This window comes from Miscanthus floridulus, chromosome 18 (assembly GCF_019320115.1).
Source record: "Miscanthus floridulus cultivar M001 chromosome 18, ASM1932011v1, whole genome shotgun sequence".
NCBI lineage: Eukaryota > Viridiplantae > Streptophyta > Magnoliopsida > Poales > Poaceae > Miscanthus > Miscanthus floridulus.
The window spans coordinates 131,848,373-131,980,775 of NC_089597.1; the positions used below are offsets into that span (position 1 = coordinate 131,848,373).

General features: G+C 45.7%; 2 protein-coding genes, 4 long non-coding RNA genes and 3 pseudogenes across 10 annotated transcripts; 4 read left to right on the plus strand and 5 right to left on the minus strand.

Annotated features, from left to right (window-relative positions):
• Nucleotides 1-2,666: 2,666 nt before the first annotated feature.
• LOC136524700 (uncharacterized) lies at nucleotides 2,667-18,196 on the plus strand (annotated as a pseudogene).
• A 1,588-nt stretch (nucleotides 18,197-19,784) lies between these two features.
• On the minus strand, nucleotides 19,785-25,135 carry LOC136524701 (uncharacterized; annotated as a pseudogene).
• An 8,574-nt stretch (nucleotides 25,136-33,709) lies between these two features.
• Nucleotides 33,710-35,784, plus strand: LOC136521953 (uncharacterized). The gene is made up of 4 exons (XR_010775724.1): nucleotides 33,710-34,170; nucleotides 34,260-34,338; nucleotides 34,427-34,474; nucleotides 35,549-35,784. It is a non-coding gene; the product is annotated as an uncharacterized lncRNA (long non-coding RNA).
• An 810-nt stretch (nucleotides 35,785-36,594) lies between these two features.
• Nucleotides 36,595-39,409, plus strand: LOC136522241 (uncharacterized; annotated as a pseudogene).
• Nucleotides 39,410-41,655: 2,246 nt separating this feature from the next.
• Nucleotides 41,656-44,045, minus strand: LOC136522563 (uncharacterized). 2 transcript variants are annotated; one of them, XR_010775927.1, is made up of 4 exons: nucleotides 43,807-44,045; nucleotides 43,636-43,708; nucleotides 42,412-42,552; nucleotides 41,656-42,332 (listed from the first exon to the last, which is right to left on the minus strand). It is a non-coding gene; the product is annotated as an uncharacterized lncRNA (long non-coding RNA). The 2 variants fall into 2 exon arrangements; XR_010775926.1 differs by lacking the exon at nucleotides 43,636-43,708.
• Nucleotides 44,046-57,216: 13,171 nt separating this feature from the next.
• Nucleotides 57,217-57,528, minus strand: LOC136524703 (uncharacterized). The gene has a single exon (XM_066517966.1). It carries the CDS (start codon nucleotides 57,526-57,528, stop codon nucleotides 57,217-57,219), a length of 312 nt encoding a protein of 103 aa, XP_066374063.1.
• A 24,445-nt stretch (nucleotides 57,529-81,973) lies between these two features.
• On the minus strand, nucleotides 81,974-83,389 carry LOC136521249 (uncharacterized). Its single transcript, XM_066514949.1, has one exon. It carries the CDS (start codon nucleotides 83,351-83,353, stop codon nucleotides 82,187-82,189), a length of 1,167 nt encoding a protein of 388 aa, XP_066371046.1. The 5' UTR covers nucleotides 83,354-83,389; the 3' UTR covers nucleotides 81,974-82,186.
• A 3,818-nt stretch (nucleotides 83,390-87,207) lies between these two features.
• Nucleotides 87,208-96,021, minus strand: LOC136519965 (uncharacterized). Of its 4 annotated transcripts, none has more exons than XR_010775089.1 (8): nucleotides 95,223-96,021; nucleotides 92,506-94,952; nucleotides 92,237-92,407; nucleotides 91,721-91,812; nucleotides 91,459-91,523; nucleotides 91,270-91,321; nucleotides 87,452-88,219; nucleotides 87,208-87,364 (listed from the first exon to the last, which is right to left on the minus strand). It is a non-coding gene; the product is annotated as an uncharacterized lncRNA (long non-coding RNA). The 4 variants fall into 4 exon arrangements; XR_010775090.1 differs by adding an exon at nucleotides 90,259-90,356 and having other exon boundaries at nucleotides 87,208-88,219; XR_010775088.1 differs by adding an exon at nucleotides 95,027-95,079 and having other exon boundaries at nucleotides 87,208-88,219; nucleotides 95,223-96,020.
• Nucleotides 96,022-103,454: 7,433 nt separating this feature from the next.
• Nucleotides 103,455-104,911, plus strand: LOC136519411 (uncharacterized). Its single transcript, XR_010774908.1, has 3 exons — nucleotides 103,455-103,649; nucleotides 103,736-103,851; nucleotides 103,936-104,911. It is a non-coding gene; the product is annotated as an uncharacterized lncRNA (long non-coding RNA).
• Nucleotides 104,912-132,403: the final 27,492 nt, after the last annotated feature.

Below are 132,403 nucleotides of genomic sequence, written 5' to 3' on the forward strand. Positions count from 1 at the left end.
CTCTACCAATCACGTACGTTCATGTCTTGGTTCTCGTGTAGACATGGTTTTTTTGCTCTCTCTCTTCAATACCTACCTTGTCACATCAGCATACCGCTTATGTGATAGTACAATTAATGTACATAGAAACTATAGTGTTTTTCGCATTGGGAGTGCCCTTATACGCCACGGCTTCCAAACAAAAACTGACCAGTATTGGTCTTTTCTTCAGAAATGCTATACAACAACCGGGTGTTTTTATCACCCAGTGGCACACGAATTTTTTAGGCCATGGAACTGCACGCCCACCGCGCCTGCGCTGCCGTGCCTGCGCCCGCCCATCCCCGCGTCGCCGCCGCTGCTGCCGTCACGCCCGGCATCTTCCTCAAGTTCGGCGAGCTTCTTCCCCAACTCTGGAGCCGTCACCAAATTTGTCTCTGTCCTAAAAAAATTGTTACTTGTGATTTATGATTTGTGCCAAGAAAAAAGAGAAGAGAGGAGCAAGATGAACAGTATCCATGGAGAAAAAATTCAAGTGTTACCGGGTGCTAAAACACCCGAGTGTTAGATAGACAATTTCGGAAGTGTACATGGAGCTTGCGCACATTCGAGACACACTAGTACTCTATCCTTTGGCCACAAGCACACACCGTATTCACATGTTGAAGGACATAGTGCAAATCTAGCAAAAAAACAAAGGGTTCGATGAAAAAAAGGATTCAATGATCATCGTCTTGAAAAATCACTACTATGTTATTTATTTGATAAATATAAATCTATATTACCCCTCCACCCCAAGATATATGTAAGGATTCCTAGGATTAGATCTTTCTAATTCGAAATATAAGGACTCTCGGTGAGGACATCCATCCATGCGGGCTTTCCAAATAAAAAAATATCTCCCATTCCGTCTCATGCGCTCACCCTAGGCTCCACGCTAGTTCCTCTGCCCTGAGCTTGCCATAGGCTCCGCTTCGCTTCCTTCCCCGCACCCCTCGTGGCCCTCGCTCGCCTCTATGATGCTAGGCTCCGCCGCTAGAGTCGAGCCTCCCTCCCGCCCTTGCCCTCATCGTCGTCATCGGCGCCAGCGTCCTCCTCATCACCTCCTCTTGCGGCTTGAGACGGCGAGGGCTTCACGGTCATCGAGGTTCCTTACACCCCGGCAGCCGAAGAAGATCACAGGGGGCCAAGTTCCTGGTGCTCTTCGCTCTGCCACCTCCTAGCCCCGATCTGCCCATCGAGGTGGTTATCGAGTTCCTCAGCACGCCTGATATGGTGGTCGCCAACCACTAGAGTGTCGCGCTTGACATGTTGCAAGCGTATGTTTCAAGTATTTCAGATATTTTAGAGGGGAAAAAGTCTACATAACCCCCAACTATTCAGGGTGGATTACTTCACCCTCAAACTATAAAACCGAATTTTCTACCCCCTAAACTTTCTAAAACCGGTCAAATAACCCTCAAGCGGTTTTGGACGGTGGTTTTGCTACAGTGATGGTGGTTTTGTCTTTTTCTTTTTTATTTATTTCCGCTGAATCTTCGAAAAACCATAGTAAATTATAGAAAAATTATAAAATAAAAAATCAAATTTTGTTGGACTCTACATGAGTAGATCTACACAGTGAACATATAATATGATATGCTTTAGTACAAAGCTTTTGTTGTAGCTTTAGATCTATGCTTTTTCACAATTAATTCATAGCTGTAGTTTCTATAGTCCAATTGTGGTGAAATTTTTATGGTGGGCTAATTATTATATGCTTGAACCATAGTAAAAATTCCATACTCATTGGATCATGTATAACTTAGTTATAGATTTATTTAGGTTTATGCTTGTTAAATCTATGCTTTATCTTTAACTAAGTTATACATGATCTAATGAGTATGAATTTTTTACTATAGTTCAAGCATACAATAATTAGCCCACCATAAAAATTTCAACACAATTGGACCACAGAAGCTGCAGCTATGAATTATTCCAATTAATTATAAAAAAGCATAGATCTAAAGCTACAGCAAAAACTTTGTACTAAGGTATACCATATTATATGTTCACTGTGTAGATCTACTCATGTGGAGTCCAACAAAATTAGATTTTCTATTTTATAATTTTTCTATGATTTACTATGATTTTTCAAAGATTTAGCGAAAATAAATAAAAAAGGAAAATACAAAACCACAGTCACTGTAGCAAAACCAACGTCCAAAACCGCTCGGACGGTTATTTGACCGGTTTTGGAAAGTTCAGGGGGTAGAAAATCCAGTTTTATAGTTAGGGGGGCGAAGTAGTCCACCCTTAATAGTTGGGGGTTATGTAGACTTTTTCCTTTTAGAGGTATGTTGAAAGTGTTTCATGTGGATGTTGCAAGAGTTTGTTCAAAATGTTTCATCTGTTTTTAGACATATGTTTTGCAAGCTGTTTTGATTCGGATGTTGTATATGTTTCACACATGTTGCATGAGTATGCTCCAATGGTTTCAGCTATTTTAGTCTTATGTTAGATTAAGTGTTTTCATGTTGTAAGTTGTAAGTGTTTTATATGAATGTTGCATATATTTCATATATCTTTCAAGTGTATGTTCCAAATATTTTATCTGCTTTAGACATATGTTGCATTCAAGTGTTTTATGTTTCAAAGATGTGTTCAGAGAGTCATGGGGGCATGACTCAGACGCCGGGGGATCGAGCATGGCGAGCCAAGTGCTGGTGGTCTGGGCGCGCGGCGCGCCTGGGTCCTACGAACAGGGGCATGCTCGTCCTCATCCTAGCTCCCAGGTCCTGCCCGCGCAGAGAGAGAGGAGCGGGGTCTCCGGGAAGGAGCCGTGGGCAAAGCGACAGGTGCAGGGTGCGTGTGCGGGCGGGGCGGGCTACACGCATGTCCGTCCAGACATCTGAGTGCTAGCCTGCATCAATTAATTGTATACTCTCTCTCTCTCTCTCTCTGTTATATAGCATAACACATTTCAAAATTGTTAGACAGTTTAAGAAAATACTCAAATGAAGTATGTATGCATGGTCTAAACCCAATTAAGTAGTTTTTCTTAAATTATGATTTCTTTTTTGACAAAATTTGCTAAATCTAAGTATGGGCATCACATAAAATGTATTATTGTTTAGTACAAGTTTTAGAAATCATAATGCATTGGGAGCATGTTTAATTTTGGTGCTTGATTGAGGGGTATGCGTTAATTGTGCCTCTTTCTCTTGATCATTGGTCCATGTACATCACAGTCATTTCTCTTCTTCCTTAAAATGTTCTAAAAACCCTTATAAGAGGAGAAAAAACTATACACATGGAACAAATCATGGAGAAAAATTGTACACATAAAATAGAACATAAAAACTGATGGAAGAACTTTTTTTCGAAAGTTCCACATACCATTACTCATTAATACCAATGTCTTCAGCTGCAAGCCGGGAGATACATTCAGGGATTACATATAGAATTGTGGACTGGCTTGATCACTGCACATTGGTCCTAGCTCAGCCAAAGCATGCGTTACCTTATTACAGTTTCTAAGAGTAAACTTCACTTCAACAGCACTAAAGTTTAGGCCGAATCTCGCTCAACCCAAACTCAAGTACTCCCTCCGTCCACAAAAGAATACAATTATGGGATCCGTGCCGGTCAAGTTTGACCAAGTTTCTAGTAAATATTATTAGCATTTATGTCTCCAAATAAATTTATTATAAAAATATATCCTATAACTAATATAATGATACTAATTTTATATCATCAATGTTAATATTTTTTAATATAATTTTGGTCAAAGTATAAACTGATTGACTTCTCAAAACGTGAGAATTGTATTCTTTTGTGGACGGAGGGAGTAATATACGAAGGGCCAAAAGAAAACATAATAATAAAATAGAAAAACAAAACCACCAGTTGCTAACTGGGCTGTATACGACATCTACATGGGCCAAGGGGCCACTTCACAATGCATGCTGGATGGAGAAAAAAAGTACGCCCACAGTGCGGAAGGTGGACAAGATTACGGGAAGATTGGTGGCCTCCCCCACCGTCCGCTGCCGCCACCACCACCCTGCTCTGGCACAGGGGAGCGCCATGCTGCCCCTTTGGCAGGCCCTTTCCATTCCCCTCGGGTACGTTGGTTGTAGTTGCAGTAATACATTTGCATCCCACCATCCTGTTATTTGTAAAGGGTTTTGTGACACATCTCGATCGGCTTTAATTTGAAGGCACCACTGTAGGGATTGGAAGGACGAGTAAACGACTTGGGGTTGGGGATCGAATCTTGCGGGTTGAGTTCATCGGTAGGGGCAGATTGAACTTGGAGCTGGGACCGATCGTCGGCCATCATGGGCGTCTTTGGGCTGGCGGTTCCTGAATCTGATCGTGGCCGACTGCTCCCCCGGCGTCAAATCGCTATGCTGCATCAACCTGGCGCAGCTGTTTTACCATGACACACCACCACCACCATCAAAAGACGACGGAGATGGAGACACTTCGGCTTCCTCGTCCAAGCTTCACCTTGCGTGCTCTAAACAAAGGATGGAACCTAAACTGCTTCCCGTTCGTGGACTCCAAGGTCATCTGCGGGGATGATCAGTCGGGGCTCGGCTTCATCTTCGACCTAGACACACGCAAGGTGGGAACCATGCCCCCGCTCCCCAAGCCGCCGATGGTGAAGCCCGTCTCCATCTTCACTCAGAAGCCCCACGTCGACGACGACAAATTTTGCCATGACAACGGTAGCAGCCTCTATCAGATAATCTACTGCTACCTTGTGTGAACACAGCAAAGGAAGACGGCGTCGAAAGGCCCCCTGCTGTGATACTGTAGCTGCTGTAGGTTTAGGCGTCGCACGACTCACTTGCAGCACTGTAGGCACATGCAGTGGCTGGCGCAGAGTCAGCCCTGTATGTTATCTAGTTACTGTTACAGCATGTGCACTATACTAGGACTAGATGGATAGAGTTATATAAATAGACTACCACGGTAACTTAGTAAAGAGAGTTCAGATTTGCCATCTCTCATACAGGGCTTCGGCCAATGCTGGTGTCTTGTACTGTATGTGTATGCTCTGTTCTCCCTTCTTCTTCTAGCTCCAACCATAGTGTGTGGGGACGAACAACGCTTGTTCATGGTCGGCACAGCTAGTAGGTGCTCGGCAACATTAGCGGGTGCTCGGCAAGACTGGTGAGTGGTTCACTCACCTAAGCCGGTGATCCTATGGGCTAACAAGTGGTATCAGAGCTATACAAGCGTCGTCACCAGACTAACCACTGGCGATGACAGGCGGTTGGAGATATGCGACAACAGTGGCACTGCTGTGGCTGTCCAGCCACGACCGGAGGTCGTTGTTCGCACGGTGTGGGAGGTCAGCGGCACCAGTTGGCCAACGCTAACTCGCACCAACTATGGAGAGTGGTCGGTGACCATGAAGGTCAAGCTCAGAGCCCGACAGCTTTGGAATGCTGTTGACAAGGGCACCAACAATGAGGAAGATGACATGTCAGCATTGGAAGCTATCCTCACTGCTATACCGGTGGAGTATAGGGAGCCGTTGGGGGCGAAGAGCTCAGCTAAGGAGGTGTGGGAGGCTATTGCGGTGATGCGCGTCGGTTCCGACCACGCAAAGAAGACGACAGCCTAGCTTCTGAAGTAGGAGTACGCCAACCTCAAGTTCAAGGATGGTGAAACGGTGAAGGACTTCTCCCTCCACCTGCAGACGCTCATCAGCAAGCTAAAGAGCCACGGCGTCACCATCGACGAAGAGGAGGCGGTCTCCAAGTACCTCCACTCCATGCCGGCAAAGTACATCCAGATCGCTCTCTCCATAGAGACGATGCTGGACTTGTCCACCCTCACCATTGAGGATGTGATAGGCCATCTGTGGGTGGTGGATGAGCGCCTAGAGCAGGCGACAGCAATGAAGGATAGCGAGAAACTCCTGCTAACGGAAGAGGAGTGGGCTACTCGGAGGAACTCCGGGAAGGCAGCCTCCTCCAGCCATGGTGGCAATGACAACCGCTGCGGCAGGGCTTCTTCGGAGAAGAAGAAGCAGGTCGACCCCAATGCCTATCGACGCTGCGGGAAGATAGGCCATTGGGCACGGGAGTGCCCAAACCACAAGCAGAAAAAAGAAGACTCAGGCTCATCTGGCACAAGCTGATGATGAGGATGAGGCCACTGTCCTGATGGTGACGTTCTGTGCACTACATGACGTCGAGGTCGAGGAGAGGGAAGAGGCGACGATGGTGGAAGGACCTGGGAAGGCCCTGAAGACTGTCAACCTCGATGAACCACGTGCCCAAGTTCACCTTGGACATGTGGGCGCCAACCAGGAGCAGCGGTGGTATCTAGACTCTTGTGTTAGTAACCACATGACAGGCTCCAAGGCATCCTTCTCCATGCTCGACAACGATGTTACCGGTACGGTGAAGTTTGTTGATGGCTCAAGGGTGGTTATCCAAGGGCGCAGCACCATTATCTTCAGATGCTAGAATGGGGAGCACCGCGCGCTAACAGATGTATATTACATCCCGCAGCTGTGTTCCAGCATCATCAGCATTGGTCAGCTGGATGAGCGTGGTAGCGAGGTACTGATCAAGGACGGAGTCCTTAGGATCAGGGACCGGGAGCAGCGACTTCTTGCCAAGGTGAAGAGGTCTCTAAACCAGTTGTTCCTGCTCGACCTGAAGGTAGAGCAGCCGGTGTGCCTAGCGGCAAGGCACTCCGAGGAACCATGGATATGGCATGCCCGGTTCGGATATCTCAGTTTCAACACACTTGGTCGACTAGAAAAGATGGTCCGAGGGCTATCCCACATCAAGCATGGAGGCGAGCTGTGTGACAACTGCCTGGCCAGGAAGCAGAGAAGGCTACCTTTCCCAAAGATGGGTAAGTATCGCGCGAAGGACGCTCTAGAGCTCATTCACGACGACCTCTACGGGCCGATCATGCCTACTACAAACGGTGGTCGGCGGTAGTTCCTCCTGCCCATGGATGATTGCAGTCGCTACATGTGGCTGCAACTCCTGACGAGAAAGGATGAAGTGGCAGCGGCGATCAAGAAGTTCAAGACGCGCATGGAGGCCGAGAGTGGCAAGAAGCTCCACGTGCTAAGGACTGATCGTAGTGGCAAATTCACTTCGGTGGAGTTCGCTACGTACTGCGCTGATCTGGGTGTGGAGCAACACCACACCGCGCCATACTTGCCACAACAGAATGGCGTGGTGGAGAGGCAAAACCAGACGGTGGTTGGCATGGCCCGATTCATGATGAAGGCCAAAGGCATGCCGATAAGGTTCTAGGGAGGGGCGATGACCACAGCGGTGTTCATCCTCAACTACGCTCCGACCAAGGCCCTAACGGGCAAGACGCCGTTCGAAGCTTGGTATGGGCACAAGCCGAGCGTGTCCTTCCTTCTGACATTCGGCTGCATCGGCCACGTCAGGAAGACAAAGCCAAACCTCACCAAGCTGGAGGACAGGAGCACACCCATGGTGTTCCTAGGCTACATGGATGGTACCAAGGCATACCGGCTCTACAACCCACGCGAAGACAAGGTGCTTGTCTCGCGCGACGCCGTGTTCGACGAGGAGGCGGCTTGGGACTAGAGCAGTCCAAGCATGGGGGAAGCTGGCAGCTTCACCAGCACCTTCGTCGTCGAACACTTGGTCATCCACGGTGGTGAAGACGCTAGGGAAGAGGTGCCAAGCACTCCAGAATGAGTGCCGAGCACTCTGGTGGTAGAGCCGAACACTCCTAGGGCAGTGTTGAGCACTTCAGGAGGGATGCCGAGCACTCAGGGAAGAGTGCCGAGCACTCCTGGAGGGAATGTCGAGCACGCTAGGAGTGGTGCCGGGAGGTTCTACAGTGGTGGCGACCACTCCAGGACGGGTGCCGAGCACTCCCATAGCGGAGCCAATACGTCTTGCAGTTGTGCTGACCACTCTAAGACTAAGGCTAGGCACTTCTATAGTATGGCCGAACACTGTAGGAGTTATGACGAGCTGTCCAAAAGTAGTGCTGAGCACTCCAGGTGCTATGCCAAGCACTCCGGCGGAACAGGGAATTCCATCGATGCCGATCGAGTTCGCCTCACCTCTAAGTGACATCACTGAGTTCGTGGATGCCTTCCATGAAGGTGAGGAGGTGCGGTTCCGCAGGCTGGACGACATCGTCGGCGGCACAGGTCTCTCAGGTCTGGCGGGCAGGCTGCTTAATGACGCAGAGCTGCTACTCGTCAGTGCAGAGGAACCACCCACGTTCGCGCTAGCCGAGCGTGATGGAAACTGGCGATGGACGATGCTAGAGGAGATGAAGGCAATCGAGGAAAACGAGACTTGGCAGCTCGTCGATCCACCTCCAGGATGCCGTCCGATCAGCCTGAAGTGGGTGTACAAGGTCAAACAGGACGAGCTCGGCGCCATTGTCAAGCACAAGGCGTGCCTCGTCGCCCAAGGCTTTGTTCAGCATGAGGGCATAGACTTCGAGGAGGTCTTTGCGCCAGTAGCGTGCAAAGAGTCGGTCTGTTTGCTACTAGCCTTGGCAGCAGCAAAGGACTGGCGCGTCCATCACTTGGACGTTAAATAGGCCTTCCTCAACGGCGAGCTAGCGGAGACAGTCTTCGTCAGGCAACCTCCAGGTTTCGCCATCAATGGAGAGGAGCACAGGGTGCTCTGACTGCGCAAGGCGCTCTACGGGCTGCGGCAAGCCCCATGAGCATAGAACGCCAAGCTTGACGCCACGCTGGGCGAGCTTAGGTTTCAGCGGTGTGCAACCGAGCACGCGCTCTACACACACTACAAGAAATTCTTCTTTTTATGACAAAATCCCTCATGACGAGGCCTATTTTCGTCATATAATGTAACATAATATGACGAAAAGTTATGTGTTGTCATAAAATTATGAGACCCAAAAGTATTTATGACGATATTGTTTCTTGTGTCACATAAAGGTAGCAAGTTTTGTCACAAATTGTCAGGCGACAGGAGTCGGTTGACGGTTGTGAATTTATGACGATTTATATAATTTTTATATGACGACAGTAGACCGTCACTGAATGTTTTATCAAATATGACGACCCCCAATGTCATAAAATACCCCAGTATGAGGTGGAGCCTTGACCCATGACAGTTGGGCTCGAAGCTTGGCCTAGGCCCATGTAAAAATGTAGAGGGGGCCCAGGTGGAAGGAGGCAGGCCGAGCCTAAAATAGAAGGCCCGAGAGATGTTTTTTTCTTTATCTTTCTTTTTTTTAAAAAATTATAAATCACTTGTTCATCATGAACAAGAACGATTTCTCTTTTTAGTTTCTAGTTAAAACTTGTAACTAGTCTTTCTCTCACATATTAACTCCAAATGTGATGATTTTTTTCCTAAATTTTTCTAAAATCATTATCTATCAAGTTAATGTATTGATTTTGGTCATCTTTTCATATGACAAAGTTTGACCAATTCAAATTTTAAATTTTAAAAAAATGACGACTTCAAACTAGATTTTGAAACCTGAAATGATTTCAAATGAAAAAGTTATAAACATAAAGGTTGTATAATTCATCAAGATCTACATTTTTTATTTTGGTCATTTGTTCATCCGATAAAGTTATAGTAAAGTTGTTCACAAATTTTACACATCTCTCTTATAGTTTCATAAACTACGAGACAGATGTGTAAAATTTGTGAACAACGTTACTATCACTTTGTTGAATGAACAAATGACCAAAATGAAGCTTGTAGATCTCAATGAGCTTTACAATGTTCTTGTTGATGACTTTTTCATTTGAAATTACTTAGTACCCTAAAATTATGTTTGAAATTCTAATATTTTGAAATTTAAAATTCAAACTGTTCAAACAATGTCATATGAAAAAATAACCAAAACAAAGAAGGTAGATCTTGATGAGTTGTACAAACTTGGTATTCATGACTTTTCTAGTTGAGACCATCTAGGGTTTCGAAAACTGGTTTGGGGCTGTCAAAATTTAAAAATCCAAAATTTGAATTGTTCAAACTTTGTCAAATGAAAAGTTGACCAAAACAACAAATGTAGATCCTGATGAGCGTAACAAACTTGGTATTCATGACTTTTCTATTTGAAACAATTTAGAGTTTCAAAAACTGGTGTCAAACTGTCATTTTTTTAAAATTTAAAAATTGACTTGGTCAAACTTTGTCAAATGAGATACTAAATGACCTTAGATGAAAAACTTTTGAATACAAAGGTGTTATAACTCATCAAGATCTATAATTGTTATATAGGTCATTTTTCTATTTGAGAAAGTGTTAGTAAACACTAGTAACAAAATCATGAATCTCACAGAGTTTATGAAAATATATAAGAGACTTGTCAATTTAGAACTAAACTTTCCTAACACTTTCTCAAATACAAAAATGACCTATATAACAATTGTAGATCTTGATGATTTGTACAAACTTGGTATTCCTGACTTTTCTAGTTGAGACCATCTAGGGTTTTGAAAACTGGTTTGGGGCTGTCAAAATTTAAAAATCCAAAATTTGAATCATTCAAACTTTGTCAAATGAAAAGTTGACCAAAACAACAAATGTAGATCTTGATGAGCGTAACAAACTTGGTATTCATGACTTTTCTATTTGAGACAATTTAGAGTTTCAAAAACTGGTGTCAAAGTGTCATTTTTTTTTAAAAATTTAAAATTTGACTTGGTCAAACTTTGTCAAATGAGAGACTAAATGACCTAAGATGAAAAACTTTTGAATACAAAGGTGTTAGAACTCATCAAGATCTACAATTGTTATATAGGTCATTTTTCCATTTGAGAAAGTGTTAGTAAACACTAGTCACAAAATCATGAATCTCACATAGAGTTTATGAAACTATATAAGAGACTTGTCAATTTAGAACTAAACTTTTCTAACACTTTCTCAAATGCAAAAATGACCTATATAACAATTGTAGATCTTGATGATTTGTACAAACTTGGTATTCATGACTTTTCTAGTTGAGACCATCTAGGGTTTCGAAAACTAGTTTGGGGCTGTCAAAATTTTAAAATCCAAAATTTGAATCGTTCAAACTTTGTCAAATGAAAAGTTGACCAAAACAACAAATGTAGATCTTGATGAGCGTAACAAACTTGGTATTCATGACTTTTCTATTTGAAACAATTTAGAGTTTCAAAAACTGGTGTCAAAATGTCATTTTTTTAAAATTTAAAAATTGACTTGGTCAAACTTTGTCAAATGAGATACTAAATGACCTCAGATGAAAAACTTTTGAATACAAAGGTGTTATAACTCATCAAGATCTACAATTGTTATATAGGTCATTTTTCCATTTGAGAAAGTGTTAGTAAACACTAGTCACCAAATCATGAATCTCACATAGAGTTTATGAAATTATATAAGAGACTTATCAATTTAGAACTAAACTTTCCTAACACTTTCTCAAATACAAAAATGACCTATATAACAATTGTAGATCTTGATGAGTTGTACAAACTTGGTATTCATGACTTTTCTAGTTGAGACCATCTAGGGTTTCGAAAACTGGTTTGGGGCTGTCAAAATTTAAAAATCCAAAATTTGAATCGTTCAAACTTTGTCAAATGAAAAGTTGACCAAAACAACAAATGTAGATCTTGATGAGCGTAACAAACTTGGTATTCATGACTTTTCTATTTGAAACAATTTAGAGTTTCAAAAACTGGTGTCAAACTATCATTTTTTTAAAATTTAAAAATTGACTTGGTCAAACTTTGTCAAATGAGACACTAAATGACCTAAGATGAAAAACTTTTGAATACAAAGGTGTTATAACCCATTAAGATCTACAATTGTTATATAGGTCATTTTTCCATTTGAGAAAGTATTAGTAAACACTAGTCACAAAATCATGAATCTCACATAGAGTTTATGAAACTATATAAGAGACTTATCAATTTAGAACTAAACTTTCCTAACACTTTCTCAAATGCAAAAATGACCTATATAACAATTGTAGATCTTGATGATTTGTACAAACTTGGTATTCATGACTTTTCTAGTTGAGACCATCTAGGGTTTCGAAAACTGGTTTGGGGCTGTCAAAATTTAAAAATCCAAAATTTGAATCGTTCAAACTTTGTCAAATGAAAAGTTGACCCAAACAACAAATGTAGATCTTGATGATCGTAACAAACTTGGTATTCATGACTTTTCTATTTGAAACAATTTAGAGTTTCAAAAACTGGTGTCAAAGTGTCATTTTTTAAAATTTAAAATTTGACTTGGTCAAACTTTGTCAAATGAGACACTAAATGACCTCAGATGAAAAACTTTTGAATACAAAGGTGTTATAACCCATTAAGATCTATAATTGTTATATAGGTCATTTTTCTATTTGAGAAAGTATTAGTAAACACTAGTCACAAAATCATAAATCTCACATAGAGTTTATGAAACTATATAAGAGACTTGTCAATTTAGAACTAAACTTTCCTAACACTTTCTCAAAATGCAAAAATGACCTATATAACAATTGTAGATATTGATGAGTTGTACAAACTTGGTATTCATCATTTTTTCAGCTGAAATCATTTAGGGTTTCAAAATCTTGTTTGCAGTTACCATTTTTTTAAATTTCAAAATTTGAATTGCTCAAACCATATCACACAAAAATATTAACAAAATCAACACAATTAATTGATAGTGCATGATTTTAGAAAATTTTAGGAAAAAAATCATCACATTTGGAGTTAGTATGAAGGAGAAAAACTAGTTACAAATTTTACCAAAAGATTAAAAAGAGAAATCACAACTTTTTCAGCAAAAAAAATAATTACTTAAATACTTGAAATTGAAGAACATGAAACAAAGTTTTCGGCCCGTTCAACTGTTATTGGGCCGGCACTATGCAGCCCAATATATTCGAACCGTTGGATGGACCTTTGATGAATCAGAACCGTTGGATCAAAAGCACATGTATATAAGCACATCCTGCCTCCCAAACCCTAAACTCCTCTCTCTCGGCCCCGACTGCGATACCCGTCGCCCCTCTCCCTCTGCCGACATCGGCGCCCCTCCCTCTCCCTCTCGCTGCCTCCCACAGCGCCGCCCCTCCCTCTTCCCCACAGCGGCGGTGCCGCTCGCTCTCCCCCATACCCGCCGCGGCTCCAGAACCCGAGCGTTCCTCCTTCAACCTCTTCCCCACGACCAGGGCGTGGTGCCCCTCACCCACGGTGACGGCGGCGGCCAAGTAGAGGAGCGGGTGAACCGGATCCGCCGCACGCGACCCCTCCAGCATGATGCGGTCTAGGTACTGCTGTCTCTCCCTCCTTCATCTCCTTGTTCTGAGGTCACCTCCAAACCCTAGCAGCGCAACCCAAGCTCTGGTGGAAGCCTAGGGGTTCTACTGCGATTTGTTTTGATTTTTCCCTTTGGAGATAAGTGGTGGTCTAGAGATTTATTATTCGTCCTTTCACCTCCTTCATGTACTCATTCTCACCTTGCACTCATCATGGCGATCGATGGCCAACGATATCATCCTTCCCAAGAAACTTCATTTAACTGTGTCACAAACATGCTAGATTCAGGTCATCTATGAATATGTTTCTCCTGGGATTCGCAGATGTAGCCTTACATGTCAGGCAGTTCACAGGCCATGGCTCACGCCAGGTGGGGATGATTCCATATTTATGTGATGCCATGCACAACTCATAACCTCATATGAATGTCACTGAACTCCTGTTGCAGTCTGGTATATTGTGTCCTTCAAACCAATACAGTCCTCATATCCATTTGGTAAGATGCATTGATTTGAAATGATTTACAGTCCTCTACTCATAATACACACCATTTTTTGGGTTTCTATTTGTGCAGGTCGTCAGTGATTATTCCCATCTGTGTTATTTGAACATTTCCTCCATTGGTTTTCACATCATGACTAAACATAGCCAACTTTATAAACTCAACTTTACTGTAGCCAGCTCCATGTATTATCAGAAATTAGAAACAGTTCAGCCCTCACAATATTATTTCTGCTATAACATGGGAGAAATGTGTATGCCACATGGATAAGAGTAGCATCAGTTGCATTCTTCCCTTCCAATCAGCATTTTTTTACATAGCTGATTATTTGCTTCGTACAAGGTTCTGAATGTTAAATAGTCTGAAGAATAAATAACTATGCTTAGCGACATGCTTTTGTGTAGACACATGCTATGCTTAATGATTATCCTTTCTAATATTTCTCATTTTAACCCATTTGTCTTCTCATAGATCAGTGAGATACATAAAGACTGGGGAATGGATTCTGAGTGACGACATTGGATGAGGTAACAAATAGAGGCAAGGCATCAGCGTTGTTGCTTATTCCCAGATCCTACTGTATTTTCTCTCTCTTTCCCTGCCTGCGAAATGACAAACACAAACTGGAAATACATGTGTTCTTTGGTTGTAACATGCAGCTGATTTACATTTACATTTATTTGCATGTATGTTGTAAGCATGTCAGCTTACTTTTCGAGTCCTCTTCTATAGAAAAGCTTCATAATATCAGGCCATTCCTTAAAGAGGTTGATAGTTTACTATTTTCTATAAAATACTAATTACTTCGCCACTACATATTGTAAATCTAAGACTCAATGAAGAATGTTAGCCACTGTAAGGTTGTAAATCTAAAACTGATTTATCTTCTATCGAAGGAAATTATTAATTCATAGGAGCCTAAAATCATTCATGATACATTCAAAGATTACTATGCTTGCGGTGGTTTTTGAATTAAAAAATAACATGTCCATTGCCCACTTATGTATAAGGACGATTTCACTATATATGTGCAATGGTCAGTCCTGCTTTCTAAATTTTATATCCTTTGAACATTAGCATGCTGTTATTTGAATTGTGTTGTCAGTCTATGACCCCACTTCTAATTGTGCCACAACTCCTTTTTTTTGACCTTGTTGTCTTGCGTCCGCGGCAACGCGCTGGTTCCTGCTAGTATGTATAATTTTCTGTGGACTATGAAATTTTACTTGTGGTAGTTCTCTTTAGTAGTTTATGTATACTAAGTATGCACTTGTACCAGTAGTAGCAGCTTAGATGGTGAGATGCAGAGGTCTTTTCAATGATTTGCCTGCAATACTTGTACTAGCAATAGCAACTACAAGCACCCTTCTTACTGTTTTGGATTACATAGTGCTTTTATTCTATTAACTTTCCATTTTTGTTTAATGACTTTTTCTTCCATCATGGCTATGTAATTTATAGCAGGTAATGCCTTGACACACTTATATCAATGTTGACAAAGCAGCTGATGTCTTGGTCCACTAGAAGGTCTTACCAGAAGCAAAGGATCCTGATAGGTGACCTGCATTCCATGTCTGTTTCTTGAGGGTAAAGCTCTTTCTTTTGTTGCTTTGATAGGCGACCTTCACTTAACTTTTGGTCTCCATAGCTTTGTATTTAGCCAATACTACTACTATAGCATAGTGAAGTTGATTCTTGTATGACTTGATTGTACTGTATGATGAGTCGTATAATATCATGTAATAAACAAGATGTACAATATCATTTGCGTTGTATATAAGAACCTGGCAGCAGAATATATAATGCATGATGGCTTTTTAACCATGGTTAACTACCCTATACATGACGGCTTCTTATCGTCATAACAGCGAGCATGAATCAGGGTACGTACTCGACATTTGTGACGGTTCATACATTAAGTGAGGCGTTGACTAAACAATACGTGACAAATACTATTGTCATAAAAGGTAACAATATGTGACGACCGAACGATACCGTCACAAAAGGTCATGACATTTTGTGACGGCTCTCCATATTATTGTCACAAGGTATATTATGTGACGGTCGTTATATGACGACCGGCATGACGCTGCTTTTTCGTCATAAGATACTTTTTATGACAAATTTTGTACTTACCATGACAGTTTCCGTTTGTCATACAAACCCAGATTTTTTGTAGTGACGCGGCGATGGGGGAAGGAGGAGCTCATCGTCGACGTGTATGTGGATGACTTGATCATCATCGGCGCGCGTACGGAGGACATCAATGGCTTCAAGTGCGAGATGGCGGCTCGTTTTTGAATGAGCGATCTCGGCGCACTCTCCTACTACCTCGGCATTAAGGTGAGACAGGGGAAGGAGGAACTCACACTCGGTCAGAGCGCGTATGCTTCCAAGCTGTTGGAAAGAAGCGACATGACTGAGTGCAAGCCATGCGTGACTCCGATGGAGGAGCGGCTGAAGTTGACGAAGGCCAGCACCACGGCGAAGGTGGATGCAACACTCTACCGGAGCATCATCGGCGGTCTGCGCTACCTAGTCCACACAAGGCCGGACATTGCGTTCACCGTGGGCTACGTCAGTCGTTTCATGGAAGATCCTAGAGAGGATCACTGGGCTGCGGTGAAGCGGCTACTACGCTACGTCAAGAAGACGGTAGATCATGGGATCATCTTCCTAAAGACCGACGGGAGTAGGCTGTAGTTCACTGTGTTCAGCGATGCAGACATGGCAGGGGACATCGACGGACGTCGGAGCACCTCTGGCGTGCTCGTCTTCCTCGGGTCGGCCCAATTTCATGGCTGTCGCAGAAACAGAAGGTGGTAGCGCTATCTACGTGCGAGGCAGAGTACGTAGCGGTGGCCACAGCGGCGTGCCAAGTTGTGTGGCTACGCCGGCTGCTGGGCGAGCTGACCGGCGTGGAAGCTCACCCACCAGCACTGATGGTGGACAACTAGCCCGCCATCGCTCTCGCGAAGAATCCGGTTCTGCACGACCGGAGTAAACACATCGACGTGAAGTTCCACTTCCTCAGAGACTGTGTCGATGGAGGGCAGATCGTCATCAAGTTCGTCGAAACTGGTAACTCGCGGACGTCCTCACCAAACCGCTCGGACGTCTTCGACTCACGGAGTTGAAGGAGATGATCAGCATAGAGGGGTACAAGGGTTAGCAGTAGGATTAGGAGAAGATTGTTAGATAATCTATTGCTACCTTGTGTGAACACAGCAAGGGAAGACGGCGTCGAAAGACCCCATGCTGTGATACTGTAGCCGCTGCAGGTGCAGGCGCCGCACGGCTCACCTGTAGTACTAGAGGCACATGCAGTGGCCGGTGCAGAGTCAGCCCTGTGTGTTATCTAGTTACTGTTACAACATGTGCGCTGTAGTAGGATTAGATGGATAGAGTTGTATAAATAGACTACCACGGCAACTCAGTAAAGAGAGTTCAGATTTGCCATCTCCTATATAGGGCTTCGGCCAACGCTGGTGTCTTGTACTGTGTGTATGATCTGTTCTCTCTTCTTCTAGCTCCAGCCATAGTGTGTGGGGATGGAAAACGCTTGTTCGTGGTCGGCACGGCTAGCGGGTGCTCGATAAGACTGGTAAATGGTTAACTCACCTGAGCCGATGATCCTGTGGGCCTACAGCCTCTTCCTCATGGAGAGGGTTCCAATGAAGTGCGGGAGAGCCAGCAGTTCATGGGCTTCATCAACCATTATCTGAGCGAGCCCTGGGGCGACAAATGCTTCACCTGCCGCCTCCTTCCGCCGCCGCCATTTGTACGAGACATGGAGCTGGTACAACAACACCCCCAAGATCACAGCCTATGGCGTCGTCGGTGGCGGATCACATGTTTGCGTATCCGTTCATGGTGTTGGCACGTATTGCCTGGACACAGCAGACCACACGTGGAGCCAAGTTGGCGAGTGGACGCTGCCCTTCCATGGCAAGGTCGAGTACGTGCCTGAGCTCAAGCTCTGGTTTGGCCTCTCCGCCGCCGGTGGCCAGCAGAACTTGGCTGCTGCTGACCTCTCTGACGTCATGGATTCCCAGCCATGTCAGCTAGTAGGCGGCCCTTGGAAGGAGCTTGATCATCTGCCAGATGAATGGAAGGAATGCAAGGATCCTCAGTTTGTCAGCCTGGGTTCTGGCAGGTTCTGCATTGCAAGGTTCTGCCAAGAAGCTGCAGGCTCTGCTGGTGATCAAGTGATCCATGAAAATGCTGCTGTCTTTACTGGTCTTGAGGTCAATAGCAGTGGCAAAGGTGGCACTGCAGGAAAAGTGGAACTGCAAATGACCCCTCACAGATCAAGACGTGTCAACAGCACTATCATCGAGGCATTGTTCTATAAACAAATAATTTTGGTGCTTAATTTGCTCTTCAGGCTCACTGTTTTATCCATTATCTATCTTCTGAGTTCTGATGAGGTAATTCATTGTCATCATGGATTTCGTCATTCTCCTGAAGTGCAGTGATGCTACATATTACTCCATTAAACTAAATTTGATTCCGCTACTATTTATAGTTACCTTTGTATATCAATAGTATCCTGTGACTATATATTCAGTGATCTACCCTCCGTCATCCAAACAAATTAACTTTTAGGGTTATCACCAATCAAACTTTTCTAAGTTTGATCAACTTTTATAGTAAAGAATATCAACATTTATGCACTCTGTCCCTCTTCTTCTTCCTCCTCTATCACACCTCGGCCCATCCTACCATGATCACAATTACATATGAGATCTCATCAGCACATATGTGAAGGGCGGGCGGGGACGACTTGTTCCGACCAGATCTAGCGGAGGGAGAATGTCGATCTCCTTCCATTTAGGCTAGGGGTGACTCCATCAATGGTGGCAGTGCATATTCTTGTGGGCAAAAGAAAAGGAATGGGAAAAGAGAGAACGAGCAGAGAGAGGCTTGCCTCATTTCAACCAGAGGCATATTGGTCACACTAGGTTACATCTTGATGAAAAGATGAAATAAAAATGGAAAAAATTCATTATAGCAAGAAGGCCTCGTTTTATAATAATATTCTAGCAAATCGTGTTTGTGAGATGGAACTCGGGCGAAGCCCACCTTTAACAATAGCAAAACTCCAATTTCTCGCGTGAGAAGACGAGTTGAACGACTCTCACTACAGTTAATGATTGGTGTTTTGTCTGGTTGTGGGCTGGGGCTGCCTGGTTAGCCTAGGCTAGGATGGGTTGTGTCATGCTTGGAGTCTCAATAATTGGTTGTTGAATAAAATGATCAGAAAAAGCTAAATCATTTTTGTTTTGTTATCATATAATTTTTACCCTTCCAATATTCATTTTATGGATTAATTTTCATTTAGGACAGAAATCAGTAAATTTTTTAAAACAATCACGGTAATCAAAATTAGTCCATCTTTGGAATGCATATTTTTCCATGTTTCATGTGTTTTTTCTATAATATTTATATAGATATTTTTATAAAATTCCAGCACACATCCCAAGAAACACCTTAATCTTTTCATTTATAGTCATGGTACAAGCATAGGTATCCGTTGGTTACCCGCTTCGTCTTGTATAACCATTGGATCTAGTCATGCCTTAGGAAAGTACCACCGCAAGTAGTATAATATACCACTATAAGTATACTACTTCCTCCGTTCCAAACTATCAGTCATTGTGACTTTCTAAATATATAACTTTTGCTATGCATCTAGATATGCACTACGTCTAGATATATATTAAAAGCTATGTATCGATAAAAGCCGTGACCGCTTATAATTTAATTAAAGTGAAGGGAGTATTATAAATGAGACGAGTAACCGATCATCGAATTATTGCAATCACATGAACTTCTCGATCCCAAATCACTGAAACAACACGGTAACCAGGCGCTATAACGGATCTAAATGAACGACAACTCAGAAAATCCATGTGCAAGTCTTGAAATTACAAACTACTACAAAAGGACGCTCAGTTTTCAGAAAGTTTTCTCACTTTTCAGTCCCAACAAAAAGCCAAAATCATTCAGATACAACACATGCATGGTGATACAATTGTGGGTATGTATATACATAAGGGTTATTCAGAACAATTGCTCGATGTGAGTTACGTCGACAGGCGACTTGTGATGACACTTGGATTTGTGAGGGATCATTTCGAGTTTCACTTCACCATTGTCGAGGACACGCTCGACCACTTCCACGCCGGTCAAGACGACAAAGTAGAAGACACTGTCATCGCTCTCCCGCCAGTTGATGAAGAACCTTGCGATGCAAAACCTGCCTGAGCCCAGGTTCACTAGTTGAACATCCTCTTGATCTATATCTAGTTCTTATTTTGCCCATTGCTCTGGAGGCAGGAACTCCTCCCAACCGTGGCCAGCAGCTAGCTGTGGCGGGGAGTGGGCGTCCATGACGGAGAGGTCAGCAGCAGCCAAGTGCTGGGCATCGCCGGAGAGGCCAAACCAGAGCTTGAGCTCGGGCACGTACTCGACCTTGCCATGGAAGGGCAGGGTCCAGTCGCCGATCTTGCTCTAGGTGTACCTCGCCGTGTCCACACACTACTGGAAACAGAGACTTCGCCGAGTGCAAAATTCTTTGTCGAGTGTTAAAAATCGGGCACTCGGCAAACACCTTCTTTGCCGAGTGCTGCACTCGGCAAAGAATTGCACTCGGCAAAGAGTTCTTTGTCGAGTGCTGGGCACTCGGCAAAGGACTTCTTTGCCGAGTGCCAGACTCTCGGCAAAATCTCTACACTCGGCATAGGATGCCCATGAAACGGTGTTCGGTCACGGCCTTCTTTGCCGAGTGCCTGTTGTTAGGCACTCGGCAAAGATTTGATTTTTTTAAAAAAATTCTTTGCCGAGTGCCCCAGATCTGGTACTCGGCAAAGATTTAATTTTTTTTAAAAAAATTCTTTGCCGAGTGTCTCAGATCTGGCGCTCGGCAAAGAATTTTTTTAAAAAAAAATACTTTGTCGAGTGCCCCTGGCACGACACTCGGCAAAGATTTAATTTTTTTATATAATTTCTTTGCTGAGTGCTTCTGTGGATGCACTCGGCAAAGAGGAATTTTTTTAAAAAAAATTTAAAACACTCTGCCTAGTGCCTTATGCCTGACACTCGGCAAAGACACCCTTTGCCGAGTGCCATACCCCGGCACTCGGCAAAGTTTTTTTTTGTTTTTTTGTTTTTGGCCTCCAATTTTTTTGTGCAGCCCTTTTAAAGCACCAGGAACTCCTAGTTATAATTTGGGAATTTTTTGTGGTTTTTTTATATATTTAGTTACTTTATTTCGTTTACTTGAATTTTTTCGAAAAATAGAAATTTGAACTGCACGTGGTACGAATAATGGAGCTTAATAATTCAAAAATTGATAGTCATGTTAGTGAGTGTTGTGAGAGGTCGTATCCAGGAACGGACCCGAAATTTCGGACATCTTGTTCACGAAACATGTCCGCGAAATTGCGTGTGAAGTGTTTTTAAATTCTATAAAAAGCAAAAAAGTCCGAAAATCATGAAACTTGTTGAGATGTCGTGATATCATATGTGGAGGCTATGATAAAAATTTTAGAAGATTTCATGCACGTTGTCACATATGATGCTTACAAACCTGGACATCTCTACATGTGATATGAGATCTCACATGTAGAGATGTCCTGGTTTGTAAGCATCGTACGTGACAACGTGTATGAAATCTTCTGAAATTTTTATCATAGCCTCCACATATGATATCACGATATCTCAACAAGTTTTATGATTTTCGGACTTCGTTTGCTTTTTATAGAATTTAAAAACACTTCACACGCAATTTCGCAGACATGTTTCGTGAACAAGATGTCCGAAATTTCAGGTCCGTTCCTGGATACGGCCTCTCACAACACTCAATAACATGACTATCAATTTTCGAATCATTAAGCTCCATTATTCGTACCACGTGCAGTTCAAAATTCTATTTTTCAGAAAAATTCAAGTAAACGAAATAAAGTAACTAAATATATCAAAAAGCCACAAAAAATCCTCAAATTATAACTAGGAGTTCCTGGTGCTTTAAAAGGGCTGCACAAAAAAATTGGAGGCAAAAAACAAAAAAAAAATAAAAAAAACTTTGCCGAGTGCCGGAGTATGGCACTCGGCAAAGGGTGTCTTTGCCGAGTGCCAGTCATAAGGCACTCGGCAAAGAGTGTTTTATTTTTTTAAAAAAAATTCCTCTTTGTCGAGTGCATCCACAGGAGCACTTGGCAAAGAAATTATAAAAAAAATTAAATCTTTGCCGAGTGCCGTGCCAGGGGCACTCGACAAAGTATTTTTTTTTAATTTTTTTCTTTATCGAGTGCCAGATCTGAGACACTCGGCAAATAATTTTTTTTTTAAAAAAATTAAATCTTTGCCGAGTGCCAGATCTGGGGCACTCGGCAAAGAAATTTAAAAAAAAAATCAAATCTTTGCCGAGTGCCTCCCTGATTCGGCACTCGGCAAAGCCGCGGGGACTTAGGCATTTTGGGCCGGCCGGATAGTCAGAGCCAGCCAGCCCCACGCCCATGCCTGCCCGCCCCCGCCTCCGCGCCCACGTCGACCCGCTCGCCCGCGCAGCCACCGGCCGCGCGCCGTGCCCCCGGCCGGCCCTGCCCCCGGCCGGCCCTTCCCCCGGTCGCGCCGCCCGGTGCCCGCACGCCCGGCCGCCCGCTGCCCGCGCGCCCTGCCGCCGGCCGTGCCGTGCCCTCGGCCGGCCCTTCCATCAGCCGCGCCGCCTTGACCCTGGCCAGCCCTGTGCCCTGGCCACGCCCTTTTCCCGGCCGCGCCCTGCCCCCGGCTGCGCCCCGTGGACCGCCCGCCCCGATGCCATCCGTGCCTGACCCCGTCCCTGACTCCGGTGACCTCGACTCCACCTGATCCCGACGCTGCCCGCCCCTACCCCGGCGCCCGTCAGGTATGCCTTCTCTCTTATTGTTGTCGAGGTAGTGGTAGTTGTAGTAGTATTAGTTGTACTAGTGATAGTAGTAGTACAACTAGTGGTAGTATTAGTAGTAGAATTAGTGGTAGTAGTAGTAGAAGTAGTGGTAGTAGTAGTACAACTAATGGTAGTAGTTGTAGCAATAGTGGTAGTAGTAGTAGAACCAATGGTAGTAGTAGTAGCAATAGTGGAAGTAGTAGTACAAGTAGTGGTACTACTTGGATATATTTTTCTGCATGGATTGATATCCAAACTACATGGCTTCTCTTGAGACATATGTGCTTGTCGGCCATCGTGCCGTTGTTTTTTGTAGGTTTTGGAAACCTCACCGTGCAGGGGAGGTTCTGCCGAAATTTTTTGTAAATGACAGTATTTTGTTCCATTTTTGTAGAGAAGAGCCCGTCGGAGTTCTCGCCGCCGTACCGGTCTGCCTGCACCGCGTCGTCTCGCCACTGCACCGACCCGCCACGGCCCCGCTAGCCTGACTCCGCCGTCACCCTAGGTATAACCCCTCTTTTCGTATCATGGTCGTAGATCGCGTAACCTAGTTAGGCGTCTCCCGTTCGAAAGAGATACGGTTAGAGGTATGCAGATCTTTGCATATCTATGACCGTATCTATTTCGGATTGTTCATGTTTTTTGGACAGCCCGCGGACGCGTAGATGGGTTAGTTCCCATGTTCTGCTCTGGTCTGAGACAGAGTTTCGGCATCACCTCCCTGTTGTTCTCCGGATACGCACTCTTCTTTGACAGGACGTGTATATGGAGAACAACGGGGAGGTGCTGTCGAAATTCTGTCTCGAATAGGAGTAGAGCATGGAAACAAACTTCATCTACGCATCTATGGGTGGGATTAGGAGTAGAGCGGGGAATGTATTTGTCATGATGGAATGTAAAAAAAATAAAATTTGCCGTTTTGGGTCACTTTGCTGAGTGTTGCACTCGGCAAAGGACCCCTTTGCCGAGTGCAATGGTCACAGCACTCGACAAAGCTGGAAAAATGGGCGACCAGGAAACAGATTTTCCAGCTTTGTCGAGTGCTGTGACCATAACACTCGACAAAGAAATTAAAAAAAAATTAAACTTTGCCGAGTGCCAGCCATAGGGCACTCGGCAAAGATTTTTTTTTTAAAAAAAAATTAAAACTTTGCCGAGTACCATCCATAGGGCACTCGGCAAAGAAATTTTTTTAAAAAAATAAAAAATCTTTGCCGAGTGCCTTCCGGGTTGACACTCGACAAAGAATTTTTTTTTAAAAAAAATGAAAAACGTTTGCCGAGTGCCCTATGGCTGGCACTCCACAAAGAATTTTTTTTAAAAAAAATTAAAAACACTTTGCCGAGTGCCTGTAGGGTTGGCACTCGGCAAAGAATTTTTTCAAAAAAAATAAAAGCTCTTTGCCGAGTGTCTTCCGGGTTGGCACTCGGCAAAGAATTTTTTTTAAAAAAATAAAAAATCTTTGCCAAGTGTCTGACGGGTTGGCACTCGGCAAAGAATTTTTTTTTAAAAAAAATAAAAAAATCTTTGCCGAGTGCCTGCAGGGTTAGCACTCGGCAAAGTGACCGTCAACGGGACCGGCGCCGTGACGGTCGCTTTTCTTTACCGAGTGTCACCGGGGCACTCGGCAAAGCCTTTGTCGAGTGCCCGATAAAAGACACTCGACAAAGAGAGCTTTGCCGATTAAATTTTTACCGTGTGTTCTTTGCCGAGTGCCACACTCGACAAAGGCTTTGCCAAATATAATTTGGCCTTTGCCAAATGTCTCACGCACTCGACGAAGAACCTGAATCTCCAGTTGTGAGGGCGTAGGTGCCTCTGCCGTCGACGGATACGCAGATGTGAGAGCCACGACCGAACACGGCATAGGAACGAATCAAGGGGTATTCATTCTGATGGATGGGCTCAAGGACGAAGGGCGGCAGCCGGAGTCGTTTGCAGTGCGAGGTCGTCCTGCCATTGCCGTAGAACAAGACCTCGAAATCCATGCTTGGCTGCCCAACCTCAATCTTGTACCTTTTTACCTCTCGGAGTTCCCTCACCATGAGGTATAGGCTGCCGCCACCGCCGGCTTCGCGGTCGTAACCTTCGCCGTCGCCGCCGCTAGGGACGAAGAGCGAGAGGCAACGACGCAGTTTAGGCTTGTGGAACTTTGGCATGGCCGCCACGTCGCGCGTGTCGGCGTCGTAGAGGAAGTTGCGCCCGGCCTGGTCCGTGGAGAGCACCTTCCGTTGTCCAAATGGGTAATAGGCTAAGTCGCACGGATCGCCTGCATCTCTCTGGCTGTGGGCTTTGATGTTCAAGATCGGGCCGGGAAGCCGGATCCTCTCCATCGTCGTTGTTGGCCGCCGGATTGGTGCTGCTGGTGGCGGCGGCAGCGTTGGATAAAAGAGTTGCAGGCGCTTCAGATCGATGCGGCGCAGCGATCTGGTGGCAGCCTCTTGCTTTCCACGATCAGGTTCAGAAACCGCCTGGAGAGGCCCATGGTTGACCGGACGTCAACTCCAAGTTCGATCTGAGCTGATCTGATCTGTCAATGGGGGAGGAAAAAACCAAGGGGAGAAGAAAGAAATTACTAACAGAAGCTTTCAGATCGACAGAAGTAAATGCGCAGCCCGTCCTGTGCGAACGAGGAGCCTGCTTGAGCATTCAGAGTAACAGAAATATTGTAACGAGGAGCCTACTTCAGCATTCGAAGGCAAGATGGCATCACTGAAGCCTAACGAAAATCACAGTGAAAACAGATGAAACGAAACTAAAGACGACGACTTTCGATCAAACAGGATGATCGAAGGTGCACCAGATGTACCAGCGGCGGGCGGACCTGAGTAGCGCGGTCGGGGAGGGGAAGGGCCGGCGTGGTGCTCCACTCCACCTGCGCCGGAGCAGAATGGCGGCGCACAGGGGAGGGGCGTAGCGAGGTTATTGGGACGGGTTATTTTTTCTAGGATTTTTTTATACCCCCTCCACCTTCACAAACACAATCATCCAATTCACTCTTCCATCTATGAAACCGGGTTTTAAGAAGTCAACTTTTAAAATCATTTGTTTTTACATTCTGGGTAATTTTCAATTTTTAATGGCGGTTTTTTTGCTCTGTGACACCACATTAGCTGTCCTACATAGCACCATTAACCACGAGGGTAGGTAAATCAGACTAAAAATATTTTTCTTTCAATATAATTATCCAAAATATCATCTGTTGTTTTTCTAAAAAAAATCTATTCAATCATTTTAAAAAAATCAAAACATTTGTAACGGAAAAATAATGTAACTAATAAAAATCCTAAATATGGTTTAATACATTTTATTTTAACTTGGAAACTATGAAAGTAGTTTTAGATTATTTTTTTCTAAAATCATGTTCTATCTTATGGTGCTTAAAGTTGAAATTCTCTGAATCTTTATAAGCTCATTTTGGTGTTAACTCTCGTTATCTATTATAGTTAGTCGGTGTTGATCATTAGGACTATATAGAAGCGCAGGTGGAGTGTTGTGAGGACCATAGATAGCAGCACACGGGACATACGTAGATTAATTGTAATAGATAATTAGAACATCATGTCTCATGTCTATTATATTTAGTCTATGTTAAGGACAAATGACTTTTGTAAGGAAAATGACATCTAGGGCCTATGTGATTTTAGTGATTGATTGACAACATGATCAAATGAACTAATTTGGTTTGCTACTATACATGGTTTTAGTTCATTTGGATGTAAGGTTGGCTTAGGCAAAGATAACGTGGAGATCAAGTGTTCAACACCTCAAGGAAGATCAAGCAGCACCATTGCATATCATAGAAGACATGCAAGGAGTCCAAGACATCAAATGAAAGAATCAAAGCCAAATTGACTCTATTTGGTGCTACCTTGGCAGAGGCACTGGAGAATAGGATTGTGTATACCCTGACTGTCAGTTGTCCAACACTCACCGGAACTCTCAGGGTGTGGTGAGCAATGTGGCCAGCACCACAAGTTAGGCTCCAGGCCAAGCAGTGGGCAGTGCTTTCTGCAGATGGGTTCAACACTCACCGAAAAGCTCCAGTGGTACCAGGGACGAAAGACCAGAGAAAAGGTTGCGTCCGAGAGACTCTGCAGTAGGTTCTGAAGGTCATTGGAAACCTTCAATGATGGCATTAGAGAAAATATCCTCCAATAGTCAGCAATGGCTAGTCCACGTGGCAGCAAGCACTAGGTGTTGATGCCCACTCTTTCCTAACTAACTAGGACGGTAGGCGCGCTCCGCCGCGCCCGCCCTATTCTGGCACGTTTGTCTTCGTTTGTCTGCCTGTTGATGGTTGCGGTTGCTTAAAATGAATTAGGCAAACACATATTTTGATTTAGCAAAAGTGTCTCTGAGTAATACCATTGTGTATAGCACACAGTAGCCTACATAGAATGCCAGCAAGCTATCCATTTGAAGAGGGAAAACAGATACTCTTCAAGGTCCATGTGCCAGCAAGCTATTCATTTCAAGACCGACTAACTAAAATTTTTGGCATACACAATACAAACATACCCATCACAGTTGGTACTAAATAGTTAAGGACAATTCTTATATATACACGAAAACAAACGTGTCCAACTAACGATGGGGAAATGATAAGTTGCAGAATAAAAATGAAAAAAAGGACCATGCATAAATAGGACATGAAAAAGGGCCAACTAATTTGAGCATCGTATTTCAGAATTCATGAGCATCCCTGTTGAAATCAATGCATCGTGAAACTCCATGGTAGGAATAGTAGCTCTCCCTACAAAGACGAAAATGATTATTCCAATATTTTTAATACAAAAGATTAATACCAGTAGGAAACGACATTAATCTAAAAGGGGCGACACAAAAGATAATACGATTTTATTTGCCTGTCTACCACAGTGGAGAAATGACTATCTGTTATGCTAGTGATAATAGTTTCTTTCCTGAAGCATATGCATGTCATGGAACTTTAGGGAACAAAATCAAAGCACTTATTAAGTCACAAGGAGGTCATATGTGATTAACCAAGAACTCAGCTGGAATGAAGTAGGGAACATCTGAATAAGGGACTTAACCATAAGACATTAATATAGTAATTCGGTATATAATATGCAGGCAACAATCCTGAGACAATTTGAAGTGGAAATTTGTTAGACAGAAGATAAGCATTGATAGTACATATAAACAAATGGAAGCAATGCCAAGAAAGAAAAATAGATAGATAGATGGCACATATTTTTTTTCAATTTTGTATGATTACCTCCATGGATATAAAAAGGTAAAATGGCCATCCAATGTCGAATATCCATAAGGTAATAGAAATAAAATAAATACATATTTCTATTAGGCCAGGTATTGTCTTTGTTACCTTGGTAGAATAAGTAACGATTAATGCATCATCAAGCCAAGGATATCAAGGCTACCAGGGATATGCAGTTCCGCTCTCAAAATTCACTGTGATGAATTTGAATATATGATAATGTTACGCGATTCGTGAAAACAATTGTAAGACATGCCATATACGTGTCCGACCTAGCTAAGGTTATTGGCGTTAAATCTAAACAATAATGTAATGCAGTGTAGACGCATGGACCAATCCTTTTATCCCAAAAGCAATTTAAAAACAACAGCAACCCATAGAGAAAGTATATCAAAGCTGAAGACTGAAACTGGATAGCTCGTAGATGCAGGAGATCCCACGAAAGAGAAAGTGCTTGAGTTCTGTTAGTTATTTACATAGAGCAGAAATAACATGATAGCATACAAATAGAGATTATGTTATAGATCAAAGGAAGGAAATGTTCAGTACCATTGGGCAAGCACGGAAACAATTAGTACCTAGATGAACCTTTCATCTGGATCTAAATATTATGGAATATATGTTGCCCTTCCATGTTTTTGACCATTTCGTCCAAGGAGCCCTGCATAAAAATGGCACATATTAGTTGGTATATTATAGGCCACAGGTTCGTGTGCACTGCAAGCTTGCAGTGCAAAAAGGATAGAATATGAAACAGAATTTTGCAGGCGCAAAGAGCAGTTAGGATGCAGGCATCACATTCCTCATGTAGAGAAGTTGATAGCCTCAAATTCACAAAAATAAGTATGGTGCTGGAATCACATCAAGGACATGTGTAAGCAAATGGCGTCTTTTTTTCCTGTGAACCTTACCAGATTCTCAGGCATATCTATTGCACTACTTCATATGCTGCTTTGAACCTATATACCCTGATTTGAGAAATGAGGCCAAAACCTAACTACAATAGATGATGCTCATCATTTGGAAGCCCAATTCTATCACATTTCATGTTTTGCGGTCTATGTGCTGTCACAAAATGTGGACATGTGTTACCTGTCTCCCTGTTACTCCTATTCAGAAGCTCTTTTTATTTTGGAGCCTGTCCATTGTAGATGTGAGGTAAGCATGTAAACGCTAATGATGATATTGTCTAATAACTACTAACTGTATAAAAAGGCGTAGAAATCAGTTCAGAAAGAACATATTTATCTAAAATCCATTAATGAAAGGTCATGTGACCATGGATGTCATAAAACAGGGCTCATGTATTTCAAGCTAAGGCATAGAAAAGGAAAAAAACGATTATCTTATGTGTTTTAAATCAATTGCACATGCTTTAGCCAAAATATAAGATTGTGTACTGCAGAACATATCAAAGATACATGGCAGAAAGTAATTTGGGTTGTATCAGCAGTACACTAAATGAACATTGTGGAGGCATGAACATTGCATAGCATTTCTATATGGTTAGCAAATGAAACAACCCAAGTTAGAAGCTGGTTCAATATTACATTTATTAATATACCATAAATCGTTACCATTCCAGAATGACTTAATAAGATTCTCAATGGATCCATTCAATTGAGACTGTATTAGAAGTAATAATAATTGCCAAATTAGTTTCATAGCCTGAAAACCAAAGGTGTACAGAGGTATGAGGAAATCGCAAGAATGTAAAGGAGCAAATTTCTTTCCATGATAACGAAAATAACACATAGGCTTGCAATTAATACATAAGGCATGCAATATGTGGACAGAACTATACCGTGGCCTTACAATTGATCCAGTTCTTCAAGTTCCTGTATTTTCCCTATGATAAGAAATCCAAAGCACCATCAGTGGCTATCGCAATAGCCTGAACATAGTAGAAAATAGGCATATATAGAATGTTTTTTCTTTTGCGCTATATGTGTTGAGCATTACTGTGTACAACCAAAATTTACATATAGGAAACATTGAACCTGACCTATGGAAAGATCCCTATAAGGTAGGTAACATATCTCTATATTCTGTATTTGTCTGAATGTTAGAACCTTTGGTTCAACCAAGCCCCAAATCAGACCAAGGAATCATCTAGCAGAAATTGCAATCTCGGTAATACAGGATAATAGGTATGAGGTTTAGAGGTAAATAGCAAGCAATAATAGAAGGTCACATGAGCTATAAAAAAAGTGTAGCACAGAAGATGCAGATGCAGTACACCTCGATTTTATATGCAACCACTCCTCTAAGTGAACCACCATTAGTTGAATAAATAGGATGTGATAGCAACGGGTGTGCCTAGATGAGAAGTTTGACAGGGAAGTACTTACCTGTGAGCTAGCTTAACACCGGCCATCCAGCAGCGGTAGGCATCACAACTTGAACCCTAGACGAATTAAGAACCAAATCAGTTGAGGGGACGCGAGACAGAAAGATAGAGCATTGACCTCGATAGGAGGACACCACATAGCCCTAAATCGTCGCCACTGCCGTCCCAGGCCAGAGGTGGCGCGCACCGGACCCGAGAGCCGCTGGCCCTCCCGTCCATCGCTGGCCGCACAGGACCTGTGTTCCGCCACGCCTTCCCGATGTCCACCACTGGCCAGTGCTCATGTCCAGATCCAGGAGGAAGAGGAGGCGATGCCGCGGTGGCGGTGGATCAGCCGAGGCGAGGGCAAGATCGAGGTGAAGATGAGGAAGGAGACGTGGAGAAGGCGTAATGGCCGACGGCACTGGAACTGAGAAGGCAAGTGACGGGGCAGCAAGAGCCCTGGCAGAGGAGAAGGCGACGACGGAGCGGCACGAGGATGGGAGAAGCGGAGTCTGCGAGGAGGTGCATTTTTTTATTTAAGAGAGATTGAAGTTTTCCCCAAAGCCGAGCGGCAGCAATTAATCGCAAGATACCAAACCGATGCTGGTACACGCACGTGGCAACACGAGATTGGGGAACAGTAACTAAACAGTAACCAAAACGCTCTGGTTGCGCGGAATCTAGGAGCTTTATGGAGTTGTATATTTCCGATGCTCTCTGCCTGCCCGAGGGCATCAAGCCACCAATGGCTATATTTGAAGGGAGAGGCTATTTATACCTCATTGGTCGGGCGTTTGAGGCATGTTGGAGCTAAGCAACATATATAGTGAGTCTATACTCATCTCTAGTGCTCTAGCCACCAAATTTTTTAATGTTTTATTGGGTTATTAGCATAGTACTTTGTGAAGTGCTTAGACTAGTTGTTAGATAATTAGGTATTTTCATGGTCAATTTATTCCAGAAATAAAACATCAGCAGGTTCGTGACGACATATGTGTATGTGTATATCACTAACAAACGCTACAGCATGCAAGTATGACATACCGATCGATACAGTAAGTACGTAAAGTACGGTAATCAGAGAGTTAAGAGTGTACCCAGCGGAGGGTCCCATGCTGAGGGCATCGAAGGCTCCAGTCGCACCAGACATAGTGCGTTGCTCGAAGTCGTGGACCATAGTCGATGCAGGAAGGTGTTCGTAGTGCAGTCCCACGAACAGTCACCAGGAAGAAGACGTCCGCGACGTGGACGAGCAGTTGCGGGATCGCTCCCCAAAAACCTAATCGCCACACACCCCGTGCAAGGTTCGCAGGCGAACGAGGGTTCCGGAGGCATCTGCTCTCCCGTTGCTCCATGCGTGCAGAGGTACGGGACAGGAAAAACCAAAGGGCGGCTGAGATGTGGTCTCTCAGAAGCGAAGGGAAGATTGGACTGACGGAGGACTTCTACGAACTCAGGAGACGGAGACACGAAGAGACGGTAACTGGTGCAATCAACTCGTCTCCACCATAAAAGAGAGAAATTCCCATAATTATGTGGATTAAGTGGCAAAACCTGGCCACGCCCGTCCGCTCGCTGCCTGCCTGCCACGCCCATGGCCCGGCCGGTGGCGGCGGCGCGCGCGCATGTGGCACTCCTGTGTCATTTTCTCAGCTTCTCAATTAAGATGGATAATTTCCACCAAATAAGTTGAGTCAACGTTCAGTCAAAATCCCGTACGGTATTAAACCATACAACGCTTAATGTTACGGACCATAGAGTTTTATTTAATTTATTAAATATTATATGGGTCAAGCCCATAATATATCCAACACTAGTTAGACTATTAACTTTGCTCTAGGCTTAGGTTTAGTGTTTAGTAAGGTTTACACACCTTTTACCAAACGATTCTTGTACCACTATCATTGTACACTAGGGACCTTGAAATCTTGCGAGATCACACAAAATATGTTTCTACGTTTGCGGTGTGACCATCTAGGTTGCACTTCCTTTAGCTTCGCCACTTATCGCTTTGGTTTGGTAGTAGTACTAAACAAATAATCGAGCCCATTTACAAATCTTGCTCAAATGACAGCCCATTTTAAGCGCCTCCTTTTACAAGCGAAGAGAATAGCGGCCCCACGTCCGGCCTCGGGACGTGTTCGGACGCAGCTCCCAGCCGTCTGATACGAGGTCCGATACAAGCGACTCGCCCCATCTTCCCATGGCGCACAGCTCGCCCTGCCTTCCAACGATGTACGTCTGCCGGTCCCAGCACGCCCCGTCCGCAGGTCCCCAGCGCACCCGTCCTCAGCCCCCCGACGCGCCGCACGCCCTGTTCGCCGGCCCTCGGCTCGCCCCGTCCGCAGGCCCCCGGCTCGTCGCGCCTCATCCCCCGACGCCCGAACCATGCCCCCATCACTCACCATGCCCCTGTGACTCTCTGAACATACCTCTGAAACATAAAACACTTACAGCATGAAACACTTGAATGCAACATATGTCCGAAAAATGAAACATTTAGAACATATACTTGTAACATATGTGTGAAACATATGCAACATCCAGATAAAACACTTGCAACATAAGTCTAAAATAGATGAAACATTTTTATATACGTATTGGAACATATGCAACATCTAGATGTATATTTGCAACATCTGGATAAACAATTGATACATTCATCTGAAACGGTTGAAACACCTGGAACATACACTTGCAACATGTGGTTGCAACACAGTGCCACCTTGCTGCTTGGGTGGGTGGATACTCATCGTTGCGGAGCTCGATGCCGGCGCGTGGAGCTTGCGGCGGAGCGGAGGTCGGCGGCGGGCGCAGAGCTCACCAGTGCGGCAGCGGCGCGGGCAACTCGTTGGCAGGGCGGCATCGCACGAAGCTCCTCTCCTCGCCTGCTTGCTACAACATCCATCGTGGAGGCTCATCGGCTCGGTGGCGCATGCGTGGAGCTCGACGGCGTGCTGGTGGCTGGTAGCGTGCGCAAAGCTCGCCGACACGACCGTCGCAAGCTCTATCCCGTAGTTCCGCATCAAAGTCATCTACGACGGGTTCATAACGAATGGACAAGAACGAAGGCCGCAACGATCGAGTAGGCCGGCGACGACGAAGTGACTGGCGCTGCCGCGCTGGACGCCTGGACGGCCGCTGGGCGCTGGCAGGGCGGGGCGGCGGGGTGGGGGCGGCTCCGCGGCTGGCTCCTCGGTCGCGAGCGCGGCGCGCCTGACTCGCGAGCGTCGGGAGGGAAGGGAGCGGAGTCGCGGAGACGGCTTCGCTCGGCCGCTCGTGGTCTTGACCGGGAGAAAGAGGAGCAATGGGCCAACCGCGGCTTCGCTCGGCCGCTCGCGGTCTTGACCGGGAGAAAGAGGAGCAATGGGCCAAATTTTCATAGGCTGTGGAAGTACTAAAAAAATTTTGGACCAAATTCCTGGGTAGTCCTGGGCCTAGACTACCCATTGGGCCCGCCACTGCCTGACCCCTGTTCCCAAGCCTCGAGCTCCCTCCGACCCCCGCTCCCTCCAATCCCCTCCATCCGGTGCACTTGGCAGCCGGCGCGACGCCGTCGTGGAGAGCTCCTCGAGTTGATCCGGCGCACCTGGCCGCCGGCGCGACGCCGCCACGGAGAGCGCCTCGAGCCGTTCCGGCGCACCTGGCCGCCGGCGCGACGGCCTCGACACCCCCGCTCCCGGTCTCCCCAGGCGGGCATCCTCCGGCTTCGGCGCGATCCCCTCGATCCGGCGCACCTGGCCGCCGGCGCGACGCTGCCGCGGAGAGCGCCTCGACACCCCCTCTCCGGGCTCCCCCGGCGGGCATCCTCCGGCTCCGGGCGTCAGGACCGTGCCGGCGGGCGTGCAAGCTGTGCGCCTGTACAGGGCCTCCAGTTCCAAGCTGTGCCAACGCCTGTACAGGGCCTCCAGTTCCAAGCTGTGCCAACGCTCGCAGAATCCATCTGGTACGTCGATCTATCTCCCCGGCTCTCTCATCCTGGCTTCTCGGTCTCTCCATCTTGCAAAATCCATGTACATCAATTTGCCTCCACAGCAATCCCGTCCCGGCTTCCCCGTCTCTCTGAACAAGCAAACCGGATAGTGGAGGCCAACTGCCAGGAGTAGGTTGCAAGGTGCCTATTTCCTGATTCCTGATTCCTAATTATCTTGTATTTATGAGTGCAAATATTTCGTTCTAATTACTAATTGCTATCAGTGCAGATATCGAGAGCGGATCAGACAGAGGATGATGGGTAGGAAGTAAGAGAGGTTAGCATCCCACATCCAGAAGCTATTTTCATGATATGTTTAGATTTCTAAACTTCAGCATGTTTCAAATTTGAATGATCAGTGTATAGCCTTGCTTTTCTTGAAAGGAGTTTTTTTTTTCAAATTAAAATGAGCTGTGATATTCTAGAAGATAAAGCTTTTCCATTTGGTGGTGGTATTTTAATTTATAGTGCTTGGAGCTTTACAATTTGTTACATGTAGCTAGGTTCTTAGATACCCGCAGGCTGTCAACCACATACCCTGTAATGCTCCTTCTAGTGCATACCAAGACCATGAGGATCTTTTCGATCTCTTTAGTCAGTTAGTGGCATTAAGAATAAAAAAGGGCTTAGAAGGTGATTGCCATCTATCCAGATTGCAATAGTATAAGTTTTGAAAAAAGAGGAAGGCTGTATGCATTACCATTCTGAAACTAAATTTACTTTAGCTATTAAATAATGGAGAAAACAATTGTTGTTTAACCATGTCTCCTGCATGTTGTTCTTGACCTCAGTTTTTTTTATATATATTTTTTAAAATGGGCAGCTTCACATATTGTTGATGAGCGTCTCAGACAATGTCATAAAAAGCCAAACCTACAATATCAGAACCCACGATACTTTATATGTCAGTGAATTGGTGATGTTCCTCATATGTGCATACTGCCTAGATTTGCAACTGCTGAGCACAGGAATGGCACAGGCATGTCTCTTTGGCGACTTTGTGCAGTTCGTCACGAGGCGTTGGCAAGTGTGTAGGGACGCATTGGATGAGCTTGTGCGTCGCGTGGTTTAGGATATTTATGTGTTGAGATTTTAGTATCGTTGGTTCAAGTTAAAAGGTTACTGAATGAATTAAAAAATATAAATTACAGTGGTGGTAGCTGCAAATCCTAAATGGTCACTCCATGGAGTGGGAAATAGGTTTTTCCCTAATAGAGTACTCGAATTTTGGCATGCTAGGAGCAAACCACAGATTTGACAGTTTTTTCGTAATCATTTTCTTTTATGGAAGTTTTCTTAACCAGAATATGCTTACAATGTATGTTTGTCTTCTCAATTGCACTACATGCAGGATGTACGATGATCATCATGGTGACATACATCTGAAGGAATCTAGCTTTCTGGTGGACAGTGTGGTTTATGGAGGCTCCTTTGTACTGAGACCAGAATGGACATAAGAGATCCTTTTGGTTTGTATTATATCATTGTCCAACATAGTAGTAGTATAATGAGTAATTTTGTTAGCTTGTAAAACTTGGCGTGCATGTTATTGTACCTTTTTGCTATGTATTCGAACCGATAATTGTTCAGATTGTATCATGGTCTCTTACAAGAACTTTTGGTAAAAATGGGCATGACAACCGGTTTGTCTTTGTAAAAACAGGATAGTAGTGTTTTGCTTTACTATCAGCACTCATCTCAACTTTGTCGGGCAATGAATAATTGCTCACTGAGGTATACATGCCTGAACTGACTGTACATGCCCTAGCAGAACAGAATTTGTTCCCTAATGAGATTAGGATAGAAGATCTAGAGACCCTTGGTTGTCGAGAAAATCTTAGCCACAAAGAACATTTTACAGAATAAGAAAATGCACATGTTTAAGTTGTAATTTTTCCATGAACAATTGAGTTGAACTTTCAGATATCACCCTTGCATAAATGACCATTATCCTGTAGCAACGCATGAGCATAGATTACCATGTTGATTTCCATCAAATAGTAGTACAGAAATAGCTAGAGAATCTGATTATGTTAATGTTGTTTAGTCCGAAAATTTTCTTTAACAAGTTTCTACAACAGACGTCTAATTACACGCAAAAACAAGAACTCAACGTATTGATTTTGGCTTAACAACAATATTCGTCCAAAACCAAATAATATCTCGTGAAAAATATATTTCGCTCCCGTTGCAACGCATGGGCACTCAACTACCAGTAGTTTCATAAAAAGATGGGGAAAAAATCACACAACTCCACCCGGAAGATCGACGAGCTTTGGGCTGGACATTGAGTCGTTCACGCTGGCGCGCTTTGATGCTACTAAGGTGTGGCTTCGGCCCATTCGGAGAGGCCCACGGCCCACTTTGAAGCCGAGCATGAGGTTCCTCTACTTTAAACCCCTCTGCGCCGCCATTCTGGTCCGGCACAGGTGGAGCAGCACATCGGCACTTCCCCTCCCGGACCGGGCTACTCAGGTTCGCCGCTTGTACATCTGCTGCACCTTCATCCTGTTTGATCGAAAGCCGTCGCCTTTGGTTTCGTTTAATCTGTTTTCTCCGTGATTTTTGTTACGCATTAGTAATGCCCTATTGCTTTGAAGGCTGAAGCAGGCTCCTGGTTAGGTCGGTCGCACAGGAGGGGCTGCGCAATCCATCCATTTGGGATTTGGGAGTCGGATCTCTTTGCTGCGTCCTGTCCTGCTGGAGGTACTCTTTCTTCATTCCTCATATCTTCTAGATCTAGCGTAGGCGTAGCTAATGCTTCTGTCGATCTGAATGCTTCTGTTACTAAGTTTTTTTTCCCCTTCCCGCCCCCTGTGACAGGGTCAGATCGAACTTGGAGTTGGACGTCCGATCAACCATGGGCCTCTCGCGGCGATTTCTGAACCTGATCGTGGAAAGCAACAAGGCTGCCACCAGATCGCTGCGCCGCATCGATCTGAAGAGCCAGCAACTCTTTTATACAACGCCGCCGCCACCACCACCAGCACCAATCCGGCGGCCAACAACGACGATGGATAGCATCCTGCTTCCCGACCCGATCTTGAAGTTCGGAGCCCACAGCTTGAGAGGTGCAGGCGAACCGTGCGACTTAGCCTGTTACCCATTTGGACAACGGAAGGTGCTATCCACGGACCAGGCCGGGCGCAACTTGCTCTACGACGCCAGCTCGCGGGACGTGGCGGTCATGCCCGAGTTCCGCAAGCCTAAGTTGCGTGGTTGCCTCTCGCTCTTCGTCCCTAGCGGCGACGGCGAAGACGACCACGTAGAGGAGGAAGGTGAAGATGACCACGAAGAGGAAGGTGAAGTTGATGCCAAAGACGAACGCGAAGGCGGCGGTGCTGGAAGCCTATACCTCACAAGGTTCTAAATAGCCGGCTATAGCTGTAGCTATAGCCGGCTATAGCTGTTGGGCAAGCTCACAGCCAGGATATCTCACTTTTTACGCTAAGAAAACTAAAACGCTAATAGCCGGAGATTGCTAGAGATTGCCGCTAAATGGCTATACTTTAGCTGCCGCTATACTGTTGTCAGGCGAGAAAATTGACTGTGGCCCAGTAAAAATGTAAAACGTGTGCCACCGCCGGTCCATCGCCTTGTACATCCAGCCCAGTAAAACCATGTAACCCTTTCCTCATCTCTCTCGTATCTCCCGGTCGTACGCTCGTCTCTCTCATCCGTCCCTGCGGCTGCGGCTTCCAGAGTTCCAGAGATGGCGGTGCGCGGTGACGGCTGCTGTTGCTTCCGGCGGATACGGCGGCGTGGCATCTCACTCCTCTCCCCCAAGCGGTGGTTTCGAGGTGCTTCCGCTGCGGCCGGAGGAGGTGGCGGCGGCAACTGCTTCGAGCGGAGGTGGCCTGCGGAGGCGGCGGCGGTGACGACTTCAGTGGCGACTTCCGACGGCCGCGGCTTCCAGCTGAGGTGGCCACCGGAGGTGGTGGCAGCTTCGAGTGGCGCCGGCGGCAGCTTCGAGCTCTTCTTCCCGTGCAGCAGGCAGCTACCGCTTGTTCTTCCCCACGGTCGTGAGTAATGATTTCCTTGTTCGACTAGTCAATTAGTTTGTTAATTAGTACGTTTGTCTGTGTCGGCAAATTTAGAGATTTCATAGGATCTATTGCTTTTTCAAGCAGTCTGCCAAAGATGTTTGCCGCTTATTATAGGATCTATTGCTACAGTCACGAAACTTGTCACTGGATCGCTTGTTATGTGTTTTTTTCTATTTTTTTAAAAAATAGCTAAATGGCTTAGTTGTAGCTATCTCCGGCTATAGATTTGCTTAGCTATTGTGGAGGGCAACAGCTAAGAAGCTTAGCCGGAGATTTAAAACCTTGATACCTCATGGTGAGGCATCTCCGAGAGGTAGAAAGCTTTAATATTGCAGCTGGGTATGGATTTCGAGGTCTTGTTCTACGGCAATGGCAAGACGACCTCGCACTGCAAACTCCTTCCGCTGCCGCCCTTCGTCCTTGAGCCCATCCATCCGAATGAACACCCCGAGATTCGTTCCTACGCCGTCGTCGGTGGTGGCTCTCAGATCTGCGTATCCGTTGACGGCAGAGGCACCTACACCCTGGACACGGCAAGCCACACATGGGACAAGGTCGGCGACTGGACCCTGCCCTTCCATGGCAAGGTCGAGTATGTGCCCGAGCTCAAGCTGTGGTTCGGCCTCTCCGGCGATGCCCAGCACTTGGCTGCTGCTGACCTCTCCACCATGGACGCCCACTCCCCGCCACAGCTAGCTGCTGGCCACGGTTGGGAGGAGTTCCAGCCTCCGGAGGAATGGGCAGAACAAGAACTGGAAATAGATCGAGAGGGTGTTCAACTGGTGAACCTGGGCTCAGGCAGGTTTTGCATCGCAAGGTTCTTCAGCAACTGGTTTAGCGATGACAGTGTCCTCTACTTTGTGGTCTTGACCGGTGTGGAGGTGGTCTCGCGTGTCCTCGACAATGGTGAAGTGAAACTTGAAATGATCCCACACAAATCCATGTGTCATCACAAGTCGCCTGTCGACGGAACTAACATCGAGCAATTGTTCTGAATAACCCAACTTTATCACCATGTGCCGTCTGAATGATTTTGTTGGGATTGAAAAGTGAGGCAACTGAGGATCCTGTACTAGTTTGTAATTTCAAAACTGCACATCAGGTCTATGCGTTGTCATTTCTTAGTAACCGTGTAACTCATATTGTCTACTGCAATGCAATGGTACCTAAATTGAGGCCGTCTGTTTGCTTGCCATGTTAGATTATTATATTCTCCCTTCAGTTTTCAAAAGAAAGACTTGTGGACGGGATTCTACATATTCGGCCTGTTCGCTGGTTGGTTTCTGAGCTGATTTGGGCTGGCTGGTGCTGGTTTGTTGTGAGAGGAAAACACTGTTGGATGGCTGGTTTGGGCTGACTGAAACCAACAAGCGAACAGGGTGATTAAGGTGTATATTTTCTGCGAGAATCTCTGTCCGATTGGTTTATGTCCCTACAGTGCCCTACCCTTATATGCTCCATGACGCCGACGACGAGCAATGAGCTGGCAAGGCGAGGAGGCCAGCCAGGACCTGAACACGATGCAACAGATTAAATGGATGCTGGTAATTACCCATCGGTTTCGCACTCCATCAGTGAGGCGATGTAGTGGGATTGACATTAATCTACGTGTGTTGGGGTAAATTGAAGTAGAACTTAATTAAATTCCATCTCAATCCATATTTACATGTAGATTAAGGTGAATCCGACAACATTATTCTTGTGGCCCCGTTCGCGTGCCCTTAAACCTGGCTTGATCCGCTTATTTTTTCATCAAGAACAATATTTTTCTCTCACAAATTCCTCCAGCATTCTTCCAAACCATCCAAATTCCTTCAGAATTCAGACAAGCGAACAGGCCGATCATGATGAAGCATATAAATATGATTGCTGTAATACTACTGTGTTGATTTTTTTATATAGCAGATCTTAACATGATCACAATATTTTTTACAACTATTTAGGCCAGGGTCTGAATTGCCATCAGGTAGCATACTCACATTCAATCCAGCATCATGTTCAAATTATAGCATCAGGCCGGGCAACACGGCAGCGACATATACACTTTTATTAGACCATATTGCCACTAAATAGAACGTCGTCCTGCTTTCCTTCAGCAGGCGAATCAATCTTAACTGAAGGCGTGATTGCCTTGAGTAGGAGAATCTTCGAGTCCTTGCTTGGCGGTCCCTCGAACACGGGAAAATATAACTCAATCCTACGTGCAACCATGTAAACTTGCGTTGTGTACCATCAGATCTAAAATGTGCGGTCTAGAAAGTCCCTTCGTACATTTGCGTTTGCCTCCCCGCACCGGCTCTGTACCTTTTGTTATTACGCCCCTGCACCAGGTAGCTCCATTAGAAATCGATCTCCAAAGTTCACCACCTCGAGCTCCTCCGCCGACGATTAGAAATCAATCTCCAGATTCCAGTGACTGCGACCTCCTCCGCCAGCGATTCAAACCTCCACCGTCCGCCGAGGCCACCGGCGGGCCCCTGGTTGCGGCCGCGCGGCTCGCGGTTCCCCTCGCCAGCACACCCATGGAAGCCTCGCTCGGCCCCGGCGAAGCACCCCTGCCTGCGTAGTGCGTACTCGGCGGCCGCGGTTCGCTCTCTCCGGGACGATGAGGGGCAGCCCCATGAAAGGAGAGTTGACGTGGTCCAACTCCACGGCAAGCTGCAGCAAGAGGCCGCCGGAGTGCCCCCTCGGCGACTGCCCCAAATGCAAGCCCCTCTGATACAGATCAGGAGTAAGCAGCCGGAGTGACTGAATGAGGTGTTCGTCGAGTGCTTGCACAACATCAAGGTGAGCAATTTTTTTTTCCTTTTGATTTGGCATGGATAAAGAAAAGTAACCATCCGTAGTTTTTGTACGCAGGATGATCCAACAATATGTAGGTTCATTGTGTCTGAGGAGCAGTACGAGAGGTAATAGCGTCAATTGGAAGCACGACAACTTAAGTTGAGGCAGATGGAGGCTACTGCAGTGCTGCTTAAGTGAATGAATATGGTTGGACTGGAAGTGCTGAGATGAAACAAAGCTGAACATAGTGAAGCAACAGGTGGAAAATGTTGTTTCGGAGCCGTGGAATTTGAAGGTGCACGTGGGTGATCTTAGGAAGGAAAAATGCAAGAGTAGGAGGCAATTTGTGGTTGGTTCAACAGTTTTAGTTGCATTGCTTGTTGGTGTAGTGTTAGGTGTGTTTGTGACCAAAACGTGGAATTGATGTAGTATGGCATGTATGATTTTTTCTCTTATGCAATGAATGAAAATGCGGCAGCAATGTTTCAGCATACATGTCCATATATGAATTTCTCTCATATGCAAAGAATGTAAATGTGGCAGCAATGTATTCCACATGTACATTTGAGGGAAAAATTCATAGAAAATGACATGATATATCCATTTGAGGGAAAGATCTCTCTAGAGAATCACAGAATGATGTCATGATATATCCATGAGGGAAAGACCTCTCTAGAAAATCACAGAATGATGACATGATATATCCAACAGTGCTTCTTGCGTTTTAATTTACTCAATTTATTTGCATTTAGCTCAGTATTTTGTAGAGCATTTTTACCTATTGAGAGAGAGAAATATAAAACTGGTGCCACTGCCATTCAGCTCAGTATTTTGTAGAGCAGTTCTAAGCTATACTGCTATGAGCCTCCACTTGCACACAACACCATAACATCGCTAACAGAAAATTCATCTAATGAGATGATGGCCTGGAGGCAGATGAACCAAGAAAAATGCCTCTAAGTCTCTAGGACACGTGCTTGTGCTTGCAGTACAGCACCAGGAAGCCGCTCATCTGTCCTGAACATCAGCCTATCAAGTCTGTTCATCCGAGCTGCAGAATAGTTCTTGAAGTGTGAACTTGAAGCTGCAGAATAGTTCTTGATGTCTGTCATTCGCATTTTTCCTTCGTCAATCGCACATAAATGCTCCAGCTTCCTAATGCCAATTCGCTTCATTCCTAGGAATGTGTTGCCTGGTAAATGGAACTCTTCATCCCAGATAGTAGCAGTCTGATTCAACATCTGTGAAAGTCATCCCAATGTTTGGTTTCAAGTTGTCATCACAATCTGGAGTATAAGATGAACCCTACAACATACATGATAGATGTCAAATAACACGCCTCTTCTAAAAAGTTATAGAAAGTACATAGTTGAATGACACACACAGAACGGGATGCTGAAGGACTTCTGTGGTGTGGTACATTCATGAGCTGGAATAATAGGAGCAATTGACTCAACATCAGAGTGTACATCATTAAAATCCAATCGCCTTGTCATGCTCACTTCATCCTCAAAGATCATTGTAGCTGCAAGATTACAGAAACAAGGGGGAGAAATTATGAAATAAATAAGGTGGACACAACAGGGTTGCAGATAGTTAATCGTTGACGAATAGGTTGCAAAAACAAAACAGAACTACTGAGTAATGCTCTTTTTTTGAAACAAACTACTGAGTAATGCTTGGCTTAGAATTAGAAACACATACTGCCTACCTCTATTTATTAACAAACAAAAGATGTCTTCTTTTGCTTTTTGCCAGACTAGATGTTTCCCTCTTGCACAGAATAGCTAACTAACAGATTTATACATTTGCTAGCATGCATGCTGCTAGCATATATGAGAACTCACTTGAATCAGGAAAACACATAATGAGGGAAATTTGTTTTATTCTTCACCAACAGCTGCATATGATGGAAATAAAACAAAAACAATCAAGATATAACTGGGCCATAATAATTAACAAAGCACTCATTTTGAATTTGTAATACCACCCAAACTAGTTTCTAGTTGATTGTGAAGTTGTGCGCTACATGAAACTAATGCCCCCACAAAAACGATATTTAATATCTTATTTGCCATAACCATGCAGGTGTTCATGTGTTCATCCCAATACCACTGTTAAGTGTTAACACATCCACACTGAAATACTTAATACACACACAGAGAGTACAATAACTTTACCAATTGAACAAGAACGCTGTTAGGCCACTCTTATATTTTTTCAGGAAAAAAGTGCTAAGTTTCTGAGTTCCCACTATTTTAATCATAACTCTCAATTCGCTTAACCAAACGGGGCGAATAAATACATCTTGGAAATCTACAGAAAATTCCCTACAACTGTGTTTCAACGCACTAGGCAAATTCCGCACCAATATTACCCAGAAAATCATGGAATAAATCAGTCTAATTCTCGCGTACTGTAAAGTCATCTACTGATCACCGATTAAGTTCCCCCAGACTTGCTGCATCCGTTGTGTCCAAGTCCAAATACTCCGTAGAAACATCCCCACAGGCTCACAACAAAGATTAATTTACTAACTCTTCAACCAATTAGATTGCCCAGATATGAATCAGACTATCAGGCAGATTAGCAAATCAAAGTTTAATACCCCAGACTCAGACTGAATCCACGAGTAGCAGTATGTCCACTTCCCTCTATCGCTCCTCCCTTGCTAGCTACCACTGTTAGAGATGGGAGAAGGATAACTTCAAATTGGTTAGAACTCGCGACTACTAATCTCAAAGAGCAGCAATAATGGACGAAGGTGGAATGATCTTACTGTAACAAGATGAGCACCGGAGTGCAGGAGGCGGAACCCATGTACTGTGATGCCGGCGAGAGTACGTCCACTGCCCTGCACAGCCCCAAAGAAGAAGAGCAGAATCCCTAGGTCTTCTAAAATTGGGGGAAAATGCGAGATCAATGGAGGGGTGTCGAGCAGAGGAGGAACTGAGGTACCTGCAGTACCAGCGAAGGAAGCTTGGGTTGGAAGGTAGCTTTCTCAGATAAGAAATGAGAAAATTCTGTATTTAGCCCTAAAAATAATGCTTCTCACCGAAACTAAAAATCTTTCTTATATGTCCCTAACTTGAGTTTTTGTTAGCTACTTGGCACTTCCGTCAGATCTGTGAGGAAACATCGTCAGTTGTCCAACTGAGGCAACGCAAAAAGACCATAATGCCCTGTCACTAAAGAAAAGAAAATGAAGTCCGCCGCGGCAGTTCGTAACTTGGTCGACTCGTCTCGAGTCGCGGTCGTACATGCCGTTTCCCTCCCCTAACCCTAGATCGAGGGCGGCGCAGCCATGGACGTGGAGGGCGGCGCGGCTTCTGGGGAGGGCAGCGCGGCTTCGGCTGATGGCGTCGCGGCCACGGAGGCACCGCGCGCGGCCATGGCGGAGATCGGCGCGGCCACGACGGAGGTCCGCGCGGCGATGGCGGAGGTCGGCGCGACCACGATGGATGTCCGCGCGGCCAAGCAGGCGACGCGCGTGGCCAAGCAGCCTTCCCGCGCGACCATGGAGGTGGAGGACGGAGCGGCCATGGCGGGGGCAGAGCGGCCAAGCAGGCGTGCGGCGCGAGCTCGGAGGCGGGCGACGCGAGCACAGGGGCGGGCGACGCGGCCAAGCAAGCACCCCGTGCGGCGTTGGTGGCGGGCGGCGCGATCTCGTTGCCGCGCGGCGCGGCCTCGGAGGAGGACGACGCGGCCACGGAAGCGCCACTCGCGGCCATGGAGACGGGCGTCACGGCCACAGTGGAAGGCGGCACATCCAGGACACAGCACCAACTCCCTGCAGGGTGAGTTTATTATCTCTATGTCTACGGACTGCCTATTCTCCATGTTTGGCTTCTGTTTTTTTACGCGAGGGATGGTGTCTCGGGAGTCAGGAGGTAGACGACGGCGGACGCACTAGATTCTGTGGACCAGAAAACTATTGGACTCCAGCTAGGCCTATTGGGCCGCGTACAGAGGCAAGTGAAAGCTAAACCGTTATTGGTCCTTAGGCTTTGGCAACGATTCTCCCTTTCCCTTGTGTCAATTCAGTGTTCCGAAATCTAAATTTGATTCTCCTATAGGCTGTAGTAGTGAAATTGATCCGCAAACAACTGATGTTTAAATGTTTGATACAATACTTTTTTATTGATAGTTGTGGGCGAAGAGGTACTCTATATGAATTTAACACGTACTCTAAATGTCTTATGATATTGTGACATGGTATACTAGTATAAATATATTATTTTGCTATATTATTACGTATTTCCTATAACATCACACCACTGCAAAAATTAGTAGTACAAAGTTCGCCATAGGTTGAAGAAGTTCTCATGCATGACGTTATTGTGCTTTCACATGATGGATGTAGCTACTATTTTTCTATTGAAAATTCATTTGCTTGGCAATCGTAAAAAGGCTAGAAAGGATGTCAAGTGTTTTAGTTTTGAGATGGTTGTTGACTCAGATCTGTCGAATTATAAGGATTTCATTGACTCAGTTACAGAGAAGTACCCTCCAGGCTACTTAGAAATTCCACATGTTCAGTACTATGATAATGTTCTTAAGAATTTTCCAGTAGTAAAATCAGATCAGGATTTGATGTCTATGTTTGATGTACACAGTAAGGAGAAAGTTGTAGAGATGTTTGTCGTTTATTGTGATCCCTCAGAAAAATTTGAGCCTATCACTAAGTGGGAGTTTGATGTTGAAGGGCAGCCTGCAAACAATATAGAGGAGGATGACGATGATTACCTTAGAAATCCTTTACCAGAGAATGAACATGTTGGTGTTGATGAGGAGATCATGTACTTAGACATTGTACCTGTGAATGCTGTAGATGTGCCTGGATGTTCTGAAAAAGGGAAGGAAAAAGCAGTGGCTGAGGATGGCTTAGAGGATGAGTCTGAGGATGAGAATGAATTAGAGGCTGATGAGGATGAGCCATATGAAGAAGTAAATCATCACCCAATTGCTGATTTCGATGAAGAAGATCCTCCTATGGAAGTAGGCACTACTTATCATAACATGTACGTGTTCAAGTTGGCTCTTTGTCAACATGCAATCAAACATGAGTTTGAATTCAACACAGAGAAAAGCTTAAAAAGTAGGTTCAGAGCCTATTGTTCAAGGAAAGTGGAGGATAATTGTCCATGGAGGCTACATGCACACTACCTAATGCACCTATTGACAAATATGTTGACTTCTACTACTCCATTGAGAAATTTAGAGGAGCCTATAGTGCATTAATCCCTGCTATTCCTGACAAGACACAGTGGTCTAAATCTACCCATGGCTTCTTCATGTATGGACCACTACTAATGTCTGTAGCTGGTAGGCATAAAACGAGAGACAAAGGCCGTAGTGACAAGAAGGGTAAAAAAGGGCAGCACCAATGTCCTATCTGTAAGGAATATGGGCATCACTGGCACAACTGCAGGAAGGGCAGCAAAGAAGATATTGAAGCAATGAAAACTCTTAGGTACATTTCATCTTCTATGCATATTTTTTTAATTAGATCATATTCTTTACTATCTATTTGCTTATGTAGAGGAACACCGAAAAAGAGGAAGAAGGTTACCAAATCAACAGAGAGTTCCATTGTGCCAATGGAGGATGAAGCACCAACACGTTCTATGACTTTTCCACCAAGGTTAGCTCAATTTCCACTTTCTGTATTTAGATTCCAATTCATGGTGTCTCATCCTAGTACTTTCAATATTACTATAGTCAAAACTTGGAACCTGAACCCACAGCTAGTAAGAAGAGAAAGGGTGCTGCCTCTAATTCTAGACCAACAGGAAGGTAATTAATAAAAACTTAAATAAATATTCTACTAATAGAAAGCTAATGGTGACTTCTAAGTACCAAACTCTCTTCTTTTTTGTAGTATAAGCTCGAAGATTACAAGTAGGAAAAAGGGAAAGCAGGGTTTCTCTAACTCTGGAGCATCAAAAAGGTAGCCTATACTAAATATGAATTTATTTTGCATGGTTAATTTGTTGATTTTGCAAGCAGTTCTATCTAACAGTAAATTCCCATGGTCAATTTTATATGCTTGCATTTTCCAGCCCCTTCTATATGAAATGTATATCCAATATATTTATAAGTTCTTTATTACCAAAATGTATATCAAATATATCTTAAATAATGTTTTCATACACATGAACATGTATAGGTCCAGAAGTGGTTCAAATCAACCTGAACCACTTTCAATTGAGCTTCCCTCATCCAAAGATAAACCACAAGCTGTTGTTGTCAAGTTAAAAGGCAAAAGGAGGAAGAAAGAAGTAGATAAAAATATTGCAAAGAATCTTTTGTCACAGCTTGATAGCCCTACAATGAGCACGAGGAGCAAAAGACTTCAGCCTAGTAGTCCGGCACTGAGCACAAGAAGCAAAAGAAGGTTGGGTTCGTGATTCTTGTATGAGAAAATTTCCTAAATGTGTATTGTGTTAGATGTCTGTAATGGATGCAATCCTGTGAAAATGTTTCTGTGCATGTGAACCTGAATGTATCTCGACTATTATTGTGATCATGGATGCTAAATATTGCATTTATCTTAAACATGTGAGTTTTCTAAAATAAATGTGCTATTGTTCCGCTGCATGTCATTTTCAAATTGGATGTTGTTGGAGACCTATTTTATTGTTGTTATTCATGTATCTAAATAATTAATTTCAAACTGAATATAATTATATGTAATTATATAAGATGATGTTTGATCCTTTATTTATTTAACACAAGCAAAAACTAAAACATTGCAGTTTAAGATAAAAACATTCATAAAAGATAGCAATATTAACCATGGAATGCCAGGACTAGTAAAAAACTCTAGGGGTAAAACGGACTTTTCACATAGGACTTGACACCATTAACAACCCAAACTGACGGAAGTGTCAAATAGGAAAGAAAAACTCGAGTTTAGGACATATAGGAAAGATTTTCAGTTTCGATGTCAAATAAGAAAGGAGCATTATTTTTAGGGCCAAATACAAAATTTTCTCATAAGAAATCGATTCCAATGAAGGTGGCAGCACAATTTCTGTCTAGTTCAGGGTTCCTATAGTAAAAGGTACTAAGGCAGTGCGGGGAGGTGTCGTGGGGTTAGAATCACGGCAAACATTGTTGTTCAAGTCAATATCAGAGTACGTGTCCGAGTTGGTATCAGAGTACGTGTCTCCGGTGGCTCAGGTGAACTGAAGAACACAATAATCACAGAGGGGACGTAATGTTTTATCCTAGTTCGGGCTGATTGGTGCCCTACGTCCAGCAGCTGATGATCCTTATACTCAAGAGCACCCAAAATTTGGGGGTTACAACAGAGTGTAGAGAGAGATTTGGTAGGGAGTTAGCTCGGTGCTAATCCTAAGGTCGCCTCGTCGCCGGTGGAGCCTTCCCCTCGTCGGAGAGGAGGAAGACGACGGGTGCGGTGGAGGAGCTTTCGGTGCCCCTCTCTGAGTTGCTCTGCTCTCGACGTTGATCTATCTGAGATCGTCCTCCCCCTCTAAGGTCCGACCTTATCTCTTATATACTGAGATAGATCGGGTACATGGAGGTTTGGGGGATGTGTCTACGGTCTATAGACGTCGTAGTCTAGGAGGGTCTTGCAGCGACGCTTTGTGGACCGTGGCGGTGTCGTGGAGCCGAAGAAGCCTTGAATGTCGTCTAGCTGCTCTGCTCTAACACTTTGCATGTTAGGCTGTGTCGACTTGGATCGGCCTCCCCCAGGTGGACATTCTAGAGTCTTGGTGGCAAAGGAGGTTGGCTCCAGAGGCTGACGTGTGGGCCAGGGACCCACCTAGCCCCTAGAGGGGGAGGAAACTTGTCTTCTTGTATCACTCCCCGTGCGTGACCCTAGCGCAGGAGTGGCCGGTAGGGCCGCGCCCGAAGTGCAGCGTCTGGGAGCCCCCGGGCCTCGATGGCTCAGGGCTTGTCTTCTTACACCCAGGCCTTCGATGGCGTCGTAAGCCGGGCAGAAGCCAAGGGCTGGGCTTGGGCGTATCATCGATCGGGGGCTTGAGGCTCGAGCGAGCCCCCGAGCCCTGAGCGGGGACTACGGCTTGCTCAGGCTCAGTCAGGTTTCTTCATGGAAGGGTACGTGTGAGCGTACTAGTTGGGTATAGCCACCATGTGATCCTTAAGGGGTCGGTTGGGGTCTCTTCGGTTGGGAACCAATGATCCTGAGGCTTAACATACCTATATGTTAGGATCTCGTCAGGAGCCCCCGAACCCTTCGTGGCCTCACTTGGCCTGGTTTGTGATGGAGACGAAGTGCTGAATTCGATCTTCTAGTGACCGGGTTAGCCATGGCGGGGATGGCTTCCACTGACGAGAGTGCGATGCCTTGCGTGGGTCCCTTTCCCCAGTGTGACGAGGCGTTTGGCTATCGAGGCCGAGCGGTAGAGGTGCTGGCCCCTTCTGGTCCTATGTCGCGTTGGTCTGTGGCCTAAGTGAGGGTTTGGTGAACTCATCTAGGAGTTACCAACTCTAGGCCCTGGGGCACCCTTCCTTTTGGTTAGAGCCTGCCGTGGGTCGGGTGATCAAGAGCATCTAGGCTTTGGCTCAGGGCCACCTGATCACCCGGCGCGCCAAGCCCTTCTGGGGGCTTCGGTAGTAGGCCTTGATCCTCTCGAGCTGGCCTTCTTGGGCTAACTTTCTACAGCAATAGGTCGGGGCATGGGCAGCACGCTGAGCTTAGGCGGGGGACCCTCATTGGGCCCACCACTCAGCGGCTCCTGACCCAACTCTGGAGAGTTGGTTGGTTTTGGGGGTGCGACGCCTGAGCGCCCGTCAATCGGGGGGTCAAGTTGCTTTGTATGGGGAGCCGGTGCAGCCCCCGAGGCTGCCATGGGGCCTCCTTGTCAGCGGGCGTGGTGGCATCTAGGCACATCCCTTCCATTGATTCTTTGAGCAGGCGGTTTGATGGCACCTAGGCCACCGTGCCTAGCCAAGGAGTTGTGGCGTGCACTCCTGCACCGTCCCACTTCGTCTAAGAGATGGGACGACAGGCCACATGGAGCAGATCTGGCGGAGGAGAAGCCATGGTACTTTGTGCGTGTGGATTCGAGCCGTTGATGGTGGCTGATGGGCCCGAGGGGAGTCAAACCCCCTCAAGTCCCATGAGGAGGCATGTGCGGAGTAGGCGGCGCGCTTGGTGGAAAGTAGAGCAGGGACTAGACTCATTGTTAATGCCCTCCTTACTCCGCCTTTACTGTGCGGCCACCATCACGCAACCGCTCTGTGGCGTGCTGCGGGGATTGAGGGGGCACCTGGTCGGTTCCCTGAGGCCCCTTTAGCCATCGATGGCTTGATCAGAGGGCCCAGAGTTGTCTCAGCACATCGACTGGGGCTATAAAGAGGGGCCCTAGGGACGCGGCGCCTTCTATCCCTCCTTTGACTCCTTCTCTTCTTCCTCTCAAATCCAACTCTAGGAGGCCATGGCAATGATGAAGTGCGACACCTCCCTTCGAGTGGGCCTGGCCTCCTCCACCGGGTGATCGCTCCCATGAGGGTGGAAGGATTCTAGCGAAGGAGGGCGACAACACGATGCTAGATGCATCTATCACATTCCCCTCCCCTAGAGGGCGGAAGGATCTCAACGATGTCGCTGGAATCCTTTCGTCCTCCAATAGGGAAGGGGAACCGCGATGCGTTGATCGCTGCCCCTCCATCCTGGCGAAGGCGGGGGCTTGGGCCTGTTAGCAGGGCGACGGTCGACGTCGCCCAGCTTAGGCCCTCAGGGAGGAGCCCTGAGGTTGGCCTATCGGCCTGAGCCACTCACACCTCAGGGCTCCAACTCGAAGGTTAGGCGCGCCCTACGGTCTTTGTCGCCGTATATTGTAATCGGGTCGTTTCCAATCAATGAAATAAAATTACTTTCATTTGTAATCTCATTCCTCAGGAGTTGTGCTCGGAGACTTAGGTCCCTCATTTGGATGGGCTATTATGATGATGGCCTCGGTGGCCAAGATCGCCACGCCCATGCTGCTAGTGGGTTAGTCCGTGAGAACCCCAGGTTTATAGTCATTTCGTGCCCTAGTCGTGTCCCCTAGAGGGGAGATCCTCGGCTTTCCGACTGAGCCACTCAGCTCATATAGTTCCCAAGCCTATCTGTTAGTGCTCGGGGGCTCGCTGCCTCCCTCGGTGGGTCACCATGAGTGGCTCTAGGTTAGTACTTAGACATCGCACGATGCTCGGACGGTTTTGCTTCTGAGCGTCCAGCTAAGGCGTCTAGTGACTGACCATGGGGCATCCCTCACACTTTAGATGCTTCAAGTGGCCTTGAAGCCCCTTGGGCAGGCCTTAGAACCCTCAGCGATGCCCCTTCTAGGGGCCCATACCATTGTGCAGTTGGGAGAGGCGATCCAATGAGGGATCGGGAAGCATAGAGATAGCTGCAAATAAACAAAATGGACACAAGAGAAGGGAAAGGAGACATAGCTAATAACGCGGTGGTCTGGGCCATTCTGTTAGTGCTTTGCTAGCCTTTCATCCAGTCCTCCTATTCTGCCCGTCCCGTCCTTGGATCTCTCGAGGACCTTTTACTTCAATCCCACTTTAGAGAGGGCAACGGGTGGTTAGCTCAGTCAACCCTTCGGTGCAGCCGAGCGTCTGCCGGAGTCGCCCAGGACAAAGAAGACAATGACAAAGGCAAGCAGAATAAGAATGTCAGGAGGACGAGACTTATCTTGGTTTTTGTTGTTAGAGAGGTAGGCCAACTAAGGAGGTTGATAGGCTAGTTCTGGCTTGGGAGACGGTGCTTCTGGGCAGATGGCTCGGTGATTGTGGCAGAACCACCCAAAATAGCACACTTACAGAGGCGCTCGTCTTCCACCAGACACTAAGCACCCCGAAAGCAAGCTACAACGGCGGCATCTATCGGGCACACCACCAGGGAGAACCCGAAACATCCACATTTTCCCCAAGGATCCAATAATGAGAACGAGTTACAATACAGGTCCATTTCATACATCAGAGTTTCTTAAAAAATACATTACCAAATGTCAGAGTGTGGAATGATAAACAGTGGAATTTAAAATAAACATCTAGCGATAAGAATGAGGATCTGTCTAAGCCCACCAGAGGAATCCACCACACAAAGGTACTTCTCATGCATCACCTGCAACAGGGGTAAATAAACTATGAGTACACAATGTACTCGCAAGACTTATCTGACTAGTTGGAGTAATTTTCTGACTCTAAGGGATATAATAAGTTTCATGGTTTGCTGGTTTTCTTTTAGCAAAAAGCAATACTAATAGTGAGTCCGTATTTATGTTATGATTATCAGTCGTATTAAGCTATTATCTATCCAGTCTATATAAGCACATGTTCTACTTTCAATCAAGAGTTGAGCAATCAATTCCATTTCTTCTTCTTTCAACTTTCAGTTCTTACTACGATGCTAGAGGTAAGACAAGTCGTACCGACTCGGCGGCGATTCGTGAACCAATGTGCCTAGCTGGGTGCCTCAAAAACACATGCCCCGCTTGTACCCCAGGCACAAGCAGGACTAACCCATCACCCTCCTATCCTAGGTGTCCAGGTTCCCATCCAAACTTGGACTCTAAGCCCCCACTCCTGAGTCCCGGACTCAGTGCGGTGCAAGGACCTCCACCATCTCCGTCTCCAATCAATCGGTCTGGAAAGAGCCAGATCCACGATAAGAGAGCAACAAGTCTTTCCTACGCCCATACCCAAGTATGCGCTTGGGACAATAGATCTGTGACTTGCCTCGCGTCCATTGCAATGACCGGTCCTTAATTGACACAGACAGGGAAAAAGTGTAACCGAGCTATGCCCTGTTGGCCGCAGGACATGACCCTTTACACCCACCAGAACCCAACCATATCCCTACCCGGTCACCATTTTCCTTTCCACCATTTTATCATGAGTGATCATGTTTATCACCTATTTGTGAGTAACGACAGGTTACCCACGCTACCGACATCCTGAGCATAGCAGCTACTCGACCTATACTAGTAGGACTCATGGGTGGATATATTTATGCACGTAGTTTCCATAAAATGCATGTAACTTAAATGCACATTATATATATATATATATATAGTGATAAAAATAGGGGTTATGTACCAGGGCTTGCCTTGGGCAGGCGGGGTGTCAGCAAAGTCAACAACTAATGGCTTCGGGGCTCCCTCCTGCACGAGAACCTCCTCCTCGTACTCCTCAATCACCTCCGTGTACTCCTGTTCGCCCGCAGTCACGAACTCTACCGACTCGTTATTTATATGCATAAAATGATGATACAACGCTTAGTAATACGGCAACAACAACTCTTAAAATAAGAATACATCTACCAAGCTACTAAGCTAACTCTAATGACTAATACGCAAAGTTACCTATTATTCCCACTAAACAGGTATGAAACATTTCCTATATTATCTTAGCAACTAAAGGCATCCTTATTGTTAATATCAATTTACTATGTATATGATAAAACAAGGTGCACTAGCTACCATATTTATCAACCTATTCTAAGGCTACAAAAATTACAGTGAGCACATAATAATACAATGAACCTACCGTAAAATATTTTTAGGGCTAGCACTTCTACCAATGCATCACAAAAATTCATTCTCTAAATAACCATAATAATAATACGTATTTCAAAATAATAAAGTAACCCTAAAGGTATCACTGAACTATAAGAAGTAATTACACTAATAGATAGATCATGAATTTAGGAATCTAACAAAATTTATTTCACAATAAATAAATAAATTCAAATGAGCTCTAGAGATGAAGAAAATGATATGGATGGGTAGAGTGTGATTTTAGATGAATTTAGGAAAAAGAATCAATGGAATCGGAGTTCGTATGAATGAGATATTAATTGCGCAAGGTGGTCAATAATTAATCACATAAAGGGTGATTAAAGAAAGCAATTAATGGCACTTGACAAGCTACGTGATGGACTTGAGTGGGTCTTTGGTCCTTCAACGTGTCAACTAGGTTGGCATTAAAGAGTGCACATGTGATGATTGGATTAAGAAGGGAGAAGGAGACCGCAGGTCAAGGAAATAACGGAGGAGGAGGGGATTTTTGCAGGCTGGCTACCTCGGCCGATTGCGGCTCGGGGAGGGAGGTCGACGGAGTGCAACTTTCTCAGGCAAGAACACAGGAACTCGATTTGGGGAGTAAGATGGTGAGCGGCGGAGCATAGCTCTGGAGCTCGGCGTGATGGGAGGGTTGCGCGTCGTGTCCTTTATAAGCAGGAGACGCAGGGCTGGAGGTGGAGCTGGCACTGGGAAAAATGTCTGGCGTGCGTGACACACTATGGCTGTGGCAGCACGACGTGCGCTGATAATTTTGCAAGGCGATTAGCAAGTGAAGTAAAGACGTGGGTGATTAGAACAACGAGAGAGGACAGTGGCGCATCGTGAGATTGATGGAGATATAAATCTTGCCAAGTGGTATGCTAATAATTAGTGAATGACAATAATTTGTCATTTGACTTTGTGGCTATGGAGCTCTCACGTGGAGAGAGATGACGTGCTAGAAGGGCAACTTGGACTTCACGACGCTTGTTGGATGTGATGACCGGGTGGATCCTAGTGAATGCTATTTGGGTATATTAGTGTGGGTCTAGAAATAATGGATGACATGCGAATTTCTACGAGCTGCTACGGTCGGTCATCTTTATTTGTTGAAGAGCACGTGCAACACGCTAGAGGCTGCTGCCTAACTCGCCATTTATGACACGGTGAAGTAATGACACTGTGGCAAAACTTGCCAGTGAAGGGTACTACAAGCGTGCTACGCGGGCTTGCTCTATGAGTGTGCTGAGGGCGTGCTCCAGGGATCAAGAAGGAGATGAAATAGCAAGAGATGAAGTTGGATCAGGATGACAATAGCGAGTTGAGCTGTGCTGGAGAGTATTTGGACAAGGAATAAATTAGAGCTCAAATTGAGAATTAGTGCAATAAAATTTAATTTCTCATTTTACCACATGCAATAATACATAAACATGATGCTCATGACATGGTTTTAGTAAAAACTATACAATGTAACACTGAGGGTGTTACAAATCTACCCCCCCCCCTAAAACAAAATCTCGACCCGAGATTTCATGTGCCTGGTGTGAGAAAGAGATAGGAATTACATTTAGACGCAACAACTAACTATCAGAACCAGAAAGGAGGTGGGGATAATGCTTCAATAGGTAACTCTCTTGTTCCCACGTGGCCTCATCCTCTGAGTGGTTTTGCCATTGCACTTTGTAGAACTTTACCACACTATTTCTTGTCACTCTTTCTTTCTCATCCAGGATTTTTACAGGGTGCTCAATGTAAGTCAAATCTGGTTGGTGGGGAAGCCCTTCAACTTCTATAGCTTCATCCAGTACCCGCAAACATCTCTTCAATTGCGACACATGAAACACCTTGTGTACCACAGATAAAATCTTAGGAAGCTGGAGACGATATGCAATGGGGCCACATTGCCTCAAAATTTTGTAAGGACCCACGTATCGGGGAGCTAGCTTGCCATGGATACCAAACCGATGTACTCCTCTCATAGGAGATACCTTGAGGTACACATAATCTCCAACTTTAAACTCCAAAGGCCTTCTTCGCTTGTTTGCATAGGCTTTCTATCGGCTCTGAGCTGCCTTCAAATGACGCTGGATAAGGACAACTTGCTCTCAAGCCTCCTTGATGAATTTTGGCCCAAAGTATCCATGGTCTCCCACTTCAACCCAATTAAGTGGCGTTCGGCATTTCTTCCCATACAGAGCTTCAAATGGCGCCATGCGAATGCTCTCTTGGTAGCTATTATTGTAAGAAAAATCAGCTAACTTCAGGCATCCATCCCACTTCTCAGGAAAAGAAATGGCACAAGCTCTCAACATGTCTTCGAGCACTTGGTTCACCCTTTCAGTTTGGCCATCAGTCTAGGGGTGATAGGCTAAACTATGGAGGAGACTAGTTCTAAGACACTCCTGGAGTTGCTCCCAGAAGCGAGAGACAAAAACTGATCCCCTATCGGAGATGATAGTGAGGGGAACTCTATGTAGAGTCACAATCCGGTCCAAGTACAACTCGGCATACTGTCTGGCAGAATATTTAGAATTCACTGGGAGGAAATGAGCTGGCTTAGTGAGGCGATCCATAATGACCCAAATAGAGTCATAGCCCTTGTATGTGCGGGGTAAACCCACCACAAAGTCCATAGAAATATCTTCCCATTTCCAAACAGGAATGGGCAAGGGCTACAAATATCCTAGAGTACGCATATGATCTGCCTTAACTCTACCACAAGTGTTGCACTCCATGATGTGCTGGGTGATGTCCTACTTCATGTTGGATCACCAGTACAAGTGGCGTAGATCATGATACATCTTATTGCTGCCAGGATGAATAGACAACTTTGAATGATGGGCTTCATTCAAAATCTTCCTTTTCAGCTCCTCATTGGATGGGACCACCAGTCTATCCTTGTATCTCACTACTCCATGCTCATCAACACTAAAGTGAGGGCCACGCCCCTCGGCCATCAATTTTCTGATGTGGGGAATTTCTTCGGGGGTCTTGCTTTTGCTCTAGAATAATCTGCTCAAGCAACTCTGAGGTCAAGGCAATGTGAGCCAGCACTTCTGCATGGTTGAGAGACAAGGTTGTTTCCTCAACCTGGCATGACTTTCGGCTCAAAGCATCCGCCACTACATTGGCCTTTCTTGGGTGATAATGGACTTTCAAGTTGTAATCCTTTATCAATTCTAACAATCTCCTTTGCCTCATATTCAGCTCAGCCTGAGTAAAAATATACTTGAGGCTCTTATGATCTATAAAAATATGCACTTTATTGCCCAACAGATAGTGCCTCCAAATCTTTAGAGCATGGACCACAGCAGCCAGCTCTAAGTCATGGGTGGGGTAATTCACCTCGCCACTATACAATGTAACACCGAGGGTGTTACAGTGATGGCCTTCCCTCATAGGGAAAGGTTAGAACTCACCTCGATTGGTTCAACCCCTTCTGGGGGGCCAAGCACCTGGATGGAGGGGCCAGCCGAGCCATTGTTGTAGCCAGAAGTCTTGGTCGCCTCACCGATGCCCGGCTGGTTGGGCACCGCCGCTGCCTTGGTTGCTTCCTTCACCGACGCCCATCCTACATAGCAGCTAGGGCCATTAGGAATGCAGGGGGCGATCAGTGTGGCCGCTTGGGCGACGCAATCCTATTCGTAGTAGTAGGCTTGCTCAAAGCTGCCTTCAACGGTGATGACTCCCTTGGGACCGAGCATCTTTAGCTTCAAGTAGGTATAGTTGGGGATGGACATGAACTTGGCGAAGCATGGCCAACCTAGGAGAGCGTGGTAGATGCTGGGGAAGTCGACCACCTCGAAGGTGAGCGACTCCTTGTGGAAGTTGTCTGGCTGGCCGAAGGTGACATTGAGTTGGATGCGTCCGAGGGGCATGGCCTCCTTCCCTAGGACGATCCCGTAGAACAGCGCCTTGCTAGGGCGCAGGCTGCTCCGTAGGATGCCCATCTTGTCTAGGGTGCTAGCGTAGAGTATGTTGAGGCCACTACACCCGTCCATCATGAAAGGTCCTTGTTTGGTTTTGGTAACTGAGTGACAATCTAGGTGGACTAATTGTGTTTATGTGAGATACACAGGTGATTAGTCCACAAGTATATGTGTGTGAGCAACATATGTCATGACGGTGAAGATGGCTCAAAGATGTTACAAAGCTCACACATGTGATGATGAAGGAGCTCATTGCATATGAGACATGACATAAAGTCATGTGACTAAGGTGGAGAAGATCAAGACAAGACTTGGCTTGATAGACCGGTTGCAAGAGTGAAGGGCAAGTCGGAGGCTTTGGAGCGATGGACCACATGGCGGTGAAGCTTGAGCAAGACTTGGCGCTGATGGATGAAGGCAATGGTGAAAAGCAAGTGAAGTCAAGATCGATGAACCAATACAGTCACGTGATGATATGAAGTGAATCATATCATTTGGTGATTGGTTGGTGCATGTGTTGCATCAACAATGGAGGAGATTGAATGGAATGCGCAAAGCAAAGGTATAACCTAGGGCATTTCTTTTCACCGGTCATAGGTGTATAGAGAAGTTTATGACCGGGTTTAGGATAGATGGCCCTACTATCAAGAGGGACAAACGTGTTTGCATATCTGTCATCTAGTGCCACTCGAGTGATCTAACTTTGTATCGTTGCTAGGATCGAGTGGCGTAGCAAGTTGAGTGGTTAACTCCTTGAAAAATGTTTGTGAAAAGCTAACACACGTGCACAAGGTGTTGTACACTTGGTGGTGTTGGCACATTTGCAAAGGAGAAGAAGTTGGTGAAGAAAATGTGTTGGAACTGCTGGTCATAGGGTGACCGGACGCGTCCAGTATTCGGACTCAGGCTTGGCTATGTTCACTGTGTTGACCAGACTCTATCGTTGAAAGTGACCGGACTCTGCTGGTTCACTATTCATCATCCGGTTAGAGGAGGTGAAGCACGCAGTTGTGTGGACCTGACGTAGGGGCGCATCCGATCGGCAATACCAGACCACACCGGACGCATCCAGTGTGAACCTATCAGCCTCGGGAATTTTGTGCTATAATTCATCGAACGCTAGGAGCGTTCGGTCGGTGCGAAGCGGCTCTAGGAGCTCTCTGGACTCGACCGGACGCTGCGTCTCCCACGTCCGGTCAGTTTTCTTTGGTGCGTCCGATCATTCTATGTTAGTGAGCATAGAGAGAGAGCCATTTGGTGCCAAAGGCTACTTCATTTGAAAGGGACACATGGCGGTCAAGCAGTGATCGGACGCAGCGACCGGACACGTCCGATGCACACGACCTACACGTCCGGTCATCCTATAATCTGTCCAGTGAAGGGGTAACGTCTAGTTTAGCCCATGGGGCTATAAATAGAAGTTCTAGCTAGCCTTTAGCCAGTAGTTGAGCACACTAGAGCCTTGGTGGCCTATGTGGTAGTGTTTGGGAGCCCTCTAACTCACTTGAGCTTGATAGTGTTCAACCGATTGAGTAAGTGAGCGATTCTAGTGCGATTGCATCATGAGGTTGCATCGAGTGGTACTAGGTGGTCGTCTTCCAAGCCGGTGGTGCTTGTTACTCTTGGAGGTTGCCACATCCTAGATGGCTTGGTGGTGGTCTCTGTCGAAGCCCTCAAGAAGCTTGTACGGTGCTCCAGAGAAGAGCTTTGTGAGGGGCATTGTGCTCACCCTGTGGGAGCCACGAAGAGAAACTCTAGTTGAGCATGTCATTGAGCTACCCTCACTTTTTGGGTAGGTTCTTGCGGTGCCCCACATGCAGGCTTGGCGGGTGATGCCAATTAGCCGCCGAACCACCAAGTGAGCGGTCGACACAACGGGGACGTACCTTGGTGGCAACCAAGTGAACCTCGAGAGAAAATCACCGTGTCAACATTGTCTTCGTCATCTTCTCGGTGGTTTGCACTCCGCGCAACACAAGCTTGTATTTACATTTCATATCTTGTGCTTGTGTAGTTGCTCTTGTGACTAGTGTAGCTTTAGTAGCTTTCTAGTTGCCTTCTTGCTTGTGTAGCATAGAAGTAGCTCCCTTGCGTGGCTAATTTGGTTTTAGTAACATTGTTAGTCACATTGCTTAGTTTGTGTAGCTAAGTAATTTGCGCTCTCTAATTTGGCATTGGTTGCCTTGTTATAGAGCATTGCTAGTGAGATTAGTCGTTTTGTGCTTTTGCTTACTAGCATGTGTAGGAGATCTCCCGTTGCTTGAAGTACTAGTGGCATAGGTTTGTGTGACCTTGCTTCTAGAATTGGTTAGGTGAACTCTAGCTATCTCAGCACCTTAATTGCATAATTAGGACCTTTATAAGGTGCTAGAGAACATAGATAGATGGGTGTAGTCTTGGCTAGACCAATTGTTGTAATTCCGCACTTGTATCGGTTAGCTGGCGCGATTAAGTTTTAGAAATGACTATTCACCCCCCTCTAGTCTACCATCTCGACCCTACACGTGGTATCAGAGTTAGGTCTCTCATTTGTGGTCTTCACCGATCCGAGAGGATGGCTGCTTATGGGCTAGATGTTGAGTGTCCATACACTTTTGATGGCACATACTTTGCATGGTGGATGTGGCAGAACCACCTAATCTAATGCCTCACAGGAGTGCTTGTCTTCCATTAGACACTAAGCACTCAGGGGAGAACACTAAATTACTCGGTTCCGTTGGGCGCACCCCAGGGGAGAACCCGAAAATCCATATTTTTGCCATCAGGATCACAAATGAGAGAATAAAGCTTACGCCATTCTTAACCATTTCTTGCATCACGTTTACTACAACATCAGAGTATAATATTTATCATTATAACAACAGAATGTAATCATATTATCAGAGTTATGAACAATTTAATTAAACAGTGGAATATAAACATGTGATCAAAATTACAGCAGAAATAATTATCTAATCATAGCATGATGAAGTATACTACGATAACAGATTATGAAACTTTCATTTATAAAAACATTCAGTGAGAGTTAGAAATAACAACTATAATCGTAGAGTAAAGAAATCCTCGCTGAGCCCACCAGGAGGTATCCACACACAAGGGTCAGCTCTGGCATCCACCTGTCACCTGCAACAGGGGGAATAAAACTCTGAGTACTCAATTGTACTCAGCAAGACTTACCCGATAGGAGGAAAGAAAAGACTCCAAGGATATGTAAGGCTATCTGGCTTGTGGGTTTATTACATTTGTAGGAAGCATTACTAAGTGTGCGTCCTTATATTCAATTTTCTTAATAGCCGCATTAGTTCATTAACTAACCATTCTATGTAAGCACATATACTACTTTCAAGCAGGTGGTGGGCAATCAGAGTTCCTCTTTCCATTCCATTTTTCATCTTTTAGTTCTTACTACGATGCTAGGCCGTAGACGAGCCGTACCGGATTTCTCAGCGATTCGCGAATCAATGCCCCCAGCTGGGTACCCCAAAAACACACGCCCCGCTTATACCCCAGACACAAGCAAGACCAACCCATCACTCTCCTGTCCTGGGTGTCCAGGTCCCGGTCCAAACTAGGACTCCAAGCCCCCGTCCCTAAGTCCCGGACTCAGTGCGGTGCAAGGACCTCCTCCACCAAAATAAAACCCTGACAGTCGGTCCGGAAAGAGCCGGATCCACGACAAGAGAGCAACAAGTCTTCCAAGTGCCCATACCCAAGTATGTGCTCAGGATAAATAGTCTGTGACTTGCCTAGAGCCTTATGCAACGACCGGTCCTTAACCGACACAGACAGGGAAAACAGTGTAACCAAGCCATGCCCCGCGTCCACGGCGACACAACTTATTACACCCACCAATACCCAAACCATATCCCTGCTCAGTCACCATTTTTCCTTTCCACCATTTATATTCTTCAAGTGATAATAATATAGTAACATATTTCCTATAGCTCGCGAGTGACAGGCAATCACCCGACTTCTACCGGAGTCCTGTAGCATAGCAATCTACATGATCCTGTCATACTAGTAAGACTCATAGGATAAAGATATATATATGCAAGTGGGTTTCATTCAACTCCTTAAAACTTAATGCACCAATATAATTTAAACTGCAGAAAGTAGGGGTTATGCACCAGGGCTTGCCTGGGTAAAATATAATCAGAAGTTAGCTTTCCATCATGGCGACATGATCTCTAAAAGCACCATTTCTCTAGTAACTCCCGATGACTCCGTGATCCATCGACTTCCCTATTATGATATGCAATGTAATGCAATGTAAAGATGTAATTAATCGACTGCAATCATGACTCGTAAAATACGACGTACGCCTCTCGAGTTAACGGGCTAATTCTAACGATAACCATACTAAGCTACGTACCCATGTTGTCGAACAAGGCATTGTTTCCCAACAATTGTTTTAGTTATACAAACCCAAGTTGTTTCTTTATTTTATTTATTTGATTTACTATATTAGAAATAGGACATCATTGTCTATCTAGCAAAGTAATTATTCTGGAACTACAACAATTACAATAATTCCTACAAGTTCATATTTTACCATATTACGTACCTTAAATTAATTATATAGATTCCAAGAATATTATCATACTATGTGAACAAAATATACTATTAGATAGATCATGATTTTAGAAACCCAACAAAACTAGTTTGGCATTTTTATGATTTTTCTACTATTTATTTTCAAATTTGGAAGAGCACTGTCTTAACAAAAACTAACACAAAAAGAACAAGGGCTCGAGCGGCTGACTCGGCCCGCAGACACGCGCGCGGCCTGCTGGCCGCACATGGCCCAACGGCGCAGTAACGAGCACGGTGGCCTAGGTGGGAGTCTACGCACACCTGGCCTAGATGCGAGAGTGGCACCTGGCCGGCCCAGCGCGCGGCGGAACGCGAGCGGCCTAGCAACGGCCCACGCACGACGCCGACACGACAGCGGTAGGCCGGCCCAGCGCGGATGAGCCTACCGGTGCGGTGGCAACTTGCATAAAGACCCCTGAAGTTTCCCTAAATCAACTAAGCCATCATTTGTAAATTTATGAGTCTAACGTTTTTGCAAAATGAACACAGCACGACTTGCTATTTGCTTTTGGGTCCTTTCTCTTTCTAGAAACAGAGCAGCGCAGGGGAAGGAAACCGACCGGCGGCACCCGACGGGGCAGCGCGGGCTCGGTGATGTGGCTGGCTCCGAGGTGGCGTGGAGGGGTGCAGCGCTGAACTCGGTAGGGTAGCGCCATGGACTACTGTCCAGCGTGGCCGACAGGGACCTGCGTGCACTCGCGCGCACGCACGACGACCGAGTGACAGTGAGCGCCAACCCGCTCGAGGCCAGCAGAGGGAGGCAAGGCGTTGGCGATGGAGACCCAGACGTGATGGGGCACGGCACAGCTGCCACGCGACAGCGGCACACGGCGGAGGAGATGCCTGAGAGGGACGACACCATGGAGCAGGCGATGCGGAGCTGCATGCAGCTCAGTGAGACGGGGGAGAGCGGCGGTGCTGCGGGAAGGAAGGCGAGGGTGCAGGTCATGGTTCGGAGCGCAGTGGCAGCCACGAACAGCAGCAGTAGCCGAACAGGGGGGGAACGCTGGTGCTACACGTGGTGGAGCGGGGTAGGGCGCCAAGGGACGAGCAGCAGGGAGCGGGGCAGAACAGCGTGGCTCGGCGCGCTCACCAGGGATGGAGGCGCAGGGACGGCACGGCGTGGGGTGGTGCGACGCGTAGCTGTGGGCAGCAGCGGGACCAAGGGCAGCGCAGAGGAACCGTAGGGACATGCGCGCAGGCGCGTAAGGGAAAACGGCAGCGTGGAGCTTCGGCCGAAGTGAAGCGGAGCTGCGCGCGGACGTTGGATGGCCACAGTGCACCAGGGAAACAGGAGGAGGTGCCGGGGTGCTGTGGGCTGCAGCATGGGGACGCTTGATGTGGGGAGGAAAGGGAGGGCGCCGGTGCAGAGTGCTTGCGCACGCTCGCGAAGGTGGAAAGGGGCGGCTACGACGGACTCACGGACGCCCTTCGGCAGCAGAAAAGAAAAGGAGGAGCAGCACAAGGGAGGTAGCGTCGTACGTGGCCAGAGCACGGATGACACGGGAGTGGACCACGGCATGCGCTGCCGGATCGCTAGCTGTTTCTCGCTGATCTGACTGTGCAGTGTGGTGTCGTGGACTGGTGGTGATCGATGCGAGTGAGAAGTGACGGTTTTCGGCGTAAATGTACTGAGCTGAGCAGGGAGCAGGACCACATGCGGCATGGCTTTCTCAAAAAGCAGGGGTAGGAGACAGCAGCAGACAGAGACACATGGACGGGCTGACAGTATGACCGAACAGTGACGAGCAGAGGAGAGCAGGCAACCGCATGCTCGATCATAAAGGAGCTCGATCTGGCACTTGCTTTACGTAACTTATATATACCTCTCTCTATATATAATATATACACAACCCATTCAGATAGCTACGAAATGGCTGATTAACAAGATTGTCCTGTTCCAGATGGAGTAAACACAACCTCGCTGCATAATGACGGTATCGCTGCCACCTGACCTTAGCATATATATATATAACGGTTTACTAATTTACACAAATTGTAATGTCTAGGCATAGGAAAATTTTAGCAAAGCTCGAATTTAAATTTGATTCAAACGCTATATATGTATATCGTTCTATTTATTAATGGATTTTATTTTATTTATACAAGTTGCTTTTCATGCTTAATCTAACAGGACAAACCGTCCGCTAGCATTGTCGCTCGACATTCCTAAATACCCTTTATGTACCGAGCAATTTAACTTGGCGTTGATTCGAGTCCACAAAACTAAGTCGCACGGGTTTCCCTCGTTATGGCAAGTACATTTTAAAACAAAAATCCGAGAAACTCGTTTCAAAAAATTTTCTTAGGCCTAAATCACGGTGCTAAACAAGCTCGTAACACCAGGGGTGTTACAGTGGAAAAATTGGATGACATGTAATTTTAAGTTCATTTCTCCCCAAATGTGGTGGATCGTAGATGTGGGCTTTTCTCATGCGTTAAATGAAAAGAATGCAACTAAAGCACAAAAGAAATATCTACATCTCGATTGCCAAGCTACTAACATTTTCTATCAATCCATGAAAGACAACATATTTGGCGAGATCATGTACATGAAGACCGCCCATGATATTTGGTTGTACCTCAACTTAATATATGGGAATGTCTCCAATGATGATGATAAGGGCACCAAGGAGGAGGCGCATGAGTGTGTCGAGCATGACCACAATTTGGTGATTGTGGAAGATTGCTCCACCTCATGGTCAAGTGATGATAATGATCGATTCACTACAAGTTCACTTGATAAGATTGACGATGATGCCACAAGTGATGCAAATGATAATGCTACCTCGTGCACACTTGATTGTGATAACGATGGATCATGTTCGGATGACGTTGCTACTACAAGCTCATCCACTACATCACATTGCTTCATGTCACAAGGTGACACTAAGGTATCTAATGCAAATGTGATTGATCTTTATTCATATGAGGAGCTTCTAGATAGATATGGTTGCATGATCAAAGCTTTAGAAAAAGATATGGCTAAAACCGAGAAATTAAAAAATGAAAACTCTTTTTTAAAGAACATATGTGAACAACAAAAGCATCTACTTTATGTTACTACTTATTCACATGAGGAGCTAAAATTGGCTCATGAGGAACTTAGTGTTACTCATGATAACTTGGTACAAGATCATGCTTTTCTCACTAAAGAACTTTCAAATGAAAAAGCTAAAAATAGTGAGAGGTCATCATATGGGTCACATGATCAATCACATACTATTGCTAACCCTTGTGATGTAGGGAAGAAGCATGTATCTACCTCTTGTGAAGATTTATTAGAAATGCCATGCTCTTCACATATAGATGATTGTTCTACTTCCTTGTCTTGTGAGACTAACCTTTTGAAGGAGAATAATGAACTCAAAATGAAGTGAAAAAATTGAGCAACAAGCTAGAGAGGTGCTACAACTCAAAAGTCACCTTTGAGCATTTGATAAAGACTCAAAGAAACTTCGGTGACAAGAGTGGTCTTGGATTCAACAAGAAGATGACAAAGGGCAAAGAAGATGAAGAAGCAACAACAATTGAAGTTGTCTCACTCCATGTGCTACCGGTGTCATGAAGCGGGACATCTTACAAATGGTTGCCCAAATATTGAGAAGCTCAAGAAGATGAAGGAAGAAGAGAGGCTAAAGCATGTCAAGTGCCGTACTTGGGGTCACCTTACCTCAATATGCCCAACCAAGCAACTAGTGAAGCAACAAAAGGAGCCTCAACCAAAGCCACAAGTTGAGCAAGAGAAGACACTCCAAGAGCAAATCGAGATCAACCATGAAGATGGTGGTGACTTGATAATGAAGAAGAAAACAAGAAGGGGTGGAAAAGCAAGGCATCCAATGCTTATTCAAGATGCCAAGATGATGAGCAAGAGTAAAGATGAGAAGAGAGATTTGGATCACATCAAGTGCTTCAAGTGTGAAGATATGGGACACTTTGCCTCGAAGTGTCCTACCAAGCTTGAGAAGAAGGCTCAAGCAACTCATGAGAGGCAAGGCAATGAGGAGCACCACATGAGCAAGGAAGAAAATGCTCAATCAAAAAGAAAGTGCTAGTCATGTCGAGAAAGGGGACACATGGTTCATTCATGTCCCCTAGGTAACTCTTCTAAGCCTATTTCAATTGTTGATAATAATATGCTTAGAAAGGATGGCAATGGTACCTCATTGGTTGCAATTGCAAAACATCCCGCTACTCATACTAGGGCCTTGCCTAAGTATGTTGCACCTAACTTGAGAGGACCCAAACTAGTTTGGGTACCATCAAAAAGTGGATGAATATGTGTAGGTACCATGGCATTGGAGGCTTGATTCAATTGTTTTCATATTGATCACCATATGTTGAATCAAGCATTGAAGCTTAATGCAATTCTATCCCAATGCCAAGCCAAGAATTAGTGAAGTCCAAATGTGCTTCAACATACAAGTGTCATGTTCAAGTTGTGGTGATTTATTAGATTATTTGATGGCTTGCAAATATGAGTTGAAGCTTGCTAATTGGATGATCATGAGGTAACCAAGGTATATCTCTTGTTGATCATTTTATTTGGGTGCATATGAGTTGATTGAATTAGAAAAATATGCAATGTTGCTTGCTATGAGATGTTTGAATGGATTAAATGTTTAGTGATCAAATTTGAATTAGTTTGAATGGATAAATTTACAAGATGACATTTAGTAAGTGGATTGAATGGATTTATGTCTTGTGAAAGTATTCATGCAAGTTGGTTTCAAGTTTGATTTGATGAAGTATAGCTCAAGTGATTAAAATCTGTCCTATATTGCAAAATCTGAGTGCGCTGTGATCTTAGCCATGTTTGAGTAATCAAATATATTTGGATTGGCATGAAAAATGGTGTACATTCTCTAGACTCATGGTATGAGATTCTATAGAAATTTCATAAAAATGGATAAGAGATGCTTCGGTTTTGGAGTAGATCTTGTCAGCTATAGTGCAACAATTTTTAGCCTGGATCAGTGGTGGAAGATTAGATTGATGGCGGTTCATATGAAGTCAAATGAAGCTCAAATTTTACAGCTGCTAGATGACTTAGTGAAGCACATCTTCACCAAATTTCATGGAATTTGGGTATGTATATTTGGAGATATGCATTTTTCTTTGAAAGATACAGAATTTGCCTGAAAAGTGACAATTATTGGATTTATTTGGAGTCACTTTGATTGAAAGGTCCTCAAGATGAAAACATGTTTATAAGTGATTGAGGCACCTAAGTTTGGTTTTGAGATAATCTAGAAGCATTGCAAGCAAAGAGTACAAGGCCATTTGATTGTGGAGTGTACTTTACACACATTTGGTACTCAAATTGGAAGATCAAGACCAAGCTCAAGATGAAGATGAAGTTTAAGTTCTAGTGATTATTGGAGATCATTTGGTAGAAAGAAAAGGAATTAAACAAGTAGAAAGAAAAGAACTTAAAGAAGGAATCAATGTTACTCATCATGATTAAGTCCATCACTTAGATCAATCAATCAAGTTATTTCAAGTGAGTATCTAGAATGATTCTTTAGAAAGAGGTCTCTTCTCCCTAGTGTAGGGGCTTGCCGCCTATATGTAGGTAAACCGAGTATGGTACTTGGAAGGCTAACATGGAAGTGGTGATCCGAGGAACATTTGAGATGCCTAGTTGAAGAAATCAAAAGGGTTGATCAAGAAAAACAAGCAACACCCAAAAGAGAGCTAATCATGAAAATTCAAGTGATATTCAAAATAATTCTCTCATGCAAGCATTGATCAAAATAAGAAGCAAGCCAACCACATCATGAAAGTGCATTTGATCATAAGTGGTTCTCAATTCATATGGGTGAAGAATGGATTTCATATTGATGATTGGTCTTCACCAAGCTATTAAATTAGACTTCACATTGCTATTATGGAGCTTAATTGGAAACTAGTGACTATCCTCTACTCTAAGATAGCAAATGTATCATTGTAATGCGCATGATCATTTTCATCCCTGACTAGTATGTGGTTAGTGCATATAGTACATGCTTATAGGATCATGCATAACAAATGAAATTTTAAAATTCATAGCCTACCACTATTGTTTAAATGAATAAATGATCTAGTGGTTAGTATATGAATTTGTTTATGAGCTAGTAAACCCAAGTACTTGATTTAATTTGGAGTGCTAACAAGTGACAAGTACAACATTGACAAGATAACCCTTGCAAGAGGTGTGAAGAAGCTTGTCATTGGTTCAAACCGAACTCGGAAGCTTAGGTAAATCAATTTAGTCAAGTCAAAATTTGAAGCTCATGATAATGATAAGAGTACAAGCACAAGACAACAATACAAATGGATATCTAGTTTGAATTGTTTCAAGTGGCATCTAGACTCAAGTATTTCATCAAGAATTCACAAGTGGTGCCTAGATCAACTTACAAGTGATATCCTACACATGGTACTCATGATGATAGCAAATGTTCAAGAAATAGTTTTTATTGACAAATCAATCATTTACATGGTATCACATCTCTACACATGGTATCATTCATACAAGATGGTGGTTCCACAAGTGATCCTCAACTTTAAATGATCATCAAATAAAGAATGCATCCCTCACTACAAGAGCTCAAGTTTATCAAATGGATGACCCATGCAATGACTTAGGGGGAGGTGTCCCACCAAATTGGTATCAAGATCAAAGATCCTATGTGTGGTATCTCAATAGCTATACAAGTGGTGTCATTCCAACATATTTGGTAGTGTCCATAAAAAATGCAAGATTCAAGCCTCAACCATCTACCCCAATGCAAGCCTTTGCATCAATGAGAAGCACACAGTTTATGGAAATTGATGACAAAGGGGGAGAGATTGGTACAAAGATATGAAATATGCAAGAGGCATTAGGGACAAATTGGATTTGGACATGGATATGGACAAAGAGGGAGCAACATTGAGGAATGGAGAAGGATCAAAATTTTTGGACAAGAAAAGCACACAAGTAGGGCGAGCAAGCTCATAAACTTTTGATTGATTACATTTGATTTGTGCATATTCATGTGCTTGCTTGCATTGCATAAGTTTTTAAAATTTTGATATGCATACTTGTGTGGTGTATGCTAGTTGTAGAACTCGAATGATGACTTGATAACTAGCATGCATAGGATGGTAACTAGACTTGTATTTCTACATGTGGCACTAGAACCTTGCTTATAATGTTGATCTCACGGGGTTTCTAGTATTTTTTGTTGTCTAGCTACTCATGGTGCTAAGGATGGTGTTAAAAGTGCAACTCTGATTGGTATCACGCATCAAAGGTTTATTCTTTATACCTTAGCATCATTGGTAGTAATTACTCTCCTGCAATTCCAATCTATGCATATGTGTGAGCTTCAAACCAAACATACTAGCACATATATAGGGGGAGCTAATACTATCAATTCGGGTTTGTGGTACTTGTCCAAAATCATTTACACATGCTAAAATTGCTTGGGCAAGCAACATGAATCCAAAAGAACTTAATTTCCATATGTTTGTAGAGTTGTCATCAATTACCAAAAAGGGAGAGATTGAAAGGTCCTTGTTTGGTTTTGGTAATTGAGTGACAATCTAGGTGGACTAATTGTGTTTATGTGAGATACATAGGTGATTAGTCCATAAGTACATGTGTGTGAGCAACATATGCCATGACGTTGAAGATGGCTCGAAGATGTTACAAAGCTCACACATGTGATGATGAAGGAGCTCATTGCATATGAGACATGACATAAAGTCATGTGACTAAGGTGGAGAAGATCAAGACAAGACTTGGCTTGATAGACCGGTTGCAAGAGTGAAGGGCAAGTCGGAGGCTTTGGAGCGATGGACCACATGGCGGTGAAGCTTGAGCAAGACTTGGCGCTGATGGACGAAGGCAATGGTGAAAAGCAAGTGAAGTCAAGATCGATGAACCAATACAGTCACGTGATGATATGAAGTGAATCATATCATTTGGTGATTGGTTGGTGCATGTGTTGCATCAACAATGGAGGAGATCGAATGGAATGCACAAGACAAAGGTATAACCTAGGGCATTTCATTTCACCGGTCATAGGTGTGTAGAGAAGTTTATGACCGGGTTTAGGATAGATGGTCGTACTATCAACAGAGGCAAACTTGTTTGCATATCGGTCATCTAGTGCCACTCGAGTGATCTAACTTTGCATCGTTGCTAGGATCGAGTGGCGTGGCAAGTGGAGTGGTTAACTCCTTGAAAATGTTTGTGAAAAGCTAACATACGTGCACAAGGTGTTGTACACTTGGTGGTGTTGGCACATTTGCAAAGGAGAAGAAGTTTGTGAAGAAAATGTGTTGGAAGTGCTGGTCATAGGGTGACCGGATGCGTCTAGTATTCGGACTCAGGCTTGGTTGTGTTCGCTATGTTGACCAGACTCTGTCGTTGAAAGTGATCGAACTCTGCTGGTTCACTGTTCATCATCTGGTCAAAGGAGGTGAAGCACGCGGTTGTGTGGACCTGACGTAGGGGTGCGTCCGGTCGGCGATACCAGACGTCCGGTGTGAACCTGTCAGCCTCGGGAATTTTGCGCTATAATTCATCGGACGCTGGGAGCGTTCGGTCAGGTGTGACTAGACGCATCCAGTTGGTGTGGAGTGGCTCTAGGAGCTCTCTAGACTTGACCAGATGCTGCATCTCCCGTGTCCGGTCAGTTTTCTTTTGTGCGTCCGATCGTTCTGTGTCAGTGAGCGCAGAGAGAGAGAGAGAGAGCCATTGGGCGCCAATGGCTACATCATTTAAAAGGGACACGTGGCGATCGAGCAGTGATCGGACACAGCGACCGGACGCGTCCGGTGCACATGACCTACGTGTCTGGTCATCCCATAATCTACCCAGTGAAGGGGTAACGGCTAGTTTAGCCCGTGGGGCTATAAATAGAAGTTCTGGTTGTCCTTTGGCCGGTAGCTGAGCACACTAGAGCCTTGGTGGCTTATGTGGTAGTGCTTGGGAGCCCTCTAACTCACTTGAGCTTGATAGTGTTCATCCAATCGAGTAAGTGAGCGATTCTAGTGCGATTACATCTTGAGGTTGCATCGAGTGGCACTAGATGGTCATCTTGCTAGCCGGTGGTGATTGTTACACTTGGAGGTTGCCACGTCCTAGATAGCTTGGTGGTGGTCTCCGGTAAGCCTGCAAGAAGCTTGTGTAGTGCTCTGGAGAAGAGCTTTGTGAGGGGCATTGTGCTCGCCCCACGGGAGCCACGAAGAGCAACTCTAGTTGAGCGTGTCATTGATCTACCCTCACTTTCGGGGTAGGTTCTTGCGGTGCTCGATGTGCGGGTTTGGCGGGTGATGCCAATTAGCTTCCAAACCACCAAGTGAGCGGTCGACACAACGGGGATGTAGCTTGGTGGCAACCAAGTGAACCTTGGGAGAAAATCACCGTGTCAACATTGTCTTCATCATCTTCTCGATGGTTTGCATTCCGCGCAACACAAGCTTGTATTTACATTTCATATCTTGTGCTTGTGTAGTTGCTCTTGTGACTAGTGTAGCTTTAGTAGCTTGCTAGTTGCCTTCTTGCTTGTGTAGCATATAAGTAGCTCCCTTGCGTGGCTAATTTTGTTTTAGTAACCTTGTTAGTCACATTGCTTAGTTTGTGTAGCTAAGTAATTTGTGCTCTCTATTTCGGCATTGGTTGTCTTGTTATTGAGCATTGCTAGTGAGTTTAGTGGCTTTGCGCTTTTGCTTACTAGTGGCATAGGTTTGTGTGACCTTGCTTCTAGAATTGGTTAGGTGAGCTCTAGCTAGCTCAGCACCTTAATTGCATAATTAGGACCTTTATAAGGTGCTAGAGAACATAGATAGATGGGTGTAGTCTTGGCTAGACCAATTGTTGTAATTCCACACTTGTATCGATTAGCCGGTGTGATTAAGTTCAAGAAAGGACTATTCACCCCCCCTCTAGTCCACCATCTCGACCCTACACATCAGCACCTTGGTGAGGCACGTGGTATTCACGATCGGGCTGACCACGAGTGGGTAGCGTCCCGAGTGAGGAGCATGATCGAGGTGGTCCCCCTAGTCGAAGGTGATGGCTGTCTAGGACCATTGGAGTCGTGTTGGGGTGGCAAGGGTGTGGACAGCGTTCACCTCCTGCTCGATGATGTGGCGCTACCGACAGGACTCATACGCCTGGGAGCCCCTAAAGATCATGAGACAATAATCTGCCTCAGGGAACTCAGCATCGTCCTCCGAGGTGACGTCCGCTGGCTCATTGGCCTTTGGGGCTGGCTTCTGGGCCTTGCCCTACTGGCCGAGGGTGCCACGGATGTAACCTCTGATGGTGGCACAATATTTGAGGAGGTGCTTTGCCTGCCTCCCGTGGAATGAGCAGGGGGCCTCGAGTGCCTTCTTGAAGTGCTCAGGGCATATGCTACACCCACGGGGTTGAGGCTTGGCAGCACAGTCGACCGCAGCCACCATCTTGTCCCCACGATGCTTCCAGTCCTTGTTCCTCATGTCGTGGTGACACAGGGATGATACAGGGTTGTCGCCGCCATCGCCGCCGCTAAGGTGGGCGACGGCCTTGGCCTTATCGCTAAAGTTGGCCTAGACTGCCTCCTCGCCGGTGGCGTTTTGGGTGGTGACATCCAGGAGTTCCCGCGTCGTGTGTGGAGTCTCGCGGCTGAGCGCATGGATGAGCGCCTCACAGGTCATGCCGCAGATGAAGGCATTGATCATGTTAGCGTCGATGATGTTGGGGAGCTCGCTGCGCTTCTTAGAGAAGCGCTGGATGTACTCTCGGTGGGTCTCATCAGCCCTCTACCTATAGGTACAAAGGTCCCATGAGTTTCTGGGCTGAGTGTACGTACCCTGGAAGTGACCGATGAAGATGGAACAGAGGTCTCCCTAGCAGCGGATGCTGCCGGGCTTGAGTTGCTCGAGCCAAGCTCTAGTCGAGCTCGATAGAAGCAGAGGAAGGTACTGGATGGCGAAGTCATCATCGGACCCCCCCGGCCCTCATGGTGAGGCAGTAGTCCTCAAGCTAGTGGTCTAGGTTGGTCTCACCGTCGTACTTGGAGATGTGCGTCGGTGGCCGGAATCACCTGGGGTAAGGGACCGCCTGAATCACTGCCCAAAATGCCTAGGGGCCAAAGTGATCCAGGGCGGCGCCATCACCCCTCCGCTCAGGAGTGCGGGACTACGTGTGAGTGTGGCGCCTGGCCTCGATGGTGTCACGGACATCACGGTCGCAGCCGATCCGATAGCGCATGGGGGACACCGAGGGGAAGGCTCGTGCCTTGGCTCCTACCAGGGCTTGGCGCCTCTGGCCCATGGGTGGTCGGAGCTACTGTTAGAGGAGTTGCCACTGCTTCCATCCCCCGGTGGGGTGTACACATCGGAGCGATCCCTGTTGGCGGTGGTCATTGGCTGGGACGGCCTAGAGGGCATAGCGCGACATTAGAAAGCAGAGCACTCGGCCTGCTGCTCGAGGGTGACATGGAGAAGCCGCCTCGCCTCGTGCAGTCGCTCATTGGTCTTTGGGTTTGGCGTGTCGGAGATGTCCTCTAGTCGGCAGGCGGCAGCCGCCATGTTGTAGGCCGCCCGGGGGAAGCAAAGGGTGCTGGGAGCCCCTGTGCAGGCGTCGTATCGTTGATAGGAGGTTGCGTAGCTTGCTGCCACGCAAAGTCCTACCTTTGGCGCTCGAGCTCTGCCTCGGCAGCCTCGAGGTCCACCTGTCGAGCCCACAAGCGATCTGCCTCCTTGGTGGCGTGAGCTCAGGCACCTCATCGGCGGGAACCTCACCGTCGATGTGGTAGCACATGTGGGGCAGGGCATAGCAGTCAATGTCGTCGGAGTCGTACTCTGGGCCGTTCCCCGAGAGGAACTTGAGGAAGGTGCGCAGCGAGGGGATGTCAGCCCCCGTGGTGCCAGAGAGGATGGCGCTCCGTGGCGCGTCATGGCTAACGAGGTGCTCTAGCTCCAGTTGGAAGGACGCCGCCGCATATTGGATCTCGAAAGGCAGGTCTAGGAGATAGTACCAGAAGCGGTCAGACGATGGGAGCATCCCACCGGTGGCGATCTAGTGGTGGACGTTGGCCAGCATGTAGAACATCTGGCACTGGTTTGACATGGTGGGGTGCGGACCTAGACCGCGCTCGATCTACTGGGCCAGGACCTCAAGATCTGCTCCCAGGAGGCCCAGTGGAGGGGGCAGCGCTAGGAGCTCGTTGCCCGCCGATGTGGCCCCGTCGAGCGGACGAAGCTCGCCATAGCAGTCGGTGATGTAGGCTAGGCTCCCAAAGTTGAGAACCTGGCCTAGAACAAAGGCAATGGCTGTGATAAAGAACTCACCGGGGAAGCGAACACCACCGTCTGGGGCAGTCCCGCTTGCAGGCAGGTGGCTCCAGCCATCGTAGAGCCTGATTTGTACTTGACGCTGCCCCTTACCTGGCGCGCCAGCTGTCGCGGGTCGAAACCATGATAAGCATTGTTGTTGGAGTTGGTGTCAGAGTACGTGTCTCTAGTGGCTCGGGTGGACTCAAGAACACAAGAATCACAGAGGGGATGCAACGATTTATCTTGGTTCGGGCCAATCGGTGCCCTACGTCTAGCAGCTGATGCTCCATATACTCAAGAGCACCCAAAATTTGGGGGTTACAATAGAGTGTAGAGAGAGATTTGGTAGGGGGTTAGCTCGGTGCTAATCCTAAGGTCTCCTCACTGCTGGTGGTGCCTTCCCCTTGTCGGAGAGGAGAAAGACGACGGGTGTGGTGGAGGAGCTCTCGGTGCCCCTCTCTGAGTTGCTCTGCTCTCGGTGTTGAGCAGGAGCTGATGGAAGAGGAATCGAATGATCTGTCTAGGATCGTCCTCCCCCCTCTAAGGTCTGACCTTATCCCTAATATACTGAGATAGGTCAAGTACATGATGGTTTGGGAGATGTGTCTACGGTCTACATGCACCGGAGTCTAGGAGGGTCTTGCAGCGGCGCTCTGTGGACCATGGCGGTGTGGTGAAACTAAAGAAGCCTTGGGCGTTGTCCAACTGCTCTGCTCTGACACTCTGCATGTCAGGCTATGTCAACTTAGACTGGCCTCCCCCAGGTGGACCTTCTAGAGTCTTCTTGGTGGCGAAGAAGGTCGGCTCCAGGGGTTGACGTGCGGGCCCGGGAGCCGCCCAACCCCTGGAGGCCGATGAAACTTGTCTTCTTGTGTCACGCCCCGTACGTGACCCTATTGCGGGAGCGGCCGGTAGGGCCGCACCCAAAGTGCAGCGCTTGTCTTCTTGCGTCCAGGCCTTGGCTAGCGTTATAAGCCAGGCATGAGCCAAGGGCCTAGCTTGGACGTATCATCGATCAGGGGCTTGAGGCTCGGGTGAGCCCCCGAGCCCTGAGCGGGGACTGCGGCGTGCTCAGGCTCAGTCAGGTTTCTTCATGGAAGGGTACGTGCGAGCGTACCCATTGGGTATAGCCCCCGATCGATCCTGGAGGGGTCGGTCGGGGGGTCTTTTCGGTCGGGGACCAATGATCCCGAGGCTTAACATACCCATATGTTAGGATCTTGTTAGGAGGTAAATACAAAATGTGTCAAAAGACTCTATACGCCGCACATCTGGTATCCAACGATACATGATCTAAGTTTGTAGGTTTCCACCTATTACAGAGTTTGCACTAGATATTTTCTCCTCGAACACGAGGTCGAGCGCGAGCAACAGAAGAAGGTTGGTTTGGCGCGCAATACTTATCTCTCGCATGCACCCATAGTGATTTTTTTTTATTTTTAACCTTTTCTTAAAACAAATTCCAAAATCTAACACCGTTTCTTTTTTATTTTTAGATCTAACCCGTTTGGCAACACCTAAGTCCCTGGCACGGTCAAAACATGCTGCCGCGCCACATGCATCGGCGCAGCACGATCTGCCACGTCAGACAATGATTTTTCACATGGAAATCCTTGACGCGCCACTCCCATTGGCATAGCAGCACTGTAGCATCGTGCCCATCAGACTAGCGTGGCAAAGTACAACCTTAGAAAAAGAAAGACTTTAACTAAGGATCTATTATCTAAGGCAAGTGCTAAATTTCAGATGACTGAAAACAATGTTTCTTTCAGGCGATTGTTTCTAGCCGCCTGATCTAGATCCTATGGTCGATACATCGCCTTCAACCTCCATCTCTTTGTCACTCCGATACGCAGACCATGGCCATCGCCCCCGCTTCCTGCCGGCCTGCCCTGTCCTCGACAGCCTCTCGGCCACCGCGTCCGGTACCACTGCCCCTCGCCACGCTAACATCGCCGGGCCATTCTTGTGCCTCCCTCGCCCTTCCCTTGACCAACCACCATCTTCCTCCTCCCACGGCCGACAGCGCCCCGCCGCCTCGCCGCTCCGCCCCCTCGCCCGCCTCCTCCGCCTGGCTGGCCAAGAGCCTAATGATTTTTTTTCTACTAGTATAGGATGCCTCTGTTAGTTTGTTTTGATGTTGGATGTAATCTGGACAGTGCAAACAAGTTCAACATGAGTTCTGAATGTAATCTGAATTTTTAATTTTGTTTGCAGTTTCATTACTTCAATCATAGCAGTGCAAACAAGTCTTTGTCGACAATACAAGGATGAAGTCTAATTCCTGAACCTGATCTGCCTAATTCTATCTAGACTAAAACAATTCTAAGTACCGACAAATTGCATGGCTTGATTATGAAGCTGCAAAGGACACTTTAGAATAATGGGAAGACGTCCTTGCAGCGCTCCAGGGTCTTCTTCTTCATGTGAGGGATGTTGTAGTGCTGACTGACATTATGCTTCATGATCTCCATCATGCATCCCTACTGGGTTAGGAAAATTCGGTTCGATCTATCCACCGGGTAGTTCTGATATGCCTCATTAACCTTTAGGACAATTTCTTTAATGTTGTTCGGTGTACCTTTCTCAAACAATGCTTGGATTGCTACAAAAAATCCAAGATCCAAGACGTTCAGATCAGGTGAGTTAGGAGGTTGGCATGTTAACCTAATGTCCCAACAATCAGCTTGGGCGGCTTGCACAAACGCTGGATTGTTGGCGTTTCTTAGCGCAATCACTAGGATTGATGTTTCCTAGCAATGGCACTAGAAACGCCGTGACGATATTTCTGAACACATGCAGAAATATTCCGCAAGCGTACGGATATATCGTTGTAGCATTTCACCCGGAAGTATTCGGGTATCGTTCATTTATATTTTCCCAAAGGAAGACATGGTATAAAAGTCTCTAACAAGGATATGGATAAGATAACATGACTGCATAGTAGACCAAGTCCATAACAGGGGTAATTCAAGATAGATATTGGATAGTGTGACACACACATTCAAGCCAATCTCAAGAATAAAGATAAAAGAAAGAATAAAGAATAAAAGAATAAATCTAAACTGGAGCAGGCTTATCTTGTACAGCTATGCTAAGATGAGCAGATCATACAAATACATGAATTTCTAAGGGTATAGATCCTAAGTTAAGATAGATTTGGTCACTATAAACTTACTTCGGGCACCGGATCGCACCTGGTCTGCCAAGTGATGTCGGCCTCCAGCTCTACGCCGTATCCGAACGTGGGGGATTACGAAGATGGACAGGGCTGTCACCACCTGCCGCCTACCCCTTAACTATGGGATATGAGGCAAACGAAGGTAACTTCTAACATAGACACCATGTCTACGCTATCGGTTACTACTCTAACGGTGGCCAGGAACTTCCGTCTTTATCAGGAGTCCTCTTACTAGAGCATCCGCCACGGAGACGGACGACGAACCCACAAGAAAATAATGACCAAAACTAATCTTAAAGTAGAACCTACTACCTCAATTTAGGTCATGGTCTAAACATGTATGTATGAAAGATTAAGCATAAAATTCTATATGCTAAATGAATAACATAAGAACTTAGCTCTGGTTTCATAACATAGCTATATTGATAATATGAGAGAAAGAACATAAGAGAAATCTTCATATTATTCATACCAAGAATTCTCCAAAGTACAAGCTCTCCAATGAAGCTTCTTGCCTTACTCTAAATAGAACTACTAAGAATAGTAAAAAGATACAAGTGAGGGAGAGAGGCTCTTGTGTAGTGTGTGTTGAAATGAGAGCCCTCCCCATCTATTTATAGCAAAGCTATGGTCGGTTTCTCTGCATGTGCCCATGCAACCGTCATAGGGGAGACCACCAGGAAGCGCCACGTGGAAGGGGAGGCAAGGCGGTGCAGCTAGGGGTGCGGCCGCACCCGCACCTGGGTAGCGCCTCCCCGTGACCGCCTTCGTGTGGTCGGTTGCTACGTGGGCCTGGACCTCCCATGCGTCGGTTTTCAGCCCAGATTCGTCAGGTAGGTGGGCTTCTCTCTTTGTTTCTCTTCTACGCTTTGTCGAAAAGCGTATTTTTGTCACCTTTTCTACTGTATTCGTGTATATGTCCTGTAAAATATTAATCTTCCAATACAAGTGGAAATAGGTCAATATGAATAACATATGTGTGTAAGTTTGCTTAGTTCTCCTATTTTTGTATCTTATTTGGCGGTCGAATTTGGTCGATAAGGACCGCCAACATGGATCATCTACGGCGATGTGGGTCCATGCATTGTCTTGTTGGATGAAGATTGGCATCCCTCTTTCTTCGTCTGGACACTTTGCCTTCAATGCTGGTAGAACTTTGTTGACAAGAAAGTCTCGGCTAACTTCCTTTGTTACCGACGTCATTGCCTTTATTGCAGGGTCACCTGCAAATGTAAATAAACTTGTTAGGCACCAAGATTAAGTTATGTTAAGCATGAGAAAAATTAAAGAATGACTTACCTCTCTCCCTATTTGGACTCTTTCTTTTTGCTGGTTCTACCTTGGTAAAGGGAAAAATCCCTATTTTACCATCAAATGTGCAATTTCCATTTGCATCATATCTAGGCCTTGTAACCACAGCTATAAACATCACTTTTTCTATGAAATTCTTACTTTTAACAGAACCTAGAAGTTGTATGAAAACAGTCACTAAAGCTTGTATGGAACAGCACTGAAAAAAAGACACTGAAAACTGTAGTGCAGTTCACTGAAACTCTAGTGCAGAAAACTCTATTGCAGTTTACTGAAAACTATAGTGCAGTTCACTGAAAACTCTAGTGCAGTTCACTGAAAACTCTAGTGTAGTTCACTGAAAACTCTATTGCAGTTTACTGAAAACAAGTGCAGGAACATGGACTTTATCCGACAAATCAACCTAATGCAGTTCACTGCAACTCTAATGCACTTCACTCAAACTCTATTGCAGTTCACTGAAACTCTAATGCAGTTTACTGAAAACATAATCGATTCACTGAATGATGCAGGGCATCACCTGATCCTCCATCTTCATCAACAGCCCCTGAAGCCACATGGTCACCAGGGTAACTTCATCTACTAGCACTTGTGTTTCTTCCTGCGCATCACCTATGACATGAAACACATATACAGAAAATTAGAGATGGTAAACAGAATGAAGGGCCTGGCACATCGAAGATCATAATTAACCAATCACCTTGGTTTCCTTCATCCCAAACTATGTCATAATCGAGTTCATGAGCAGGGCCATCCCACTCCACTATATCATCCCAATCTATGGGGCCTCTTGGTTTAAGTCGATCTCTAACGCGGGCATAGGTTTTGGTCGATCTCTAAATCGGAGACAGAGAGAGATGGAGGAAGGATGCCAGCCATGACCAGCTTATATAGAACATGCATGCCACACCGATGAAAAAGAAAGACAGTGGTGGCAAAAGAATTTTGGCTTGAAAATTTGAATGCAGCATGTTAAAATTGGAGGCATGGAGGCCAATTTTTTCGTCGCAGGCGGGCTAACGGAAGAAGAAAGAGGAAGAAACAGATGTACGGCCGATTGAGGACCCGGTGAAAAGGGAAAGAAGGAAACGCACACTGTTAGCGCGGTAACAACGTTTGGAGTGTGGTTAGCGGCAGATTTATCGGTAAATCAATCGATGCCGGCGCAGTTAAAACAGAACTCTAGATTTATTGTCAATCAGGACTCCTTGATCACAATATTGGTCACCGTGCCCGAGCCAAATGCGACGGAGATAAATGGACGGAGATAAATGAACGGAGGGAGCATATGTCAATATACACTGATAATTCGACGAATGGTCATGGGGTAGGATGCTTGTTGAGATATAGACATTGCATAGGAAGCCTAACAAACCGCTGTCACAAAATTGATTTGTATTCCCTCATCTGCACCATCCTCTGCAGGGAGCCAAATTTAAAACCTAACAGGGTTCATTGGTCTTATCTTTTGCAGGCAGCGTCATCAATAATGCCCTTTCTCATCTTGGGCCTCCTTAGCTGTGCCTATTCCCTTGCCTACGATGAGGTGGCTGATGTAACACACAATAGCAATAGGAAAAAGATTAGGATCACACATCACACAAAACAATAACAATCCGTTTGGATCCTTTTATTTCAGAGAAATTGAAATATTTTATGAGCTAGACTATTTGGCTTGAAATTTAACATTCCGAAGCTTTCCAAAATTTAGGTACAAACATGTCTTAAATTCATGGGAGAGATAGAAATAGATTTTGTAGATTCTCATACTATGTTTCTCTTTGGCAACTTATACCACACTTTTTGGCTCCCTCATTTGTAGCAAAAGTACGCTCCCCCATGTGACCAACAGCAACATTGAAGTACGTTCCATACACGGTGGCCATATTAACCTAATTATTAGTGTCTAAATTATGACTATTAGAATAGTTTTTCAATTTCCCGTTCGCTTGAACTACTTTTCAGCCGGGTCAACTTATTTCAGCTTATTCTCCCTCACGGAACACTATTGAATCAGCCGAAACCAGCCGCCTTATGTACCAGCCGAACAAGACTCAGCACAGTGACTCAGCACAGTGACTCAGCACAGTGATCCAATATCAGCACAGTGATCCAATATCAGCACAGTGATCTAAATGAGGAAAATTTCATTACAACCTGATTACGTGACTCAGCACAGTGATCCAATATCAGCCGTAACTTTTGGGAACAAACATAATTACAATTAATGAGAAGCAACATATTCGAAGCTACAGCACCATGGATGGGCGACTGAACACAAGAAATAAACCAACAACACAGTACCCTGATCATCTAAAACTGCTAGCTGTGACCTCTGAGCAACAACAAAAGGAGCATCGGGAAGGATTTCGAAATTGCCAAATTAAGGAAAACCTGTTCAGCAGCACCATATATAACCCTAGCCTGGAATAGAATGTACTGTGTTTCTTTCCATCAATAACTAGGCATTGCATGACACAGCACACCTAAGCTAGCAACCAAGTATTGAACATTCGATTTAAGATTCAAGTGTGCTGAAATTATGCAGCTGTAACAATCCCTCGAACAATATCAAAGGTTTGGATGACTGGATATTTGGCAGGCAGGCATAGTGAGAGGTGGTGCCACAACTAGCTTCAGAACTTGGGCTAGTTTCTGCAAGATGTTCAGGGCTTTCCCTGGGTGGGATCATTAATAGCTTATTAGCAATTATTAGCAATCCATATTTAAAGATGGATGGAACACCAGAAAGATGAAATACTACTTTTCCTTCCTCTAAATAAATCAACTTCTAGAGTTATCACAACTTAATCTTTATATAAGCTCGGCTGAATTTAAATTTTTTATGGCACAATTATAAAAACAATATTTGACACAAAATTACCACGAAATACATTTTCATAGTCTACTTATTCGGGGGCATAGATGTTGATATTCTTCAATATAAAGTTGGTCAAACTTACAAAAGTTTGATAACTTAAGTTAATTAATTTGGATGACCGAGGGAGTATACATTAGATCATATGGAATATATCATCACAGGAAGCAATATACAAAGATAACTATGGATGGTACAGGAATTGGATTAAAATAGTTTAATAAAGGAGTAATATGTAGCATCACTGCAATTCAGGAGACAATACAGTAATAAAAGTACCAACACTGGTAGGCTTCAATATTGAAGTTCCATGATGAAAATTAAATTGCCTCCTACAATCCAAGTCCCCAATTTCCACAGAAGATAGATAATGGATAAAACAGCTGAGTCCAAGTGCAAAGCACTGAAACTAGTTAGAACAATGCCTCGATGCTAGTGTTGTAGGCACGTCTGGATCTGTGAGGGGTCATTTGGACTTCTTTCCCTGTGCCACCTTTGCCACTGCTTTTGACCTCAACACCAGTAAAGACAGCAACATTTTCATTGATCACTTCATCACCAGCAGAGCCTGCAGCATCTTGGAAGAACCTTGCAATGCAGAACCTGCCAGAACCCAGGCTTACAAACTGAGGATCTTTGCATTCCTTCCATTCATCTGGTGGATCAAGCTCCTTCCAAGGCCCGCCCACTAGCTGTGGCTGGGAATCCATGTCAGAGAGGTCAGCAGCAGCCAAGTGCTGGGAATCGCCGGAGAGGCCAAACCAGAGCTTGAGCTCAGGCACGTACTCAACCTTGCCATGGAAGGGCAGTGTCCATTTGCCAACTTGGCTCCATGTGTGGTTTGCTGTGTCCAGGCAATACGTGCCAACACCATGAACGGATATGCAAACATGTGATCCGCCACCGACGACGCCATAGGCTGTGATCTCGGGGGTGTTGTTGTACCAGCTCCATGTCTCTCGTACAAACGGCGGCGGCGGAAGGAGGCGGCAGGTGAAGCATTTGTTGCCCCAGGGCCCACTCGGATAATGGTTGATGAAGCCCACGAACTGCTCGCTCTCCTGCACTTCATGGGAGATCGGCTCTGGTTGGGGGATCCTCTCCATGAGGAAGAGACTGCTACCGTTGCCATGGTTCCAGCTGTCGTTGTCGACGTGGGGCTTGTGAACGAAGACGGAGACGTGCTTCACCGTCGGCAGCTTGAGGAGCGGGGGTATGGTTTCCACGTTGCGTGAATCCAGGTCGAAGATGAAGCCGAATCCCGACTGATCCCCGCAGATGACCTTAGAGTCCGCGAACGGGAAGCAGTTCAGGTTCCATCCGTTGTTTAGAGCACGGAAGGTGAAGCTTGGACGAGGAATCCGAAGCATCTCCGTCTTTAAAGCCAGGGGGTGAGAGATGGCGTCTTGCCCTCCTGCTGCTGGGGCTAATGGTTCAGATCCGTCTCCGTTGGATGATGGTGGTGGTTCGTCATGGTAAAACAGCTGCTGGCCCGCCAGGTCGATGCAACGCAGCGATTTAACACCAGGGGTGCGGCCGGGAACGATCAGATTCAGAAACCGCCGCGCCAAGACGCCCATGGTCGATGAATGGGGCGGATCTAGATGGATGTACACACGACAATGTTTGCAAAAAGTTAGAATTTAGTACCGTACCAAATAGCCAAATAGCTGGTGGGAAGAGAAGGGGGGGTGGAATACCTGGTAGGCGCTCTTCGCCGGCGAAGGGCGCCAAGTCCTCGGCACCTGGCGTAGGGCGGCGGCGGCGGCGGCGGCCCAACAGAAAGAGACCCGCAGGGGGCTGAGGCTGGTGGCGGCTGCAGTATGTGTTTATATATACATCCGCTGGTTGTAGTTGGGCCTTTAACGGGCCTAGCTGACAACTGTGTGATGTCATGAAAGCCCATAAAGTAGGGGATTATCTTTGTATAATTTTAGTGGCACCTTCTGTTCCTTACATTTTTTTAATTATACTGTACCTTGTAGAGGCATCAGCTTCCATTGGTTCCGGAAGACGTATTATTGAGGCAATAGCTCCTACCTTCGGTAGACCGTTAGAGGCTGATCCGGTACTAATTTAGTATTGTTTTCCCTTACATAATCATGCATTTTAACAAGTCTACTAATGATATGTCTGCGCATTAGATTTTTTGCAGGAGGGCTACAATTCTTCCCATTTCTGGTATGATACAGAATGGTTGAACCTAGTGCCCTCTCTGTTTTTTTCTCCATGTCATGGCGTTAGTTAAAAAAACAGTGGTAAATACTTTTTTTTCCTCTGGACTTGTGTGTTCCCCCTTTGCACAAAGCAGAGACTTCAAATCATTTACATTTATGGATTTTCAAGCACTTTAAACTGACCACTTTAATGCATAAACAATCAAGGAAACAAAACCTAACACCTGAGAAGGAAAGGGATCATGCATCCAGAGAGTTAATTCTCATGGAACAGCACCATAATGCTGTATGTCGTATTTGGTCACCAACTTTCATTACGTTGGTGATGATGTATTTCCCACAATTCTTATGTTGAAACAATAAGAAATCTGTAGATTTGTGGAGTATGTTTTTCCTTTATTTCCTCTCAACCTGTCATATTCCTAACTGCTTAATGTCACATTTTGAATAAAGAATCCTTCCTGTAATTCAACGGTTCTTTCTTTCTTTCTTTCTTGACAATTTGCACCATCCTTTTTTATTGTCTATATAGCCTTATAATCTTGAATTAATTCATTATGAAGTGACAAGATTGCAATGTGATGCTGCAGGTTCACTTTGCCATGCCCCTTCAATTCCCAAAGCAACAACCTGTCCTCACATTGCAGAGTTCTCAGGTTATGTTTATTCGTAATTACATGGTTATTGGTTGATCAGAGGTCCCACTATTAAGTTGCTGGTGCCTTTTGTGCATAGGATTGGGCAGTAGAATTAACTTTGATAAACCTCAGTTTGTGATAAGTATGAAATTGACAAGCTGCAAAAAAGGACAAAAATACAGCACTTACACTTTTTTTTTTGGCTCCGTTCGCTTCTGCTTACAGCTGTAGTGGCTGCAGCTGCATTAGTTGTCGTTACAGAAAAACAGAGTTCAAAATTTGCAGCTAGCAGCTGCAGCAGCCGCTGTACCGAAAGTCATTTCTTCGTGAGTTGTCAATTTCATATCTCATGAGCTCTTGAAAATTTATATGCATGTATATGCCATGCACTCTTCTCTCTACTTTTTTTTCTAATTTTTTTTCCAGAAATTTCTAGTTATGATTTTCTTTTTCTTTTTCTTTTGTTGGGGTTAGGGGAGGGGGGTGCTGGTCATTTCCTTTTATTGTAAGTGTAGCCCTTATCTTATTTCAGTCTTTATTCTTCTCCTATTCCATGTCACCACCCTTTGTTGTTATGCTTGATTGTTCTGATTTCTGAAAATGAACACAAGGGGAAGCAAACATGTAGTTTCACATATCATGAAAATACTCTGCTGCACATGTTAGGCGAGCCATGGAAGTCAAACTGCTCGTTAGTAGCATGGCCAAAGTTGTAATCTATTGTTCTTTTTTAGATGTATGTGATAAGAGCAGCAGGGTCGCATAGGTATCTTTTTACCTTTACCAATTAGATGCTAGTAAGCAAATGATGAAAATCGTCACTGTACCACTAGAATGAATGGTTACAAAGTATGCACCATAAACTGTTCGTCCGTGATTTGAGCCCGTGGAATGACGTGTGCCTATCTGATTCCTATACAGCACTGTAGTGCCGATGGAACGCCTATTATGTCGCCTCCGATAAATGACTATCCCTGGAGTCCTAGATGGGATCAGGCAGAAATGGTTGAACGCATCTAGTAAGTCTACGATCTATCCTTTTTTCCATCTATGCTGCCTCTCAAGAATACAGTTTTGAGATCCTATCAAATTTTGCAGCGACTTCCTGACCGAAGAGTGCCAAAATTTCAAGTTCTGTAGCGATGCTATCACTCAGCAGAAGTAGCTGTCATCACTCTGCAGCTGAAGCCCCCGTGCTGGTTTTCTCAGGAACAAGCTTTCTTATTCTCAGCAAGCAGCACACCTGTGTCTACTTCTGCGCTGCACACCGTTGATTGGCGCCGTTCACGCGGCTGGTGCTGGATCGGCTGATGCTGGATCGGCTGGTTTTTGTCTCACGGGGTTACTGTAGCACTTTCAGCCGGTTTCAGCCAGAACAATGTTTCTCTCTCACATAACCAACAGCCACAGTGTTTTGGCTTCTTTTTTTTTCAGACAAACGAACAGAGACGTCAAAACCATGCCGGACAACAAGACCGCTTGGAGGCACAGTTGGTCGTTTACGATTTCGCACCCTAAGCTGCAGACATGGTGACTGTTTGGGATGGTATAGAACTATGGATGAATGCAATGCAATCCACAAACCCTAGCACGGCAGCACCCACCATCCATAAATACCGCACGGGCGGCCACGCCGTCGGCCATCCCATCGTCGTCCCATTCCTCCGCCGCCGCCAACGAATTGTTTATGCTTTTCTTGTTCGGGGAGCCCGAATGTTCCATCCATGTCCACTTGCGCGTTTTTTAGCCCGTGTTTAGGGCGGGTTTAGATCAAAAAAATTTTGGGTACCGTAGCATTTTCGTTTTTATTTGGCAATTAGTGTCTAATTATGGACTAATTAGGTTCGAAAGTTTCGTCTCGCGATTTCTCACCTAACTGTGCAATTAGTTTTTTTTCGTCTACATTTAGTACTTCATGCATGTGCCGCAAGATTCGATGTGACGGGTACTGCGCAAAAAATTTTGGTTTTTGGATGGAACTAAACGGGGCCTTAGTTGCCAGGCCAAATTCTTAAAAAGTGCTACAGTACCCATCACATCGAATCTTGCGATACGTGCATGGAGCATTAAATGTAGGCGAAAAAAAACTAATTATACAGTTTGGTTGGAAATCGCGAGACGAACGTTTTGAGCCTAATTAGACTATGATTGAACACTAATTGCCAAATAAAAACGAAAGTGCTACAGTAGCCCAAAATCCAAAATTCATCCAACTAAACACCCTCTTAGTTCAAAAAACCTTCAACTTGTGGCTTTTTTAATGCGGTTTTTGTTAGCCTGTTCGCTTGCTCGCGAACGATCGTAAATTTCTAGCCAGGAATAGTGTTTTTTTCTCGCACCAAACCAGCCAGCAGTAAATAATCTACTATCGTTTATGGCCTCCCGAAGTTGATTTGTGCTTCGAATTCTTCCTCGGCGACATTTGATTGGGCAGATGACGACATGTGTATCCTGCTTATTACGAAGCAGAAGCTGCCTCCGCGAGGAGGCACGCCGTGTTGCTCGTCTTCCATGAATCCGATGCCTGCCTGCCCTGCTTCGCCCCACCTTGATGATGGATTACGAATTAACCCGCAGCACCGTCCAAGTTTACTTGATTAGAATTTTTTTTCAAAATGCGGCAAAAAATTTTGCAAGATTTTTATTAGACGGGAAAAGGAAAAACAGAAAGAACATAATTACAAGATTACACAACACCTCTGGCCACAGGCCCAAACTACCCAACTCTAAACACCGCTAGGAAAGCGCAGCGCTGCGGATCCCCTGGACAGGACACCTGAACGACAAAGACAAACTACTCACTCCTGGATACAAACACAGGAAGACGAAAATCTCTACTGTTGCGACTAAACCGTTTGCGCACTTGATTAGGAATTAACTTGTAGCAACGTCCAACTTTACTTGACTACCTTCCTGGAAAAAGGACAAGAGATTCAGAGCTCGGTAATGTTTGAATTCGATTTTAGTTGGTGGGACCTTCCTGAGGCAGATGACGACATGTGTATCCTGCTTGAGAAGCAGAAGCTGCCTCCGAGAGGCTAGCCATGTTGCTCCTCTTCCATGACCCTGTTGCCTCCTCGTCCTCCCCCATCATTTCATAAAGAATGCTAAACACTATCATCGCCTTGTAAATTACAAGAATGTTAAATACTAGAAGAATATACTACTATCTACCATTTCATGTGCATGGAATATTTTGTCCAGAAGTGCTGGAATTGAAGGGTTGGGACTTGGGTTGCAGTAAAAACGCTCTAATGGTTTAAAAAATGTTTTTCTATTTGGTAAAAAAAAAGCACTCTAATATAAACAGGTGGAACTGAAAGTGAAACATGACAACTTCAGAAATTGTGTTAAGTGATGGAGCACAAGCATAACAAAAACAAACAAAATAATTTCTTTCCAGCCAGCTTCGGCTACACAATTCCACACAGAAAATCCTTCGGTGGTCATTGACAGAAAAATGTCAAGGTAGCGAATAAGATCAGAAATTCCAGCAGCAAAACAAAATTTTGTTTGAAGAAAGTTCCATGAAGTGACACAAGATCGAAAATGGTGTCAACAAAGATGTTCAGCACGAGAGCCTCAGGTCTTGCTGCGTCTTAGATTTGCTTCTCTGTGGAAACCAAGTGCCCTGAAAAAGAGATCGCGTGTTATGTATCAGCTCGATTAATGATGGGTCTCGTTTCCAAAAAAAAATTACCCGGATACTTTGGGAACATATATCTCAGTGTCCTGATCAAGAACATATGATGGCACCAAATAGTAGCTAGCTTTCAGGTGTTTTATAAAAAAGAGTCTTTCAGCTTTGCACATAATCTTTTTTTTTTACTTTAAGCTAAGCATATTATTCATGTTCATTAATTACATCATAAACATGTGATGGCACCAAATAGTAGCTGGCTTTCAGGTGTTTTATATAAAAAAGAGCCCTTCAACTGTGCACATAATCTTGTATTTTTTTGCTTTAAGCTAAGCATATTATTCATGTGCATTAATTACATCATACAATGCAATTGTAATAAATAGGATAAGATTAGGATTGTGTTTTTCTTAAAATCTGGCTATTTCTTTTTTTTTAGGTCTGTTCGTTTGTCTTCTAAAGTTAACTGTTGCAATGGTTGCTCTTCGTCTTGTTCAAAAGCTTAAAAATGTGGTTTCTAGATCCAGTGGGTTTTCTAAGCTTAAAAAAGTGCAGAACTTACAATGGTTTCTAGATCCAGTGGTTGCTCTTCGTCTTGTTCAAAAGCTTAAAAATGGTTTCTAGAAGGTGGAGTTCTTCACAAACATGTCATCAGATCTGCAAATGATATTTTTTATCAATAATTGTTGTAACATAACTTACAATATATTTTATTTTACTAAAATGAGAATATATGTTAATTATGCACAAAAACTTTTCGGGACGTTACTTTTCCTATTACAATGTTTCAGTCACTCGCTGATCACGAAGCACAGTTTTCTTTGGTAACTAAAATTCCACATGGAGAACTGATTCTAGTAGATCCAACTCGACCAAATCTGATCAATGAGCATTGGCGTTGAATCATGTTCAGTGGTTTCTTGCACTCACATATCTACAAATCGAAAAAAGACTGAATTGCGAATGCCTTTGATTACACTAATGTCGGCGTTCTGAAGGAGCTTAGCCTGCTTGCATTCAAGAAATTTGATCGAGTGGAGAGAAAGACAAATTGTAATCACAAAGAATATTCTGCTTTTGTATAAGACTTGTTCAACAGATTCTATGGCTTATAAGTCTTCAGCGGCAGTTTCAAAAATGTGGAGATTTTATCTATGCCTGCAAAAGAGGTCTGGATGAGAAAGTTATGCGTTATCATTCCTTCTTTCTAGATGATAAATAGCTAGTCAATCTATATAGTGACAAACACAAATTGGCTTAGACAGGAATTCAAACACCGTCTTCGACGACCTCAAGTAAAAAAGAATCTTGACTAATTTGAATATTCAGAGTAGTCAAGATTTTTTTTTTTTTTTTTTGCTTAGGGTCCCCGAAGACGGTGTTTGAACTCCTGCCTAAGCAACCTGTGTTTGTCACTATATAGATTGTTTAGCTCTTTATCCTCTAGAAAGAAGAAATAATAACGCAGAACTTCCTCATCCAGACCTCTTTTGCAGATATCGACAAAATCTCCACACTCTTGAAACTACCGCTAAAGACTTGAGAAGCCACAGAATCTGTTGAACAAGTCTTCTACAAAAACAAAATATTCTTTGTGATCACAATTTCTCTTCCTCTCCACTCGGTCAAATTTCTTGAATGCAAGCAGGTTAAGCTCCTTCAGAACGCCAACATTAGTGTAATCAAAGGCATTCGCAATACAGTCTTTCTCCGATTTACAGATATTTGAGTGCAAGAAACCACTGAACAGGATTCGACGTCAATGCTCATTGATCAGACTTAGTCGAGTTGGATCTACCAGAATCAATCCTTCATGTGAAATTTTAGTTACCAAAGAAAACTGTCTCATGATCAGCAAATGACTGAAACATTATAATAAGAAAAGTAACGTCCTGAGAAGTTCCCCCGCATAATTAACATATATTCTCGTTCTCATTTTAGTAAAACGAAATACATTGCTAGTCATGTTACAACAATTATTGATAAAAGATCATTTGCAGACCTGATGACACGTTTGTGAAGAACTCCACCTTCTGGGTAGTGCAGAAAACCCACTGGATCTAGAAAACCACATTTTTAAGCTTTTGAGCAAGACAAAGAGCAACCATTGCAGCAGTTAACTTCAAACCTAAAAAAAGAAATAGCCAGATTTTAAGAAAAACACAATCCTAATCTTATCCTATTTATTACAATTGCATTGTATGATGTAATTAATGCACATGAATAATATGCTTAGCTTAAAGCAAAAAAAATACAAGATTATGTGCACAGCTGAAGGGCTCTTTTTTATAAAACACCTGAAAGTCAGCTAATATTTGGTGCCATCACATGTTTATGATGTAATTAATGAACAGGAATAATATGCTTAGCTTAAAGCAAAAAAAATACTAGATTATGTGCACAGCTGAAGGGCTCTTTTTTTATAAAACACCTGAAAGTCAGCTACTATTTGGTGCCATCACATGTTTATGATGTAATTAATGAACATGAATACTATGCTTACCTTAAAGCAAAAAAAATACAAGATTATGTGCCCAGCTGAAGGGCTCTTATTTATAAAACAACTGAAAGCCAGCTACTATTTGGTGCCATCACATGTTCACATGGACCAATTGTTGGGCAGAAACATACCTACTTCCGCCGTCCCAAATTATAAGACGTTTTAACATATCTAGATTCATAACTTTTACTATGTATCTAGACATGACATATATCTAGGTGCGTAGCAGAAGCTGTGAATCTAGAAAAGCTCAAAACGTATTATAATTTGGAACGGAGTTAGTATGTGATAACATCTAGCCAATCGTGTGACGGGACATGAAAAAAGGTCTGAATCTCCAAACAAAGACAAAAAAAAAGTGGCATACATATGTAGATACATGCTTTTACTGAATTTAATTAAAAATAATGTGTGATGAAGTTGCTGGTGAACTACCAGTGTTCTGAAACCCTGCACGCAGTTTTCTACCTCTCAAACGAAACATCCATAAAGGGTTTGATTGTTCATGTGGAAAGAGACATAGGAAGTAGAAGAGACTCACAACTTGGACAGGTAGCTACTGCAAATTGCTAATGACACACCTATGAGGTCCCCTGCAAAGAACACATCAAGACCTTACAAAGTTATACTGGTGCACTAAAGTATCAAAATGTACAGTGAATATCCCAGCTATTATTTACAACAAATGTTTTCCCAAAAAACAATTTCTAAAAATATGCGGCACGCTCACCTGCAATGCTTGCACTGGCTGACGGCTGTTGTTGTGGTGTGCGTCTATACTGTGCCGTGGCAACTCTGCAGTCACGAAACATTGCATTAACAGAGCGCTAATCAGTACCGAATATTACTCTAATAGGTAAGGTAAAGCCACGAAGGAACTACAAAACATATTCGGTACTAAAGTAGGAAGCAAAGAAGCTGAGTTTCCATAAGTACAGCTACAAATTGGTTAATATTCTAGTCATATTATAGAGAAATTGGTAACAGGATACCTGTTCAGGGAAACTGGATATGCACTAAGCAGCTACCGCAGGATAAGCAAGCTGACATCCATCTGATCTGAGGATAAATCAATTAGAGCCACCTGAACCAATAAATGACAATCAATTAGAGTGGCATACATATGCTTTACTGAATTTAATTAAGAATAATGTGTGTGATGAACTTGCTGGTGAACTACAAGACAATCAATTAGAGTGGCATACATATGCTTTACTGAATTTAATTAAGAATAATGTGTGTGATGAACTTGCTGGTGAACTACAAATGTTATGAAAACGAAACTGAACTTAACCAAAATATACAAGCATCACCATTTTGGTTCTGAATCAAGCAGTAAAACAAAAAAAGGGGTTGATTCAGTGTTGTATGAATAATCCAGCTAAATTGTTGGCTATGGACACATCACACATCCATAAAGGGTTTGATTGATCGTGTGCAAAGAGACGTGGGAAGTAGGAGACTCAGCAGACGTGGGATTCAGAAGAGGCTGGCTGGGAGAAGAGCACCTGATTGCCCCCCGCGATGTAGAGCAGGCTTGACCTTGATGAAGACCCGTCCAGCTCCCGGATCTCCGCCCGAACAGTGGCACCCCAGCGGAGCTTGGAGACGAGCCCCGCCGCTGCGGCCGCCTCAACCAGGCTGCTTCGCCCTCGACCCTGCCCTAGCACACCATGCGACTAGTAGACGACGCCCGTTGAAGCAGCACGAAACGAAACAACAGCGTCAGAGTGAGTAGCTATGCGAAGACGGTTCACGATTGGGGAAGCAGCCGTACCTGCGGTCAGTCGCCGAAGGGAGAGGAGGCAGGGCGGCGGCGGGGTTGGGTGGGCGAGGTTGGGATGGATTGAGATGCTTAGGGTTTGGGCAGCGATTGGGAATTATTCCTTGGAAAAAAAAATACAGCCGCGCGCCCGCCCTGGGTACCTGGGATGCCCTGACGCCCGACCTGATGGCTGCGGCGCCGAGGGGCGAGACGGCGAGTGGCGTGCGTGCGTGTTTATCTTGGAAACAAGTAGTAACTAGGACGTGTGGCGCGCTTCGCCGCGCCCGCCCTGTTGCAGGCGATGACGTGAACCAATATGCTGTGGGCGCATCAAACTGGATTATTAGAAACTTCATCCAGAACATTTGGTATTTTGTCAGCGGATCATTTTGAAGTAATAAGGTTTTGCTAAATTTCTTCTTAGAGGGCGTGATTTCAAGTTGCATAACAAATATAACTGACTTATATACACCTTGTGACAGAAGGAAAAAAATGGGGAAAATATCAGGCAGTAAATAAAATCTTTAACGGTGATTGCAATTGGAACCAAAATTTGATGAACTCTAATAAGGTCAAATCGGATAGACATATAGGCCAAATATTCTCTTTATATGAAGTTTTGGTAAAATCCTTAACAGAAAAGTACAACGGCAACGAATTATACATACATATACAGCCTATTCGCTTGGTCGTAAACGATCGTAAATTTCCAGCCAGAACAGTATTTTTCTCTCACACCAAACCAACCAGCAATAATAATCCACGATCGTATACGATCGTTTCAGCCTCAGCCGAACAGGCCAATAGAGGATGTGTGGCATGGACCACTACAGTTAAAGCAATTGATAAAACATCCTAGGGACTGGCTAGAGCAATATACATGAACAGAGCAACAAAAGGTATGTAGGTTCAACGTGAAAACATCAAAACTTGATGGATAAAGTCAGATTCATCTTTTTCCTTTTAGAAGTCCTGCAAAGCATGTCCATTAACAACTCTATAACATAAGTAATCCAAAGACAAAAGCACGTAGATTTTAAGTGCACAGTATCTTGCGGCAGGGTCAGGTCAAAAGCACAAGCATGGATGGATGTACTACTTGAATAGAATGAAGCCATTTTTTGAAAAAGAAAAGTATGGCCCTGCTGTTATTTTCAGTACTCATGAAGTCACAAATGGGGAAAAGAACAACTATAAAACTATTAGTGCACAGGTACATACATGCCATTTTGTTCAGAAGGCACCAATTCAGATACCCTGAAATTTAATCATTTTATTTTTCTGCATAAGGTACTGGTAGAACTGACACTGCACAGTTACATACCTCGAGGTCCACCATTTTGTTGAGAGGCCACCAATTCAGATAGTCTGAAACTACATCATCTTATTTTCATGCATAAGGGCTTCAAGTTAGCGTGACCAAACAAATAATCTAATTGAACAGGCACATATCCATGATACACGCTAAAGCGAGATGATTTTTCATAGACCCTTAAAACGTGCAGTTACAGATAAGCATATTTTTCTTAGAGCAGAAATGCATATTGTTCTATAGGCTATACAAATCTTGCTGTTCAAGAAGGGATATGTTGAAGTTCAGTATGACAGAGGCCATAATAACGATGACTCAATCAACCAAGATGGCATGTTTTGTATGTATAGAAGAGAGATCACTTTGGAGCTAATCACTGAACAAACTACATAAGACTCCTTGCCCTTAATTGATAGGTAGAGCTGGTGGTAATTAATACAATCACCTCGGAAACAAATTAGGCCGATGCTGCTTGAAAAAAAAATACGATGGAAAACAACGTAATATACGATAATCACAAGACAAAAGAGCATATCTATCATGTAGTTTTCGTAATACAACCATGGAAATATATGACCAAGACATGCAAATTAAAATGAGCAGCTTTGATTTAGGGAACCAGAGAATGGCTGTCACCAAAGGCTACTTTTATATACATCAAGAACACTGAACCTTTTTTGTCATGAGCCAGAGCAAACCATTAGACTGAGACATCCCTTTTAGGTACACATCAAATTCAGCCCTTGGTTGTAGCACATGAAACACATTGAAATAAAGATGTGTACACCGAAACAGTAAGGTATATATATTTTAGTTTAAATGTATAGCCACTTGCTCTGATGTATTCCGAAATAACCGGATAAACCAATTTGTATGTGCAACATATGACACTACATCTCATCTCAAGTAAAACAATGTAGAACTATGATAAGCATGAGGTGCCATCGTATAGAACAAAGCAAGCACAGAAGGCATACTGCAGCATAGGCATCAGCAAATTGGTTTATCCGAATATACAGCCTCTTCTTTTAGTTGGTCTTTCCAGGGAGTGTTCCCTTCCCTTGTTGCATGCAGTACATTGTTACCTGAGGGTGCCTCTGTTTGTCAGTAGAATCTTATCACATTGTCGTGAGGAACCGATGCATCCCTGGGCATAGAATAAAAGTTGGAGATGAGATGAAACAAAAATACATTACATGTGAGGACAAAATTTAAGCTAACCGGAAGAAAATAAGCAGAAGTTCCTGCAGAATGAAGAGTGGAAGGAGGTGGATCTACAGAAAAAAGAGGACTGTGATGAGGGAGGAGATGGCGCACAGGTGGAATTCAACCAGGAAGAGCGGTGATGCAGCACAAGAATGCAAATTTTGGAGGAGTGGAGCCGGCAGCGGGCCAGCATGTCCATGCTGATGCGAACCTGAGATAAGTTTGGGAGAGCCGTCGTCGTCGCCGCTTGTGCATCTTGGATCCGCGCACCCAGACACCAGCAAGGCCGGCCACTGCATTGGCGTGCGCCAATGGCGTAGGGGAGGAAGCACGGCCGCTAGGGGAGACGAAGAGGCGGAGGTGGCGAGGCGGCATGCTGCGCAGAGCCGTTCCTGACCTCGTCACCGAGGACACGCCGTGGCTGGGGATGCGACATTGCGACGCCGCCGCCGCCGAGGCAGGGGCTGGCATGGTCTAGGCCGACACGCTGCGGAGGAGGGCCGTGGCACGTGGGGGCCAGAGCGTCGGCCTGTAGGCCGGCGAGACACAAAAGGCGAGGTGAGGAGTGGAGTAGGCAGGAAGAAGAAGTCGGAGCGGGTGAAGATGGGTATGGCGGCGGCGCGTGCCGGGAGCGGAGGAGGCGAGGCGACGGAGGGGGCGAGGATGGAGAGAATACGTGGAGAGGCACCGTGCAGCCAATATCGCCCCCCAATTCCCCATCACCTCTGCCTTGCTCAGCCGCTCCCTCCTTCTTCCGAGATGCCCACCAGGCACCCAGCTGGGGAACGGGAGGAGGTGAAGTGGAGCTGGGGAACGGGAGGAGGTGAAGTGGATCTGAGGAAGGAAGCCAACGGCGAGGCAGGTAGGCGCGGCATCCGGGGGCGTGACGGCCGGTGGGGAGATGGAGGCGGAGGCGGAGGCGGCGAGGCATTTTTCTTTCCACGGGAGCTGGGGGAGGGGAAGAGGATGAAGCGGAGGCGTCGAGGCACTGTTTTTTTTTTCCCCAAAGGCCCTAGGCGGCGGCATTGAATGAACTGGAAGAGAGCAAAAGGACACGGACACACGCACGAGACACGTGGAGGCGTCCGATTCGTGAACAGTAGCCACACAGTACCTGCAGCGCTCTCGTCGCGCGGATGGTAGGAGGTATATGAAGTTTCATATATATATATATATATATATGCCTTGCTGGATCGGAGGACAAAACTTCACTGATGGAACGCTTAGGTTAAAATCAGTGAAGTTTGGTCATTGCAACGCTGATGGTGGTGATGCCGTCGCACAGCTGATGCTCGGTCATTGCAACGGCACCACCACCGGCAGCAACAACATTTGCCTGTGTGCCTATGTGCCACAGCAACTGCCAGCTTCACCGTAACCATCCGACGGTCTTTCAGCTTCACCGCAACAACATATTGTTGCTTTGCATCGGTATCTGCCCTGCAGGTTGCCTTGCCCTTTTGGCCGCAAAGGCAAAGGGAAATCCCCAGAGCCCAGCAGGCAGGAGGAGGCTGATGCAGTTGTGGTGTGTGACACTGCCACAGCACACCTGGCTGCACAAACAAAGTAATAAAAAGAACCAAACAAAGTCGTCGTAATAATTCTAGAAAGAATATGAAAAAAAAATTACATAATATACGAATCGATTTACGTACCAGTTTCCATAGATCGAAATTACAAAGTTCGTTTGGGTTTGTTTGGCTTATAAGCCAAAGTACTGTGGACTGGTTTGGTGTGAGAGGAAAATATTATTCATTGGCTGATAAGCCATGGCTTATAAGCCAAATACGACCCTGAATATATATAGGGGCAAACAAAGAGGGCGAGGGCCGTGTTTGGAACCGATTAAAATCGGCTTCTAGCTCGTCTACCATAACAATCGAGCAAACACCCTACGGTGGCCTCGATTCTTCCGACCGCCCCTCTCTCATCCACCACAAGAATGAATTGCGACCTTGGAGCCTGTTTAGTTCCACTTCATTTTGCCAAATTTTTCAAGATTCCCCGTCACATCGAATCTTTAGACGCATGCATGAAGCATTAAATATAAATAAAAAATAAAACTAATTACACAGTTTAGACGAAATCCACGAGACGAATCTTTTAAGCCTAATTAGACAATGATTGGACACTAATTGCCAAATAACAACGAAAATGCTACAGTACTTCATTTTGCAAAATGAAGTGATCTAAACTGGGCCTTGATTCAGACCTTGATTCTTCGTACCGTGGCTCGCCCGCCTTGTTTCCAATCTTTCCATGGGAACGGAGTGGGGGGGGGGGGGGGGAGACGAGATCAAGGGGAAGGGAGGTACACGCTCTCTCTTCCCCTCTCTCCCCTTGGGAGGCTAGATGAGCGAGCTAGCTTCGTGTGGACGAAGAGATAAGGGAGCGAGGACGTCCACTCACCCACCACTGATACTCCTTTAATATAGAGAGTAGAATAGTCTTAGGGGTGTAAAATTTTATAGCGTCACATCGGATGTTTCATGGCCAGGATCTCAGGTGTTTGGATACTAATAAAAAAAATTAATTACACGTCTATAAACTGTGAGACGAATTTATTAAGACTAATTAATCCATCATTAGCATATGTACTGTAGCACGACATTGTCTAATCGCAGACTAATTATGCTTAAAAAATCATCTCGCAAAATATATGTAATCTATATAATTAGTTATTTTTTAGTTTATATTTAATACTTCATGTATGTATCAAGTATCCGATGTCGGGGAAAGAAATGCTTTGGCCGCCTCACAGGCTATCCACGTCACTCTAAGTAGCCTCAGTCGTCCGATCCTCCATCTTGTGGTCCAGATTGCTTGTAGCAGCTTTCGTTTGAATCAGCTTCGTGTAGATCCTAGTCGCTTTGCGTTGATTTTTCCAGCTTCTACTGCGTCTGCTTCGAATCCGGTCGACCAAATATAAACAACAGCTTCTGCTTCTCCTTCTGGATTCTTCTGAAAATATCTCGCCTCCTCTTCCTCTCCAGAGCTCGACGCCTCTCCTCCTGGTCGCGGAACGCCGCCTCCACTGCCTCCGCCCCCGGCTTCCCTTCCTTCCTCTCTCCCTCTCCCTCTCTCTCTCTCTCTCCCTCTCTCTCCCGACGTGGCGCCGTGTGGCCGGTTCCCGGCGCCGTCGCTTCACCACGTGAGGCGCGGGCGGCGCCACGCCGGACCCGGGTTGCGCTGGAGCTCCGCGTGTCGGCCCCGGCGGCGGCCGTCCCCGGCCACAACGCGGCGCATGCGTGCCCCGCCGTTGGGCGCCGGCCCGGGTGCCCCCCGATGCGGCCTCCTTCCACAGCTCTGGGTCTGCTCCTCTGCTCCATGAAACCCTAGGTGCCTGTGCTCGACGACCCCGGCTACGCATCGTGTCTTCCTCTCCGGCAGTGGCTCCGATGGCTCAACTTGGCGGCAAATCGGCGGTGCCTCACCCCTCCACCCGTGGTTCCGTGGCGACGGAGGCGGGTCACCCCCTCGTCGCCTCTCTCCTGCTCCACAGAAGCCCAACCACCAGGTATGGATGCCTATGGCCACTTCCCCTACTCTATTTGTGCTTCAGCTACAGTTTTAGTTTACTAGATTTAAAGATTGATTTCTTTTCAGATATGTTACCGGAGATGGATGAGGGATTAGAGCCAAGTGTTTAGTTTGCTTTCTTTCTTAGCTTCGTTTAGCGGCACATGGATTCCTGTTGTACAGGAATGCCAGTAACGTGGATGTCATGCTCTTTTGCTTGTTCAAAGGTTGCATGCCACTTCTTGTCGGTTGTGACATGTTTGTCCAGTTGTGTTACCTCACAGGTTGTGTTACCTCACAGCTTCTAGATAGCCACTGAATTTTTGGATTTACAACGGTTTGCAAATTTGTGCCCTTCCATCTAGATGTCATGTAAGATGTAGTCCAGAAATTGCTTACATAATTTTTGTAGCCATAAATTACTCGATGAAGTTCATGTAATGCTGTCTTAAAAATCTTAATGTATTAACTTGTGTTTGGCTATTTTCAAATTAAAATGATCGCGGGTTCATAGCAAAAAAAAATGGGTGGGTTCATTTGTATTTGCGCATCCAAAATGATTGGATACTCAGGGGAATGAAATTTAGGGGTGTTTGCTGTGGGTTTGCTTCTCACTTTTCTTTGGTTATATCATCTGCTAAATGCAAGCCTCATTTTTAAGCATACGGTAGGGTTTGTGTTGTTTTATATCCAATTGCTTATTTTAGGATGACAAAACATAAATTATGCATTACAAGTCAAGCATCAATTAATATGGTAGAGTTCTGGTTTATGAACACTTACCTTAGCTGTTGTCATTTTACCATATCTAGACTTTACAGCTGATGTTTATCAAATCCGTCGTGCAACGCAACAAGTTCACAAGGAGAGCTACAACTATGATTCAAACTGACCCATGAATGCACCCCTTCTGAACCCAGATCTCCTCTGTGATGCACCCTAGGTACTTTCCCCTCTGCATCTTCCTTTCATGTATTTCGAAGGTTACAAAAAAAGGATTTGAGAGTGGTTGACTTTCCTATTGTCATGGCAAATTTTATCACGCATTTTTCCAAAAAAAATATTCATAGTTAAAGTGCCTTTGCTATACAATGTTTTAAAGAGTGAAAGGTCCTTGTTTGGTTTTGGTAATTGAGTGACAACCTAGGTGGACTAATTGTGTTTATGTGAGATATACAGGTGATTAGTCCACAGGTACGTGTGTGTGAGCAACATATGCCATGAAGGTGAAAATGGCTTGGAGATGTTGCAAAGCTCACAACATGTGATGATAAAGGAGCTTAAATGCACATGAGACATGACATTGAGTCATGTGATCAAGGTGGAGAAGATCAAGACAAGACTTGGCTTGATGGACCGGTTGCAAGCGTGAAGGGCAAGTCAAAGGCTTTGGAGTGATGGACCGCGTGGCGGTAAAGCTTGAGCAAGACTTGGCGCCGATGGACGATGGCAACGGTAAAGAGCAAGTAAAGTCAAGATCGATGAACCAATATGATCACATGATGATATGAAGTGGATCATATCATTATTGATCGTGTTGGTGCATGTGTTGCATCGATATTGGAGGAGATGGAATGGAATGCGCAAGGCAAAGGTATAACCTAGGGCATTTCATTTCACCGGTCATAGGTGTGTAGAGAAGTTTGTGACCGGGTTTAGGATAGATGGCCGTACTATCAAGAGGGGCAAACTTGTTTGCATATCGGTCATCTAGTGCCACTCGAGTGATCTAACTTTGCATCGTCGCTAGGATCGAGTGGCGTGGCAAGATTGAGTGGCTAACATCCTTTGGGAATTGTTTGTGAAAAGCTAACACACATACACATGGTGGTGTACACTTGGTGGTGTTGGCACATCTACAAAGGAGGTGGTGTTTGCAGGGTTGAGATGGGTTTGGGTCGATTCGGCGCTTTCGGGAAAATAGAATGCCTATTTTCTATTGCGCCGGATGCAAATTCTTGTGGTTGGCACATTGGAGCAAGGGTGAAGAAGTTAGAAGTGAAAACGAGTTGATCGCGAAGACGCTGGCGTCGGTCAACTGACCGGACGCTGGATCTGAAAGCACCGGACCCTAGTAGCGTGCGTCCGGTCAAACTAACGGGTCTGCACAGTACCGAGGGTATTGCACCGGACGCTGGTCTGTGTCCGGTCGAAGAAATACGTCTCGGGGAGCTTACTGGAAACGACCGGACGCTGAGGATTCTGCGTCCGGTCAGTTTTGCTGGAGCGTTCGGTCAGAAGATGATCGTTGAGATTGGAAGAACGCCGTTGAACGCAGGTGACACGTGGCTGTCATCGAGCGACCGGACGCTAAGGTCCAGCGTCCGGTCAACACGACCGGAGCGTCCAGTCGACCCGATAGTTGCCTAGTGAAGGGGTAACGGCTAGTTTAGCCCTTGGGGCTATAAATAGAAGTGGCCTTCGGCCATGGCTGGGGCTGAGCACCTTGGGGGACTTTGTGTCCATGCTTGAGAGTGCTTAGGAGCCCTCCATCTCACACATACTTGATAGTGATCATCCGATTGTGTGAGTGAGCGATTCTAGTGCGATTGCATCGTGAGGTTGCATCGAGTGGCACTAGGTGATCGAGTTGCAAGCCGGTGGTGCTTGTTACTCTTGGAGGTTGCCACCTCCTAGACGGCTTGGTGGTGGTCTCCGTCGAAGCCCGCAAGAAGCTTGTGCGGCGCTCCGGAGAAGTGCTTGTGAGAGGCACTTGTGCTCGCCCCGCGGGAGTCGCGAAGAGCAACTTTAGTAAAGCGTGTCATTGAGCTACCCTCACTCAAGGGGTAGGTTCTTGCAGCGCCCGACGTGCGGGCTTAGCGGATGATGCTAATTAGCCGCCGAACCACCAAGTGAGCGGTCGACACAATGGGGACTAGCGTGTTGGCAAACACGTGAACCTCGGGAGAAAAATCATCGTGTCAACATTGTTCTTCCCGTTGGTTTGTATTCTCGTTACACAAGCTTGCAATTACTTTCATATACATTGAGCTTGTGTTGTTGCTTTAGTAATTAGTTAGCTTGTGCAGCTTGCTAATTATCTTCTTGCTTGTGTAGCATAGAAGTAGCTCCCTTGCGTGGCTAATTTGGTTTGTGTAACCTTGTTAGTCACTTTGCTTAGTTTGTATAGCTAAGTAATTGCGCTCTCTAATTCGGCATTGGTTGCCTTGTTATTGAGTATTGCTAGTAAGCTTAGTTGGCTTTGTGCTTTTGCTTACTAGCATGTGTAGGAGCTCCCTTGTTGCTTAAAGTACTAGTGGCATAGGTTTGTGTGACCTTGCTTCTAGAATTGGTTAGGAGAGCTCTAGCTAGCCCGGCACCTTTGTTGCTTGATTAGTATCTTTACAAGGTGCTAGTGAACATAGATAGAGGGGTGTAGTCTTGGCTAGACCGATAGTTTTAATTCCGCACTTGTTTCGGTTAGCCAACGTGATTAAGTTTTAAAAAGGACTATTCAACCCCCCTCTAGTCGCCATCTCGACCTTTCAGAGAGGCTAATTATTTCGGTGATTTCGCTTTAGCTTCCCATATGCCATCTATAATTCATATATGCAGTTATTTTTATGCTGATGATCCTTCTTGCCTACAACAAGAGAATGAGTTAGGAATGTTCTGTGAACTAATTTTGTTGTATACATCAATATTATCTTTTGTTAATGGTTTGGTTTTACTTTGCCTGTTGTTTCTTCTTGCACTGAGTCATTCATACGGTAATCTCCCTAAAGCCATTTTTTTGTGTTGCGTATGTACTGGGAGATTGTTCAGTTATCAGTTCAATATGTACAACATCACGTATGTGTGTTTTTTGCGGCGTGTACAAATGCAGTTTTATTAGTCCACATTGCTCCAACAATCAACTGCCAAGGTACCCTTTTATCTTTTCTCTTTGATCGGTTGATAACATTCGTCTCCTTGGTTGTACATGCATTTTGTCCTGTATTCCCAACTAAGTGCCGACGTGCGCGAAGGCGCGCGTGATGGACTAGTGTCCAAACAAGCCGGGCTTCCAAACAGCGTAATCATGTAGTGCTACTCCTAAGTTCTAAATATATGTACTCCAAAATCTTAAAACAGAAGTAGCTTTCCAAGTTACTACTCCTAAACGTAAAGCCGTTTCTGACATCATTTACAAAATTATACTGCATCCGTCCCAAAATAAATAATTTTTGTTTTCTTTCGTGGAGAGATATCTCCTGCATTTGCTAGTTGTCATTTGCATCAACCATGATTAGCTTCCGTATTTGGAGATAGTCTTTCTAAAATGTTGATTTTTCTAGAACAAATTTTAAACCACAACAAAGTTATTTATTTTATGACATAGGGAGTATGGTACAAGGCCTGGCGCAACAGAGACGGGCACAATGTCGACGGCTGGGTTGGGCGAAGTAGGTGCACCTGGCTATCGCGACGCGGAGGATGGTCAACAGGACGACGACGGTGGGCAGTATGAGCAAGGCGGCGTAAGTGTGATGAGAGCGGCCCTTGGTGATTTAGCGAAGGAGGACGGGTGCAATGGGCACGACGGTTGTTTTGAGGTTAGGCGATGCAGAGTAGCGAGAGTCAAGACGTGCAGTCGTGGAGCCTCCCACACATCGGTATGGGCACAAGACACCACAGAAACAGAGAGTGGGTGGAGGAGCGGAGGGGCATCGCCACCATGGTGGTAGATAGGTCCATTTGGCTCTTTTAGGCCACGTACAACGCACGGTATTTATGTGCCGTTTTGCACCGGTATTATGTTATTCTTCCACGGTTGACAACAGCGTGGCTATTTTGGGGCGCTCGCGGACGGAATCGCCGGCGCCAGGACCGACTCTTGCGTGATCCCCGGGAGCCCAGGCGCTCGAGATAACACTCCAAACTACCTCAACAGACGTTAGTTGATTCAGTTTTTGGATATACTGGATAGCGTTTGCTTCTTCTCCTCTACTCCTCTGCTCTATATATACATCATTTAGCCTATAGGCAAATCACACTGGCACTCACAAATGGATCATACACCTCCCGGTGGCTTCATGAATTGGCTAAACTACTCAGCCAATCACCCATCCGAAAACCCAGAGCATTGCCCATATCCACAATATCCTTATTCATATCGTCATGTTTCCCCAGCTTAACAGTATGCACAGAATTTTTTTGAGCCTTCTGGTTTCAATCCGCATTGTCCCATGCCAACAACTTCTTCATCTGTTGGTCTGCAAGTAGTCGCTGATGGGCATGGAGATGAGGAGGAGGAGGAGGAGGACGATGAACAAAACAATGAAGAAGAGGAAAATGGAAGCAGGCGCTTGTCCTAGACAGAAGCAGACGACATCAGATTGGTATGTGTTACTTTTTTAGTTATTGTGTATTCCTATTATTTGATAAATATTTTCTCTCATATTATAGTTGCCATTTGGTTGTAGGTTAGTGCTTGGATCAACAACTCAGTCGATCCTCTAGAGGGCAACTGCAAGAAGGGCGATATGTACTGGAAGAGTGTTACTGAAGAGTTCAACCGCAACACAGTCCCCCAACAGAAGAAGGCAACCCAAGCACTGCAAAGACCATTGGGGTAAATCAAATAAGACGGTTGCTTTATTTAATGGAATTTGGTGTAGGCTCAGAGATGCACATGAGAGTGGCCAATCAGATGACAGATCGAGGAGAAGGCCCATGCCCTGTACAAACAGGAAACAAACCAGTGTTTCACGCTTGAGTATGGGTGGAAAGAGGTGCGTGAGCAACCAAAGTGGACCAGATGTTGTAACCATAGGATCCATCTAGGGTAGAATCGAGGACCTTCTAGGTAACCGGTTGATCCAAACAAGTCCTAGTACATCTAGACAGAGAGATGAAGACAGAGAGATAGAGAGATAGAGGTTTAAACCTGAGACCGCAGGGGTGGAAGATCCAGTGGCCTCCATCAGGTTCGTCGATGCAGTCTGCGTACGGGCAGCGATGGTTGGGAAAGATGTCGGTGTAGTTGCCGTCATCAGAGCGGGACGACGCGGCTGGTGGCTTTCCGTCACTGGCTGCGCCCCTCTTGATCGGATTAGGGTTAATATCGGTGGGGAGGTCGGCTCAGGTCAACCTCGTGATTAGAGCCGCCGGCTCCCATCTCTTTATATAGCGCAGGGTGACAGGGGCCCTCCAGCCATGGTGGGCTAGGCGCCCCCGATCAGGACGCAAATCAAAAGCTCAACTGGGCCGTTGGGTCCAGATAGGTTAGAGATCATTCTAATAATCTCCCTCTTGATCTCTTTCCATCTTTCACTTTCATACTCTTTACTTTTGTTCATTCCATTACAGATTAGCGCATAGAGCATGTCTCATCGTCACGGTCCATTGCCGATGGATTTAACAGCTACAACACACTACTCTGTTCTGAAATGGATACTTATCTTTGGGCCTTATTTTGTCCAGGAATTATAGGCTTTCCCTTAAACCCATGCCGGCTACATGTTCTCTGAACACGTTGGGTGGTAAGCCTTTTGTAAGCGGATCCGCAAGCATCTTTACTGTACTTATATGCTCAAGACTTATGACTTAGATCCCGAACTTTATCTTTCACAACATAATACTTTATGTCAATGTGTTTGGCAGCACCACTTGACTTATTGTTGTGAGCATACTGTACTGCTGGATTATTATCGCAGTATAACTTTAGTGGTCTATAGATATCGTCAACCACCTTCAAACTGGGTATGAACTTCTTTAACCAGTTCACCTGCCCCGTTACCTCATAACATGCTACAAACTCGGCATACATTGTGGACGATATAGTGACGGTTTGTTTTGAGCTTTTCCATGAAATAGCTTCTCCTGCGAGAGTGAGGCTTGCGAGAGCTCAGACGTGCAGCCATGGAGCTCGAGGGTCCCACACGTCGGTGTGGCACAAAAGACTAAAAAACTGGCGAATGGCGCAGGGGAGTGGAGGGCTTCGCCACCACGGTGGTAGACAGGGCCAGTGCAGAAACCATTGGCTAGTTTTTATAGCACAGGACACTACCGATAGACAGCCTGTTCATTTTGGTGTGACTTATCGTAAACGATCGTAAATTTACAGTCGGAATAATATTTTTTTCTCACACAAACCAGCCAACAGTACTTCTTCACGAACCAACAACCATACAAACCAGCCAACCGAACAGACTGGGAATCTGGCCCCAACGCATATTTAGTAACAGGGTCCAATAAAAAAATCAAACCATCGTCTTTCCCCAATCCTTCAGATCCTGTGCGGGCAAGTAAGCCTGTGGCCGCGTGGCTGAAGCCTTCTTTATCTGCTTGCTGCTCGTTCGTGAGGACTTCAGCCTAGGACCCCGCCGCATACTCGACGACATGAACTCTTCGTAGTAGCAGGGGAAGGCCACGCGAGGCGCGAGCTCCTCGACAACGTGTGGCCGCGGAAGCGAGGCAGCTCCGGGGCGGCGGCCGCGCACGCGGGGTGCACGTCGATGGCCGAGGCGGTGCTGGTACGGGGACTTGGGCAGCGCGCTGATGTCTATTTCGGCAAGCCCGCACACTCCGCTGGCTCTGCCTGCTGGCGCGGCGGTGGGAAACGGCGTGCCGCCGGCAGCACGACCCGCGGCCGCGACGAGCACCGCGGCCAAGGCAGCGAAGGCGCACGCCTCCCAGGACGTCGATGGCCGCCGCGCCACCGAGCGGGCACGTTGATGGCCGCGCGAGACTCCATGGCGGCGGCGGCCACGCACGCGGGGCCCCGCGCGAGATTCCATGGCGGCGGCGCGCGAGATCTCGTCGCTGGCCGCGCGAGCGAGCTGGCTCGCGGTGGCAGCGGGCGAGCTCCCGTCGGCGGCCGCGTGTGCGAGGCAGCCGCGCGAGGGTCCCCGACGGCGGGGCGCCAGATCCTGCCGGTGGCCGCGCGAGCTCCCACTGGCCGCGCGAGGTCCGCGACGGCGGCGGCCGCAGGAGCGGTGCTTCACCGGCGGCGCGCACAGGATCCGCAGTTGCAGATGGAAACCGAGCGCTGCTCCCCCAACGCTGTATTGGATGGTTTCGACGTCCTCGTTGCGTGTGAAGACGTCGAGTCTACGTTAGACTCGATTTCTCGTGTTTTTCTTCTCTTTCTTTGATAAATACATTACCATATTAGCAAAATTAATAAAATAAAGGAATAATAAATAGCTATAAAAACTATAATAAAATCTGCATTGAGAGCCACTTTAGACTGTCTCCGACAAGTAACTTATATAGATACTCAAACTTAAAATGAGTAGCAAGAGACTTAAAATTAGCCTCCAGCAGAGTACCTATACGAGAGATCTATTTTGGATTATCTGAGAAGGACAACCTAAATATGGGCATCCATTGTCGAAAGGATTCTCTTTTAGATCCTATTGTTGGAGAAAATACCGAATAAATATTAAACATTTTGCCTATAGCGTTATCCAAGAGACAAATAAGTTTTGTATTTTAGGTGTTATTGTTGAAAATAGCCTTAGAAGTGTCCTAAAAATAATGCGGCTCTCAGCTTCCAAGACGAGATTAGTGAGCAAGGTAGAAGACATAAGTATGTTCGGTTGGCTAGTTTGTATAGCTGTTGGTTCGTAAAAAAGTACTGTCGACTAATTTGGGTGAGAGAAAAATACTATTTTAACTAAAAATTTATGATCATTTACGATAAACTATAGCCAAATGAATAGACTGATTGTGTACCTACATCTATCCTCGCTAGGCATACCCATCTCGTCACCACCATCCCTACCACTGTGCGACACTGCGACCCACATGCACTTGGGCTCTGTTTAGTTCCCTCCCAAAATGTTAAATTTTTCAAGATTCTCCGTCACGTCGAATACGAAAACGCATGCATGAAGCATTAAATATAAATAAAAAATAAAACTAATTACACAGTTTAGACGAAATCCACGAGACGAATCTTTTAAGCCTACTTAGACTATGATTGAACACTAATTGCCAAATAACAACGAAAACGCTACAATGTCGTTTTGCCAAATTTTTTGCGATCTAAACTGGGCCTTGCCCATACGACCCTCTCCCAGCGTTACCTTGTCTGTAGGCTGTAGCCCATGCAACCTGCTTACAGCCACAGTACCCTGTCTCGTCATGTCGCCCGACTCGTGGGAAGGAGGAGGGACGGGGCCAGCCCGTGGGAAGGGCACTAGCACAAAGAGGAGGGGCAGGGCCATTCCACCAAGCCTTGGGGAGGCCGCTGGTGTGGGAGGAGGAGGTGGACAACAAGAAATATTAAAAAACTCAACGCTAGTGAGAAGCTCGTCGCTCAGCATTGAGCTGCTTCTATATTACCCTTTTAAGCAGTCCACCTCTGTAGAAAGCACAGCCAGAGACAGCTCACCCTCTGAAACAGTCAGCATCTGTAGAAGCACAACTAGAGGTGGCACGCAATGCAGTCACCTTTACAGATACATCTATCATCTTCAGAGACGGCTGGTAACTCCAACCGTCTCTATAGATGCATAACGAGCCACCTCTAGTTTTCCTATAATTAATACCGCCCAGCCTCGCTCACTCTGTCCCATCCTCTCCCAAAAGCGTCACTGCATCTCATCCACTCCACCTCCTCGCCTCCTCCACAAAACTAGCCTCCTCCTCCTCCTCCTCCTCCAAACCCTCGCCTCTATTTCTCTCTCCTCATGTGTGTGGCCATGGCCGGCCGCCACGACTACAACGCGAAGATCTAGATGCGCAATGCTTGAGCGCAGTTCTCTTCCCCTTGAGTGGTGGTGGTGGCGGCGACGACGGTCTTGACTAGATCTCAGTAGAAGGCAAGATCCTCTACCTCATCGACTCCGACGAGGAGGTAAAGTCTTCCGTGATGTTGGGCTGGGCAATGGCATGACATCGAGGACCCATTCCGCCGAGCAGGGCAATGGATCTGAGGCGCCGGTGGCCTCTACCGCCGGACGGGGCAACGAATCTGTGTCGGCGACCCCTGCCGCCGGGCGAGGCAAACGAGCGGCGTTGGCTACCCCTGTCGTCGGGCAAGGCAAAGGCGTGACGACGAAGGGGCTATTGCCGTTGCTCAAGAAAACGGCTCCTTTGACTGCCGGAGGGAAAAGGCCGCCGACGACGACAAAACCCAAATGCAAGAAGAAGGTATAGCTTATTTCAACGGTTAGTGTTTGGACTTGCTATGACTTCCTATAACTTGACTGAAATTTGATGGTAACTTGCTATGACTTGACTGAAATTGATAGTAACTTGTTATGACTTGACTGAAATTTGATGCTAACTTGATATGACTTAACTAAAATTTGATGGTAATTTGATATGACTTAACCGGATCAAGTGTGTGGAATGAGAAGAGCATGTTATTGGCATGCCTGAAATGAACAATAGAGGCTGTTGTGAAACAACTGGCGCCTTTATAAAAGGTATTTGTAGAGGCGGCTCTGGATTTGTAGCCGCTTCTGCAAATATATTTGTAGAGGCGGCTGAATTTTTAGCCGCCTCTACAAATACCATTACTAGAGGCGGCTAGGCAACCGTCTCTATAAATCATGATTTGTAGAGGCGGAAAAGCAGATGTGACTAGCATAACTGCCTCCGTAGAAGCTTACCAGCCGCCTCTACTGTGATTTTCTGTAGTAGTACTAGATATTTGTTTATTTATTTCGGTTCTACTCCTCGCCTATCGATTTTACACCGCCATTGAGGATGCCCTAAGGAAGAAAAGGGGCAGTGTGATCGTGGCTTAGTTTGGTGTCCCTAAGAACTTGCTTTGGTTTGGTCTTCTTTTACTCCCTTCGTCCGTGCTGTTGACCAATAAGAAAAGAGAACTAACATCTATGATACCAAAAAAGGATAATATGCAAATATATTTCATGTCATATCTAACTATACTACTTTTGTGTCAAAAGTTTAGCCTTTTTTCAAAGTTTGGTCAAAGTTATAAAAGCTTGATTTAGGATAAATTTAAAAGATGATTTATTCAGGAGCAAACAAAAGTAGTAGTATTAGGGCTAGTTTTTGTCCAAGTGAAATAGCATTAATAGGGGAAGGTTTGATGTTTTAATTTTATTTAGAGCCTCATATCATACACCCTTTAGGCCTTAGGCCAACCTTTCACCGGTTTTATCCTAATGAAACTTCTTTTTGGTGAAGCCTCAGGTTTGAAAACTAATGTGCAAAAAACAGTGTCTTCCCAGTACGGTGTACATACAGAAATAGATATCTCCATTTCAAATGAGCAGCTTCCCTGCCAAGTCTTAGACTCCCCGTGCAAATATCTTGGCATACCTGTCTCCTCACGCAAATTGACGGGTGACAGTTATCACGGATGCGATTGCAGAGCAGCTCCAAGGCTAGAAGGCCGATCTCTTAGGGCCAGTTTAGTTCCAAAATTTTTGGCAAAATGGACACTGTAGCATTTTCGTTGTTATTTGGTAAATAGTGTCCAATCATAGTCTAATTAGGCTTAAAAGATTCGTCTCGTGGATTTCGTCTAAACTGTGTAATTAGTTTTATTTTTTATTTATATTTAATACTTCATGCATGCGTCTAAAGATTCGATGTGACGAGGAATGTGAAAAATTTTGCAAAATTTTTGGGGAACTAAACTGGGCCTTAACCAGAGCCGGGAGGAGAATTCTTGTTCAATAAGTCCTCACTTCCATGTTACTATATTTGGCCATGGCCCTAGACCTTCCACTATTGGGCGATTAAGGCCACTGACAAAGTTCAAAGAGGTTTTCTTGTTAGAAACAATCCACGAGCACTATTTTTAGGTTGTGTGTGCCTCCTAGAGTCTAGTTCGTTGCTTGATGGCATGCAATGGTTGAGTCAAAGTTGGAGTAGTGGTGTATGGTGGAGACTGAGCGTAGAGTGGAGTAGTGATGTGCATGGTGAAAGCCGCATGGTCCGGGTGAGCAAGTAGCTCATGGTGTTGTGCACGGGTGCTACGGATCATGGCGCGAAGGCCGCCATGGAGGTGAGCTCCGTGGCATGTCCTTGTCTATAAGTAGCCCCTGTGCTCCTCTGTATTTAGTCGTCAAGTCCAAGTGAAAAATGTAGCCAAGATACAGGCGAGTTTGTCGCCGCGACGTTCGTCGCCGAAAAACAATGTGTCTACCGTGCTTTTTCTACCTCTCGCCAAGAGCGTTGGCGTGTGTGTTTGAGTGGTTCCTGGGCGCAGCCAACATTTCTGTGGAGAAGCAAGAAGAATCTAAATGGAGAGCATTGTTTGGTGGCTTGGCCAAAAGTCACACAACCATTTGAGCTTGGAGGACTAGCTATTTGTAATACCCAGAATTTAGGTTGGGCAATCAACTGTGGTTGCAAAGTTGCAAAAAAAAAAAAGAGCGGGATCAACCTTGGCATCCTTCCCTATTCATGTCCATCACTCGGTCACACGGTAGGCCCTAAGGGCGGGCAAGCGGGGCGGCCGTCCTGGGCCCCCAATCCCACGAGGGCCCACCCTAGGTATACACTCAATACGTAGATGTATCAGTCTATGGCTTGGTTGGCTCGTTAAGGCCCACGGCAGCCTAGCAGATTGGCGTTCGTGATTTGTTTGTCGACTCTGCGACTGCGACTTCTTGTCTTGGAACCAAATCACAAATCCCGAACACAACGCAGCAACTGCGACGCGATCACCTAACTCAATGGCGGCGCCGTGACGGGTGGCCAACTCGGAGTGAGACTCCAACGAGGCGTACATAGCTTCGTATTAACTAGGTACGCACTAATATCCGAAGTCCCTCAAACCACCCTCAACGGGCTATGCTAGCGTCCGGATGTCCGGACAGGACGCCTGCGCAGCCTGCCCTGTGCGCTGATGCTGATTTTTATTCCCGCCCCACACGCGCACCCGCCCTGTCGCAGCGCCCACACGTCCAGACGACTCGCCCCGCCCCGTAGCACGCCCTTTCTGCCTGGATTCGAAGCCGCTCGCCACGTCCCGCACGCACACCCCGCCCCCGTCGCGCCCCGACAGCCGGCCTCCAGCTTGCCGCGGCCCATTCTTGTAACACCCGTGTTTTTGCATCATGTTAAAAACCACTAAAAATTTGAACTTTTTAAAAAACTTTAAAATAAATTAAAACTTGATTAGTTTATTTTCTGCAAAACCGTTTTAAAAATGTTTTCCGAAAACCCTGCATCAAAATTCACCATATGCATTCTCCTTGCTTTGCGATTGTTTGAGTGTTTGATTGCTTGAAATGCTTGTATGCTTGCACCAAAATAACTTCCTTAATTATAACTGCATTCTTGACCTTTCCTTTATATTATAGCAGTAGATAATGCATCGTAATTATAAACAATGCTTCATCACCTTCTCTACTTAATTATATTGGCCATCACATTCCTAGATTATTATTTCCCTAAAACTAGCTTACATCTAGTTAAAGTCTATATGAAATCCTTGCTATAGTTATAAGAGAATATATATATATATATATATATATATATATATATATATATATATATATAATATTTATACATGGTTACGTTCTGTCGGTGCAGAAAGTGATCAACACGTAAATATTTGTAGTTTTGTCGTACGTTGTGATCGGATATGGCCTAACACTCAATGACACAGGGTTTATACTAGTTCAGGCAACGTGCCCTACGTCCAGTTTGAATCGGTTGGTGACTTTATTCCTGAGCCCAGGTGCTCGAAGTTTGCTGTGGGGTTACAAACGGAAGGGAGTAAGATGGGTACAAGAGGTCCGGTCGGACTCTAGTCTGAAGGGCCGAGAGTGACGGGAGCTCCGCTATGTACTAAGTGTTTGAACGTCTGTTGTTCGTTGGAATCCTTGGTCGTTCGGATCGTAGGAGCGTGTTTCAGTTGTCGTCTGATTGATCTTCCTATTGGGCGAGAGCACATCCCATTTTATAGATGAAGGAAACGGCCTTTATAAGTGTGTGTGAGAGAGAGTGAGAGTACGTATGCAACTAAGTCTTGTTGCCCACGCCGTCGGGTACAAGATGATGGTAGGCGACCATAACACTGTTTGTGTTAGACGCATGTGGAAGTTTTTACCGTATTCACAAATGACGGCGTCCACAACACTATCGATGCCCAGAGGCATGTGGGGGGGGGGGGGGTTTACCGTGTTTGTCTGGTATGGGATTTGATGGCGCCCACAACACTGTAGGGCAAATCATCGGCGCCCACAACACTGTTTGGGTTCTGACATGCTTGGAAGGTTGCAGGGCACCCTTCTAACATGTCCTGTCGGTACTATCCTGCAGGTGTACAGGGTACGATCCTTGGTTTTGTGGTTGACTTGAGTGTCCTGCTTTACTTGCTCTGCCCGTTTCCTGGTCCTCACTGAGCAGGCGTCCCCGGTCGGTTGGTCCCGGTCGGCTCCGACTATGCCAGTCGGAGAAGCGCTGTAAGCAGAGGTTCGGTGCATCCCCAGTCGGAGACGTGGGTCGTAAGCGGGCTAGGCCTTCCGGTCGGAGAAGCGGGCCAGAGTTGGAAGCGAGCGTTGTTCCTCTTCGGCTAGGCCTTCTGGTCAGAGAGGCGGGCCAGAGTCGGAAGCAGGCGCCGTTTCTTTTGGCCAAGCCTTCCGGTTGGAGGTTGGATCGCCCTTCTGGCCTGTCGTTTAGGTATTTGGGCCGGCCCAAGAGTTGTGTGTCGTTCGCAACATCATCTACTGGGCCAAGCTTTTTGCTGGGAAGCAGGTCCATGAGGGACCTCGGGTTTATAAACCCGACAGGAGCCTCCAAGCCCCCGGGCGATTCTGATAGAATCATCTAGGGGATTTTTATCTTGACAGCGGGTGCGGCGAGTGGTGGTAATCTATGGAGGTAGATTATCATGACAGGACTGCCTAGAGAGGGATCCTGTGGGAGATACTCGCCTTGGTCACATAAGGACCGGTTCATAGCCTTTCTCACCTAGTGAGATATTACGTACAACCACATGTCTATATGGGTAGACTTGATCTCACACCCTGTTGGATTGAAGTATAATTTCTACTAGGAGGCCGGTGTTGGCAGCGAAATATCAGGAGCAGGCATGGATGCTTTGTGATCTTCCATGGCCCGGTTGGCGTGGTTGCTATGTGATCTTCCACGTTAAGCCCTTGGATTATTTTGGCCACGTTTGAGCCCATGTTATTGTATGAATGGCCGGGTACGAGCCATGTTGTTATATGATTGGCTGGGTACGAGCCATGTTATGATTGGCCGAGTACGAGCCAAGTTATGATATGAATGGCTGGGTACAAGCCCACGATTATTGTTTTGGCCACGTTCGAGCCCATGATATGGATTATGTAGTCAAATGATCAGGCGTGGATGCTAAGTGATCTTCCACGTTGTTTGGTGTGGATGCTAAGTGATCTTCCACATCGTTTCCAACCCCTGAGAAGCCGTGGTAGAGTTATATGGAAAGTTAGGAGGCATCCAAGCGGGTATGGGATCTCATTAGGCCTGTCGCGCCACTGGCCCTGGTGTCGACTACATCTATCATGTGGGTAAATGTGTACACCTCTATAGAGTTTTCTCAAATCTATTCGAATAGCCACGTCCTTGGAATAGGCAGATGCTAGGAGGGGACACTATGATTAGACTTCAACAATTGTGATACTCTAGTAAGACGTATTTATGAATTTGGTAACCTATACTTAACTCGGGAACTAGTGAGGATGGTAATACCCTGCCAGGTCCCAACCTATATTTATAACTACTTCACTCTACCACCTTTACAACTAACCACCTCCACGTATAGCCTCCATCCACCTTCCCTCCACCCAAAGTTAGGGCTTGCTGAGTACGTATGTACTCACCCCCCTCCACTCTATGTTTTTAGGAATGAAGCTGTAGGAGTATATATGAGGATAAGGCTACCAAGGACTACGCAAGGATAGGACATCAGGAGGACTTTTGACGATGGAGCCGTTCGACCGCATGAAGAAGCTATGCTAGGATTACGACGTTTGGGATATAGGAATAAGGAATAAGTCTCGGGTTACGTCTGCACTCTAAGTTGCCTGTAGGAATGGAGCCACGCTGTCATAGGACCGCTATCTTAGATCTCTGATATACGATGTAAGGCCAGTGGCCCAAGCTATGTAACCCGAACCATGTAATATATTTCCCCATTAGCAATAAAAGTATGGTTTTTGATATCAATCTTGTTCGAATTGTGCGTATCAGCTACTGATCCAGGGACTGATACATGATGCATAGAGCACCCTAAATTAGGGGCCTGACAATTCTCTGGCGCCCGTGCCGTGCCACCATCACTCCCGCACCTGTTGACTCTCCAAATAGTATGCAACACATGCACCATGAAACATTTGAATGCAACATCCGCATGAAACAGATAAAACATTTAGAACATACACTTACAATATATGTGTGAAACATATGCAACATCAGATAAAACACTTGCAACTTGCCACCATGAAAACATGCACTACAACATAAGACTGAAAACAGCTAAAACATTTCAAACATATTCTTGCAATATATGTGTGAAACATGTGCAACATCCACATCAGAATGCTTGCAACATACGTCTAGAACAAATAAAACATTTTGAACAACACCTCTGAAACACTTGCAATATGCCTCTAAAACACTTGCAATATATGCAATATCCCTGATCTACTTTTGCAACATCCATATAAAACAATTGCAACATACCTCTAAACCACTTGCAATATGTGCAACATCCCTGATTTACTTTTGCAATATCCATATAAAACAATTCCAACATACCTCTGAAACGTCTGAAACACATGAAACATACGCTTGCAACATGCGCTTCCATCGCAACATCTCCTTGCTGAAGTCGTGCGTCATGGTGGCTACGACATTGTTCATGTGTTTTTTTCTCAAATACCCAAAAGAGTTATGTGGTTCATGTGTACATAAATGCCCTAATTTTTAGTTTTGCCCTAGGCCCCTAAAAATTCAGCACCGGCCCTGCTCGATCAAAGCCTTTTTCTCTATGGTTGTTGTGACAGGAATTGAAGATGGGTCTAATACTTTTTTCTGGACTGATTCTAGACTGATTCTTGGCTCCATGGTGAAAGGTCCTAATATGGCTAGAGGAGGGTGAATATCCTATTTAAAAATTCTATAAAGCACTAGATCAATTGATTAGTATGACAAATGGCATAATGCAATTTTGCTCTAGCTCTACAAGGGTTGCAATCCACGTATCCCAACAATTCTAGTTACTATAATCACTAGACACACACAAGAGCTATGTTGCCACTCACTAAGAGCTCTCAAACTTTCTATACTAAAGAGCTCCACTAGGTGAACTTAAACTACAAAGCAAGCTCTCAATTCTAATTACACTAAAGAGCTTGCTACAACTAGTTTGCGGGAATGTAAATGAGATAGTAGGGTGATTATACCGCCGCGTAGAGAAGTGAACCAATCACAATATGAACACCAATTACAATCACCGAGAGAATACCAATGGCAAGAGACAAGTGATTTTTCTCCTGAGGTTCACGTGATTGCCGGCACGCTAGTCCCCGTAGCTACAACGATCCCCAAGTGCCACTATATGCAATCACTCAAGCAAATGCACTTGGAATCACTCAATCTCACTTTGAATTCGCAATCAAGCAAGAGAGATGAGTGGGAGGGAGTATGCTCAGCTCACAAGGATGTCAAGAATGTCAAAAGTCCAAGAGAAATGCCTTGGAGCCGACCCCCATCTATTTATAGAGCTCCCCAATGAAATAGAGTCGTTGCTCTGCTCGTGGGCTGACCAGACGCTGCGACCGGACGCACCCTAGCGTTCGGTCACCCTGAGTCCGGTCGCACCGATGGCCGCCATGTGTCTTCCTTCGAATCTCAGCCATCGGATCTCAATGGCTATTTGATGAACAGTGCCACAGTAAAAACACGACCAGACGCACAACTACAAATCACCTGACGCTGCAACACTCAGCGACCGATCGTTTCCAGTAATGTTTTTAACGTGCAAATAGTGGCCGAACGCACCCGGTCGAGCACGACCTAACACACAGCAGCATCCGGTCATCATAGTCTCATTCACCGCGCGCGCAACGTCAGCGTACATCAGCCGTGTTGCTTTTCTTTGGAGCGTCCGATCGCAAGAACGACTCAGCGTCCGATCACGCCACCGAGCACCGCCTCCTCTGGTTAGCATGACCGGACGCACGGCCAGTGTCAGGTCACTGCATCCGGTCACTTCACCATGTGCTTGGCCAGCCGCGCTGCACCTAGGGTTAGTGACCGGACGCGTAGGTCACTCTTGTGGCCTGCGTCCGGTCAGGTGCCTGAGCTCCCTTTTCTTTTTTCAAGTCTGAAACGACTTCACCCTTGCTTCCAACTTGCTAACCTCAATGTGTAGAACTTGTGTGCACATGTGTTAGCATTTTTAAAGCATTTTACAAGGGTCAAAGTTAGCACACTAGGTTCCTAAATGCATATGCAAGAATCATGTCACCTAGTGGCACTCGATAAACCGTTTAGCCAAAGATTTCTCCTGTTTATAGTATGGCTATTGATCCTAAGTCACTCACACCCTCTATAGTGTCTTGAGTGCAAAACAAAAACCTATTATATACCTTTGCCTTGATCATCTCAGTTTTTTATTTTTCTCTTTCTTCTTTTCCAAGTTGAGCACTTGATCATCATCAACACATGTCCATCTCCATCTCCATGGACCTCATCTTGCTCAATCACTTGGATTGCACCAACCTAGCTCATATCACACTCATGATAAAGGTTAGTGCCAGGTTTCATCAATTATCCAAAACCAAACTAGGGCTTTCAATCTCCCCCTTTTTGGTAATTGATGACAACCTATTTACAAAGATATTTAATAAAATCTTTTTGGATTCATGTTGCTTGCCCAAGCATATTACCATGTGTAAAGATTATGGACAAGTTTCATCAATACAAATTGGTAGTATTAGCCCCCCCTACATATGTGCTAAGAGTTTGAATTTGAAAGCTTGCACATATGCATAGATTGGAAGTTTGAGAGAGTAATAGCTACCAAATGATGCTAAGGTGTAAAGAATGGACCTTTAAAGCGTGATATCAATCGGAGTTACCATTTGAACACCATCCTTAGCACCATGGTTAGTTAGATAGCACTTGCAAAATACAATCACTAGATACCTTGTGAGATCAACATTATAAGCAAGGCTCTAGTATCACTTGTAAATCATGCATGGCTCATCTAACTATCATCCTATGCATGCTAGTTGTCATTTCATCAATCATTTTCTATAATCTAGCATACACCACACAAGCATGTATAGGGAATTTAAGAACTTGTTCCATGCAAGCAAACATACGTAATGCACATACAAATACAACATACAAGTTTATGAGCTTGCTCCCCCTACTTGTGTGCTTCAAATTTTAATTGATCCTCTTATAATGTCATTTTATTTGTTTGCTCCCCCTATCTTTACTATGTGAATTTCTCTCCCCCTTTGTCATCGATGACCACAAAAAGTGAGCTCAAATTTTAGATAGGTTGGGGTGAAACCATGATAAGTGAGGATTATTTTTCCAATTTGGTTCAATCTAGATCACTTGCAAAAGATATTTAACTCAGTTTGATCCAAGGGCAAGCTTCTTCACACATCCAAATAAGGGTTATCATGCACCATGTTGAGTTAAACACTTAAAGCTCATTTTCTAGATTAAACACTAGGTTCACAAGCCCACAAATGTGTCATATGCTACCACTAGATCATTTCAAGCATACAAGCAATAGTGGTACCATACAAGCATCAAATTCATTTGATTTTCATGAATGAGCCTAAGACATGTGAGGAATGACTAGATGCACTAAACAAGTCCTTAGCAATGGATGAATGACATCTCAATCAACTTTAGCTTGCTTTGCTCGAAGGAGAGGCATGTCATATAATGAGGGTGCATCAACACATATTTGAGAAGTCAAGTATGTTCAATTCATTCCTTAGCTTGCAAAACCTTTTCTCATTAAGTGGCTTGGTGAAGATATTGGCAAGTTGATCATCGGTGCTCACACTCTCAATATAAATGTCCCCTTTTTGTTGGTGATATCTTATGAAATAATGGCGGACATCTATGTGCTTTGTTTTTGCATGTTGAACCGGATTGTTGGTGAGCTTCACGCACTCTCATTGTCACAAAGCAATGGCACTTGTTTGAACTTGATTCCAAAATCATTTAAGGTGGCCTTCATCCAAAGAATTTATGCACGACAACTACCGGCGGCTATGTATTCAGCTTCGGCGGTTGAAACTGCAATACTATTTTGCTTCTTTGATGACCAAGAAACAAGTGATCTTCCCAATAGTTGACATGTGCCCGAAGTGCTCATTCTCTCAACCTTGCATCCCGCATAATCGGAGTCCGAATATCCAATCAACTCAAACTTTGCTCATTTGGGATACCACAATCCAACATTTTGTGTATGCTTCAGGTACCTCAATATTCTTTTTGTTGCCTTCAAATGACTTTCTCTTGGTGAGGCTTGAAATCTAGCACACATACATACACTAAACATCACATCCAGCCTTGATGCGGTCACATAGAGTAGGCTTCCAATCATAGACTGATACATCTTTTAATCCACCATACTGCCACTTGCATCACTATCCAAGCTTCCATTTGTTCCTATTGGTGTACTAATAGCTTTTGCATCTTCCATTCCAAACTTCTTGAGAATGTCTTTTATGTACTTTCCTTGACTCACAAATATGCCATTCTTCATTTGCTTGATTTGAAGACCAAGGAAGTAACTAAGCTCTTCAATCATAGTCATCTCAAACTCACTTGCCATCATCTTTCCAAACTCATCATAATAATCTTGATTGGTTGATCCAAATATGATATCATCAACATAGATTTGCAACACAAACAAGTCATTGCCAATCTTCTTGGTGAAGAGAGTGGTGTCAACGTTGCCCATAATGAATCCATTTGAGAGTAGGAAATCCCTTAATCTCTCATACCATATTCTAGGTGCTTGCTTCAAGTCATATAAAGTCTTTCTCAACTTGTAGACATGGTTGAGTTTCTTCTCATCTTTAAAACCGGGAGGTTGCTCAACATACACAAGCTCATTGATGTAGTCATTGAGAAATGCACTCTTCACATCTATTTGGTACAACTTGATGTTGTGAGCATAAGCATAGGCTAACAAGATCATAATTGCTTCCAATCTTGCAACCAGGGCATATATTTCTTCAAAGTCAAGACCTTCAACTTGAGTGTAACCTTGAGCCACTAATCTTGCTTTGTTCCTTACAACTATCCCATCTTGATCTTGCTTGTTCCGAAAGACTCACTTTATTCCAATCACATTATGATCCTTAGGCCTCTCAACTAACTCCCATACTTAATTTCTCTTGAAGGTGTTTAGCTCTTCATGCATGGCATTGACCCAATCAACATCCTTTAAAACTTCATCTATTTTCTTAGGTTTAATGGATGACACAAATGAGAAGTGTTCATAAAATGATGTCAATCTTGATCTTGTTTGTACACCTCTTGAGATATCACCAATTATAGAATCCAATGGATGATCTCTTACAACATTGGTAGGTTGGAGCACTTGCACTTGATTGCTTGTATTTGATTGATCACTTAGTTGAGATGATAAACTAGCCACTTGTTGTTGATCTTGCACCTTGTCATCACTTGCACTTGCTTGACCTTGATCATGAGAACCACTAGCTTGCCCATTTGAGTTAGAGAGCATTTGATTCTTGTCATCTTCAACATCAATCACCTCTCTAGGCCTTATATCACCAATGTCCATGTTCTTCATTGCATTGACCAATTGAGTGTCTCTCACATCATCTAGATTCTCATCTTCCTCTTGGGAGCCATTAGTTTCATCAAATTCCACATCATGAACCTCCTCAAGAGTACCACTAGCCAAATTCCAAACTCTATAAGCCTTGCTAGTAGTGGAGTATCCAAACAAGAAACCTTCATCATATTTTTTCTCAAACTTGCTCAATCTTGTGCCTTTCTTTAATATGTAGCATTTGCAACAAAAAACCCAAAAGTATGCAATATTGGGCTTTCTTCCATTCAATAGCTTATAAGGTGTCTTCTCCATTATGGGATGATAATAGAGTCGGTTGTTATAGTAGCAAGCCGTGTTGATTGCTTTGACCCAAAATAAATGACTCACATTGTGCTCACTCAACATTGATCTTGCCATGTCAATCAAAGTTCTATTCTTCCTCTCAACTAGGCCATTTGATTGAGAAGTGTACTTGGCCAAAAATTGATGTCTAATCCTAAACTCATCACACAAATCATCAACTCTTATGTTCTTAAACTCACTTTCATTGTCATTTCTCACTTTCTTGATGGTTGTTTCAAACTCATTATGAATTCTCTTGATGAATATCTTGAAGGTTGCAAATGCATCACTCTTGTCAACAAGAAGAACACCCAAGTGTATCTAGTGAAATCATCCACAATCATAAATCTATATTTGTTTCCACCAATGCTAGTGTATGTGATTGGTCCAAACAAGTCCATGTGCAACAACTCAAATGCCTTAGATGTGCTCATCATGCTCTTCTTAGGGTGTGTGTTTCCAACTTGCTTTCCGACTTGACATGCACTACATAGCTTATCCTTCTCAAATATGACATCTTTCAAGCCTCTAACTAGATCATACTTAATCAATTTGTTCAATTATTTCATTCCAACATGACCAAGCCTTCTATGTCATAACCAACCCATGCTAGACTTAGTGAGCAAATATGTTGACAATTGAGCTTCTCTAGCATTGAAATCAACCAAGTATAGATTCTCATATCTAAATCCTTTGAATATCAAATTAGATCCATCTACACTTATGATCTCTACATCATCAACTCCAAATATGCACTTGAAACCAAGATCATAAAGTTGAGCTACCGACAATAGATTGAAGTTCAAGCTCTCTACTAGTAGCACATTGAAAATGCTCAAGTCATTGGATATTGCAATCTTACCAAGCCCTTTGACCTTGCATTTGCCATTATCACTAAATGTGATACTATCAACCCTATTGCTATCATTTTTATTTATTGAATTGAACATTCTTGAATCACCGGTCATGTGTTGTGTCCACCCACTATCAGCACCCAATGCCTTCCTCCAGCTTTGTAATTAACCTACAAAAGAAGATCAATTCTTTTTATGTACCCAAACTTGTTTGGGTCCTTGAAGGTTAATTACCAAGGTCTTTGGTACCCAAATGACCTTCTTCTTTGGGCCCACAATTGGTGTACCAATAAACTTAGCCTTCACACCATTGGCACCCTTAACAAGCATGTAACAAGAATTAAATCTAATTGAGGATATATTAGGTTGCTTGTTCTTGTTAGTCTTGCAATATTGTTCTATATGCTCAACTTACTTGCATGTATTACAAAACCAACCATTGCCCTTCACAAAGCTAGCTTTGGGAGTGACAAAGGTCGTCTTGCCCTTTTTAGGGGTATAGCCTAATCCCTCTTTATTGAGAGAAAACCTTTGGCTACCCAAGCACTTTAGCAAATGGGTATATCCACCATAGGCATTGCCTAAGGCACGAGTGAGCTCATTTACCTTCTTCTTGAGGGTCTCATTTTCCATCATTAGTGAGGTATCACAAGTGAACCCCTCACTCAAAGGTGAAGTGAAAGTAGTAGTATTACGAGAAGGGTTAGTGGGAGCAACAACAATAGGCTTATAAAATGATTCATCAAGAATATCACATGTTAGTCTCACATCACATGTCACAATCACTTGCTCCTTCTTGGCTTCTTCCTCCTTGACTTGCTTGAGGAGAGAGGAGTGAGCCTTTTTAAGCTTAGAGTGAGCTTTGCCAAGTTTCTCATGGTCTTCCCTTAGACTGTCATGAGTAGCATTTAGCTCATCAAAGGATTGCTCAAGAGATTTGATTCTCCTGTGCAATTCTTTGCACTCCTTTCTTTTCATCTCAAAGCAAGTGTACACTTGCTCACACATGTTCATGAGCTCCTCCTTGGTGTACTCCTCATCATCATCACTCCTACAATCATCACTGTCACAATCATCATCACTCACATCATATTTTACCTTGGTAGGCTTTGCCATGAGGCATGTCATGGAGTGTCGAAGATGAAAGGCTTGTTGTTGATGGCGATGCTTGCTAGTGCTTTCTTGATAGATTTCTTGCCATCATCACTAGAATCATCACTATCCGAAGAGCCATCACTATCTCATGTCACCACATAGCTTCCACCCTTCTTCTTCTTTTGGAAGGTCATCTTTCTTTCCTTCTTCTCCTTCTTTTCTTTCTTCTCCTTCTTATGCTTCTTCTTCTCATCCTCATCATTGTCACTATTGTAGGGACAATCCGCTACAATGTGATCTAGGCTCTTATACTTGTAGCATCTCCTCACATACTCCTTGTTGTGATCTCTTCTGTTTCTTACACCATAGCCCTTCTTCTGTCATGTGGGGCCAAGCCTACACCAGGCACAGGCGTGCCCACGACATGTGCCGAGCGGCTGAGCGCATGGCCAGGGAGCAATCCGAGTCGGCCACGGGCGGCTAAAGTTAGAAAGTCTAGATTGTTATCTATTTTATTATTTCTATAATTAGGGAGCTTAGGACTCTAGTCGGTTGGGCCTTAGGCCATATATATATACTGCTGTAACCAAACTCTGGAGGAAGGCAAGAATTATCAATCTATTCTTCTATCTCTCTCTCAAGCCTGCGGCCAGGGAAACCTGTCGGAGAAGAACAAGCCTGCGGCAGGGGCAACCTCGCCGGAGAAGACGACGAACCGAGACTACGAACTCCATAGTCGAGGGCCAGCTACCCTAGATCATAACGCCCTTGATAACCTGGTATCACAGTCACATCGATCCTCATCCCCCCTACCTGCAGCAACCCTAGCGCCTGCAACCACCTCCTCAGCTTCCGATCTACCACCACCAGCCGCCGTCGATACTCCACCTTCACCCTCCTCGTCGGTTGCATCCTGCGCTGGCACCATGGGTGATGACCTCAATACCTCGATCGACAACCTCACCAAGAACGTCGCCGACATGCAGAAGGCTATTGCGGCCAATGCAAAGGCGATCGCCGATCTCACCGTCTCCACAGCCTCGGCGCTAGGCGGGCGTTCAGGATCTAGGGGCGAGCACCACCAGGACAGGCCGGCCAAGCACTGGTGGCTGGAGTTTCCACGCTACGACGGCAAGAGTGACCCGCTGGTTTTCTTAAACCAATGCGAGTCCTTCTTCACGCAGCAGCGTATCATGCCGGAGGAGCGCACATGGATGGCATCGTACAATCTCCAAGACGCCGCGCAGCTGTGGTACATGTAGGTACAGACGGACGAGGGCACGCCGCCATGGGCTTGTTTCAAGGAGCTACTGAACCTCCGCTTTGGGCCACCGCTGCGTGCGGCCCCCCTCTTTGAGCTCGCCTCCTGCCGGCGCACGGCCACGGTCGAGGAGTACCAAGACCGTTTCTAAGCTCTCCTTCCTAGGGCTGGTCACCTCGATGAAGCCCAGCGGGTGCAGCTATTCACAGGGGGCCTGCTCCCTCCACTCAGCCTCCAGGTGCAAAACCAGAATCCGCAGACCCTTTCGTCCGCCATGAGTCTCGCTCGTCAGATGGAGATGCTGGAATAGTACTACACCGCCATGCCGAGGCCTTCAAACCGCGGGGTGCCGCCTTCGGCCGTGCCACGCCCGGTGGCCCAGCCCGTGGCCAAACCAGCAGCGCCCACGGCAATGGTGGAAGGTCGGCCCGTCCAAAGTCTCAGCCAGGCCAAACAGGAGGAACGCCACCGACTTCAGCTATGTTTTAACTGTGACGAGAAGTTCTACGGTGGTCATAACAAGGTGTGCAAGCGCTTGTTTTTTGTGGACAGCGTGGACGACGACGACGACGACGAAGCTGACGCTTCGGCTGACATCGAGACGCCGGTGTTCTCCCTGCACGCGGTGGCGAGCGTGCCAGTGGGGAATCCGATCCTGCTAAGGGTCGTCCTTGGCGACGCGACGTTGATCGCCCTAGTGGACACCGGCTCTATGCACAATTTCATCGGCGGGCGGCTGCTCTACGCACGGGGCTCGCCATTCGGCCATGGCCACGTCTCACCACGACGGTCGTGAACAGCGAGCAGGTGGCGTGCCCTGGCATTCTTCGACAAGCGGCTATATCCATCGAGGGCATGACGTTTGATGTCGACTTATACGTCATGCCCCTCGCTGGCTATGACATGGTCTTGGGGAACCAATGGCTGGAACCTTTGGGATGCATCGCGTGGGACGTCGCTACCCACACCTTCTCATTCCAGTAGGGCGGCCAGGAGGTGTGCTGGTCCGGCGTGGCGACCGTGCGCGCACCGGCCCTCCACCCTGCGTCCTCCGACGACGCCATCCTCGACGGCCTCCTCCACTCCTTCGCCGACGTCTTCGCCGAGCCTAAGGGCTTACCACCACCGTGGGGCCGTGCTCACCGCATCGTCCTCAAATAGGGCGCGGCTCCGGTGGCGGTTCGCCCGTACCGGTACCCGGCGGCACACAAGGACGAGCTCAAGCGCCAGTGCGCCGCCATGATCAAGCAGGGCGTCGTGCGTCGTAGCGACTCGGTGTTCTCTTCTCCGGTTCTCCTCGTCAAGAAGGCGGACGGCTCCTGGCGGTTCTGCGTTGACTACTGCGCCCTGAACGCGCTCACCGTCAAGGACGCCTTCCCGATCCCGATGGTGGACGAGCTCCTCGACGAGCTCCATGGCGCACATTTCTTCGCCAAGTTGGATCTGTGCTCGGGGTATCACCAGGTGCGCATGAGCCCGGAGGACATCCACAAGACGGCGTTCCACACGCACGACGGCTTGTACGAGTTCTTGGTGATGCCGTTTGGCTTGTGCAACGCGCCGGCCACGTTCCAGTCCCTCATGAACGACGTTCTTCGCACGTTCCTCCGCCGGTTTGTGCTCATGTTCTTTGATGACATATTGATTTATAGCAAGACATGGGCAGATCACCTTCGTCACCTGCGCGCGGTCTTCACCGAGCTTTGACATCAACATCTCTTCGTCAAGCGCTCCAAGTGCGCTTTCGGCATCACGTCGGTCTCCTACCTAGGCCATGTCATATCCGTGGAGGGGGTGGCCATGGACCCGGCCAAGGTACAGGCCATTCACGACTGGCCGGTGCCTCGCTCGGCACGCGCGGTCCGTGGCTTCCTCGGCTTGGCAGGCTACTACCGCAAGTTCGTCCGCAACTACAGAGCCATCGCGGCGCCACTGATGGCTCTCCTCAAGAAGGAGGGGTTCTCTTAGGGCGATGAGGTCGCAATGGCATTTACGGCGCTCAAGGCCGCGGTGACGTCGGCCCCCGTCCTCGCCATGTCGGACTTCACCAAGGCTTTCACCGTGGAGTGCGATGCCTCTATGCACGGGTTCGGCGCCGTGCTTATTCAGGAGGGCCATTCGGTCGCGTTCTTCAGCAGGCCCGTTGCACCTCGACACCGTGCCCTCGCTGCATATGAGCGGGAGCTCATCGGGCTCGTCCACACCGTTCGCCACTGGCGCCCATACCTCTGGGGTCACCGTTTCGTCGTCAAGACTGATCACTACAGCCTCAAATATTTGCTTGATCAGAGGTTAGCAACTATAACTCAGCACCATTGGGTGGGGAAGTTGCTCGGGTTCGACTTTGCCGTGGAGTACAAGCCGGGCACGGCCAATGTGGTGGCAGACGCGCTGTCTCGCCGCGACACGGAGGAGGAGGGCCTGCTGCTGTATGTTTTGTCGCCGCATTTCGACTTCATCTCTAGGCTATGGCTCGTCCATGACACCGACCCGGCTTTGGTGGCACTACGCGAGGAGATTACCGGCGGCGCTCGCGGAGCCCCGTGGTCGCTGGTCGACGGCATGGTGCAGTTCGGGGGACGCCTGTACATTCCCCCGGCCTCGCCCTTGGCCTAGGAGATCATGGCGGCCATTCACGAGGACGGCCACGAAGGCATCCAGCGTACACTTCACCGGCTGCGTCGTGATTTTCACATCCCTAACATGAAACAGCTTGTGCAGGATATCGTGCGCGCCTGCGTGGTCTGTCAGCGGTACAAGTCTGAGCACTTGCACCCGGCCGGACTTCTTCTACCTCTGCCCGTGCCACAGGGCGTGTGGACGAACGTCGCCCTTGACTTCGTGGAAGCTCTTCCACGCGTCCGCGGGAAGTCGGTGATTCTCACGGTGATCGACCGCTTCAGCAAGTACAGCCACTTTATTCCCCTGGCGCACCCGTACTCCGCCGAGTCCGTCGCGCAAGCCTTCTTCACCGACATCGTTCGTTTGCACGGCGTTCCTCAGTCGTTGGTGTCAGACCGCGACCCGGTCTTCACGTCGACGTTCTGGCGCGAGCTCATGCGTTTGATGGGAACCAAACTGCATATGACAACTGCGTTTCACCCGCAGTCCGATGGGCAGTCCGAGGCGGCTAACCGAGTCATCATCATGTACCTGAGGTGTCTCACAGGCGACCGTCCTCGACAATGGCTTCGGTGGCTTCCGTGGGCTGAGTACACGTACAACACAGCGTACCAGTCGTCTCTTCGTGATACGCCATTCAGGGTGGTGTATGGCCGTGATCCTCCTACCATTCAGTCCTACGAACCAGGTGAGACGCGTGTTGCTGCGGTGGCCAAGTCCATGGCGGAACGAGAAGAGTTCCTGGCTGATGTCCGTGTCCGACTGGAGCAAGCGCAGGCCATCCACAAACTACACTATGACAAGCGTCATCGGGCGGTCTCCTACAGCGTCGGTGACTGGGTACTGCTACGCCTTCGTCATCATCCTATCGCGTCCCTATCACAGGCGCCCAAGGGCAAGCTTCAGCAGCGGTTTTTCGGTCCTTATCGCGTCACAGAGCTCATCAATGAGGTTGCAGTCCGGCTGGAGCTGCCACCCCATGCCAAGCTTCATGATGTTTTTCATGTTGGGCTGTTAAAGAAGTGGGTGGGCGACCCTCCGGCTGCTCCACTGCCCCTGCCTACCATCCACAATGGCGCTGTGGAACTAGAACCGGAACGAGCGGTGCGCACTCGGTTGGCCCGCGGTGTACCTCAAGTGCTCGTTCAGTGGAAAGGAGAGCCTGCTTCATCATCAACCTGGGAAGACTTGGAGACCTTTCGTGTGAAGTACCCGTCCCTGCAGCTCGAGGACAAGCTGCTCGTCGAGGGAGGGAGAGATGTCATGTGGGGCCAAGCCTACACCAGGCATAGGCGTGCCCGCAACATGCGCCGGGCGGCTGAGCGCGTGGCCAGGGAGCAATCCGAGCCCTCCACGGGCGGCTAAAGTTAGAAAGTCCAGATTGTTATCTATTTTATTATTTCTATAATTAGGGAGCTTAGGACTCTAGTCGGTTGGGCCTTAGGCCATATATATATATACTGCTGTAACCAAACTCTGGAGGAAGGCAAGAATTATCAATCTATTCTTCTATCTCTCTCTCAAGCCTACGGCTAGGGAAACCTGCCGGAGAAGAACAAGCCTGCGGCAGGGGCAACCTCACCGGAGAAGATGACAGACCGAGACTACGAACTCCGTAGTCGAGGGCCAGCTACCCTAGATCATAACGCCCTTGACATCTTCTTCATGAATTTGTCCATCTTGCGCACAAAGAGAGCCATATCTTCATCATCAATGTCACTAAGATCTTCATCATCACTTAATTCTTTCTTGGACTTGCCCTTGTTCTTGGATGATGAGCTAGCCTTGAATGCTACACTCTTCTTCTTCTTCTTGCCTTCATCTTCCTTCTTGTCATCCTTGTCAACCCCCTCCCTTTCCATACGGTATATCTCTTGTGTCATGACATCACCTAGTACTTGGTTAGGGGTGAGTTGCTTCAATCCTCCTCTAATGATGATCAATCTCAATGTCTCAAATCTAGGAGGTAAGCACATCAAGAACCGATGAGAGACATCATCATCATTGATCTTGTCTCCCAAAGCCTTCAAGTCATTGACAATTACTTGCAATCTATGGAACATCTCCGGAATGCTCTCATCATCCTTTATCTTGAAGCTTGTCAATTTGTCCTTGAGGATGTATAGCTTGGCACTCTTCACCGCCGATGTGCCCTCATAGGTCTCCTCCAATCTCTTTCACACTTCACTAGCTTTCTCATAATCCTTGATTTGCTCAAACACCTTGGAATCAATGGCATTGTAAATGATGTTGAGAGCCATTGTATTGCATTGCTTGTTGGCCTTGTCGGTGTTGGTGAGATTGTCCGGATCAAGAATCACATAGTCATTCTCGGTCACATCCCACACTTGGTCAATGATTGAACCAAGATACATCTTCATCTTTCTCTTCCAATAGTCATAACATGTACCATTAAAGAACGGTGGTTTGCTCCCCACATGGTTTGAACACAATTTGAGCCATCTTTTGACACCGAGGTTGTTAAGCCTTTAATCAAACGGTGACCATGGCTCGGATACCACTTGAAAGGTCCTGGCTAGAGGGGGTGAATAGCCTATTTAAAAATTCTACAAAGCACTAGAACAATTGATTAGTATGACAAATGGTGTAATGCAATTTTGCTCTAGCTCTAAAAGGGTTGCAAGCCACCTATCCCAACAATTCTAGTTACTATAATTACTAGGCACACACAAGAGCTAAGTTGCTACTCACTAAGATCTCTCAAACCTTCTACACTAAAGAACTCCACTAGGTGAACTTAAACTACAAAGCAAGCTCTCAATTCTAATTACACTAAAGAGCTTGCTACAACTAGTTTGCGGGAATGTAAATGAGATAGTAGGGTAATTATACCGCCGCATAGAGAAGTGAACCAATCACAATATGAACACCAATTACAATCACCGGGAGAATACCAATGGTAAGAGACAAGTGATTTTTCTCCCGAGGTTCACGTGCTTGCCGGCACGCTAGCCCCCGTAGCTACAACGATCCCCAAGTGCCACTATATGTAATCACTCAAGCAAATGCATTTGGAATCACTCAATCTCACTTTGAATTCGCAATCAAGCAAGAGAGATGAGTGGGAGGGAGTATGCTCAGCTCACAAGGATGTCAAGAATGTCAAAAGTCCAAGAGAAATGCCTTGGAGCCGACCCCCATCTATTTATAGAGCTCCCCAATGAAATAGAGTTGTTGCTCTGCTCGCGGGCTGACCAGACGCTACGACCGGACGCACCCCAGTGTCCGGTCACCCTGAGTTCGGTCGCACCGATAGCCGCCACATGTCTTTCTTCAAATCTCAGCCATCGGATCTCAACGACTACTTGACGAACAGCGCCATAGTAAAACACACAACCGAACGCACAGCTACAAATCACCTGACGCTGCAACACTCAGCGTCCGATCGTTTCTAGTAACATTTTTCAACATGCAAATAGTGACCAGACGCGCCCGGTCGAGCACGACCTGACGCATAGCAGCCTCCGGTCATCACAGTCTCATTCACCATGCACGCGACGTCAGCGTACGTTAGCCGCATTGCTTTTCTTCGGAGCGTCCGATCGCAAGAATGACTCAGCGTCCGATCATGCCATCGAGCACCGCCTCCTCTTGTTAGCATGACCGGACGCATGGCCAGCGTCAGGTCGCTGCGTCCGGTCACTTCACCATGCGCTCGGCCAACTGCGCTGCACAGGGTTAGTGACCAAACGCGCAAGTCACTCTTGTGGCCTGCGTCCGGTCAGGTGCCCGAGCTCCCTTTTCTTTTTTCAAGTCCAAAACGACTTCACCCTTGCTTCCAACTTGCTAACCTCAATGTGTAGAACTTGTGTGCACGTGTGTTAGCATTTTACAAGGGTCAAAGTTAGCACACTAGGTTCCTAAATGCATATGCAAGAATCATGTCACCTAGTGGCACTCAATAAACCGTTTAGCCAAAGATTTCCCCTGTTTATAGTACGGCTATCGACCTAAGTCACTCACACCCTCTATGGTGTCTTGAGTGCATAACAAAAACCTATCATATACCTTTGCCTTAATCATCTCGGTTTTTGTTTTTCTCTTTCTTCTTTTCCAAGTTGAGCACTTGATCATCATCAACACATGTCCATCTCCATCTCCATGGACCTCATCTTGCTCAATCACTTGGATTGCACCAACCTAGCTCATATCACACTCATAACAAAGGTTAGTGCTAGGTTTCATCAATTATCCAAAACCAAACTAGGGCTTTCACATGGGCATAGTATTGCTTATGTTGCCCTCATCTTTTTGCCGTACTTTTTAAGCGACGTGCAAAAAAGAGGACAATGGATGAAGAGCAACTCCAGCAATGGACCTTAAAACATGGCCCCTACTTTGGATTTGTGGGCCTCCCCTACTTTGAAGGGCCATGTTTTGTGAGCTCAACTCTAGCAATAGCCCTCAAATTAGGACTCTCAAATTCATTGAAATAGAGAATAACACGTATGACCCACTTGTCATTATCTTCTCTATCTTTATCCTCTGTCTTCTCCCCTATTGACAAACACGGCCATGGTGAGGGCGCGATTAGGAGGGTGCATGGACAGGAAGGGAAGGAGCTGTTGAGGGAGGTTATGGTCGCGTGGACAGGGGGGCGGTCGCCAAGGATGGGATTCGCTAGGAGGGGCTTCGGTTGGGAGCGGGGCGGCTCCAACGGGGAAGGCAAGGAGGGACAACGGGGAGGGGCATCGTGGTTCGACGGGGAGGGTTGGGTGGCTCTACCAGGAGATCATCGTGCCGGGAGGGGGGCACGTGGGTAGGCAAAGGGCGCACGCTCGAGGCACGGCTCTGGCGGGGAGGGCAACGAGGGGCATCGGGAAGGGGCAACGTGGCTCCAATGGGGACGGCCGGGAGGCTCCACCCAGGAGACCGTTGAACCGGGGAGGGCGCACGGACATGGGAGAGACCGTCGCACCGGGGAGGGGCACGCAGATGTGGACGATCATCGTACCGGGGAGGGTGCGTAGGGGTGGGAAGGGTGCGCGCGCTTGGGCGCTCAAGCGGACGGGGAAGATGTGTGGGAGGACCAACTGCCTAAAACGGTGATTTGTGGGCTTGGCCTTGGGTGCCCACTAAAATTTGAGGGCCCTAGTAGGGTCCTGCTGGAACACAGTTTTTAAGCTTAGCACTCATATTTAGCTATAGGAGCTCAAGTAGGGACTCTGTTAGAGTTGCTCCTAACTGATATGGTTTGGATTTCGGGTATCCAAGGTGCTGTTTCGGTTGCTGCCATCTCAGATTTCGTTGATCTGTGGGACCTGCTTTCATAGGTGGTGATGCACCAGGATGTTGAGGATTCTCACATATATGACGATTCTCTAAACTATAGTATAGTGGTTTCAAGAGCCTCAGTAGCACATCAGGTCTTGGGTTCTACTTCCCGTGGGAACGAATATTTTAGGATTTAACAACGTTGTGCTTTCAGTGGTAGGCGACGTTCTTATCAACAACGAGACGCATGTGGTGACTTTGTCAATCTCGAGGACCCAGTCTTCGAAGATGCTCATAGATATAGGGCTTGCGTGCGTGTGTTCATAAGGGTAAGTGTACGTGCGTTGTGAGTGACTGAATTGTACTGTATAATCGAAAAAAAAGAAAAGAAAAATATCCTGCAAAATCCGCTTATAAAGGCTTGTTTATTGGTGTGGTGCAATTCAGACCGTGGGAAAAAAAATTTGCAGGACGTGGGCACCGTGGAAATGTAAATTTTTCTATGTGGTCGGTTTGTCACAACAAATGCTAGACTGCTGATGGTCTCGCTCGTGGAGAGCTACCTCATCATGAACGCTGCATCTTATGCGATTGACCACTTGTTGGTAACTAGTGTCTTTGAAAGGCAAATGTGATTCGGCTTGCTGCATCTTCTAAGGACTAGTGGCACGAACTATAGAAAGTGTTCAAGGGTAAGTGCAAAAAGTACTGACGTCGATCATAATTCTTGATGCTTGGTCAATCTAGAACCATCGGAATTCGGAACC

What these genes read in the sequence shown, in the direction of transcription:
- LOC136524703 (XM_066517966.1), bottom strand. Translation starts at nt 57,528, where the DNA reads ATGGGCATCCTACGGAGCAGCCTGCGCCCTAGCAAGGCGCTGTTCTAC.
- LOC136521249 (XM_066514949.1), bottom strand. Translation starts at nt 83,353, where the DNA reads ATGGGCGTCTTGGCGCGGCGGTTTCTGAATCTGATCGTTCCCGGCCGC.